We start from the raw sequence: 144,179 nt of genomic DNA, 5'->3' as shown, positions 1-144,179 counted from the left end.
TCCCTGAATATGGGTAGATTCTTGGAGGAAAAAAGATCATCTCAAGCTTAGCCTTGCAAAGCTGAGGCAAGCATGCAGCCATAATTGAATAGGACATTATGCAGAATTCATAAAGGCTTGTGCCTGACAGAGAATCATTAAGATAAATCAACTGGAAAAGAACAAGGATCCGGTACCTTGGCATGGATCCATAAAAAAATGTTGTTTTTCATTATAAGATTCCCTTTGTTCCTTGTGGAAAATTCTGAATCTACACGGATGTATATGTCTACATGGGAGAGCCTCAGAGAGAGAATAGACAGTTTAGGCACGTAAAGGAGTTATGCAAATATGCACACAGGGGTATGTCTTCAGAAAGAGGATACGTAAGATGTCATCTTTTTAAATGCCTTTGGGGCCACTGGATGTTATTTTAGGTAAAGATCAAGTTACACAATTTCAAAAGTGATGACTTTCTAACAACATTTAAGATAAGAATAAAGTTTAAATCAAGTATAAGGTGAAGATTCAAGACACATGAGAATGTAGATTTCAGGGTATTTCATTTTCTCTTGTGTGGACCCAAAAGGAATTCCTACCTGTGCTCCCCTTCATTTTTTTTTTCCTCAAGAATGCTGTTAATCTTCATATACCAATAAGCCTCAACCACCAAAGACCTCTGTGAGGGTCACATACTTATTTTTGGATGAGGGCGGAGGGTGAACTTATAGCTACATTTAAATAATGTCTGTAGAACATTTCCAAGTTTGGCAATGCAACTATCAGAACTGAAACCAAACAGATATCTTTTTCACTATAAACACCTTAAAAGGCTATAATCCTTCATAGTTTCTCATGAGAAATCATTTTCAATTTCCTAAATAACATATTTGTTACATGGAACAGAGGGAAAAGACACAACAGAGGCCTGAATTCCCATCCCAAGGGCCTCAGAAGCAAACAATTGTATTCCCTGATGATTCAGCAGGGAAAGTATCCACCTGCAAGGCAGGAGACAATTGTTTGATCCCTGGGTCAGGAAGATCCCCTGGAGGAGGAAATGGCAATCCATTCCCAGTATTCTTGTCTGGATAATCCCATGGACAGAGGAGCCTGGCAGGCTATGTAGTCCATGAGGCCGCAAAGAATCAGAAATGACTAAGTGTGCATGCATCAGTGATAATGCATCATGATTATCAGCTAAACTTACATATTTAAATGCCAAGGCAATCAAATCTCTAAGAATCTTTTTAGCCACTGTTACCATGTGGAAGAAAGTCCTGCAGTGACAAAGGCATGCCAGATATCAGCGAATCCCCTCCAATTTTTTTAAGAAATGAGCTGAGTGAAATGATCTTAGGTCTAGGCTATAAAGGCCTTTTTATGGTTCTAGCTGAACATATAAATGCCATACCCATAACACTCAGATCTTTCCTTTTTGCTTTTTTTTTTCTTGCCTACATTGAAATTAGAAGAGGTATATATGATAGCCAAAGGAATCACTCTGCAACTTAAAAAAAAATTTTTTTTAAATAGCTTTGAGCTTAAACCAGGCATGGAAAATTTCAACCCAAAAGATTAAATTTGGAGAAAGTTACTAGCAGATGAGGACTAAAGTTATAATGGAAACCACATTGCAACTGCAGACACTATTACATGAGTCATTATAAAAATGCTGCTTTATACATATAGTAAGCTACGTATAGATATATACAGTATGCTACAAATTTATTGAGATCAGATTTAAGCATTATCTTGAAAATGTCCACTAACATTTGCAAAGCATTTTAACCTCCCTAAAAGAAAGATACAAAAGAAAGGTCCTAAAAAAAAAAAAAAAAAAAGAAAGGTCCTTTCCTGCAGAGGGCATTCAATGCAAATTTGTGGCATTGAATTAAATTGGACTTCATTATTTTAGATTTTGTGATAACCTCAGCAGTGCTAGAATTAAGGTTAACTTTTCTAACTACAATACAAAGAAAAGATCTGATTTCCTTAAGTAATTCCAGCAAGATGACAGAGATGAAAGTGAGCACATTTAATTTGAAACCAATTTTACAAACTGAATAATTTGTTTGTGTACAAATACATGTTGCTGATAACAAATAACTCTAAATTACCAAAACAGACTAACATTCAGAGAATTAGCCCGCAATTGTGTGTGCTTTGAAACTTAAATCTTCCTCCCGCATCTTAAATAAGGGGGTAGGGCACAGAAGGGAGGGAGAACGGGTTAGACAGAAGTTAAGACTGGTCATCAAAAGGTTTCTCATCTAGTTGGTGTAACCTACCCTAAATAAGAAAAAGCCATTTACATCTAATATAGACACTCTGTTAAAATATATAAGTGACATGAGCACAGGGATTTTTATCCATTTATTCACTGCTATGTCCTCAGTAATTATAGTTTCTAGCACATAACTGGTGTTTAGTAAATATTCAATGAGTACTAAATTCTTCCAAGGATAATTAAATAACACCAGTTTTATCATTTCACAAGGGATAGGGTTGAAATTACTCTGAGGAATTTCCTTTCCAATGCTGTGTGTGGAGGGGTTAGTCATGGTCTTAGAGATATGTTTGGCCCTTGGTAACTAGTGAGGGAGCAGCAACAACTCCAGTTGCTGGGGAAGCTGTACTGGAATCAGAACCCACATTCGAGGTAGGACCTTCCTTAATATTTGTAGGACCTAGAATGACAGTGCTCCTTGGAAGAAAAGCTATGACAAGCCTAGAAAGCATACTAAAAAGCAGAGACATTACTTTGCTGACAAAGGTCCGTCTAGTCAAAGCTATGGTTTTTCCATTAGTTATGTATGGATGTGATAGTTTGGTCATAAAAAATGGCTGAGCACTGAATAATTGATGCTTTCGAACAGCGATACTGGAGAAGACTCTTGAGAGTCCCTTGGACTGCAAGGAGATCAAACCAGTCAACCCTAAAGGAAATCAACCTTGAATATTCATTGGAAGGACGGATGCTGAAGCTGAAGCTCCAATACTTTGGCCACCTGATGCAAAGAGCCAACTCATTGAAAAAGACCTTGATGCTGGGAAAGATTGAGATCAGGAGGAGAAGGGGGAGGCAGAGGATGAAATGGTTGGATAGCATCATTAACTCAATGGACATGAGTTTGAGAAACTCAGAGATGGTGAAGGACAGGGAAGCCTGGCAAGCTGCAGTCCATGGGTTGCAAAGAGTAGGACACGACTTAGCAACAGAATAACCAGAAAAACAGTACCGGCAAAGCCCTCCAATCAAAGACCATCAAGAAGGCCTCTATAGTGTGTTGGGATTATTGATTATAACATTCATTATAGGAAATACGGGCTTTCTTATTAAGAAGGTATGAGAAGGGACTTACAGTATTTGGGCTGGTTAAGTAATTTTGAGTACTGTTTAGAGAAGTAGGATATTGCCTAGGATTGGGTGCTGTCAGGAAACAGATGTAATTTTGTATTTGGGGATTTTAGTAATTCTTATCTGGAAAATAAGAAGAGAGTTAAAATTAAGTTGTATCCATACATAAAGAAGTAGTAGTCTCTCATAAAAACTAGGAGAGAGGGAGGCTTGGAAATGTTTTGGTTTGGAAATGCTCTTGTACTCAGAACATGATTCTCAAGTGGTCCTCTTTTCATCTTGCTCCATCATGATCACAGACTGACCTTGTCTGATGATGGTGTTCTGTGAAATCGCCCATATATTACATCTAGCCTTACATACATAAAATGTGATTGATAGCGATTACACTGTTGAAAAGTTATCTTAAGCAACCATGTGCAAACTGTTGGAAATATCCTGCTAATTTATAAGCATCTCTAGATCCACAAACTGAAGCATAAGGAGGGAAAATAGATTCTCAGCACTGTTGGGAAACCCACACTTCATCATGCAAGGAGTTTTGCATTTATGCTGTCTGAATGGCTAATTTTGAGGAGGAAGAGTTTGATGAGTTTATTACTCTTTTCTTTTACCTAAATGTTTTGTCCATTCAAATCCTTCCTGCAAGCTAAAGTACTTTGTATCTCTGAACATGATAGTAGCACCACCCACGTAGCATGTAATCCTATCTCTCTTGTTCAGAGGACAGAGAGCAAGAGATGCAGAGAAGCTTTTCACTGGCCCTAGGTCATGCTGTAATTATAGTGAGCTCCAAATTTAAGGGACAGAGATGCATTCGTTCTTTAATAATCTACTTTGTGTGTGTGTCTATATTTGCAATAAACAGAGTCTTTCAAAGCAGGGGGCTTAGTCCAGGGCCCCCTTTACTCGTGTCTCCTGGTTCTTCCTCTTCTCTTTCAAATCGGCCAATGTGAACCAAAGGAAAGTATCCGTGAGCGCCTACCCAAAACCAAAGACACAGGAGTTTGCAAAACCTTGTGAAGACTGGAAGAAGTTTCCCAGAGGAAAGAAAATGTATCAGATGTGAGGGCTGAAGCTACATGTGATTTCAGGAGGCTCAAGGGTGGCTGCGGCCTGTGGTGGCTTGAAGCAGAATCTCAGGGATTGATCCTAGACCGTGGTGATGAGAATCCTAGCCATTAGACCGCTAAGGCCACTGCCAACTGACAAGGCCCTGGCTCATCTGCTTCGGAGAAAGGAATTTCAGCAGAGATGGAAAGAAGTGAAACAAGTGAAGTGTGTGTTAGAAGGAAAGGAGTATGGGCAGATAGACACACAGGTGAGCCCAGAGAAAGAGTTGTACCCCTTCCGAGTAGTTTAAATCACCTATACTGGGGGCAGTTCTTCCATGTTTCCTCTGACCAATCAACTTGCTTTGCCTTGCTCTGAATAGATATTTGTTCTGACTCAAGGTCCTCCTCCAATACTTTATCCACCTGACACAAACAGCCGACTCATTGGGAAAGACCCCAATGCTGGGAAAGACTGAAGGCAGAAGGACGAGATGGTTAGATAGCTTCACCGATTCAATAGACATGAACTTGGGTGAACTCTGGGTGATGGTGAGGGACAGGGAGACCTGGTGTGCTGCAGTCCATGGGGTCACAAAGAGTCAGACACTGAAAAACCACAACAAAACAAGGGCCCTCCTCTGGGTGGCTCATACATCTTTTAGCCAAGAAGGACTGCAGGGCACATGTCTCTGGCGAGTTGACAGAACATATTATGGTCTGGTGCCCCTCCCTTCTTTGATCCCCGAGGAAATTTCTGCTCACGTGTAGTTTGGGAGGTTCCCTTGACCTCAAGAATAAAGAAATATGTGGTCTCTGTATCTTTTATCTGAGCTTGACTCAGCTTCTCCTTACTCCTGCCATTATCTTTATTTTGGAGTATCTGGCCACAAGGAGAAGGTTCCAGCCCAGGGCTCATCTATCTCCTGCCTCACAAGTTTGTAGAAAGAGGAACAGGAATGAGAAAGTGAGAGAGCAAGAGAGAGAGAGAAGGAGAGAAAGAAAGAGGTCACAAAGTCAGTCTTCTTTTGAATGCCTAAATCTATACAGCCTTGTGTAGCACAGGGGCCGTCAATAAGGTACAGGCTTAGTTCTCTCTTCACTGAACTTCTATTTTTGAGGTACAGCTGATCCCTTAGTAAAAAAAAAATAATTTCTTAGTATCTTCCTTATTGCCCATAGGATGTTTGATATGGGGAAAACTAGCAAGTCAGAAGGTACAGGGGGAGAAAAGGTTAATGGCCCCATTCAAGGGAGGCTCTGATGAGGATTAAGGACCACTGTTGTAGATGAAGGGGCATTGCTCCTCCACTGTGTACAACCAGGCAGAGTGTTTACTAGTCTAGCAGCAGCAAAGGGACCACAGACACAGACTCAATTTCCTGAGTTCCGTTCCCATCACCATCTACTGGGAGGGAGCTTCATATGTGACAGAAACAAGAGCTAGGAATTCTTCCTAACTAATCTTGAAGGTGGGCTTCCCTTGTGGCTCAGCTGGTGAAGAATCTGCCTGCAACTCGGGAGACCTGGATTTGATCCCTGGGTTGGGGAGATCCCCTGAAGAAGGGAAAAGCTACCCACTCCAGTATTCTGGCCTAGAGAATTCCATGGACTGTATAGTCCATGGGGTTGCAAAGAGTTCGACACAGCTGAGCGATTTTCACTTTCACTTTCAATCTTGAAGGCAAAAAAAATCATGTCTTGTATAATTCTATAATGCCAACTTTTCATAATTCAGAACTCCCCCACCATTCCACTCTTTGCAAATACACATTTTACTATAGCAGTCCCATTCCTGGGGAACATAATTTTGACTCGAAGAGCCAGGCTTTCACTTGGTAGGCAGCTACATCTACTGCAGATAAAATGAGATTCAAGGTCTATCATACATCATTGGTCTCCACTCCCCCTGTGTGTGTTAGTCGCTCAGTTGTGTCTGACTCTCTGCAACCCATGGACTATAGCCTGCCAGGTTCCTCTGTCCATGAAATTCTCCAGGCAAGAATACTGGAATGCATTGCCATTTCCTTCTCTAGGGGATCTTCCCGACCCAGGCATCGGACCCGGGTCTCCTGAATTGCAGGCAGATGCTTTATCATCTGAGCTACTAGGGAAGCCCTCCACTAGATCTTCTAGATCCCCTAGATCTTCTTTTATTAATTTTTGAAAAATATAGGAGATGGAATCTATGCAATAGGCCTTGTCATCAGCTGCTGAAGTTACAAAGATACTATGACACTCTTCAGCCCCAGTGAGTTCAGCAGAGTTTATAAAGAAATGTGAATTTCTTCTGTTTTAAAAGTATCCATTCTTAAAAACTACAGAGTCGTTCAGATCTCTGACCTTATGGAAAATATTATTGTCTGCTGTAATCTGAAGAAAAATTTTCCTTAAGTGGAAGGAGATCTATTGTAACTCATCTTAGTGTTAATTTAATGGTTTATGAACTTGTGGAATTTATTCTTGCTTAATGTTATTTTGTACTCAAACTGATGAGTATTTGTTGATATTAGCTGGCAGATTTATGTCACAGACATGTAGATGCTAACCTCAAATAACTCCCATATTTGAGCCCTTAGTTTTGTATGGGTCTATGTATTAGTCGAGGAAGGCATGGCAACCCACTCCAGTGTTCTTGCCTAGAGAATCCAATGGACCGAGGAGCCTGGTGGGCTACAGCCCTTGGGGGTCACAAAGAGTCAGACACAACTGACATGACTTAACACACACACACGTATTAGTTAGAAAAACAGAACCAATAGGTTGTATATATAAAGAGATTTATTGTAAGTAATTGGCTCATGCAACTATGGAAACTGACAAGTTTAAATCTGTAGTGTGGGCTGGCAAGCTAGAGACCTACTAGAGCCAATGATGCAGGTAAGGTCCAAAGGCAGTCTATGGAGAATTCGCTCTTGCTTGGGGAGACTTGTCTCTTTGTTCTATTCAGGGCTTTGACTGATTGAATGAGGCCCATCTACATTATGGAGGACAATCTGCTTACTCCAAATTCACTGATTTCAGTGCTGATCTCATCAAAAGCACAGTCCAAGTTGACACACAGAATGAATTATCACAGTCCATTATGGGATAAGTTTTATAGATTTTAAAATTTTTACTGTGTCCAATATCCCAAAGCATAAGAAATAAAAGCAAAAATAAACAAATGGGGCCTAATCAAACTTATAAGTTTTTGCATAGCAAAGGAAATCATCAGCAAAACAAAGAGACAGCCTATGGACTGGGAGAAAATATTTGCAAATGAAGTGACTGATAAGGGCTTAATTTCCAAATTATACAAACAGCTCATACAGCTCAACAACAAAAAAATAAACAACTCATTAAAAAATGGGCAGAACACCTAAATAGACATTTTTCCAAAGAAGACATACTGATGGCCAACAGTCAAGTGAAAACACACTCAGCATCACTCATTATTAGAGAATGTAAATCAAAACTACAATAAGATATCACCTCACTCTGATCAGAATAGCCATCATCAAACTGTCTACAAATAATAATTACTGGAACGGGTGTGGCAAGAAAAGAACTCTCTTACACTGCTTGTGGGAATGTCAATTGGTGCAGCCACTATGAAAAACAGTCTGGATATTCCTTGTACCATGTTGCACTTAGCTTCTCTGTTGTGTCCGACTCTTTGTGATCCCATGGACTGTAGCCCACCAGGCCCCTCTGTCCATTAGGACTCTCCAGGCAAGAATACTGGAGTGAGTTGCCATGCCCTCTTCCAGGGGATCCTCCCAACCCAGGGATCACATCCAGGTCTCCCGCACTGCAGGTGGATTCTTTACCAGCTGAGCTACCAGAGAAATCCAGAGATTCCCTAAGAAACTAAAAATAGAGTTACCATATGATCCATCATATATCCAGAACAGATGAAAACTCTAATTCAAAAAGATACATGCACCCTGATATTGATAACAGCACTATTTACAATAGCCAAGACATGGATACAACCTGAAGGTCCATCAACAGATGAATGTATAAAAATGATGTGAGACAGATATAGATGTGTACAGTGTAGTGAAATATTACTCAGCCATAAAAAAGAATGAAATAATGCCATTTGCAGCAACATGGACCTAGAGATTACCATAGTAACTAAGTCAGACAGAAAAAGACAAATATATGCTATCACTTATATGTAGAATCTTAAAAAGTACAAAAATAATGCAAATCATCTTTTACAAAGCATAAACAGACTCAAAGACATAGAAAACAAACTATGCCTACCAAAGGGGAAGGGGTAGGGAGAATAATAAATTAGAACTATGGGATTAACAATATACACTACTATAAATAAAATAAACAACAAGGATTTACTATATAACACTGGGAACTATATTCAATATCTTATAATAATCTAATGGAATTCTTCTAAAAAATAAATGTGTGTATATATATATATGAATTACTTTGTAAATCAACTATACTTTAATAAAAAAACTATAAAATGTCACTATGTCATTTAATCCTTATCACAACCCTCTAAAGTAAGCATACGAACCATTTAATAGATGAAGAAAATGAATCTTAAAGGTTTAGTGACTTGCTGAAGTTCACACAGGTAAGTGGAGGAAACTGGGATTTGAAACCAGATCTGTTTGGCTTCAAAAACCATGTTTTTCTAATCTGCCCACATTGGGAAATGTTGATGTTTACTCCACTAGCATCAGTTGAATAGAGGCTTGCTCCTAAAAACTTGTGAGAAATGTCAGTGGCAGTAACTGGTCCCATCCTTCCTCCTTATAATTATGTGCTCAACTTTTCCCACATACCCACATTTCTAAAAGTAGCAAAATCTCAAGATGCACTATTTCTATCCTGTGGATAGGATAGAGGACTCAGGAGATTAGGGAGAAGAGAAATAGAAAATAAACTAACTCTTATTACAAAACTCAACCTGTTTGTCAGCCATAGAAAATGGCTGTCCCTAGAGAATACTCAACGATTGTAAACATTTGGATATCAGAACCGCATCCATTAATGACTGTGCAATTAAAATAGCCTTGTACAGTCACACCCCAAAGAACATCTCCCTGGCTAATGTTTTATGGCAGAACATCTTATGATTTTCAATACCCAGCCTTTATGGAACATATCTATCTTTCAGCACAACAACTATTTTGGCTGAAGTTTACATAGAAAGGATCTATATTTATATTCTGAAAACTTGTTGTATTAATAGGATTCTCCCAAGAAGCAGAATTAATAGGAAACGTACAGGGAAGAGCAAATCTGACTCCATGTTGGATCTGTTTCTTTTACTTTAAACTTTGTGCTCAGTTGCCTATTCTCTGCACCTTTTGTAAAAGAATGTTGCCTATAGCCTGAAATACACAGGATAGCCCATTCTCAAGGCTCTGAACTTTAAAGGTATAACACTCTTCCATTCAGATAGGATAAATTTTTTAAAAGTTGAAGAACAGAGAACATTTGTTACAGGAAAATCATGACCTAACCTGCTCAAGAACAAAGGATTCTGACACCAAGAAGTTTGCAACAAGCAACCACACACCACCACCCCCACCCCCCCACTTTAATTGTAAAACATATCCCCAGGTGGCTCAGTGGTAAAGAATCTGACTGCAATGCAGGAGACACAGGCTAGATCCCTGGGTCAGGAAGATCCCCTGGAGGAGGAAACGGCAACCTACTCCAGTATTGCCTGGAAAATCCCATGGACAGAGGAGCCTGGCAGGCTACCATCCATGGGACCACAAAGAGTCAAACACAGCTAAGCACCCGAGCACACACATAGTCTAAATTCTAACTGGGGTAGGATCATTCTGTAAGACACTAGTCTGCCATCTTCTCGGTTGGCTGACTTTCCTTACCCCAATAACTCATCTCCCAACTTACTGGCCTGCTGTGTGGCAAGCTGATCAAGCCTGGACTCAGTAGCAGATATATACAGATATATATAAGAGGAGATTTATTAGCAGAATTAGCTCACGTGATTATGAAAACCAGGAAGTCCCATGATCTGCTGTCTGCAAACTGGAGACCCAGAAAGTCTGGTGGTACTCAGTCTGAGTATGAAGGTCTGATAACCAGGCAAGACAGTGGTATAAGTCTAAAGACTTGAGAATCAGGGAACTGATGGTATAAACCCTAGTTCAAGTCCAAAGTCCAGAGTATTCTTGCCTGGGAAATCCCATGAACAGATGCACCTGGCGGGCTACAGTCCATGGGGTCTCATGTTGCTCAGAAATGACTGAGCAACAAACAACAGCCTCAGGTCCAAAGACCAGAGAATCAGCAATGCTGATGGCAGAGGGCAGGAGAGGATGAATGTTTCAGCTCAAACGGAGCAAATTCACCTTTCCTCTGCCTTTCTGTTCAGCTGAGGTTGTCAGATTAGATGATGCCTACTTGCATTGGTGCAGTGATCATCTTTATTCAGTCTGCCAATTCAAATGTTAATCTCTTCCAGAAACACATTCACAGACACGCCCAGAAATCGTGTTTAGTCCAGTGAAGCTGACAGATAAAATTAACCATCATACTCATTACAACATATTAAACAAAATGGCATGACGTATAGGAAAATTCTACAATTTCAAATGCAGTTGCTAAAATGTCACTCTATGCAGACTTTTTTAAAAGCTGAGGAGTGCTAACAGAGAGGAAATGCAATGTGTTACAGCATGCAAAACACTATTTATAGCCATTATTTTTACTATGTGGGGATCAGGAAGCAATATTGTAAGCATTTTATAATTATTACTAATGTATTTCAGTTACATGCATAATAACTGTTTTGGTTGTATGTAAGGAAATTGGTGGTGAGGGAGTTGGTGTATCATACTTATATTTAAAGTAATGGAGAATGAGCTGAAAGCCAGCATTTGTTGCACGGAACGTCTGAGTTTCAGAAGTGAATTTCTGATATTAAGAAGGCCATGTATGGGGACTTCCCTGGTGGCCCAATGGCTAAGACTCCATACTCCCATTGCAGGGGGCCTGGGTTCGATCCCCCATCAGGAAACTAGATCCCACTTGCCTCAACTAAGAGTTCACAGGCCGCAGCTAAAGATTCCACATTTTGCAACTAAAGATTCCCACATGCCATACCAAAGATTGCAGATTCTGAGTGCTGCGACTAAGGCCTGGCACAGCCAAATATAATAAATAAATATTTAAAAAAAAAAAGAATGTTACGTGTAATTTTATTTCAGTAACTTAGGTGGCAGTAAGGCACTGATCATTCTATCTTAAAAGAAAAAGTATCCATCTCATTTCTTACACCCTGGACATCAGGAAGCTTTCATTGCTCCCCCATCTTGGGACTTAATTCCACTGAAATCATGAGCATCCATGGAGTAACAAAGTAAGAAAATTGCTCAGTTCCCCCTCCAGGTCAGCAATCACTGCAGTGGCAAGAAAGCCTTTTGGTGGCAGGAAGGTCTTTGTGATGTTGCCAAACTTCTGGCGAAGTTTGTGGAGGCTGTAACAAATACTGTTTGTACAGATACCAGCTGCTGGGATTCAGTAGCCTAGAACAACTTCCACATGTTACTGAGTGATCACTCTGTACTAGGATTGTGCGGATTGTTTAAATACAGGTAATAAGCAGAAAGCCCTGACTCGTCTTCCCGTGGAGTCAGATCTGGATCCACGAACTAGGACATTCATTAAGGCAACTTTACAGAAGTGGGTGAAGTGCCCAATGCAGAGTCCAGGAGACCTTTGTATATTCCCCTCTGTGAATAAAGAAGTTCACTTCTGTGAACTCTGAGCATGGAAAAGTACTCAAAGTTGCTGGGACTTTGTTTAAGGACACTCCTAATTTAGACCTCGATGCTATCAAAGGTTCAAAAAAATCCTTTCTCATAGATAAAAGAGAATGATGGGGAAAGTGCTGCAATTTCCTAAAATCCATCACATCTCTATTTGCAAGCATTTGAGCTAAAGATAGTGTCTATTTTTAAATGGATCAGTACATAAAGATGAATCTATTTAAGACTTGCAGAGGATAAAGAAGGCTTCTGCTTCAAAATCTCTGCACTTTATAAAAGTGAAAGTTTTGTGTTTCTTTTTAAATCAAGTATATACAATTTAGTGGATTTTATTAAAAATCCTATCTTCTATTATCTCTGTTTTTGGAGAGGAAAGATTACAGCTATTAGTCAAAGTTTGTAGCAATGCAAAGTAAGCCTCTACTTGTTCTATCAACATTGTTATCTAGATATAGAAGCATTCACCGCACTTTAAAAGGAGGCTGACAATTGGAACATATACATTACCATATATAAAATATATAGCCAGAGAGAGTTTGCTGTATGATGCAGGGAACCCAAAGCCAGTGTTCTGTGACAACCTAGAGGCGTGGAATGGAGAGGAAGGTGGGAAGAAGGTTCAAGAGGGAGGGGACACATGTATATACCTACGGCCAATTCATGTTGCTATATGGTAGAAACCACATAGTAAATACACAGTATTGTAATTATCCTCTAATTAAAAATAAAAATATATATTTAAATTTTTTTAAGAGAAAAGAGGGGAGCTGACAATCTATTCTCTGAAGAAATTTTTTTTTTTCTGTCCATGGGAACAAAGGAGTTTTCATATGTAAGCAAACACGCATACACACCTGTATGACTTGCATTTTCAAGCTAAGGAGCAATGATTTAGAACACAAATTATCTTCCATATGTTATATATTAGTTATTTCTCTTATTGAACATTCCACATATAAATACTGAAACACACACAAACATGTTTGCTTTCTTCTTCCAAAAATATTCAGATTTGCGATGTCTAAACTAAGGTAGATGTTCCAATGCTTGTTTCTTTCCTTTCTGTATAAAGAAATATAAGAATATAAAATCCTTTCAGATGCTGTAATGTGATGAGGGCAGATCACAGCTCATAATTATTACCTAGATTGGGAGACTTTATGGCAGAGAAAATGAACAATTTATCAGTTGTATATAACAATAAGACTGACTCTCACAAACATTAAACTCCAGACAAAGAATGCAAACTGCATGACAGCATATATATCAAGTTTTAAAAGCAGGCAAAACCAAGCTTTGATATTTAGAGATGTATGCTTCAATGATAAAACTATAAATAAAAGCAAAGAAACAACTTCCCCAAAAGACTGTGTTTTCCTTGGTGGAGAAAGTAAGAAATAATGACTGAGAAGGGTGTGAAGGGTATTTCTGGACAATATAAGTAAACCAGTATTTGCTTTGCAATAAATAGATGAGAAATAGACTGTTTATGGAAATATGCACTTTTCCATACATTTTATTGCATAACATAAAGTTAGAAAAATATGTAATTTGTGAGTCAATTATATTTCAAGAGCCTTTTAAGACAAGACAAGTACTTTCTGGCTCTCGAATTCCACCTTTGGAAATCTACTTTATAGACCTAATCTCTTTAAAATGTCTTTTTCATGATATTCACTGAAAAAATTATTACTATTTTGGAAAGTAATATAACTTAAAATCCAACAAAAAAGAAAATGGCTTAAATTGTGTTTATAAATGATCTGATCTAATTATAAATGTAGTATACTATATTTAAAAAAAAATTCTATCCACGGAAATAAGACTTGAAAGACATGGTAAAATGATAAAAGCAAGTTCGGATAGTAGGTTATAGCTGATTTCTTCTTTGTGTTTGGAGAGACCTTTTACACAACAGTAACTTAATAAGACATATTCATATTTAACTATACAACATTTTGGAGGTTCAAATGTCATACTTCTTCAAAGCCTCTTAGGAATCTTATAAAGAAGGACTAGCATTCCTTGGTCAGCTAAAGAAATACACACACAGAGCTTAAGTAACTTGGCCTAAGTCACACAATCAGGAAGCAGGAGTGCCAGAATTTGAACCCATTCTTCTTAATTCAAAATTCTGAAATTAAATTATACTATACATATATGTAGGGTTACACAAACATGATTAGTTACAAATAAGAATAACAGCAACTTCTTCTCTTAAAAAATACTTCTCTAAATCTTCTGTAAAAATACAGCAGCAATATCCAATAGTGAGATACAGATTTACCAGGCAGATATGTTAACCAGTGATTCTCACCATTTTGGGGGAAGATGTTGATGCCTTTGAGAATCTGCTGAAAGCCAGAAAAAAGCATATACACACATATGTGCAGGGGTTTTTTTTCTATTTATTTAATAAAATTCATGAAGTCTATCCATATACCCCTGGTTTTGTATTGCCTACATGAACAGGAACTCTAGACAGCAGCAGGCTAGTATTATAAAGTATCTAAACAGCTGGAAAAGGGACATTCCTGGAAGCCCAGTGTCTAAGACTCCATGCTCCCAATGCAGGTTCAATCCCTGGGAACTAGATCCCACGTGCCACAACTAAGACCCAGTGCATCGAAATAAATACATTTTGAAAAATAAAATAGTATTAATTTTTCAGCAAATGTTATTTGTAAAAATAAATATATTTTTAAAAATAAATAAAATTTTTAAAATTTATTTAAAAAAATAAATAAACAGCGTAACTATGCAGAAAGAAGTGTTTAGGACAAACATTTTTCTTCCTCAAGCGTCACCAAAATCCCACAGCAACGGACAACGACAGTAGAACCAACACCACTGCTTGTTCACTGTGAAGTTTTCAAAACAGATGTTATCCTTCCCTTCCCACACCCAGAAAGGTGAAATGATTGGCCAGTGACAAATCCCTACTGCCCCTGTATACTGAATACAAGAGAAACTGAAGATTTTCTTTGCAGTTACTTCTTCCCAGTACCTAGTCCTGGACGCAGATGGATGAAAATGGAAATAGAGTAATACAGAGCTGATAAGACAGCTCCAGGCATGAGACCAACCTCTCTTGCTCAGATCTTCCCTGGCAAGTGGATCTGAGATACTTAGAGAACAGAAGAGACCCTCAGGGCCCTGACATGCTTCATGCCGCGCTTGCCAGGAAGCTCCCAGCACATCACACTGGGCCAGGTCATCATTCATTCAAACGTATTTGGCCATATTCTCTCATCCTACTTCCATATCGCCAGACATACTCACTGGATTATGACTATAAGTCTATTTATGTTGCCCGTCATCCCATCATTCTTTCCTCTTTCAACTCCACAAGACTAAAAAACTGAATTCAAACTTGGTTATAAATCTCACACGTTACAGAACAAGCTGATTACCATCTGCTATAGCACAGAGTCAGAGGGCCAGGTTGTAGTACTTAACCTGATGTTTGTTCCCTCTGCACCATGGTCTATGTCCTTCTCGCCTGCTCAAGTGCCACATCAGATGGAGATGCAGCTCTGACTAAAAAATACAGGACAATGACAATAAAATTCAGTATGAAATTTATGAAACCCTTACTATGTGCCAGGAAATTTGAGTTAGCTGCTTTCAAGCATTTTAACCTTACCAAACCCCAAATCTCTGTGAGATCTTTGTTTTATAGGCAAGAAAACGCTGAGAGGGTCAGAGACATAAAATAACTTTCCCCGTATCATACTTGCCCTTGACCCTTATCAGAGAAATAGAGCATTTGGCTCAGTGTGTGTTAGTCTCTCAGTCGTGTCAGACTCTTTGTGACCCCATGGACTGTAGCCTGCCAGGCTCCTCTGTCCTTGGAATTTTCCAGGCAAGAATACTGCCATTGGTTGCTATATCCTCCTCCAGGGGATCTTCCCAACCCAGGGATTGAATGCAAGTCTCTTGCCTTACACGCAGATTCTTCACTATCTGAGCCACCCCGGAAGCCATATCTCTCACAGAGTCATATTGAAATAGGGCTTCCCAGGTGGCGCTAGTGGTAAACAACCTGCCTGCCAATTCAGGAGACATAAGAGAGGCAAGTTCGATTCCTGGGTTGGGAAGATCCCCTGGAGAAGGGCATAGCAACCCACTCCAGTATTCTTGCCTAGAGAATCCACAGACAGAGGAGCCTGGCAGGCTACAGTCCGTGGGGTCAAAAAGAGTCGGTCGTGACTGAAGCGACTTAGCATACACACACACACACACACACAGGTGGCTCGGTGGTGGCAAATCTGCCTGCCAAGCAGGAGAGGCAGGTTTGATCCCCGCATCAGAAGATCACCTGGACAAGGAAATGGAAACCTACTCCAGTACGCTTGCCTGGAAAATCCCATGGACAGAGGAGCCTGGCAGGCCACAGTCCATGAGGTCACAAAAGAGTTGGACACGACTTAGCAACTAGACAACAACTCCATATTGAAATAAGCTTTCTAACCATGACCAAGCATGACACACAGTCAAGGACATCGTTCATGAGCTCAAATTCAGGATCCATGAACACAGCTTTGCTAAGGGAGCCCTCCCAGACCCATTCTCCATCTGCCTTGGGAATGTAAGCATTATGACAATTGCTCACATGACAATCTTAGCTAAGTTTTCTATGCTTCTGTTTTTTATAGAGTGGGGAAGGTGATATCAGACTGTTTCGTACTTCTTATGCTTACATCAAGAGCAAAAATAAGTCATGTGGATGAGGCTAATTAAACAAATAATTTCCATTTGGATGTCTTGCTTGACTCAGGCACAGCCGAAATTGTTTTGGTGTATGAATTCTGAGCTGTCACAATGAGGAAAGGAATAGCAATCATGGTTGCATGATATGTAAGGAAACGGTTTCAAGCTCATAAAACAAACGCTTAGTACAAAATATCTCACTTTCATTTTCTAATTGTCCTCATTCAAGTGTTACGTTATCATGTTTTCTCATCTGAATCTTCATAGTATAGCTTAAATCTTTTGGGGAAAAAAAATCAAGAAAAAAGTTTAATTGTGACAGAGACTAGCTAAATGCTCAATAATTCCTTTAATGCTTCCTGAGAATTCAAGAAGATTACATTTCTCAGAGTTCCACAAAGTTGGCTTGCAGTCCCGTGGCCAATCCTGATCAATGGAATGAAGAGAGCAGGAGATAAAGGCCACTTTCAAGGCCTGGTCCTGAAGCCCTTGCAGGATTGTATCTGTTCACTGTTCTTCCACGGTGATCAAGGAAGCCATAGATTGAAAGTAACCATGTCAGAAAATGGAATCATCTACATCTACCTAACGACTGTGATAGGCACGAGAAAAAAACTGTATTTGTATTAAGCCATTGAGATCTAGACATTACTTTTATAGCAGTTAGCATTGTTTATCCTGATTATATAGTAAGAAAATTTATATTATTCTATCTTTTAAGATTGGGAAACAAAAGTAGAAAAAAAAAGTTTTGAAATCCTAGCAAATTATACAAATTTGTAAGTCATTAAGCCCAAGGGTATGTTTCCCTTTCTGGGCAGAATTCCCAACACTGGTGCCCAAATATCTGAGCCTCTATTTTTAATTCTTTTGGGTGTATAACTAAAAGCTGAGTGCTGGATCTTATGGCAGTATACGTTTTAACTTTTTTGAGAAACCACCATACTATTTTCCATAGCTGTTGCACCACTTTGCACTCCAAAAAGCAGTGCACTAAGCTTGTGATTTTTCTGCATCCTCACCAACACTTACTGTTTTTTATTTTTATAATAATAGCCAACTTAATGTATGTGATTTTATTTTTGCACGTGTCCACTGTAATTAGCCCTAGTTATGAAAGATAAAAACAGAAAATTAAAATTGAAAAAGATAATATAGTCTATATTTTAAAATAAATATAAATTTTTATTAATGGTCCTCAGAACATTGTTTTATATGAAAAATTTAACAACTTTAATGATTTTTATGAGCAGAAAGCGATTAAATTCACCTGTCACAGGCAGAGCCCATTAACAACTCCCAGGAGGAAAAAAAAAATCTGGATAATAAAATAAAGTCTAAACCTTTTTTTCCTCTGGCTTGGTCTAGTTTCACTTGCTCTTGGGGTGCTGCTCACCGGGAACTCCAGACCAGAGACCCTCCGATAACAGGGGAGCCCCACTCTTCAGCTCTGTGGTGGTCCTGCAGAAATGCCATGAACCCCACTGACTTTAGATGGAGGCCCCAGGCGTGGGCAGAGCTGCTGCAGCCGGTAGTCAGGAGCCTGAGCACAGGCTGGTAAGCATGCGGCAGACCTGAATCCGCCAGAACTCGGCCCCTGCCCCTTGCCGAGATGCCTGTGAGGCAGCCTCTTCCATGGCCCGTAGAGTCGTGAAGATTAGAGGAGTTCATGTATGTCAAACCCTTCACCCAATGCCTAGTACGTTGGAACGCACAGTAAATCTTACCTATTAGCATTATTTCCTCAGGACTCTTTCTCCTACATCCTGAAATTCTGATTAGGAAAAGACATCTGCAGTTTTCCAAGAAACAATCTAGAAATTCAATGGTGAATTGGTAGCTTCACAGGTGTTCTTAATATACAGAGGGCGTGTCCTGTAACGGGAAGGTCCTGCTGGAGCCGTTAGGGAGAGGCCACCAGAAGAGGGAGAAGAAAGACCCCCAGAGGCTTTCCTGAGACACAGACCCTAAAAGCAGACACATCTGGTATGTGGAGCGGTCACAACAGAAATAAATTTGAGCTCCTATTGTCAGAAGCTCACCCACTAGTGAACCAAAGACATTAAAGCCTATGTGGTCACCAGAGACCAGGTCAGAGTTCTGAGCGCCAGGATCTATTTGGGAAGATGGCAAAGGTGCCCTCCCTTCCCTGTCGCTTCTCTTAACACCTACGGTGGGCCCCTCCTCACCATCCCTCTGAAAAAAATATGACCTCTTTCAGTGAATCCTCTGCAGTTCTCCTCTCCGCTCAGCACACCATGGCCAATTATTTACCTGAAACCCTGCTTGCTTCAAGTCACACTCCTGGCTGATCCTGTTGGGGCCAATGTAAATGCTTCCTTCTTACTGCAGTCAACTTCACCCTTCCTCACGTGTGAACTTCTGCTCATTAATAACATCAGCGGGCTTCCCTGGTGGTTCAGTGGCTAAAAAAAAAATCTGCCTGCCAATGCAGGAGACACAGGTTCCATCCCCGCTCCCGGAGGATCCCGCATACTGCGCCTGTGGGCCATAACACCTGAGCCTCTTCTCGAGAGCCCAGGAGCCGCAACTACTGAAGCTCATGCCTTCGAGCCCAAGCTCCACAAAAAGAGAAGCCACTGCAATGAGCAGCCCACTCATGCAGCTGGATGGCAGCCCCCACTTTCCGCAGCTAGAGAAAAGCCCAGGCAGCAACGAAGACCCAGCACAGACAAAATTAAATAAACAAAAGGACATCAGTAATCCTCCAAGTGCTGGAGGTAGGGCAGAACAATGCTCTCCTGAACACTCAAGGGCCCAGTTACAGGTCTTGGAGGCATCAAAACTCCCCCAGGCTCTCACACCTCACAACTCATTTCAGTGCATCCTAGTCAGAATAAAACAAGACATTTTAATTTGCATTAACAAGAAATCTAATAATGGGGATGAAATGTACAGTGTGGGAATATAGTCAGTAATTATATAATATCTTTGTATGGTAGCAGATGGAAACTAGACTTATGTTGATCATCTTGAAATGTATAGAAATTTCAAATCAGTATGTTGTGTAACAGAAACTAATACAGTGTTGTAGGGCATTTACACTTAAAAAAAAATTCATAGAAAAAGAGATCAGACCTGTGGTTACCAGAGGCAGGGATTAGGGAAGAGTGGGAATGGATGAACGTGGTCAAAAAGTGCAAACTTCCAGTTATAAAATAAGTACTAAGGATATCATATACAACCTGATAAAGATAATTAACACCACTGTAAGTTATAGATGAAAGCTGTTAAGAGTAAATTCTGAGTTCTCAGCACAAGAAAAAAAACATCTTTTTCTACTTCTTTTATATCTATATGAGATGATGCTGTTCACTAAACATACTATGGGAATCATTTCATGATGAAAGTCAAATTATTATGCTGTATACCTTAAATTTATACAGTTCTGATTGTCAATTATATCTCAATAAAACTCCAAAGAAAAAAATTGTAAAGAAAAAGAAAACACTAAAACCTTTAGGAAGCAATTTTAAAAAATCTAGTGTAGCTGGAAATTTTCCCATTTTTGTAGTTTTCCACTGGTTATATTTTATTCCTGTTTTTTTGTGAAGAAGATTTTCTCTAACACTTTTTTCAATTGATTTCATTTTTAAGTAAGTTCCAGGAACTGGTAGCCCTGGTTATCATAAAAAGTCACTTGCTTGAACAGAGTCTGAGACTCTCCTATAATTGCGTCCCATAATCAAGTCCTTTCATAACCCTGTCCTGTGGTGACTTCAGGACTGGAGGAGGGTGGGAACCTTTCACAAGGGGTTGCTGGCCGCCAAAGCAGCAGTGAGATGTCTCTCAAGGGAAGGGGATGCTCAGACCGTAGGAGGTGTGGGAGAACTGCCTTGTGTTCCTCAGAGCATTAAGAAAACTTAAAAAACAAATAAACAAACAAACAAAAAACCCAAAACTGTAAATGTTGAAGAGCTTGACTAGAGGACTTTGATGCTAAGCATCTTTCTGAGACTGAAGTGTTCTTTTTCCTCATATTAAAAAACCTCTCTAGTGTAGCAGGATTGCCATGAAGAAAGACAGGTGGAAATAGAATGTGAGGACAGCTTGACTCTAAAGAGAAAAATGTCTGTATTGAGTTTCCAGAAGTGTTAGTCGTTCAGTCATGTCTGACTCTTTGTGACTCCATGGACTGTAGCTCACTAGGCTTCTCTGTCTGTGGAATTTTCCAGGCAAGAATACTGGAGTGGGCTGCCTTTCTCTTCTCCAGGGGATCTTTCTGACCCAGGGATCGAACCCAGGTCTCCAGCATCGCAGGCACATTCTTTACCGTCTGAGACACCAGGGAAGTCCCAAGTTCCTGAAACCTCAGCTGAAAGGACAACAGGAAGCTTTACACCTCGTAGGTTACATCAGCTTATTTCCCTAGTTTGGAGGGTCTTCTAAGGCAGGGCTGACTTTGGAGAAATCTAGAGATGTCGAGAGGTACTTCACATTCCTGTTAACTTTTCCTTCTGAAAAGTTAAAACCCCATTGAATTGATGATGAGGCTTTCAAGGAGCCTGGGCTATCTAGAGGGTGTTCATCATTTGCTGGATGCAGTCTTGAACCAAGCAAACTGCAAAAGGTAATCTAGGATCAAAAAAAAAAAAAAAAACCCACATTAAAAAATGTCCTGTTGTTAGTTGTAGTCTTGCTCTATTCCTTAAAAAGATTACATGGGCTGTTAGTGTTTCAGGAATCCTTGAGAATTATTTATGGGAGAGCAGATAAGTTTCAACCTTTTAGCAAAGGAGGAAGAACTTACCAAAGCCCAAGTTCAGGTGAGGACCATCCTTGATCCACCTCTGTCTCTAGCTGCAAATTCTCAGCATATTTCCCAAAATGTTCAAGGGATCAGGGCTTTCCTAAGTGGTTCTTGACAATAACTTCTCCATAAACCTCACTTTCCAGAGCTGATAATCAAGTCCAAAGCTTATCAAAGTCTTTAATTGGAATGCAGATACAAATCAAAACATAACTTTTAAACAAACATACAAACTTTGTTCAAATACAACAGAAATTGCTAAATACCATGTACCATATCTCATTACAGAGCTTGCCGAGGAAGCATTCTGAGGTCTGCCTACCAGACAGAAAAAAAAAGAAATATCATGTGTCACCTCTTTTCTAAGAAAAGCAAAAGAAAGTGAAAGTCACTCAGTCATATCTGACTCTTTGTGACCCCCATGGACTCTACAGTCCATGGAATTCTCCAGGCCAGAATACTGGAGTGGGTAGCCTTTCCCTTCTCCAGGGGATCTTCCCAACCCAGGGATCAACCTGAACAAAATCCCTCTTATGTCTCCTTGGCCCAAATTGGTCCCATGGCCAATGATAGCTACAAGAGAGTACGGGAAACACACAGTGTCTCCCTCGAAAGGGGAGGAAGCAAACATATGTTGAATACCTACTATATGGAAAGATCTGGAAAAGTACTTTCATATTTTTAAAAATCTCACTTACTATAATACCCCAAAGTCCCTTGCTTTTACCCTATCACCTGTGCTCTCTTTCAGCGTTTATCACGGTGGACGATGTCATCACCCCAGTTCCTTTTTTAAAAAGATGGCCTTTTAAATTCATATATTTTAATCACTTAAAACTGAGTTTCCAAGTTTGTCTCTAAGCTGTATTACATTTTCTTTTCTTGATTTGAGGTCCTTTATTCGCTTTCATTTATTTCTGGCAGTAAAAGAAAAGCTTTTATGCAAATTTTGAGCACAATACTTTTAATCCATTAGAGATATGAATAAAAGGAACCCTATACCTTCCCTATGTTCCAAAGATTTAAAAATATAAGAAACTCAAGTCCCTCAAAGCATCTATTATGTGGTATACGGTGACTGTCCTTAGGGATTGGGATATTAAATTTTTTCTTTTGTTCTCATTTTTTAAAAGGAAGCTAAGTGCAAAGAAAAATGTTAACACAATGCACAGGATACAAGTTTAAACATGGAAGTCAGGAAATGCAAAGGTGAACATTCTCAGAGGAATCTTAGCTTATATGCCCTGAACACATACATGATGATCTGTCAGCATTACGTATTTGGTGTTCCTGCTGATAAACCTAATGTTCTGTCACCAGTCATCTTGAATCTGTAATTGCTTAGACAATCACTGAATGCATAAAAGTGAAAGAACTACTATTGAAACCACTGCTTAATAAAATTTGTATTTGTTTTTATTTTTTTGCCTTGTATCTACTTTTAAAACATAGTTATTTGGATTCATACATTATTTTTGGCTTTTTTATTTAGTGTTGATTTTTTTAAAAAACTTTTTTATGTGCCAATGGTAAAGAGCCCTCCTGTCAAAAATGCAGGAGACATAAGAGATGCGGGTTTGATCCCCAGGTCTGGAAGATTCCCTGGAGGAGGGTATGGCAACCCACTTCAGTCTTCTTGCCTAAAGAATCCCCATGGACAGAGGAGCCTGGCGGGCTACAGTCCATAGGGTTGCAAAGAGTCAGACATGACAAGCTAATTAGCATGCATATAGCCAATTAAAAATGTGACAGTTTCAAGTGGATAGCAAATGGACTCAGCCATACATACACATGTATCCATCCTCCCCCAAACTCCCCTCCCACCTAGACTGCCAGATAACATTGAGCAGAGTTCCCTGTGCTATAGAATAGGACCCTGTTGGTTAAGGACTCACACATTGTATGTGAAATGCTGCTGCATCAACATAATGCTGAAAACTGTCCTATTCAGTAAACAATTCAATTGATATAGCTCCAAATCGAGTCAGACAGCATGCCTGACAATCAAATTATTTGGACATGTTACTGTCATTAAGCTTTCAATCTCACTTCCACGATAGGAGGCAGCTGAGCATGTACCACTCTGACTTCACAAGGTTACATCTGCTGAGGATCTGAGTCTCTCCCCTGTTGCCATCTCATTCCCATCCAACGTGAAGAAGAGAATAGAAGGGTGAGATATACAGACTAAATATCGAGTATATTTCTCCCTTCCCTGAGTCTGTCCTCTCCTGTTAGTAGGAGCTCTGCCATGGGAATGCCATGCTATAGGAGTAATTATCAGCCTGGAGCAGGGGTCGGCAATTTCTTCCTGTAAAGGGCCAGATGATAAGCATTTTCAGCTTTTCAGGCAATGGGGTCTCTGTCCCAACTACTCAGCTCTGTTGCTGCTGCTAAGTCGCTTCAGTTGTGTCCGACTCTGTGCGACCCCATAGCCGGCAGCCCACCAGAGCCCCGTCCCTGGGATTCTCCAGGCAAGAACACTGGAGTGGGTTGCCATTTCCTTCTCCGATGCGTGAAAGTGAAGTCCCTCAGTCGTGTCTGATTCTTAGCGACCCCATGCACCGCAGCCCACCAGGCTCCTCCATCTATGGGATTTGCCAGGCAAGAGTACTGGAGTGGGGTGCCATTGCCTTCTCTGTCGGCTCTGCTACTAGGGCACAAGAGCAATCACAGAGAATACTTAAATGTGTGTAGCTATGCTCCAATATAACTTTGTTTACAAAAAAGGCAGCAAGCCAGATCATAGTTTGCCAACTCCTGTGCTTATCTATTTATTTTATCAAGGATATATTCTGTTTTTTAGCTCTGTAACTGAACAGTCTTTTACATATATATATATGTACACATTGTTGTCTAGTTCTGTTTTCTATCTTGCTACTATTTTAATTGATTCTATCATTTATTCTTCTAATCATAAAGCTTCTAGGTCCTACTCCAGTTTGCTTTTTTTTTTTTACCTTTACCATAACTCAAATTTCCCCAGCCCTCTCCTCAGGTGAGTACAACAGTTAGGATACATGAGCTGTAAGGCCTGTCTTAATCAGTTATTGCTGTATAACAAAGCACCCCAAAACTCAGCAGCTTAAAGCAACTCCCCACACTTTTCCTGAGTCTTTGAGTCAGTAGGTAAGTTGTCTCCTCTCACCTCTTACAATTATCTTGCCTTTTTGGTATTTGTTATTCCTAATGAACTGATAAAATTTTATCTAATTCCTCTCCCTAAAAAATTCATTGAGGTTTTAATTGCCTTCAAATCATAAATTCTGGAAGACTGACATTGTTACATTTTTTCACCTAGGACCATGGTAAACTGTTCCACTTTTTTAGATCTTGCTTTTATGACTTTTCATAAAATTACAGTTTTACTCAAGTAGTCCCTGTTTCTTTTCTTCTTAATTTTGTTCCTAAGTATTTTACAGGTTGTTTGACTGTCATTATTGGGACATCGTAGGTTCACAAACTCAGGAATTTCCCAGGTGAAATGTGAAAACAGCTCCTGAACATAGCGGGTGGGGAAAGAGGAATGAGGCAGCCGCTCTCGATTACTAGGCCCAGTCCTACTAAGCAACAGGACTTAACTTGGGAGGCTTGTCCCCACAGGCTGTGCAATGAGCACAGCTCCACAGCCTCCCATTAGAATCCTGTCAGCATCCTTGACAGGGTACTGATAAGTACTGTCAAGATGGTCTCAACAGCACGTTCCCTCTCAAGGCTGCATCCTTGAAATGGCTCTGGCTGCGGGAATGGTAAGGAGAACGTACATTCCAAGGATGAATAGAGACGAGGCATCTCTGATTTTCCGCATCCAGCTCGCAGGTCGCCTGGCAGTCATGTCCTCTTGATGACCTCTCCATCAGACATTTTCATTTGTAGTCAATTATTGTTAATACAGAGATTTTTATTTTTTCACATTTATGTGGTTTTGGTTTTTGCACATTTATCTTATACTCGACCTCTTTATCAAAGTTAACTTTCAATGTCAATTTCTCTAACAAAACTTTACTATACTGTTAATTTTTAATTCTTTGAAAAATTTTTCTTCTCCTTTCTTAACATGTAAAGGACTTAGCACAGTGACTGGCAAATAAGAGCAAGCACTCAGCAAATGTTAGCTACTATTATGATTTTTATTGCTTACTCAGGATATACTTAAATTATTTATTCATTATCCTCTCTTAGCTATGAGATCTTTTGACTATACAAATAGGAAAAAAAATTTCTGGGAATTTATCTGGGAAATGGTATACAATCTTGTACTTCATATTACCTTTATTCCTGTTATATCTACAGAAGATGTAAAAAATTGTCTAGTACATGAAACACCACTTATAGTTCAATTCTAAAAGTTAAATATATTTAAGATTTTATGCTTTATCAGACATATCAATAAACTGAACTTTTAAATGAAAATGTTAACACTTGTAAAATGCAGCTTTAATGTTAAGTAATGACCAAGTTAATTAAAGCAGATCTTCTATGTTGAGAATAAACTGACCTTTATTAATTAATTAACTGACCTTTCTAATCTTGACCTTTCTCTGGATGATGCTTTCCCAATGTACTATCAGTTTTTCATAGGATTGGTCTATGCTTACTTTAAGCAAATGTATTTTTCTGATTTTTCTCTGTACTTGTTTTCTTAATCTAGGAAACACAGGAGAAGCTGAACACAGGGGAAAAGTGAGGGGAAAGTGTGGCTAAAACAGGGATACTGTGTTTTGACTGCCTTTAGATTTGTATCTAACATAGTATATTTAGTCACTTTGCTCAGTGGTCTAGAGAATGGTATTACAAAGCAAAGATTACAAGGTCTAGTCTCATAAATATTGGTATCACTGTGTTACTTGGCCAACAAACACGATTAAATAATAACAAAGAGCAGGGCTTGTACAGTCTTTTTTAAAATTTCCTTCCCATCAAGGTCGCCACCAAGCACCCGGTCGAGTTCCCTGCGTTGGGCAGCAGGTTCTCACTTGTTATCCATTTTATACACAGTAGTGTGTATATGTCAGCACAGGTCTCCTAATTCACCCCACCCTCCTCTGCCCTCCTTGGCAACTCTAAGTTTGTTCTGTACATCTGTGACTGCGTTTCTGCTTTGAAAATAAGTTCACCTCTACCGTCTTTCTAGATTTCACATATAAGCAGTATTACATGATATTTTTCTCTGACTTACTTCACTCTGACATTCTCTATCCATCCATATCTCTGCATATGGCACTACTTCACTCCTTATGGCTGAATAATATTCCGTTTTATATGTGTATCACATCTTCTTTATCCATTCCTCTATCAGTGGACATTTAGGTTGCTTCCATATCCTGGCTATTGTAAATAGTGCTGCAGTGGACATCAGGGTGCATGCCTTTTGAATTATGGTTTTCTTCAGATAAATGCCCAGCAGTGGGATTGCTGGGTCATACGTCCTGTGTGCTTAGTCACTCAGTCGTGTCCGACTCTTTGTGACCCCAAGGACTGTAGCCCACCAGGCTCCTCTGTCCATGGGATTCTCCAGGTAAGAATACTGGAGTGGGTTGTCACGCCCTCCTCCAGGGGATCTTCCCAACCCAGGGATCAAACCCAGGTCTTTCACATTGCAGGTGGATTCTTTACCATCTGAGCCATCAGGGAAGCCCGCTGGTAGCTCTATTTTTTTTAGCTTTTCAAGGAACTTCCCCACTGTTCTCCATAGAGCTTGAATTCTTAACCACAAAACTATAGTTCCTTTTAAACTTGTGTCTCTGCTTAAGTCTGCACATCTCCTAAAAACTTTAAACTTGCCTTTCACTCAAAACTCTCTTAATGGCTGCATAGCCCAAGTATGTCGCCCACTGGAATTGCCCGCAACTTATCAAAAGTCAAATTTGCTACAACTGCAAACCTAAATAGAATATACAGATGTGCCTCTACATCACACAAAATAGCACTAGCCACATACTGAGGTTCAAAGTCATTCGGGGCAGACTCTGGGCAGTCAAGGGGTGAACCAGTCACAGGTCAGACAGAACTCTCTCTCCTTCATTAGGCTTTTTCCTTGAGGATCCAACTGTGAAGCAAGGCTCCAGGTTAATTTTTTTTTTTTCAGGTTAATTTTTAACAGATACTTTCCCTTGGGCAATAGAGGTGGTTATACACTCAGAAAGAAAACTTAAAGAGGACAAGTTAGGGCTGTTGGAAACAAAGCAGAGAGCAAGTCGGTGTTCAGTTCATTTCAGGGGACACGTTTTCTTTTATAAATGGACGCATAGTAGATTTACAATATTTCAGTTCAGTTCAGTTGCTCCGTCTTGTCCAACTCTTTGCGACCCCATGGGCGGCAGCACGCCAGGCCTCCCTGTCCATCGCCAACTCCCGGAGTTTACTCAAACTCATGCCCATCGAGTCGGTGATGCCATCCATCTCATCCTCTGTCATCCTCTTCTCCTCCTGCCCTCAATCCCTCCCAGCATCAGGGTCTTTTCCAATGAGTCAGTTCTGTGCATCAGGTGGCCAAAGTAGGAGTTTCAACTTCAACATCAGTCCTTCCAATGAACACCCAGGACTGATCTCCTTTAGGATGGACTGGTTGGATCTCCTTGCAGTCCAAGGGACTCTCAAGAGTCTTCTCCAACACCACAGTTCAAAAGCATCAGTTCTTTGGCGCTCAGCTTTCTTTATAGTCCAACTCTCACAGTGATTCAGGTGTAGAGCAAACTGATTTATACACATGTATATGTCTATATGGGTTTTTCCCAGATTCTTTTCTGTCATAGGTTATAAGACATTGAATACAGTTCCCTATAGTAATGTGTATCTGTTAATCCCTGATCCCCAATTTATTCCCTCCCCGGCCCCACCTTCCCTTTTCAGGTAGCCATGATTTTTTAACAAAGGCAGGTCATTACAGATGTTCAGTGCTGGTGCAGGTCTGGGAGATAAAGGTCCATGATGAGATTTTCCCTGTTTCCAATTTCAGCTCCTTGAATCCAGGCCTTAAACTCTGGTGCCATTTTCCTAAGAATCTGGTAAAATGGAAAATTAGGAAAAAAATTTTCCAATCTCAACACACCCCTACTCAATTATAGTCCTCAAGTACTTACCTTTAGGAAGCCCAGTTTTTACCTCAGACCAGAAAGACTGACTGAGTTAGGTGGGCAGAATGTGTTTGGCACAACTTACATATAGTTATATCCAGGACAAGACTGTGTGGAGGAGAAAATGGAATCCACAGAAATACAAAGAAGCTTACAGACCCTCTAAGTAATATAGCCCACACATAAAAGAAGCCCAGTGGGCACATACTTCCTTACTTCATGAGCCAACTCAGCCCTGGATACATATGTGCTAATAAAAATATACCATATGTGGAAAGCATGACTTCTGAATTTTTCCTGATAAAGCATTCAAATGCTAACTTCCAAGAGATGCACATAATTGTTTTCCTCTTGGATGGAAATGAAATGCAAATCCATGGTCTTGATTATCAGAGTGGAATAGAGAATTGACAGATTTAAAACATTATACTTCTGCCAAGATGACTGCACTTTCTTTTACTTCCTTCAAAGAAAAAAAATTATTATTTTTCCATTCACTTTTCCAGCTGATGGATAGATAAAAATGGCATTGAGATTTCCAAGACCACTTGGCAGGAGAGGCTTGGTGTAAGGGCTGAAGCTTTTAAAGACTGGTTTGGGCTCATTTTTATGAACTGGAAAGGAAAAAATAAAATTTCTACATATATCATAACTGTAGATTAAAGACACACATACCGACCTGTGGACTTGTAGAAATCACTGGGTACTTTTATTTTCTTCTCCATCTTTCCAGAACACACAGGTGCCTGGCCAATTCCAAGAACACTGGGTCCTAGAATCACGTTTTCATCATGTGCCTCTCTGGGGGGGTGACGGCAAATTCCACAATGGGACGAACTCAGGAACGACAATTATATGATAGAACACAACTAACTCGGGAACAACAGAACACAAAGCTGCTTTTTCAACCACATTTTACCTTAATGCCATTGGTTTCTGTTCTTCATGTTCTCATCTGGACTTTACAAGTATACTTTTGTAATTTTAAAAGGGTAAGTGTTCTGAGTGCCAAGAACTAAAATTCCTTCCTCTGTATTTACACTTTTAAAATATGTTAACAGTAGGGTTTCCCTGGCAGTCCAGTGGTGAGGTATCCTCCTGCCAATGCCCGGGACATGGGTTTGATCCCACATGCTGCAGAGAAACGAAGCCCGAGTGCCTAGAGAACCTCAAGCCTCAACCACTGAGCCCGCACGCCGTAACTACTGAAGCTCATACATTCTAGAGCCTGTGCTCCACAAGAGAGGCCACCACAATGAGAAACCTGAGCACTGCAACTCCAAGGAGCCCCCGCTCACTGCAACTAGAGAAGGCCCATGCACAGCAATGAAGACCCAGCACAGTCAGAAATAAAATAAAGCAATAAACCTTAAAAAAAAAATGTTAACAGCAAAAATCAGCTTCAATTTAGCACTATCAAGATTTTAATGTGAAAGACACATTTTTTTTTTCCACTTGCCACCTGTTATGACCAGGGCTCTTGGTAAACAGAAACTGCAGATAATTTAAGCACCAAAGGAATATGTAGGAAAACTGCTGGGTATCTTACAGAACTGATGGAAAAGGCAAGAGAATAAGGCTTAGAAAATGATCAGAAATGAGAAGTTAGAGGCAGAGGACTCAGCCAAGGTCATTCCACTGGAATATTTGAGATAGGATAATACTGCCCAGGAGATCCCGATACCATGGGTGCCATCACCACTGCATACTCACTGCCCCCAGAATCTTGACTCCATCACTGCCACCATGAAACCACGACTCGAGTATTTGGGATATTCTACAAAAGCAAACTTGATATGTTGTCCCCCACTCCAGATAAACTGACGGGCAAACCCTAACATCCCTCCATCATGGTCTACTACTAGTACCACCATCTGAGGTATTTAAGAATATTAGAGAGATATTTGGGAAAAGAGGCTGAGGTTTTGGATGGATTGAGAATGCATCATTATTTTCCCACTTAAAAACTCACTATGAAACAGTACTTGGAACTGATTATTCGATTCTACTAATTATTAGATTCCTTTCTCCACCAGAAACTTTCTCACACGAAGGGTAAGTATGTGTAAACATAACAATATTTTTTAAAAATCACATAAATAAGAAGCCAAAAAGTTTAATTTTATTGAATCAAGAAAGTTCATTCAGAGTTTACATAGACATTAATATACCTTAGATTATAAGAGTTAAGAGATCAATAGCTGAGGGGAAAGAAGAAAGCAGTTTATATTTTCACTGTCAGAAAAAAAAAAAAAAATCTAATTTCTACAGATGTCTTGTAAAATTCCCAAAACAAGACCTAGCCAAGTTTATTGTTTAGTGGATCTTTTTTTCTTTTTTCAAGACATGAAAAGTGAGATTCAATGTGTATACTATTGGTTACAACTGATATACGAGCTTGAAAAAATGATAAGACAGAAGCATAAATATAATACAAAAAGACAAGGTTTTAAAACTGGACTGTAGGAATATAACTACAATAAGTTGGAAAAGATACACTAAAACCAGGAGTGTGTTACACTAGTTCAAAACAGAACTCATAAGGCAGACCAAACGATGCTGTTAATACTTAAGGAAAGGGGTCTGTTTGGGGGATGCATGTCTGGACAGATACCACCACAAAAAAATGCCAACAGTAACTACGTGGTCCCCTCTTGTTATTCGGTGTGGTGTCAAAGGTGAACTGGCTGGGTGAACAGCTTAAGCCTTCTCCAAAGATTTGTAGTACTCCACCAGCACATCCCAGGCCTTGGGAGCCATGAAACCTTCAGGAGGTTTCTGGCCTTCTCGGGCAAGTTTGCGCATTCGTGTTCCTGAAATAAATTCAAAGTCTTCATGGCTGAAAGGGAGAGAAAAAAGAAAATTATTTCACATTTTAAAAAACTTTGTAAATAGTGAAATTTTAAAAAAAGTTTGTTTCTTCTGTTCATGGTAGAGAAGCTTAATGAAAAAGATCTAGATGAAATGTAATACTTATACATATCAACCTGATTTCAGGTTTGTCACAGACCAAGAAACATCAGAGTATCAAAAATCACAAAATAAAATGATGGTTGCTTGGATTGCCCCTTTATTGTTGGTTTAGTCGCTAAGTCACGTCCGACGCTTGTGACCCCACGGACTGTACTCTGCCAGGCTCCACTGTTCTTGGGATTTCCCAGGCAAGAATACTGGAGTGGGCTGCCATTTCCTTCTCCAGGGGATCTTCCCAACCCAGGGATCGAACCTGGTCTCCTGCATTGCAGGCAGATTCTTTACCGACTGAGCTATGAGGGAAGCCCTTTTATAACCATACACATTTCCTTCCCTCCTCCCCAATTCTTGGCAACTAAAAATTTAGAAATAGGAATTTTTTTTTTTTTTTTGGAAAAACATCTAATTTAACTAGCACCTGTTGAAAAATTTTTAGACAGTCTGAATCGGAAAGGCTAAATGCATTTTGGAACAGCAAGAGAAAAATTGGAACTTGAAAAATAATAAACAAGTAAGTAGCAATGATTAATACTATTCCATTGATAAGGTATTACACAAAGGCAGTGTTAGTTCTTTTCAGCTTCATACCTTCAAAACACACAAAAACCCTTAGACTATTAAGTATAGAGCACCTATGGCTAAGACACACAATGTCTACTGGTAATTTCAACCTTTTCCCTCAAACAAGGGGACTGACTAGGCAGCAGATAAGAACCCAGAGAGAGTTCTAGGTCATTCAACTCACTAGATCACAAGCCCTCCTTGTGATCCTCATCAGTGGCTGTACGTTTGTTCCTTCCCCACTTTGCTATCTGTGGAGTTAACTTGGAAATCAAGTGAAATCATAAACTGCCAGTGGTCCTTGCTTCTACAGATATGCCAGGTATGTTTTAACTAATAATTAGATTTCTAGGGATCAATCCGAAAAATTGATGCTTTTGAACTGTGGTGTTGGAGAAGACTCTTGAGAGTCCCTTGGACTGCAAGGAGATCCAACCAGTCCATCCTAAAGGAGATTAGTCCCAGGTGTTCATTGGAAGGACTGATGCTGAAACTCCAGCACTTTGGCCACCTGATGCGAAGAGTTGACTCATTGGAAAAGACCCTGATGCTGGGAGGGACTGGGGGCAGCAGGAGGAGAAGGGGATGACAGAAGATGAGATGGCTGGATGGCATCACCGACTCGATGGGCATGAGTTTGAGTAAACTCTGGAGTTTGTGATGGACAGGGAGGCCTGGCGTGCTGCGATTCATGGGGTCGCAAAAACCCCGCAAAGAGTCTGACACAACTGAGTGACTGAACTGAACTGAACTGATGTAAAGGAAATAATTGGAGAGGCCTGCAAACATTATGCATAAAGATAGTTATTTAAAGTTGTTTTATGTAAAAACGTTGTAAATGATGACAGTTGAAGGTTTAAGTAAACTACGTACATCCCTGAATACAGTTACACAGTCATTAGAGTATACTGAAGAACAGTAAAAAATGTAAGTGATGATTCATGAAAAAAGTAAAATTTCTGTCAAGGCCACAGAGGGGCTAAGGAAGATGACCATGACAGAGGAAAATCCATTGGATAAATGAATCAAAATTTAAATTCTCTTTAATCAGCAGTTTCAGTGGCATCACTGACTCAATGGACATGAGTTTGAGCAAACTCCAGAAGATAGTGAAGGACAGGGAAGCCTGGTGTGCTGCAACCCATGGGGTAGCAAAGATTCGGACACAACTGAGCAACTGAACAACCAAGCGGATGATGAAGGAAAGAGATCAAGTGGTAAAGCAGCAGAGATACAGAGTGGAGAAAAGATTTTTTTTAAAGGAAAGGAGAGGTCTTACCACGTATGTAGGCAGAAGAAAATAAGTGGCAAGAATGAGAAAAGGGAGGAGAATGAAAGCCAGGAGAGAGAAACAGCTAAGAAATGAAAGCTGGAGAAGATAAAGTCTGGGATGAACAAAGAGAAAGAAGTTCTGAGAGTGAAGAATGAAGAAAAGAAATAAGTGATGATCTATAGTTAGCAAGAGATGAGGTGGTTAATGCAAGATGGTCTCAACCTTCTCAATAAAGATGTAAGATCATCTCCTGAGAGGAACCCAGAACCTGTATGGTAGGAACTGATCATAAGATCCATCAATGCAGTTAAGTGACTTTATCTCCAAGCCAGAGAGGTTATCCCTCCAGGCAGAACGTAGCAAAGCAGCACCTGGAAAGGAAGTCAAGGGCCTGCAGGGGTCCAGATCTCTCCAACTGTGTCGAAAAACACTCATTCCAACCCAATGTACAACTGACTAGTTTGGCTAACAATCATTTGACAAAAGTTGCTTGAACGTTTCTGTTCCTCAGGAGGTTCACTTAACAATTCCTTCCATAAGCCTCATTAAGGAAAATTATGACCCTAGATCTTTCTGGCCATGTCAATTTAAACTTTTGATTTCAAAAAAGGAAACCCCCTGTCTGTGTAGAAAGTGCCTGTTCCTGATGGGCAATGAGAAAGAAAATGAGGGAGCAGCTTGCAGAATGACTCTGTCCTGACTTTGTGATTAAAGGAAAAAAGCCAGACCAATTAAAGTCCTTTCTTTCCTCAGAATGCCAAAGAGTCTGAAATCCAGAAGTCAGCGTGCATTCCTTCTGAAATTGCACTTTAAAACCACAGTCCCTGGGTACCTCTTTTCCTGACCCTATTTCACACTCCATCTGTCCCGCATGCCACAAGCATTTCTTCATCACATGAAATGGGAGTTTCTGCTTCCACAAACTGGTGTTTCCACTCCACCCTGGCTCCGGAAAACACATTTATTTCCCTCTGCCTCATACTTGTACTTCTATCCATCACATGAGGATTGTATTTTTTTTTTTTATCAGAAGTCAGATGCAAGGACTTGACACAAGAGTCACTATCTGTAATCTAATCACAGTTTTCACAATCACAGCTTTGAATGGATAGCTTTCCACAGGAAAAAATAAACCAAGTAAAAACTGAGCTCTTCTGGGAATGACCTAAAAACTAGCTATGAACCCTACCTGTGAGTAATCGGGAATCTGCCAGAAGCAGGTCAGGCTACTAAACAAAGGACCTAAGGCTTTCACTGGGCTTCCCTCATAGCTCAGCTGGTAAAGAATCTGCCCGCAATGCAGGAGACCTGGGTTCGATCCCTGGGTTGGGAAGAGCCCCTGGAGGAGGGCGAGGCAATCCACTCCAGTATTCCTCTCTGGAGAATCCCCTATGGACAGAGGAGCCTGGCGGGCTGCAGTCCCTGGGGTCACAAAGAGTCAGACACGACGGAGCAAGTCAGTACAGCACAGGCTTTCACTGCAAAGCAATTCCAGTTAGCCCGTCTGACTGCACTCGGTAACCGACATCCATAGCACCTGAAAAAAGAAACGCAGGTCTGGTTTTTTTCCCTTTTCAAAACCACTTGGTCACAGATTCTTACAATCCACAGCTGAAAGAACGCCTTCTCTAAAACACACACACACACACACACACACAAACACACACACTCTCTCTCTCTCTCCAAAAAACAATAAAACACACAACCTAAAAAACAACCGAAGGGGAAGAGGTGTTAGGACTCAGGGCTGGAAAAGGCACAGCAGCCATCAGACTGGGGGAGCCTGGGGCGCAGCATCTTGTCCCATGTACGACCACTCACTACATGTGGCCAGCATCTTGACCGACTCCGAAGCACAGCAACTCGTGGCCATGTGCTCAAGATTTTAAATCTTTACAACCATCTGCTGTCTCTCACATATGCGACCAACAGAGCCACCAGCTCAAGTTGTTCAGATAGACAAGAGGCTGGGGTCAGAGGGGGGCCCTTCGCATTTATCTTTCAAAAGTTCATATTCAATTCAACTGGCTTTTTTAAAAAAATGCTAATTAGATGATAAGCAATCAGAGACACAAAGAGAAATTTCTCTGACAGAATTGAAGATGAGGGTAGTAACTTATAAGTGAATCGAATTAACTCTTTGGGAGCTAATTAACTTTGATCTAACCCGAAAGAAACTCATACATAATACAGTGTACCTCAAAACACTAAGAATTCTCTTCAAATACAAATAATTTATTCAAAATCAGATAATTAGCTGTTTATGGCTTTCTTTCCAGGAACCAAAAAGCATTGGTTGGCATCATATGTGACAAATTTAATAATTTTTTATTTCCAAACCAAAGACCAATCAAAACACATGAAAAATTTAATTATCTCAAACTAATTTACCAAAATCTTAATTCATCATGTTTTCCTCCCCTCAAAACTCTTTAAATAAAAGCTAGAGCACAGCTCCTCTCAGATATTCAGTCAAATAAGAAGTTTCCAGGGAATGCCTACTTGTCTTTCTTCCAGTCTCCACGTTGCAAGCTGCCCAAACCATCACCTCATTAACTGTTGCCTGCACCATAGCACACCTCCACACTGACCTCCCTCCCACCGTTCTCTCTTCTATACTGCTAGGTCATGTCTGTACTTTTAAGGGCCAAGTAGTAGTCCCAAACGTGTCTGTGTTTAATAAACACTGCAAGTATAGTTACTCTGTAATTCACGTCTGATAATTCTGATATGTGAAGTCTTTGCAAACCTGCTTGTGCTGAAGGCAGTTTCCTTTTTTTTTTTTTTTCTTTTGTTGGTGCTGTTTCCTTGTATGTTTTATCATTTTTGACTTAAACTGTCTATTAAGCCTGTATAATTATTTGTGGGACTAAGCTGAGGTTGAAGACAAGGAAGTAACAATCCAGTGAGAGTATACATTCACTTCTGCTGAATATTTAAGAGGCATGCCCAGTTAAGAACCACCAAAAACTGATTTCACGGCTTGAGAGTTTTTGGGTTGCTGATTTTTTTTAACATAATCCAGGCAATATGAGGGCTTCCCTGGTGGTTCAGTGGTAAAGAACCCACCTGCCAATGGAGGAGACAGGGCTTTGATACCCGACCCCCTGGAGGAGGAAATGGCAACCCACTCCAGTATTCTTGCCTGGGAAATCCCAGGGAGAGAGGAACCTGGGGGACCACAGTCCATGTTACAAAACAGTCAGACAAGACTAAGTGCCTAAACAGCAGCAACAAGAAGGTAATCTGAGTTTGGCCCATCTGAGCAGGTCTGAGCTTCTGAGCCTAAAGCTCAGGGCTCCGCTCAGACTCTCAGGGAAGAGGAATGAGTGGGGTTCACTTCCGGTTCTCTCTAAACACCTAAGGTGGGAGGGAGCACCAGCTTCACGGGAGTGTCTCCTGTTTGACTCCCCACCCTGGTCAGGACTATGGAAATCAACACTCAAGTCAGCTAGGTTCATCAGGGCAAAAGCAACTTCAACAATTAAGTTAACAGAAGTTCTAACTTTCACTTAACAGTTTACCCTGACAGTTCTTATCATCTTATCAGTGCCATAATGCTTTTCTGAAAACATTTTTCTTTATCCAGAATTTTTAGTTAATTTCTTAGGAGAAATCAGTCAGTATAATCCAATTTACCTAATTACCAAAAACTTGACCTTCCCAGTATCTAATGTACACTGTAACAACACTATCTTTTAAAAATCTATTCCAATTATGAGACCAATTATGAGTTTAGCTTCACAAGTAAGTCTATTGTATTATAGTTATCTGTCTAACTAGAAGCAATTGTACTCCTATTATCTACCGCTAACCTCCAAACTGCTAAACTCTGTGCAAGTAGTCATTTTTCTGCTATAAATACTCATCTGGGTAAAAATGTCTGTGATAATAAAAAATTCCATCTTTAAAAAAAAAAAAAAAAATCTATTCCAGTTTGTACCTTTCAAAAAACTGCTTTATCTAGTCCCCATCTCATCCTGCTCCTTTCACTCCCTTTTCCTATCCACCCTGCCCTTCTTCCCAAGCCCTCTGGGTCTTATCACCTCAGCACCTTTGCAAGTGCTTATCTCTTTGTCCAGAATGCTATTCAGTTTCGTTCAGTTTAGTCTCTCAGTCGTGTCCGACTCTTTGCCACCCCATGGACTGCAGCACGCCAGGCCTCCCTGTCCATCAACAACTCCCGGAGTCTGCCCAAACTCATGTCCATTGAGTCGGTGATGCCATCCAACCATCTCATCTTCTGTTGTCCCCTTCTCCTCCTGCCCCCAATCCCTCCCAGCATCAGGGTCTTTTCCAATGAGTCAGCTCTTTGCATCAGGAGGCCAAAGTATTGGAGTTTCAGCTTCAGCATCAGTCCTTCCAATGAACACCTAGGACTGATCTCCTTTAGGATGGACTGGTTGGATCTCCTTGCAGTCCAAGGGACTCTCAAGAGTCTTCTCCAACACCACAGTTCAAAAGCATCAATTCTTCAGCGCTCAGCTTTCTTTATGGTCCAACTCTCACATCCATACTGACCACTGGAAAAACCATAGCCTTGACTAGGCGGACCTTTGTTGGCAAAGTAATGTCTCTGCTTTTTAATATGCTGTCTAGATTGGTCATAACTTTCCTTCCAAGGAGTGTCTTTTAATTTCATGGCTGCAGTCACTATCTGCAGTGATTTTGGAGCCCAAAAAAATAAAGTCAGCCACTGTTTCCCCATCTATTTGCCATGAAGTGATGGGACTGGATGCCATGATCTTAGTTTTCTGAATGTTGAGCTTTAAGCCAACTTTTTCACTCTGTTGTTTCACTTTCATCAAGAGGCTCTTTAGTTTTTCTTCACTTTCTGCCATAAGGGTGGTGTCATCTGCATATCTGAGGTTATTGATATTTCTCCCTGCAATCTTTATTCCAGCTTGTGCTTCCTCCAGCCCAGCGTTTCTCATGATGTACTCTGCATATAAGTTAAATAAGCAGGGTGACAATATACAGCCTTGACGTACTCCTTTTCCTATTTGGAACCAGTCTGTTGTTCCATGTCCAGTTCTAGCTGTTGCTTCCTGACCTGCATACAGGTTTTTCAAGAGGCGGGTCAGGTGGTCTGGTATTCCCATCTCTTGAAGAATTTTCCATAGTTTATTGTGATCCACATAGTCAAAGGCTTTGGCATAGTCTATTACCTCCATCTTTATCAAGGGTATGAATGCCTATTCATCTTTTGGAACTCAGCCTAAATGTCACCTACTCCAGCAACCCATCCCTGATAACCTAGACTTGGTCAGATAAGTGTCAGCTGAGCTTGCCACAAGTCTTCTGCAAAGCACATGCGACCCTTAGTTAACTGTGTCATTAATGGTTTATTGTCTGTCTTCTCCAGAATGTAAGTTCTATATCTATTAAGGCAACAAATCAAGCTTGTTTCCAACCACAGTGCCCACACTTAGCAAGGGTATATGTAGTAAAGATCAATATGTAGTTAATAAATAAAAGAATAGCAAATTTGGAAAGTTTATCCTAATTTCAATGTAAATGTTGACTTTAAAACAAAATACAGCATATATAAAATATATAATTTGACTTTCAAAAATATATATAGTACTGTCATTAATTATGATTCAAAGATTTTAAATGAGACCTTATCTGTTAATGATTATGCAATAACCCCCATGCAATAAATATAATATTTACTATTATTATCTAATAATTATTATCTATGCAATAAAAAAATAAAACTTTTGCCATAAAGTATGTGAAAAATCTGCAAGCACAGGACAAGACTCATTGGCAAATTCATGCAATTACTGTCAGACTTCCACAAGTTTTCACAAGAAACATCAAAATCAATAAAAACATTTTATGAATTAACGGCAGACAGTTCCCCAGTACTTTAAGAGAAATCTTTATGTGTGGCAAAGACTATACAGCAAGAAAGAAAACAGAATTCACACAAGAAATATTTCAGGGGTCAAGATGACAAGACTTGGGTGTAAAGAGTAAGGTGAAAGAATAAAGGACTTCAAGATTCTACATAATGAGAAGAACAAGTAACTAAGGAATTTAGGATTTGGAGATATATGAAGGGAAAGGTAAAGCTGCTTCTGAACATTTTAAATAACATCATGAAATCTAAGCAGAAACGCCCATTAGTGTGTAGAGAGGATTCTAAGATGGCCTTCATGACCTTTACCCCATGAAGGTGTCACTACCATGATATGTCCTTATATGGCAAAAGGAATTTTGCAGAAGCAATTGAAGTTACTAATCAATTGACCTAAAACAGTGAAACTATGTGAGTGGGCCTAACTAATTAATTAGACGCCTAATCACTCAAGCCCTCTAAAAGCAAAGACTGTTCTCAGATGACACAGCACTCACAGATTTGAGCCTCAGGGATTTGATGTGAGGGAGGGTCTAACACTGAGATCAAGAGGCCCACGAGGAAAAACCCCAATATGGCTCTGAGCTGCAGAGAACGATCCCCCTATTAACCAGTAAGAAGACAGGGACCCTCAGTCCTGTAACCGTAAGGAACTGAATTTTTCCAACAAGGGCATCTCGGAAGTTGATTCTTTCCAGAGCCTTCAGATAAGAGCCTAGCGGGCCAGAGAGTCTGGCTTAGCCATTCCAGGCTTCTGACCTAAGGAACTGTGAGGTTATAAATGGGTAATGTTTTAAGCCACTAAATTTGTGTTAATTTGTTACAGGGCAATAGAAAGTTAACATAATTAGCAACTTGGAAACACTGAGGAATAGCTTTGAGTGTCACCACACAGAAACCACTAGAGCAGGTGAGCTCTCCTGTGAAAAGTATATAAAAGAGTGAAGAATACATGAGAAAAACCTTGAAGGATGTCTATAAGTGCAGTGCTTTAAAAAAAAAAAAACAAAACAGTAAGTAGTAGTAGTACATGATTTAAGGTATACTTCAAAATTAAAATCCTTGGAGAAGGAAATAGCAATCCACTCCAGTACTCTTGCCTGGAAGATCCCATGGACGGAGAAACCTGGTAGGCTACAGTCCATGGGGTCGCAAAGAGTCGGACATGACTGAGCAACTTCACTTTATTCAGAATTAAAAATATGAAAGAAATACTCTACTGATAACATGGAAATAACCAAAAGCAAACATTTATGTCTACCTGTTCCCTCATTGACCCATTTCCACCAGGCACTCTGACTCACGTGCACTCTCTTTTTGGTGAGCTGCTATTTCAAAAATATGAACCAAAAATTTGCATTAACCTATCCAAATACAAAGAAGAATTATTGCTAAAGGGGAAAAAAATTGCAAATAGCTGAATTATCTCTACAAGTTTGTAATAGCTGAAAGAATGGGCTTTAATCTTAAACTAAATTTCCTTGAGTCATTATTACAGCTAATATGAACCTACTTAACTTCCTAAGTATAAACAGATGATTTTTATCATAATTCTTATCAATAATATCTCGCCTGTAATCTTCATGGTTTTTTAATCCCTAAGCCTTGTCTTACACTGGTATTTAGTCAAATCAAAGAGATAAAATCATTAATTACATAAAAGCTGGCATTGAGTAATATCCATTAATCAAACATAAGACAACCTCATATGTGCATAATTAATAACTGTGTTTTCTCACTACATCAAAGACTATCGCCTTTCCACAAAATTTTAATCACTTTCCAACATATTCCCATCAACTTAATTACACTTGAACAGGAATATAAAAAATTAGAAAACTAAGGCAGTTTTAAAGCTTCCCAAGTTACCATTTATTAAGATTTAGTAACTCAAAAAAAATTCGAAGAAAGTGAGCCAGTCATGCAACTAATATAGAATTCATCACTGGAAAATCTTATGAGAACTGATGTAATTATTTAGCTTTTGAATGATTAAAAGAGAGACTTAAAGCAGTATTACACAGACTTAACAAAACATGAAAGTTATCAAGGGCTTCCCAGCACATCATTCAACTACATACAGATGGACTCTATGGTCCTGTGTGTGATTAAATCAACTGATCATGCAAGGAAACCACAGTAACAAAACACATCCGCACAAGAAGTGTAAAAGCTCAACTCTAGTTTTGCTTCCTTAACTCATCAAAATGCAAACTCATCTAAGTTTTAAGTAGTTGGCCACGTGCAGAACAATTCTACTTCTCACCTCTAACTCTCTAAGTGACTAACTGTTACTTTCAGAAAGAGGTTTCACTCATAACATTTGTACATAAACCACACAAATAAACTGCGTGCTGGGTGAGAAGTGAAGGGTTGCCCTGCCCAGCATTCCACCCCAGCACTATACATTCTATCGATTTGTAGGAAACCAAGCCTACCCTCAGTGGGGGTTCTCAATGTCAGGAGGAGCTTTCAAAAGAATTGCCAATAGGTAATCCTCTCCACATTAAGAAAATTAAAATCTCTGATGGTGACCCTACATGTTTTGAACCACAAAAAGACATACTTGAAGCTTTTTTTGTTTTCCTTAATATTTAATTTATATTTTTCACTTCAATCACCTATATACTAACATAGTTCAAAGTTTACTCTAATTGCTTTTTCTTTAAAAAAATTTTCTTTAACCTTCTAAGGCATCTCTTTGGTACAAAAAGACCCTTTAAAACTCATCACGTTGCTTTTATAGCTGCACTTTTTTTCAGACAATGAAATTGTAGTATGTGTGTATGCATGTATACAAATATATATACATATGCATACATATACATATATAAATACACACAGAGACACATACATCTATTTTTAAGCCAAAACAAAACACGCCATGATTTAGAACAATTTCCAGTTATTGGCAAACCCTAATTTTGTACAAGGGTAAAAATGGTACATTTCTGGTTTATTGCAAATTCTTCTCATGGTGAGGTTCGGCAGTATACTATAACCTGGGCCACAACTCAGATCTTCAGAAAATAATGGTCTAGCAGGGCACCCAAAGCCCATGCTCTGGAACAACCCAGAGGGCTAGGGTGGGGAAGGGTGTGGGAGGGGAGGTTAAGGATGAGGGAGACACATGTATACCTGTGGCTGATTCATGTTGATATATGGCAAAAAAATATATCAACATATTGTAATTTTCCTCCAATTAAAATACATAAATAAGTTGTTTAAAAAAAGAAAATAAAAAAAAAGAAAAAAGAAAATAATGGTCTAGAGTGGGTCTTGCCTTGAATCCCACACCAAGGCCGTTGAGCACAGTCACAAATGCTTTCACATTTCCCCAAATCAGTTACACAATAAGCCTTTTCTGTTCATTGACTTGGGGGGTTTTCCTGTGATTTTCTAGAGTCCATTACTCAGAAAAGTCGGCTATCATCTAAGATTGTGCATTTTCTCCAGAATTATTTGTCATTAAATGAGAAGCCAACAAATCCCTCAAGTCCCACTTGTTATCAATAGTATTTATTTTTGCAGGTAACTTATTTTATTAAATGACATCAGAATTTATGTCCCTTTCAGAAACAAAAGAATTTTTTTTAAATTTCTTTTTCCTTCTTGTCTGAACCATTACAAAACAGGCCACATTAAATGAGGGCACGCGGTTAGGATCAGCATTATTCCTGAACACAGAGTGAACTGTACAGTATCATGGACAAAAGGATGAGTTCTTTCAGATGAGAAGTTATAAGACTTAAGTTTCAGTCAGCACCCATTAGCAGAGATGAACTGAGAAAACAAAAATTAAAAAATAGAGCTGGCCCTCCATATCCTTGGTTTCTACATCCAAGGATTCAAACAACCTCTGACTGAAAACATTCAGGGGGTGAGAAGAGAATTCCAAAAAGTCCCCAAAATGTAACTTGTAAAACCAAGAGTGGGTTTTCTGAAAGGGTAAACAAAATCAATAAACCTCTGGCCAAGCTCATCAAAAGCAAAGGAGAAAGGATCCAAATAAACAAAATACAAAATGAAAGAAGATAGATAACAAATAACTGACACTGCAAAAACAAAAATTTATCATGAGCAGGCAACAATATATGTAATTTACGTAGCATTTGTATCATATTTACATAGCATTTATATTGTATTAGGTATTAAAAAATAATCTAGAGGTAATTTAAAGTACATAGGAGGATGTGTGTAAGCCATATACAAATACTACATCATTTTATATAAGAGACTTGAGTATCTGAAGACTTTGGTATCTGTGCAGGGGTCCTGGAACCAATCCTCACAGAAACTAAGAGGCAACCACTTGCTCAACCTGAAGTGTAATTTATACTAAAAAAGCAAGAGGACTAAATAAGCAGGTACAATATGCATGAAGTAAGTATTAATCAACAAAACATGAAGCTCCTACTAACGGAAAATAGCTAGGAGCTACAGATTCTGGAAAGAACTACAGATTTTGAGCTAGAAGGAAATCAGTTCATTCACTGCCACCATTCTGGAGATAAAGAAACAAGGCCAGAGATGACACAGGAATCTCAAGTCACTCAAGCATGGGGCTAGCACTCCTAACTTCTGCTCCTAGAGCCTCACACGGCCACTCTAAACTTACAGGGTGTACTGCCTACAGGCTTCCCTCATTTACTGCACTTCAGTTTACCGTATCCTTCACAAGTTGAAGGTGTGTGGTAACCATGCCTTGAGAAAGTCTATTGGCACCATTTTTCCAACAGTGCTTGCTCATTTTGTGTCTGTGTGTCACATTTTGATAATTCTCACAATTGTTCATACTTTTTCATTATATATACATTACATATATGATAACAATATACACATTTCTAGTACTTACTAGGTTCCAGGTAACATTGCTTGCAAATGACATATATGAACTGATTTGGTCCTCAACCACTCTATGAAGATACATACATACAGCACGATCACTATTCCCCATTCTGAAGCTGAGGAAAGTAGGGCAGAAAGAGGAAAGTGATTTACCTGAGGTCACACAGCTACAGGGGTGGTGGGGCAAGAATGTGATTCCATTCCCTTGGGCTTCAAGGTCTGTGCTCTTTTGCTATTCTGACTCTAGCATAACAAAATAGAGACATTTCTAGGAGAAACTGTTCTAGATCCAATTCTGAACAGAAAGAAACTGATCAGTAAAGGGAAAGTATCAAAAATCTTGGAAGAAAAAAAACATCATTTTGGCAGAATGAAGAGAGGGAGGACAGAAAAGAGACTTGAATTTGCGTGTGTAGGATCAACACTAGTAACAGAATTAAAATCAAGGAAAAGAGATTATAAGAGACTAATCCCTAGACACATTCAATAGTTTTGTTTCCTGAGCTTAAAGAATCCAATCCTACAATAATAATTAAAAAAATATTTAATCTGTCACTGTTATGACTCCCCCCAAATCACAGACTCAACCTAGCAAACTAAATCATCTTTGTAGACATGATAAAAATGGGAGCTGGAAACTAATATAATTTTGAGGATTTGTATTTAATTGAATAATACTATGTTTAACAGAAGCTGAATTGTACATCATAAGGTTACTAGTGAGTTCTGTCCTCTATGAAGCCTAGTTTAATAATTCTATTATAAAGACTTGAATAATAACCTTGAAGGTCATGTTATCTAAAAATTTAATTAGCATATAGCAAGTATGACAGAATCAGCAATTCAAAGACCTGAAAAGTCTTTAGATCAAATTAAACAAGATGTTAAAATAAAAATAAACTTAGAATTTTCTAATTGGGATCTAAATAAATAATAAGAAAAATAGAGGGCTAGAGAAACGGTGTTTAATTGAGAAGAAGACTTTATTAATGCAATCTTTGCTGAATTTATTCAGTTTCTCTATTGATAAAACTAATGGCTTGTCTAAAGGATATCTAAGGTCTACTCCATCTCAAAGTACTATGAAATATTTAATGTTTATTATTTTTCTTAAAGTCCTGTATTTTGCAATTGGTTCTACCTTTTTGGATTACTTATTTCTTAAAATCGGAGAAGGAAATGGCAACCCGCTCCAGTATTCTTGCCTGGAGAATCCCATGGACAGAGGAGCCTGGGGGGCTACAGTCCATGGGGTTGCCAAGAGTCAGACACGGCTAAGCGACTCACACACACACACATTTTCATTATTATTATATTTGGTGATCTGTGATTTTGGAGGTTACTACTGTAATTGTTTTAGAGCCCCAGAACCATGCCCATATAATGATGGTGAACTTAATAAATGTATGTTCTCACTGCTCCACTAACTAGCCGTTCCCCCATCTCTCTTCCCCTTCGCAGGCCTCCCTATTCCCTGAGACACAACAATATTGAAACCAGGTCAATTAATAACCTACAATGCCTCTAAGTTTTCAAGTCAAAAGTGCACATGTCTCTCACTTTAAATCAAAAGCTAGAAATGATTACGCTTTATTAGCAAGGAAGGCATGTTGAAAACTGAGATGGACTAGGCCTCTTGTGCCAGGCAGCCAAGCTGTAAATGCAAAGAAAAAGTTATTGAAGTAAATTAAAAGTGTTAGTCCATCAAACACATGAATGACAAGCAAGCCAAACAAGCGTTATTGCTCACATGGAGAAAGTATTAGTGGTCTGGATAGATGATCAAACCAGCTACAATAATCCTTTCAGCCAAAGCCTAATTCGGAGTAAGGCCCCAACTCTCTTCAATTCTGTGAAGACTAAGAGAGGTGAGGAAGTTTAAAAAGAAAAGTCTGAAGCATGCAGAGGTTGGTTCATAAGGTTTAAGGAAAGAAGTCATCTCCATAACATAAAAGTACAAGGTGAAGCAGCAAGTGTTGATATAGAAGCTGCGGCAAGTTATCCAGAAGATCTAGCTAAGATCATTAATGAAGGTGGCTACACTAAACAATGGGCTTCCCTGGTGGCTTAGACGGCAAAGAATCTGTCTGCAATGCAGGAGACCTGGGTTCAATCCCTGGAGAGCCCCTGAAGAAGGGAATGGCAAACACACTCCAGTATTCTTGCCTGTAGAATTCCATGGACAGAGGAGCCTGGTGTGCTACAGTCCACAGAGTCACAAAGAGTCAGACGCAACTGAGCAACTAACACTTTCACACTAAACAACAGATTTTCCATGGAGATGAAACAGCCTTCTCTTGGAAGATGATGCCATTCATAGCTAGAGAGGAGAAGTCAATGCCTAGCTTCAAAGGACAGGCTGACTCTTGTTAGAGGTTACTGCAGCTGATGACTTTAAATTGAAGTCAATGTTCATTGACCATTCCAAAAATCCTAGTGTCTTTAAGGATGATGCTAAATCTACTCTGCCTGTGCTGTATAAATGGAACAACAAAGTCTGAATGACAGCACATCTGTTTACAACATGGTTTTATAGAGTATCTTAAGCCTATTGTTAAGAACTTCTGCTCAAGAAGAAAAGATTCTTTACAGAATATTGGCATTGCTCATTGACAATGCACTTGGTCACCCAAGAGCTCTGATGGAGGTGTGCAATGAATTTAATGTTATTTTCATGCCTGCTAATGTTGTGGATAAAGGACTAATTTCCACTTTCAAGTCTTCTTATTTAAGAAATATATTTTATAAAGCTATAGTTGCCACAGATAGCAATTCCTCTGATGAATCTGGGCAAAGTTAATTGAAAACCTTCTAAAAAAGATTCACTATTCTATATGCCATTAAGAATATCTGTGATTCCTGGGGAGAGGTCAAAATACCAGCATTCACAGGAAGCTAATTCCAAACACAGAAGAACTAGACAAAAAAGATCTTCATGACCCAGATAATCACAATGGTGTGATCATTCACCTAGAGCCGGACATCCTGGAAGGTGAAGCCAAGTGGGTCTTAGGAAGCATCACTACGAACAAAGCTGGTGGAGGTGATGGAATTCCAGTTGAGCTATTTCAAATCCTGAAAGATGATGCTGTGAAAGTGCTGCACTCAACATGCCAGCAAATTTGGAAAACTCAGCAGGGGCCACAGGACTGGAAAAGTCAGTTTTCATTCCAATCCCAAAGAAAGGCAATGCCAAAGAATGCTCAAACGACTGCACAATTGCACTCATCTCACACGCTAGTAAAGTAATGCTTAAAATTCTCCAAGCCAGGCTTCAGCAATATGTGAACCGTGAACTTCCATATGTTCAAGTTGGTTTTAGAAAAGGCAGAGGAACCAGAGATCAAATTGCCAACATCAGCTGGATCATCGAAAAGGCAAGAGAGTTCCAGAAAAACATCTATTTCTGCTTTATTGACCATGCCAAAGCCTTTGACTATGTGGATCACAATAAACTCTGGAAAATTCTGAAAGAGATGGGAATACCAGACCACCTGACCCGCCTCTTGAAAAACTGTATGCAGGTCAGGAAGCAACAGCTAGAACTGGACATGGAACAACAGACTGGTTCCAAATAGAAAAAGGAGTACCTCAAGGCTGTATATTGTCACCCTGCTTATTTAACTTATATGCAGAGTACATCATGAGAAACGCTGGGCTGGAGGAAGCACAAGCTGGAATAAAGATTGCAGGGAGAAATATCAATAACCTCAGATATGCAGATGACACCACCCTTATGGCAGAAAGTGAAGAACTAAAGAGCCTCTTGATGAAAGTGAAAGAGGAGAGTGGAAAAGTTGGCTTAAAGCTCAACATTCAGAAAACAAAGATCATGGCATCTGGTCCAATCACTTCGTGGCAATTAGATGCAGAAACAGTGGAAACAGTGACTGACTTTATTTTTTGGGCTCCAAAATCACTGCAGATGGTGATTGCAGCCATGAAATTAAAAGATGCTTACTCCTTGGAAGGAAAGTTATGACCAATCTAGACAGCATATTAAAAAGCAGAGACATTACTTTGCCAACAAAGGTCCGCCTAGTCAAGGCTATGGTTTTTCCAGTAGTCATGTACAGATGTGAGAGTTGGACTATAAAGAAAGCTGAGTGCCGAAGAAATGATGCTTTTGAACTGTGGTGTTGGAGAAGACTCTTGAGAGTCCCTTGGACTGCAAGAAGATCCAACCAGTCCATCCTAAAGGAGATCAGTCCTGGGTGTTCATTGGAAGGACTGATGCTGAAGCTGAAACTCCAATACTTTGGCCACCTGATGCGAAGAGCTGACTCATTGGAAAAGACCCTGATGCTGGGGAAAATTGGGGGCAGGAGGAGAAGGGGACAACAGAGAATGAGATGGTTGGATGGCATCACCAATTCGATGGACATGGGTTTGGGTGGACTCCGGGAGTTGGTGATGGACAGGGAGGCCTGGCATGCTGCACTTCATGGGGTGGCAAAGAGTCGGATACGACTGAGCAACTGAACTGAACTGAATTCCAAACCTCATGGGTGACCTGAGGGGTTCGAGGCTTCAGTGGAGGAAAGAACTGCAGATGTGGTAGAAATAGCAAGAGAACTAGAATTAGAAGTGGAGTGTGAAGATTTGACTGAATTGCTTGAATGTCACAATAAAACTTAAATGGCTAAAGACTTGCTTCTAATAAGCAAAGAAAGTGGTTACTTGAGATGGAATCTATTCCTGGTAAGATGCTGTACAGAGTTTTAAATGACAACAAAGAATTTAGAATATTACATAAACTTTAGCTGATACAACAGCAGCAGGGTTTGCAAGGACTGAGTCCAATTTTGAAAGAAGCTCTATTAAACAGCATAGTGTAATTACAGAGAGCTCATTAGTGAAAGAGTTAATGGATGTGGCAAACTTCACTGTTGTCTTGTTTTAAGATCCTACCACAGCCCAACCTTCAGCAACCACCACCCTAATCAGTCAGCAGCCATCAACATCCAGGCAAGACCCTCCACCAGCAAAAACATCACAACTCACTGAAGGCTCAGAGAATGGTTAACATTTTTATCAATAAAGTTTTTTAAATTAAGGTGTGTAAATTGCTTTTTAGAAATACTGTTACTGTATGCTTAACATACTATAGTATATATAAACATAACTTTTATCTGTACTAGGAAACAAAAAAATTTCATGTGACTTGCTTTATTGGGATTATTCACTTTAATTTCAGTGGTTTGGAACTGAACCCACACTATCTTGAGGTATGTCTGTATGGATATTATCTATACATAGCAACTAATAAAATTTTGCCAGTCAAAAGAAGATAGATACATGTTCAATATTATCAGTAATTTGCACAAAAAAGTTGTTCATTTTTGCTCCTTCTAAGATCTTTGAAGAATGAAGTTGCACTCTTAGTGGTCAGCATACCCAGTGAGCTGCCAATTCACTGTATCTGTGACATTACAAGAATATTTGAACTTTGTATGCCTCATCTTACTGCTATTCTACAAGATGGGGATAACTGCACCTACTTCACAGGATTAGTGTAGGGCATTAATTACAAGTATTAACTTAATACCTACACTGCAATGAGGACAGTGCCTGTCACACAATGACTACACAAATATTAGTCAAACTCTCTTATTACATAGGTCCCTTGCGCTTACTAGCAAAATCATCACTGAGTCCTTGGACTACTTGTGTAAGGCAGACAGAAATGTCATCACTGCCTTAAACACTTCCCAACAAAATTCCTAAGATCATGACCCATGAAACCAGATTCAATTTTTATTTCTACTTCTAAAGTATTGAGAAATTAGTTTCTTTGGTTTGCCGGTCTCTAAAATTGGTACAACAAAGCCTGTCATTGGTAAGCTGTTGTAAAGATGAGGCAATACATTAAAACCCTAGGAGCAGCTCAGAACACACGGTGTTTCACAGATTTATGCACAGAATGTAAAGCTTACTGCTCAGAGTCATAGTAGTCCATCCGCTTCTTTTTCTTGTTGTAAGCGGCAACTCGAAAGGGAACGATCTCCAAGGTGATCAGGCCCGGGGCCATGGTCAGCACTTTGGCGCCATGAGTCGGCTCATAAAGATCCTTCCCTGTTTCTGGATGGGGCATGCCAGCAGGGTCTCGTCCAACAATGTAGAAGTTGGCTCCGGCAACCATCCGTGCTCTGCAATGCCATTGGACCTAGAATAGAAATGGTCACATTAGATAACCGTGATTTCATGACCAGTGCTTAGAAGTAGGAAGTGGATAATAAATGCATACACTTCTTATATAATCAATATCTATCAGTAGGAAATCTCAACAAATTAAAATCATCATCTTGGGAAGCCAGGGGGGGAAAAAAAAAAAAAAACCCTTCCAAAAAACTCTACAAGTATATATGTATATGGAGCTGGGAAGCATAAAACAAGCTGTTGGCTGTGACTTAACAGCCAGCTACTTTCAAAGGTAGCTCTGTAGCCTATACCATCACACTGACTTACTGTTTAAAAACAAAAATTACTTGGTCTAACACCTAGAACTACAGCAATCTAGAAGTTAGAGTAACTGGAAGAGAGCATCATTCTCATTAAAACAAGAAGGAAGCGAATCCTCAAAGGTTAAGTGACTCAGCCAACAGACTGTAGGACAAACCCAGGTCCACACATTTGGTCTTAGTTCCCTCGCAGTGTATGGCTCCATTATTTAGTAATTTACAAAACCATCTCAGTTCTATATGAATAGCTGTATAAATGATGACCACTTCATATCATTTCATCTCTCTTGATAGCATCTCTTCTAACAAGTACTTTATATCAACATAGTTCATAAAGTGCAAGAATATGAAGGCAAGCCCAAACCCTGTATTTGAACAGGTTACCCTGAAGATTTTCAACTTTTCTAGTTGTTTCTGCTGATATTGACATCTATATTTCAAACAGTATGTGCATACAGTTGTAACTTGACTGTTAATTTTAGATATTATATACTGTCATCCCTCAGTATGTGTGGATGCACAAGTCCCAGAGTCAGCCCACTGTATTCAAGATTCTGCATCCATGGAATCAATCAAGCACAAATCATGTAGTACTGTACATACTTACTGGATAAAAACCTGCATATAAGTGGACCTGCACAGTTCAAATTTGTCATGTTCAAAATTATAACAGAGGCATTATTTCCACATTATTATTTCCTACTATAAAAGAAGATATTTGGCTCTTACTCCACTATCTTCATTCCCTATCCCATTTATTCAATAAACACTGTGGTATCAATACTTTGGTGAAATAACCACTTATCCGTAAAATGGGGATTACAATCTTATTTACTGGATAGAATTTTTAATAAAATTAACATGTAAAAAAACTGAGGACTTAGAATAGTACCTGGCACAGAGTAAGTACACAATAAATGTTGGCTGTTATCATCTTTATTTTACTCCTCTCCTTGTACAACTATTTTTCCTATAGTTAATAATTGCCTTAATTTGTTTTCTGCTTGCTTAGGTTTCCATATATTTGTGTTTCTAGATACCTTGTACTATCTTTCTTCCTAAACACACAGTTTAATACAATTCTCAGTCTCCCTACAACTGAGTTCTGATCAAAGAAATGAAAGCCAAAGTGATGTGTGCCACTTCCAGACATGGGTCATTAAAAAGCCTCCTGAGCACTAGCCTAGTTTGCTTTCCTCATGAGCCAGCTAAAGAGAAAGGACCCCCAAGGCCCTATAACTTCCTCTTTTTCCACTACAGTGTTACTTCTGCTTGCAGTGAGCTGCAGTAGTTCTGTTTGCACCAGATGGCAAAACAAGAAGCTAGAAGACCTTTGTTCTCCACATACACCACCTCTTCCTCCATCTACCCTAGATTCAGCTCTTCATGAAATATCTGCTCATCTCCCTCTGCCCCTCCACAGCAGACACACAGAAGAATTCCACTTGTTCAGACTCAATTTGTATCAAGGGGTCAGTCAGAATCAAATCATCAATTAAGTACTCTGCAACTCCACTTAAATGTAAAATCTTTTCTGGCTCATGAAAAATAGCTACTGCTTACGGAGTTAAATCAAAAGGGCAATCTAAGTTTTCTGAACTTAGGTGAACTTACTTTGCTCATTATATATTTATGTCTGGATGCTTAAATCATTCAAGTGCCAACTGGTCAATAAACCAGGAATATATTTCAAAAGCATGATGGTGACATGGACCAGTTTTAACTCTGCCTTGTAAAACTGTCAGAAAATTTAATTGCTTCTCTGACTTCTTTAGAAGTTATATGAGTAAATTAAACATAAACACAACAAACATGGAGTCAGCTTTCTCCTGCAGGTGACCTAAAAGGTTTCAATGTATATTTTAATGAATGGTTCCCTTATGAGAAAACTTTATGATTTTTAACAGCCATGAGTAAGCAAATCAAATGTCATTCTTCCAAGAAAGCCTAGTGTGAGTCAACTTATAACCTACTGAACAGGTAATATGTTTTAACGAAGAGAATGCAAGTCAGCCATGGCTACTGGTATCTGGTTAAGAACACAGGCTTTCAAATCAGGCTATCCTAGATATGAATCCTAGCTTTGCCCCTCACTGACGGAAGAAGCGATTTCCTTATACAAGCCTCAGTTTCCTAATTTATAAAAATGAGAATGATAACACTTAATGCATAAGATTGTTGGAAGTTTTGAAAGTACTCAGGATACTACCTGGCCTTCAATAAAGAAAAGTTGTTATTACTGCCACTATTACTATTACTCTGTTGGCGGGGTCCAGCCTCGGCAGGATCCAGGGGTACCCTCAGGATGAACGGCGTTGGCGAGAGAAAGAGAGAGATAGACAGAGAGAGAGAGAGAGAGAGAGAGAGAGAGTGACCAGACTGGGGGTGCAGCAGAGTCTGGCAAATCTTTATTTTTTACCGTAGCTTTTATATTCTAAGTTAGGACATTTCTAAGGATAAGATAGTTTAATATTACATCAGCTTATCCTTCACTAAACGAGGGTGTTTTCTGCATACTTCTTTGTGAGAGTCTTGTACATTATCTTCTGGCCATGGGGCCTATTGACATTTTATGACCTAGGTGAATGCAAAGCTGTTTTCCGTAATCTATTCTTTAATGAACACAAAGGTCAGTCCTTTTGCAGAAATTATCAGTTAAATTTATCTAAAAGGTTTACCACACAAAGACTCTGCAGCTCCGGTGAGGCAGCCCCTGTTTAGCATTCCTGGTTAAAATGAACAATTCTGAACTCTTATTTTTCTAAATCTTTAACCACTTTTAGAATAATATTTCTGTGTTCTCTAATAGGGCTTCCTCACCCCCGAAGGGCTCTGTGCCTATTAGGGCCTTCTGTGTGATCAGCTTCTTTATTCTGTTTATGATTAAGGTGTTGTGAGCAGTCATGTGCATTAGTATGCATTTGCCAAGCAGGCTAGAATGCCAGCAAAGGGGTCTAAATTGAAACACTCCTTTCATCCTGGATAATCTTATAGGATCCCACCGTCTGGAGGACATATTGATCAAAGTTCTAAGTTGATTCTGTTTGGAGAGAGATCGGGGAAGGCCTTCTACCTGTGTCACAGAAATTAGGGAGTAGTCTAATATAGCAAGCATCAGAAAGACAGAGATCATCTTTAAGGTGAGCGCCGGGGCAGCTTTTCGAAATCCCTGAAGTCCTGATCTGCCTTGCTTGTCAGGTCTTCTCCTCATGACCTTGTCACCAGTGGGATCTAGTGTGCCGGCTCCCAGCACTCTGTGAAGTATTTCCTGACAATCACAGCTGAATTAATTGCTTCCTGACCAGAATTCCTAAAGAAAATCCCTTTCCTCTCTGAAGAAAATGACATGCTGCCCAGAAAATGGTTGTTAAAACCCAGAAAGAGCTGTCTGTCTATCTGGCAGACTGAGGTCAAGATGCATTCCTTACCTTTTTATGCCACTGGCTAGCATGATTACCAGGAAACTGCATACTGAAGAAGGACTACAATATATGCCTGAAAGTTTACTATGAACCCCTATAAGAATCTGTAAATGGCCAACTTAACAACAAATGAATTATTTTCTGCTTTACTTTCATCTGTGTAGCAAAGACCAAATAGCTTTGTCATTTTTTTCTGATTATAAGAGTAATTTAATTCACATGTGGCAGACACTGCTCATTGCCTCCACAACAACTGATTTCTCTTTGTCCTGATCTCCCTATTCCTTGATGACAGAAACCTCCCCGTAAAGGACGAAAAGGCTACGTCCTTGCTTTCCGAGCAATGCAGCATGGGCACCTGAGCAAATAACAATCTCTTGGGAAGTTGTCTAGAGGATTCCTGAAAAACTTTTCTTCCTCATTAATAAAACTTTCAACTGCCACTTACCTGAAATGTCTTCACTTCATCTTTAAATTTGCTTGACTATAGAATTCTAGATTAATAGACATGTTTCTACTTTTTTTTCTCTCTTAAAAATGCTACTCCATTGCTTCTAGCTCATAACGCTCTTGAGAAGCCAGCCATCACTCTCTGCTTTTAAGGTTCCTCTCTATCATAAATTTTCAGCAGGTTGGCTACTCTGTGCCTAATTGTGGTTTTCTTTGGATTTATCCTTTCTTATATTTATTGGGCTGCTTGAATTTGTAGGCTGATGTTTCCCACCAATGGCAGAAAACTTTCAACCCTTTTTTTGCCAAAACTTTTTGTGCCACATTCTCTCTCTCTTCTTTCAGAACTTCACTTATACACATGTTAGATGGCTTGAGGTTGTCCACAAGCTACTGAGGCTTTGCTTCTTTTCTCCCATTTATTTTCCTTTTTCAAAGAATTCCTACTGACTTTTTAAACTCACTGACCTTTCTCTTCTGCCAACTCCAGTCAGCTTTTAAGTTTATCCAATAAATGTTTCTGTTTCAGATACTACACTTTTTTAGCTCTTGGTTTTCCACTTGATTTTTTTCAGCTTCCACTTTTCTGAGAGTCCTCACCCATAAGACAATATTTTTGTTTAAGAAGCTTCAATGTTCTTATTGGCTAATTCCAACATCAGTATCATCTAAAGGCACGCTTCTAGTGAAAGTTTTTATTCTGGATTATAAATCAGTTCCTTGCTTATTTCCAATAATTTGTTGCTGTATGCTGGACTTGTGAATGAATGGTTTTAAGGAGCCTGAATAATGCTGTTTTCCTTTAGAATGTTGAGAGCCTGATTGCAGCAGGCAGGTAATTTACTGGCACCTCTTCTTATCTTTTTGAGGCTCAATTTTAAGCTCTACTGGGCAGGTTCAGTCCAGTTTTTTGGGCCAATTACCAACCTACTGCCTTTCAACTCCAAATTCACCCTTAGTATTTGCTGAGAAAATGGATTGAAAGCTAAGCATTTCTCCTTCACAGCGAGCACAATGTTAAATCAGCAGAGGGCATTAGAGGGACACTGGAGAAGGAAGGATGTGTAGTGGTACCTGAATATGGGGCTATTTGGTGGCACAGGGGTCCAGCAGCAAACCCAAAGTGCACACTTCTTCAACAACCTCAAAGCCCTAGCCTGAGTCCAGTGATCACCTCGCTACAGTCCTCCTAATGCAAACTCCAGTGCACTCCAAGCCTCCCACCAGCAGCTCCCTGACTTCTGCTTACTCATGTATCCCGCTGTGCTCAACTGGGCCTCAGAGGGTTGCTTCCTGCATTAATTGCAACATGGGTATCCCATACTGTGCACCAATCTGGCAGCAAGCCAGCTCCCAATGAATGTCCTGACCCCTACTGAGCTTACCAGTCTTTAGCCTCAGCTAGCCTGTGAACCAGAGAGAGGGTAGTTTCCTGTTATCTGGCATCTGTGAACCAGTGTGGTCCAGAGAGTCCACTCAACTTCACCATCCAGTGGGATGAAACCATACCTTTTCCAATGAGATCTGAAGCCCAGTCTTGGGGAGAGGATCCCTTTTCCAAATCTACCCTTCCTTTGGTAATCTCCCTCAGCCCTAGGGTACCCTTTAGAGTTCACTCTGCATTTTTTTAGTTACTTCTCTACTAAAGTTTAATAATTCTTTAAACTTCCCCTGTCCAATTCTGTGTGATTTCCCACTTCCTGGCTGTAAACAAATTGATATCACGCTTTCTGTACAGTGTGGCCTATTTTCCAAAAGCATGTGTTTCTGGTGTCTCAGTTGCATACCTAAGATGTTAACAAGATTTCTCTACTTTAGCTACACTGGAACGTCATCTTTCAACAGTGAATAACCTCTAGTACCTTCAATCCACTCTCAAACTTACTGTAGCCACTCTATACCAGGCCTCAGAGTCTTGCCCTGCACAAATGCAGTCCAAGAAACTCTGGGGAACACCCTCACATCTTCTGTTGCCCTGAAAGTGAAAGCGTTAGTCACTCAGTTGTGTCCGACCCTTTGTGACCCCATGGACTGTAGCCCACCAGGCTCCTCTGTCCACGGAATTCTCCAGGCAAAAATACTGGAGTGGGTTGCCATTTCCTTCTCCAGGGGATCTTCCTGACCCAGGGACTGAAAGCAGGTCTCCCGCACTGCAGGCAGATTCTTTACTAACTGAGCCCCAGGGAAGCCCTGCCTTAGTTCTGTCCTGCAAGTCTTGTTGCTTCAGCAGCGCCGAAACCCAATCTCTGCCTTCTTAGCTCAACAGGTGTATTTATGCAATGGAATACTACTCAGCCACAAGAAAGAATGAAATCCTGACATTTACAACATCAATGTATCCAGAGATTATCATACTACCTGAAGTAAATCAGAGAAAGACATTTATAAGATATCACCCATATGTGGAATCTTAAAATACTGGTACAAATGAACTTACTTAGAAAACAGAAAGAGACTCACAGACATAGAAAACAAAGTTATGGTTACCAGAGGGGAAGGGAAGAGGGGAATAAACTAGGACTATGGGATCAACAGATACACATGGCTGTACATAAAATAAACAAGGATTTACTGTAGAGCAGTACAGCATATTCTGTATTGTTACTATATTCATTATTTGGTAATAACCTATAACGGAAGAGAATCTGAAGCTGGACACCTGAAACTAACACAATATTGTAAATCAAATCAAATATAAAGGATGGGAGAACAACAACAACTCACCATCAGCAATTGTCATTGAAAAAAATCAGCATTTGTTTCAGAATTTCCTCCCCAAGTACATTTTTGCAGCTAATGTTTTTTGGCTCTACATAACTTACTTCCACAATGTAAGCAATACAAGTAAGAATTAAGTTTTGCTACCCAATAGTGCTAAAAGGGGAGTATTCACAATTCAAATTATAATCAGTTCTCAAATAAGACTGATCTATGCAAATCCTGTAATGGTTCTCCCTGCCATCCATCACAGATTAAGATGTTGTGCAACTAACAAACCAAAAATCAGTGACATAGGAATCTAAATTACTTATCTCCATACACAGAATAGTTACAATGTAAACACTTTAGAATTAGAATAGTTCTTGAATCATCACAATATGATGTTTAATCCATTACCCCTTTTTATAAACATAAAAGTCTCATTTGCTCCCTGACTCCATTAGAAAATAGTTATCTATCATCTACCAAAATCAGATTGATTATATTCTTTGCAGCCAAATTTGGGGAAGCTCTATAGAGTCAGCAAAAACAAGACCGGGAGCTGACTGTGGCTCAGATCATGAACTCTTTATTGCCAAATACAGACTTAAATTGAAGAAAGTAGGGAAAACCACTCAACCAAGCAGGTATGACCTAAATCAAATCCTTTATGACTATACAGTGGAAGAGAGAAATAGATTTAAGGGACAAGATCTGATAGGCAGAGTGCCTGATGAACTATGGAGGGAGGTTCGTGACATTGTACATGAGACAGGGATCCCCAAGAAAAAGAAATGCAAAAAAGCAAAATGGCTGTCTAAGGAGGCCTTACAAATAGCTGTGAAAAGAAGAGAAGTGAAAAACAAAGGAGAAAAGGAAAGATATACTCATTTGAATGCAGAGTTCCAAAGAATAACAAGGAGAGATAAGAAAGCCTTCATCAGTGATCAGTGCAAAGAAATAGAGGAAAACACCAGCAGACGAATGGATAAGGAAGCTGTGGTACATATACACCATGGAATATTACTCAGCCGTTAAAAAGAACTCATTTGAACCAGTTCTAATGAGATGGATGAAACTGGAGCCCATTATACAGAGTGAAGTAAGCCAGAAAGATAAAGAACATTACAGCATACTAACACACATATATGGAATTTAGAAAGATGGTAATGATAACCCTATATGCAAAACAGAAAAAGAGACACAGAAGTACAGAACAGACTTTTGAACTCTGTGGGAGAAGGCGAGGGTGGGATGTTTCAAAAGAACAGCATGTATACTATCTATGGTGAAACAGATCACCAGCCCAGGTGGGATGCATGAGACAAGTGCTCGGGCCTGGTGCACTGGGAAGACCCAGAGGAATCGGGTGGAGAGGGAGGTGGGAGGGGGGATCGGGATGGGGAATGTGTGTAACCCCATGGCTGATTCATGTCAATGTATGACAAAACTCACTGAAATGTTGTGAAGTAATTAGCCTCCAACAAAAAAAAAAAAAAAAAAAAGAAATAGAGGAAAACAATAGAATGGGAAAGACTAGAGATCTCTTCAAGAAAATCAGATACCAAGGGAATATTTCACACAAAGATGGGCAAAATAAAGGACAGAAATGGTATGGACCTAACAGAAGCAGAAGATATTAAGAAGAGGTGTAGGAATACACAGAAGAACCAGACAAAAAAGATCTTCATGACCCAGATAATCACAATGGTGTGATTCCTTACCTAAAGCCAGACATCCTGGAATGTGAAGTCAAGTGATCCTGAGGAAGCCTCACTATGAACAAAGCTAGTGGAAGTGATGGAATTCCAGTTGAGCTATTTCAAATCCTGAAAGATGATGCTGTGAACGTGCTGCACTCAATATGCCAGTAAATTTGGAAAACTCAGCAGTGGCCACAGAACTGGAAAAGTCAGTTTTCATTCCAATCCCAAAGAAAGGCAATCCCAAAGAATGCTCAAACTACTGCACAATTACACTCATCTCACATGCTAGAAAAGTGATGCTCAAAATTCTCCAAGCCAGGCTTCAACAATACGTGAACCATGGACTTGCAGATGTTCAAGCTGGTTTTAGAAAAGCCAGAGGAACCAGAGATCAAATTGCCAACATCCTCTGGTTCCCTGAGAAAGCAAGAGAGTTCCAGCAAAACATCTGCTTCTGCTTTATTGACTATGCCAAAGCCTTTGACTGTGTGGATCACAATAAACTGTGGAAAATTCTGAAAGAGATGGGAATACCAGACCACCTGACCTGCCTCTTGAGAAATCTGTACGCAGGTCAGGAAGCAACAGTTAGAACTAGACATGGAACAACAGACTGGTTCCAAATAGGGAAAGGAGTATATCAAGGCTGTAAATTGTCATCCTGCTTATTGAACTTATATGCAGAGTACATCATGAGAAACACTGGGCTGGATGAAGCACAAGCCAGATCAAGAGTGCTGGGAGACATATCAATAACCTCAGATATGCAGATGACACCACCCTTATGGCAGAAAGTGAAGAACTAAAGAACCTCTTGATGAAAGTAAAAGAGGAGAGTGAAAAAGTTGGCTTAAAGCTCAACATTCAGAAAACTAAGATCCCATCACTTCATGGCAATTAGATGAAGTGGTCCCATCACTTCATGGCAATTAGATGCAGAAACAGTGGAAACAGTTACAGACTTTATTTTGGGGGGCTCCAAAATCACTGCAGATGGTGATTGCAGCCATGAAATTAAAAGACGCTTACTCCTTGGAAGGAAAGTTATGACCAACCTAGAATACATATTAAAAAGCAGAGACATTACTTTGCCAACAAAGGTCTGCCTAGTCAAGGCTATGGTTTTTCCAGTAGTCACGTATGGATGTGAGAGTTGGACCATAAAGAAAGCTGAGCACAGAAGAATTGATGCTTTTGAACTGTGGTGTTGGAGAAGACTCTTGAGAGTCCCTTGGACTGCAAGAAGATCCAACCAGTCCATCCTAAAGGAGATCAGTCCTGGGTGTTCATTGGAGGGACTGATGATGAAGCTGAAACACTAATACTTTGGCCACCTGATGCGAAGATCTGACTCATTTGAAAAGACCCTGATGCTGGGAAAGATTGAGGGCAGGAGGAGAAGAGGATGACAGAGGATGAGATGGTTGGATGGCTACACCAACTCAATGAACGAGTTTGAGTAAACTCCAGGAGTTGGTGATGGACAGGGAGGCCTGGTGTGCTGTGGTCCATAGGGTCGCAAAGAGTTGGACACGACTGAGCGACTGAACTGTACTATACTGTATCTACCTCTCTTAAACCTACCAAAAATTTTGGTAAACTTAATATTCAGTGGCTTCTGGGAGAAAAACAACTTATTTTTCAAATTTAAAATTATATCATAAAACTACAAAACTGGACTATACCACATGACATATAACACCACTAGTACTATATCATCTTCTTCCTACCCCACAGTGGAGTAATTCCACTGTCCTAGAAATCTGGCAGATTAAGCATATGATATTTTCAATTTTGTTTAATTAAAAATACTGAAGATAACAAACAGATCAGTTATTTAAGTCCCTACTTAAATCACCTATTTCTTCATACATTTCACATCAAAATTTTCTTTAACTGTAATGAAGTCTCTTAAAGTAACCACATCAAAAAGCCAAATTCATATATTCAACTGATTTGTGAAAGAACTTCAGACACAGAAGCTGGTTTTGTAATGCAAATTTTCTTTTTCCAAATTGTCTAAAATGTACTTGCTGCAAAAATTCTTTAAAGTCAAACCAACTAACTATTTTTGTCAGGTAAAAACATCCGTATTTTCATTCATCTCTTGAATGTCATGTTAAAATACCTCCACATCTTGGTTATACATTATCACAACACTTTAGTATTAACCTATTTTCTTGAAATTCCCAGATCTTAATGGTCTGCCTCTTGATTTCTCAATGGCAAGAACCATTTTAAACTCTTCACGTTGACTGGGAAAACCTAGAGAGGCAAATGAAAGACAAGGTTTATCCTTCCCATCATGTAGATCCTGGGTACTTATCATTTCCAGTCTCTGCACAACTACACATTCTAAGCACTTCTACCAATTCTCATAGTTCTGCACAGACATGGAACAATATTCAGTCATCGTGAGAGTCATATTTCTGATTTGCAATGTGAAAATTATGAGATCTACTTACACATTCCATTCTCCAACTTGTAGAAGAGAATTAGACACACCTTATAATTACTCCTATCACACAATTTTAAGAGTTGAAAAGGAATGTTTAGATTGTGGAATCCAAACCCTTCATTCTGAACATCAAGAATTGAGGCCTGATACACAAAATACAGACTTGCCCAAAGATTTCCTTTATCTTCAAGGATAAACCTCAGTTCTCTCAGGGTTCAAAATAACATAACTCAAATGTAAGAGAAGGATTTGTTCAGAACCATCAGCAACCAAACTGTTTTATTTTTGTAAATTACTTTGCCCTGGTTGAGCCCAGGCCACTGGCAGGTGTGAAGAGGGTCATGGGAGAGAGAGCAAATCAACAGTCCTCCTCCCCCTTCGGCCTCCCAAGCCCAGGGACCCCAAAATTTGTTTTTGGTAAACGCCAAAAGTCTTTGACTCTTTTCTGTCTCTCCACCCCCTTACTGATTATTATTTTAAGGAACCACAGGAAGGCAACATGATGGTATGTCATTGGAAAACATTTCATGAGTTCCTTCACAGGGGAGAGGGAAGAAAATAACAGGCACTAGTTATTAAGTTCTTCCTAATATGAAAACAAAGTGTTTTATGAATATTTCATTTAATGTTTAGAGTAAATCAATCAGATAGTCAATGTTTCTGTTTTACAAATAAGAAAACTTTCAATAACACATTCAAAGTTGCAAAATGAACAACTATGAGAAGGAGTATTTGAAATCGGGTCTCTCCAATGCCAAAGTCCATGCATACCTATTCACATGCAGCTACTTAAACTGTGTCATGCCCTCCAAGATAGGACTCAGAGCAGGAGAGAAAATACAAGCTAGTACTACATTTAGGGAAGAAACAGCATAGATTACAACTGCAGGAAAAAGTGAAAGGCCAAACTAAAAGACAATATTTGATCTTGATGTTGCCAGAGTAAGAAACAGACAAAAACAGATTCTGAGCTGAAAGTCCAAGGAAAAGTCAGGAGGAAAACAGGGTATATTCCTCCTTCCCTGTGAAAAGCATCTAACACACCTATAAAATCTAACGTCTCCGAATTAAATTAGCGATTTCACTTTTCAAGATACATACAAGCTAAAAGCATATAAAACAGACGCTGCTGCTCAGTCGGTCAGTCGTGCCTGCCTCAGCGATCTCATGGACTGTAGCCCGCCAGGCTCCCCTGTCCATGGGATTTTCCAGGCAAGAATACTGGAGTGGGTTGCCATTTCCTTCTCCAGGGATGGAACCCATGACTCCTGCATTGGCAGGTGGATTCCTTACCACTGTGCCACCAGGGAAGCCCAAAATTATTTTTAAAATAAATCAACAGACTCTAAATGTTTTTGTGATAAAGATCCACAAATGCCTACCCAAAAATCTGAAGTTCATTTTTTTCCAGCTTTAACAAGATGTAATTGACATACAACATCATGTAAGTTTAAAGTATTCAACACGTACATACTACCAAATGGATGTATTAAGTAATCTTATGGTAACCATCTGAAATCCAAAAACCATTTTTTTAAACTAACATTAGCAAAACCTGATCAAAACTGACAAAGTTTATCTGTAGCCTTTGCTGATCCCAATTAATGTGAAAAAAACATTCACTTTGTTAAGAAATACTAATGTGTTTTATGCCCCAGGCCCATAAGCAGGATTAAGTAATACATGACCCCAAGTACTTCAGATAAGAGATTGTGAATTTGTGTTGCACTGTTCCAGAAACATTAATAAAATAAATGACCAGAAGACAAAATGATCAAAGAGCTCAAAGAGAGTAAAAGGTTATAAATAAAACTTGGGGGTTTATGGCTCCTATAATTAGGCTCAGATCCTAAGAGCTGTCCCTTTAGTTGTTAAAGGCTTGGAAGTGTTTATGGGGAGGAATAGGGTTTAAACCCTAATAGACATCCTATTTACTGCTCCAGATATCGGTGTAAAGCATGGACTAATTAAACAAACATACTGCATCATGTGGCAGTATGTTCCTACTGTCCCTGATTAACAGCATTTGCTCAATTAAATACAATCAGTTGCTACTAAGGAGTCATTTACTAACTGCACTGATAACTTTAATGGCAGCTTATAATGACAAATTTTCTCCAGAATTCAACCGCTAATTTTCATTCAAATGCCTTAAAGACCAGGAGAAAACTTACAACACATATCTACATTTCATGATATATCTTACTTTCAGCACGTTCATGTAACACATCTTAAAAAGCATTATTTGTCCTTTATATAAATGGATTACAGCATTTAGTGAGATGGGACAACTTTTTAACATTGGAGAAGTAGCTCTCCCACCACATGCTGTCCTGCCCCCACCTACCCAACTCCTAAAATGGAATTTAGGAATCAAGCCATCAACTCTTTTACAGACTGGAAAATCAGGGACATCCTGTTGATAACCAAATAGGCTAACAGCTGCTCATCATTCTGAGAAGCATTTGTGCTGGAGAAACAAATCTGGTACCAATGCCTTCTAAATGACCTACAGAAAATGATTAAAGGAAGAGTCATTGTTTTTATTTTATTATTATTAGTTGGCAAATGAGCATTACTGGCAGACTTTGTCCTGATGTCACTGGGAAAGCTACAAAAAGGAGTGTTGTGTGTTTTTTTTTTTAACTATAAAAAAATTCTTCATTTGAGGCTGTGAATAAGCCAAATAAGTCAAGCACACAAGTGAGGCACTTGAGAAAAAGAAATGGATAGTTTTCAAAAGCCACTCAATAAAAAAAAAAAAAGCCACTCAATATAACGGTTTAAATCCTGCCAGGTCATAAACATTAAAATATTTAATAGTTTAAAATATGGAGGTGTTTATCAGAATTTCTGAAGTTTGTTCTATAAAAGTTCAGAAGTTAAAAATTGCCTTTGCTTGGGTACCAGATGAGGGGCTCTCTGACAAGAGCTACAGCTCTTAGCATGTAACTGACACTCCAGAGATTTACAGGCAGAAATTGCTCTAATATACCTTTGTTCCCTTCTAGGAAACCTGGGAGCTCTGTGTATGCACAGGGCATCTTTAACCTCTTTGCCCTCCTACCGACTGCTACGGCCCCTCACAGGGTTCCAGGCAGCAAGGAGCCTGATGAAAAGAAGACACAGTCTTTGGAGCCAGAAAAGCTCAAGTTTCAGGTCCAGTTGCGCGTCTTACTGGTTTTAAGATATGACCAAGATTCCCTCCTTGACCTAACTTTCATCAGGTTCCTCCAAGTTCTCTATGCCCCGACCTTCAGAATCCATCTTGTAGGGCTTGTACTACCAATTGTGGCAAAAGTCTTGCTAAGTCACTCTGCAGCCCCTCCATCCTGCATACATGATCCAATTCTTCATCCCTACCACCTCCATATGATATGTAAACAGGCTGTCCTGCCTTTAGCAAGGATCCCGCTAGGTCAATTTAACCAGAACCATCCCACGCCTGTTGTTTCTGATGTTTCCTCCTAGTAATTTTCCAGCCACTGACCACCACTCTGCTCCTTGGCTATAAACCCCCACTTGACCATGATGTATTCAACTGAGCCCATTAGGTCTCTTTTCCCCATGTTGTAACAGTTCCTGAGTAAAAATCTGTTTTTACTGCTTTAATTACCGTCCAGCTTCAGTTTTCTTGTACAGAACACAGTTACATTACTCGGTCTCTCTGAGCTTCAGTAACCTCAGCTGTAAAATGGAAGTAACAGCTATCTCCCTGAGCTGTTGTGGGGATGAGGTTATACAACATGCACAAAGAATCTGTTTATATGATAGGCACATATATAGACATTCAAGAAATGGTTATTTTCATTTGCCTTCATATTCTTTATTTGAGCTTTATATTATACTATCAAACAGCAAACGATATTCCGAATCAGAGGATCTGTGCTCTGACGTGGAGTCTGCTAGGTAAGTTGGTCATCCCAGGCTCTCTGCCATAATCAAAACTCTACAACTTGACACAGATGGATGAGCAGCCTTGAGATGTATGCAGCTCCCCTGATGCCGGGACAGAATCCCAGGGATGTTAAGAACTTGCAGCAACAGTTTGTTACTGTTTTTCAAGGCAGTTGATATTAATTACCATGTATTGCCACAAGCTAGGCAATGTGTTACTGATTTATATTTATTCTATTTACTTCTCACAACAACAGTTAAAAAAAAATAGGCAGATGTGACTACGACCCCAAGGCAGGGCGAGACGGCTGGATGGCACCACCGACCCGACGGACACGAGTCTGATCAAACTCCAGGTGACAGTGAGGGACAGGGAAGCCTGGAGGGCTGCAGCGCATGGAACTGCGGGGAGTCTGACACAACTCAGAGACTGAACAACAATGAGGCAGGTATCAGAAGAATACAGAGTAAGGGAATTTCCTGGCGGCCCAGTGGTTGGGTCTCCACACTTCCAATCCAAGGGGCACAGGTTTGATCACTGGTTGGGAACTAAGATCCAGCATGTTACGCGATGTGTCCAAAAAAAAAAAAAAAAAAAGAGTTAAGAACACAGATTAAACAAGGGCTTCGCAAGTAGCGCTAGTGGTAAAGAACCCGCCTGTCAATGCAGGAGACAAAAGAGAGGTGGGTTTGCGCCCTGAGTCAGGAAGATCCCCTGGAGGGGGGCATGGCAACCCACTCCAGTGTTCTTGCCTGGAGAATCCCACGGACAGAGGAGCCTGGACAGCTCCAGTCCTGGGTCAAAGAGTCGGACACAACTGAAGCGATTGAGCACGCACGCACAGATTAAACAAAGATGATCACAACACACAACTCTGGTTTGTGACAAATGAAAAATAAGTTTGAAAGGCTCTGTACTAAAGATTCTACCTCTAATAAATGTCAGCCAAGGCCATCCTAATTCACTGTTTTGGAACTCCTACAAGATATTTTAAGAATTTATTTCCAGTCTATTTTCTAAAAATCTGTGGCCACATATTTTAATTTTACCTGATAAGATAAAAGAAAAACATTCTGTGGCATGTAGAGCCCATGGCTCTGGAATGATCTGGAATAAGCATGTTAACCCCTCCACCTCAGTTTCCTCATCTCTGAACTGAGAAGAAGAATAATCTACCTGCTCTTAGTGTCGTTCTAAGGATGAAGTTAGCAGATACATATAAAGCACTTGGAACATTTGCCTGCCGGAAGAGCTCAATAAAAATAGGCTATTCTTATATTCTCAATCATGGTATATACATACAATTCATTTACTTCTCCATTTCCTCTTCAGTGAAACTGGTTCAATGAAAACATTTTAGAGGTTGGTTAAGAAATAATAAAAGTATATACAGGACACTTGGTTACATAAAGCCAGAGGACCAAAAGGGCTCAAATGAAAAAAGTAACCCAGTTTAGCTGAAGAAATACTGTGGATGAGAATGTATCAATAAAATGGTACAACCACATTAGAAATTGGTTGGCAACATCTACTAAAGCTGAACAAAGGCTCACCCCTAGAATATCTAGAATTCTAGGTATTCAACCAACAGAAATGCCCATGAAAAGTCATGCACTAAAATCTTCACGCCAGTGCTATTCTTCATAGCAAACAACTAGAAACTGGGACGCCCATCAACAGTACTGGGTGCAGTCACAGGACAGGATACTCCACGGTACAGAGAGTGACCAAGTACAACTAACTACACACCACAGCAAGGCGAGTCTCACCAACGTACGCAAAGGGAAAAGAGGCCAAATGCCAGAGTGTGCACGGTATGATCTCAGCTATAAAAGCACGAGGAAAGGCTGGACTCGGTGCCGAGATGCAATGCCCAGGTCCCCCAGGGGAAGCAGGGCTGCCGCCCCACTTTGAGGAGGGCTGCCAGCACACAGCCCGCAGGCCGTCAGCCCTCTTTAGAAACTGCCCCCGCGGAAAGCAGCGGCAGCGGTCAGAGGCAGGCCCCCTCCCTGGGCAGCCAAGCGCTGGTCAACACAGAGGTTTAAGTGACTCTTTTTTGTGCAGCTGAAAGCATCTTTGAAGGGCCTTTCCAGAAGCCCACACAGGATCAGCTCAGGCTTCCACTAAGACCGAACTGCAGCTCAGCTTCTCCCCCAGCCCAACTCTGCTCGCTGCCTTTCTCCTTCTTCCACAAGTGCTGCTTCCAAGAGCTCTCCCTCACACACCTCCTGAATGCTCATCTCAGAGTTCCCAACCAGCTCATCGCATCTACGCTGTGAGAAGTGAGGACGGTGATGACTACTGTGGGGAGGACGGGGTGGATAGGAGAGGGCAGGATGCAGATCAGCAAGGGTGCTGGTAACAGTCTCTTCACCTGTCTGGGTGCTGGTCACACGACTGTTCGAGTGGGAAAATTTCATTTAATTGTATACCTGGGAAATGTGCACTTTCTCCAATGTATATTATAGTTCAATATGAAGTTAAAAGCAAATAAGACAAGTAAGAAACTAAGGAGAATGAGACAGAACCTTAAAGAATATTTAGTCCTACCTCCCCGTGCATGCCTTAAATGACCCTTTTCTATGCACTTAAAACATAGCTCAGAGAAGTCGAACCTAAGATTAGGCGGCAAACCAGGCCAAGAATAGTCCAAGAGCCTACATTGTTTTAACCAGACCATGCTCTTGGGTGTAGCAACAGGAGTCAAATCTGAGGCTGGGGGAGGGCTTGCTGCAGCCAGCTCACCTCGTCAGCTTTGCCTTGGAAGAAGGAAGACTCTGAGGAAAGCCAAAATGCAGGCACCCAAGGGCACCTTTAGGCACCTTGATCTCTGAATTTTCCTCAAGAGACACACCCGGCTCTGAAATGACAGGCCTTAAAAACCCTTTGAATGCAGACACGACTGCATGTTTGACCTCGTGTGGTGTTCGCTCTTCTGTTTTTGTTATTTGTCTATCCCCTCGCTGCCTTCTCAAAAGCACTTTTTAGTTTATTTAGATAATAAAATGTCATACCTTCCCTTTTAGACAGGAATCAGAGACACAAATGGGACAAAATATGTCCTCAATAGGCCAAGATAAATTCTTTCATTTTCCTCACTGGCTCTTGAATGAAGTTACTGATAAACTCAGCTCTGACCCCTAAATTCATCTGCATCATTCCCACACTGAAAGCTGCTCACCTGGTTAATTCTGGAAAACTTCATTCCAAATGATTCCCTTAAAATGATGGTGATGAAGACAGCACCAAAAAAGAAGTTGAGAAACTACTGGGACAAAACTGTGACTTTATTTCCAAAATAACTCAGGAGGGAGGGGAGGTGCATGTACCTGTGACTGATACGTATTGATGTATGGCAGAAATCAACACAGTATTGTAAGGCAATTATCCTCTAGTTGAAAATAAACTCTAAAAATAAATAATATCTTAAAAAAATGGATGCAAAAAACATAAATAAAATATTAACAAATAGAGAAAAAAAGATGTAAGAACTTAAGACACGGTGGTCTCTGGGAAAATAAAATGGCTTTCAGCACCCAATTCTTATGAATATTTCATACCAACAAAGAGAGAAGATTATGAGGAATTCTACCTCATGTCTTCTAATATGTTATTCAGGCTGATCCAAGAGAAGAATCAAATACCCTGTAAACTTTTAGCCTGCTGTTACTGTAATTTTCTGTCAGTATTTCTTAGATAAAGAGTATACAACCCCACAACTAAGCTCCAATAAAAATTTTTTAGGCTTGATCCCAAGGAACAGCCAAACATCTTTTACTTCCTTTAAAAAACATTTTTTTAAGGAAACTATCACAGAGTATCTACAACTAAATTGTTCTTTTCCTTCTAAAAGGGTTTGCCTCCCAAATATATCTAGTAAGTAAATTCATCCCCCTTCAAGGTGGGAGCAAAAAAGAGTGCAATAATAATGTGCATTCCATTCTTTATCTTAAACTCTCAACAAGAAGCTGGCTAGGAATTTTTCACACACTCTTTTTCAGGACATTCACTGATTTATCTATTTATTCAAATATTTTTTTTGAAAGCCATCTCTACCTTGAAGCAAAAACCTAAGTCTTCTCCCTTATATATGGTTATAAAAAGATCTCAAAACTTTCCTTTTGACTGCTAAGTAGAACTCTAGAACTCTACTCCACCCAAAATCAAGCAGCAATTTTATTTCCTGACTCTATTAGTCCTTCAATAGAGAACAGATGAAGAATGTTTTCTTTAAAGATACCATCTTTTTCTTCCCACTCAAATACCAGAAGCAAAAATCAGACCGATTCTGTCCCCTGGGAAGAGTGACTTAGAACTTTGTCAAAGGAATAAGATGCACGCTGTCAGACCTGTGTAACGAGGGCCAGACAAGAGCCTGTTTCACACAGGCTCAAGGCTACCCAAGCCCTTTGTCTGCAAGAAACTTTCCCTCCTTCACAACTGGGATCACAAACCACAACAGAGCAAGAGAACCCCTCCCTGCCTTCCCAGTCCTAACAAGACTGCCTCCTGCGGGCCACCTCTAGAGCGCATCCCCAACAGAGCAGGTGAGTACTCCAGCCTCATGCTCAGAACAGATCTGTGATCAGGGGAAACATCCTAAGATAAGTCTGCTGTGGCTACCTGCTGCATTAGTAAGAGTGGTTTCAACACTGCTGCAGAGCAAATCTTAAAAGCTATCTACCTCAGTTGGTCCAGCATACATCATGGGAGACGGGAAGATGGCCACCACCGTGGTCTCAGGATTCAGGACTCCTTCCTCCAGCACTGCAGCGTGCTGCTTCATCCGCCACATCAGAGGGACATCGTCATCCTTTGTCCAGCCACCAAGGGGGTGAAGGAGCAGGACGGGGCGCCGGTAGCCCCTCTCCAGAAGCTGCCTGTGGGTGTCCTGCATTAATAGAGCGTGGCCATTGTGCACTGGGTTGCGTAGTTGAAAGGCAAAGACAGCATCTGAAAGAGAATTTCAGCGTTAAGAACAGCACATTTCTAATGCTGCCTCCCAAAAGATAAGCAATTCTTCTTGAAGCCTGATGCTCAGGATTAAGCAAACCTGCATGCGCAGAATCAGAAACTGGGGGAAAAGCATGTACTGCTCTGACCACTTACTTCAAGGCAAACTGATACAGTAATTATTACTTTACAAATCTTACAAGCCGGAGGCTGTGTCACATAATAGTAATTGACTTATAACAATTACTTCCTGCATTCACGGGCAATCTGAGGATGAAAATCAAGACTGTCTGGCTCGAACCCATCTCAATTCAACAGGCTGCAATGCATATAAATTCTCGGCCTATGCCTTAATAACCCATCAGGTCAATCCCGTCATCAGATCTAAGATAGTCCTTTATTAAAGAAAGACAGAGAAATGTAGGGGTTAGAAAATTTACTTACAATCTAAATAAGCTCTTTATACTGATTACTCTAACTGACTGGAATGCTATCCAGTTGTTTTGTGATGCCAGGTCTAGATTTTGGATTATAGTTTGTGTGCTAAGTCACTCAGTCATGTCTGACTCTTTGTGACCCCGTGAACTATAGCCCGCCAGGCTCCTCTGTCCATGGGATTCTTCACTCCCAGGAGTGGGTTGCTATGCCCTCCTCCAGGGGGTCTTCCCAACCCAGGGACCGAACCCAGGTCTTCCGCAATGCAGGTGGATTCTTTATCATCTGAGCCATGCAACAACAATATCCCTTACAAGGACCATTGCTATTACTCAAATGTTGAAAAGTGCTGAATAAATTAAAGCGGTTAACTACGTATCTTCTGCTTACAACCCTGGCTTCACTCCTACATGGGGCTCTTGCTATCAGGAGACCTTTCTCAGAAGGCATGGCTCCTTGGGGTCACAGAATAATTTTACAGAACAGAGTAACAACCGAGTAAGAGGAGCTCTGTGTTTGCTGCCCTCATAATATCTGATAAATCATCATGCAATGTCAACCTAATCTAGACTCAGAGAAGAACATCTTCCCCTTCCCTAACAATTTTAAGCTGAATTGTATAATATCCCCAGACTATTCTCAATTCTAACCCTCTCCTATCACAGCAACAAAAGGCACAGAAAGAAAACGATGGCACCTACTTGACCAGGAGATTTTTGGGGACATATACTGTGACATTCGAAGATTGAGAGCATCATCACTATGCTATGAAGTTTTCAAGTTACCTTTTATAAATGAACAAGGTGGGTTTACACCAAAGAAATAGCAGGACATAAGGTACAAAAAGAAGTCTTGATACAAGTATGTGAGTATCTAAAATTAATGGGCTTCCCTTGTGGCTCAGATGGTAAAGCATCTGCCTGCAATGCTGGAGACCTGGGTTTGATCCCTGAGTTGGGAAGATCCCCTGGAGAAGGAAATGGCAACCCACTCCAGTACTCTTGCCTGGAGAATCCCATGGACAGAGGGGCATGGTAGGCTACTGTCCATGGGATCACAAAGAGTCGGACATGACTGAACGACTTTACTTACCTACTTATCTAAAATTACCCTGCTTTAAGGAAACAGGAGGAGAGGTGATATCACAGCTTTTCTGTCCTTCTGAAAACACTCCAAAGTATAGATATCAAAAGATTTCAAAACATCCCTTTTAGCCATTATATCGAACTCCCCTTGCCCAAGACCAAGAATGAATCTTACTTCCTAATTATCATACTCCAGTCTTTCCAAAAAACAACAAAGAATGTCTCCTGAACGCACGCACTACCACTGTTCCATTTAACCTGCATTGTGATTCTGGCCTCAATCTCATCAGTAAGTTTAGTTCTCTCCCCACTCTCCCCTTCCCTTTACCCATTCTTTGTAAACAGCCTTGAAGAACAACAGAGACAGTTACTAAGCACTCAGGAATCCTTCTCCTGGGCTGATGTGTTACTGCACTGATGGGGAGGCTGGGGGCAAGTAGCTGAGGCTTGGACCACGGGGAGGAAAGAGATGAAGAGCAGTCTGGGCCAGCACAAGCCTGCAGCACCCGGGCCAAGGAGATGCCTGCCTGAGTGGGGTCGGGGAGCCAGGGCTGAGGAGCCGGCTCGTCTGACCGGGAGACTGCATACACACATGGAAGGACAGCAAGTAAGTAAATTCATTGACGATATGGGCGCCAGAACTCTGACTGCAGGAGCGGAAAGGCCAAAATACCCAAAAGAAGAAAGGCTAGGAAAGACCACATGGTATTGGATTAGGGTTGAAAATATCAGGATGACCTGCCTCACGGTTTTCAGCTGTCTGGATAGATGTATTCAGGGATAGATATGAATTTGTGTGAGTATACATGCTTACCTTCTGGTTCTGACCACTGAAAGGTCCTACAAGCAGTGACCACCCAGTGGCAAAGAGCAAAACTAAAGCCCAAATTTTGCAACCTAAATACTACCCCCTATTTAAATAAACCAGGGTTCCTTGGCAGAAACGGCCAATTCTGGGGCAGGCATGGAAAGTATAACATGAGACGGATCGTCTTTTGTACCATAAAGAAGGAAGTGCTCAGAGAAGGATGAGGACACGTCAAAGGATACAGCAATCAGGACGTGTCAAGGGACATAGCCCCAGAAGCCAACGAAGGACATGCTAAACAGCAAAGTAAATCATAACTAATGGTTTGAAAACCACGGAGTAAAAGAGAAGCCTATGAATCCAGACAGAATAAAATAAATGAAAAAACCAGTGAAGAAGTGGAAACTCTAACTCACAGTATAGAAAGTCAACTAATAAAAGTAACCAGAATGACAGAATCACCGTATTTGCGGCGTGCTAAAGCTAACAGATAAAAATTTGATAACAACTGGATATTCACTGAGTCTCAAAATCTCTCCCCCAAAATACTTGTTAGTATGTACAAAATAACTTGTTAACTTTACAGTAGGAAAAACCTGGTAAAGATGACCTTTAATGCAAAAAGTTAACTTTTAAAAAAGTTGAACTCATCTATAAGAGGACAAATCAAAATTGTGAGCCACAAAATATGATGTGCCAATGATTCAGCCTTGCTTCCCATGGGATTCCTGAGAAAAGGTGTAACCAGAACCTAATCATGAGGAAACAGCAGACAAACCAAACAGAGACAGTCGAGAAAGTAAAGAGTAGGTACTCTTCAGAGATGCCGAGTCTGTGAAAGACACGACAGAGAGTAAGTGACTGCTCTGAATGAGGCAGACTAAAGACACGACTGGCATCCTGAAGTGGGAATGAAAGGTGGCAAAGAGAAGATTTCCGCTGTCATCGTTGGTTCTGTAAAAGAAACAACCGGAACGATGGCGTGATGTGAGGGCAGGACACAGATTAGACTGTCTCATATCAGTGTATTTTTCTGTGTCTGATGAGCACAGAGGATAGGCAGGAGACTGTCCTTACTTTCAGCAAATACACGTGGAAATAACTAAGGAGTAATGGGGCATTGTGTCTGCAACTTTCAAAGAAACTGAGAATGAAAAGGCAAATAAACATAATGTCAATTATAGGATCTGGGTACAATATATAGGAGCTCTTGGTACTATCATAATTTTTCTGTAGATTTTAAAAATTATTTCAAAACAAAAGGTTAAAAAAACCAGGTAAAAAATTATGATGGGAAACATATGAACTGACTACAACATGTGAATTTTACTTACATCCTAATTCAAACTATAAAAACAAGAAACGTGACTACTATGAAATTATCAGAAATATGATCACTGACTAGATATTTGATAGTAGTGTGTGTGTGCTCAGTCACCCAGTCGTGTCTGACTCTGTCCCACAGGCTTTAGCCCACCAGGCTCCTCTGTCCATGGGATTTTCCATGGAGTGGGTTGCCATGCCCTCCTCCAGGAGATCTAACCGACCCAGGGATCAAACCTGAGTCTCCTGCACCTCCTGCATTGCAGGCAGATTCTTTACTGCTGAGCCATTGGGGAAGCCTATTTGATAGTATTAATAAACTATTATTATTTAGGTGCAATAGTGATATCACGGCTCTATTTTTAAAGTCCTAACTCTTAAATACTTTCTGAAATATTTAGATGGAAATGACATAAGGTCCGAGATGTGCTTCAGAATAACATGCAGGAATGCAGTGGGGTAGGCAGCAGCACAAGGGAAACAAGATTAGTCAAGAGTTGGTACAACTGAATTTGGCCTGGAGGTAAATGGGGACTCATTCATACTGTTACAAAAGTAAAGCAAAGTGTTACTTTAAAGTGTTAAAATATTTTTTTTTTCAGTTTTTTCCTTCTTTATTATTTTTTTTTCATTTATTTTTATTAGTTGAAGGCTAATTACTTTACAATATTGTAGTGGTTTTTGCCATACATTGACATGAATCAGCCATGGATTTACATGTGTTCCCCATCCTGATCCCCCCTCCCACCTCCCTCCCCATCCCATCCCTCTGGGTCTTCCCAGTGCACCAGCCCTGAACATTTGTCTCATGCAAGTGTTAAAAAAAAAAGTGTTTACTTTAAAGTAAAGTGTTACTTTAAAGTGTTACTTCAGATTCTTACCATCTGAGCCACCAAGGAAGCCTAATGCATCTACTTAACAAATATAAGTAGCATATATTTGAAATTTTCTCTAAAAATTTTTAAGAGTAAAAATACACATGGAAGAAGCATTGTTTTGGAACAGGATATTTAGTTTCAAATCACAAGTCTACTAGTTTTTAACCATGGACTGTCTTTAAGGTCTTAATTTCACTTCTGACATCTTCCTAGTGGGGTGATACTAAACTTACTGTTATGAAGATAATATACAGTACCCAGCACGGTGAGTGCATGCACACTGCAGTCACTTAATAAATCTAAGTTCCTTAAGACAATTCATTCTTTAACAAGCAAACAGAAAAGCACCACATCTAAAAGTTCCTGGCAGGAAAACTGAACCCACTGTTCTACTGGTGGCTCCAGGTCTACTCCAGGACGAACACTCCAGTGAGTGTTAAAGACGAGGGTGCATTAGCTCTGCGCTGGGACACGTAGCCTTCGATGTTCTTAATGAGGAACAGGTGCCTAACCGTGAACAGAACCCCTGGGTAATACATCTCAGGTGTGTGATGACCACATTCCTAGACTTCAGGCAGGGCAAATCTCATTCTGTAAGAGCGCCATTTAGCAAGATTATTTATATGACAGGATGCGCAAAAGGAAACATAAAAAATAAATTCTGTCTCAAATACACATATTTCACAGGTTCTAATAATTCACCTACCTAGGCTTCCTTTCCAAAAAGAATTAATCTAGCTCCACATGGACATTTAACAGATAAAGTTAAGATGAATGACTTCTTAAAAGTTTACATTAGCAGCATATAAAGGATTTTACTGCCAAAATTTCTTCCAGGTAGAATTATTTCCTTATTATCAGGTCCATTCAGAAATGCAGTGATCATTTGGTCTGCCCATTTTTTCCTTCCCAGTATTACCAGGCTTTTCCTAAACTTCCAGTCTTTTCAATCCCTTATAACTATTTATCAATGAATTACCCAAATGGCTTTAACTGTCTGTAGCTGCAGACTGCATTTTCATCCCTACCATCTGGTTTCTCCACTAGAGAACTTACATGGATCAACAATGTAACAGGAGTAACTGATCCATTGGAAGCTTACACTCCCAAGGTATTGTCCCAACAAACATAACCCAACATGCATCACTATTAAATTTTCCTCCATCAATTTTCCATCAAGGATGGAAAAAGAATAATGGGCTACTATGGACCTCAGCCCACTGATACTTATAGCAACTTTCAATAATTTTTCACATTCTCATCCCCATTTCCTAAAGGACAATGCATTCCCTATTGTCACACCTTAACTGGTATAAAATATTTACCTTTCCACTTATAACTTCTTATGGCTTAGTTTAAGACTGAATGCTTTACCAAAGATCAGAGTTTCAACTGTGTTTGAAAATGGGACATTACCTACAAAATGACTGAAACTTACTATTAACACTTATGATTTCCATTTCTTTCTAGCCTCATTCCTGGGATGCCTGTGCGTGCATGTGTTAGTTGCTGAGTCACGTCCAACTCTCTGTGACCCCATGGACTGTGGCCTGCCAGGCTCCTCTGTTCATGGTATTCTCCAGGCAAGAATACTATGATTTCCATCTCTTTCTAGTCCTCTGCCTTCATTTCTGGGAAAGGACCAGGAATTCTATTATTTTGACTTATAGAAAATACACTGTGAAGCTGCCGAGGAAAAGCAAACTTTCTCCTTCAAGAGCTAGAGTGAATATTTTACCCTTTTCAGGCTATAGGGTTTCTGCTGCAACTACTCACCCCTGCACAAATAGTGCAGAAACAGTCACAGACGATGCATAAACGAGTGAGTGTGGATATTTCCCAATAAAACTTTATTTACAAGAATCAGCAGTAGGCCAGATCTGGCCTGCAGGCTGTAATTTACTGACCTCTCAAAGACAAATGAAATTTGGGTGATAGAAATAAAAGCACTGTAGCCAAGCCACCTGGTGAGATCAAAAGTGTGGAAGCAGGAAGGCAGATGTGTCCGAGGACATGAATCCAAACAGAGGTTGTGCATTTATCAGCCATATTTCACAGAGAACTGGCCTAGTAGACTGTGCAGGGCTGATGTGGTAAGAGTCAGGGGGTGGAGTGGGAGACAGCAAAACCAGAAGGCTGCTGCAGAGAAACATGTGCCCCACATTTTCCATATAAAACAAACCATCCTCCAGCCTTCCATTGTCTCTGCTCACTCAATCTATTCCTCCCCCAGCATACAGTCAGGCTCCTGTGACTGATCACAGCCTACACACTGTGAGTGGGGGTCACATACCCTAACAACGTGGCAACAGTGAAGACAGGTGCTACCCTCGCAACATGGGAGACGTGGGTTCAATCCCTGGGCCAGAAAGATTCCCTAGAAGAGGGAATGGTTACCCACTCCAGTATTCTTGCCTGGAGAATTTCATGAACAGAGGAGCCTGGCAGGCTACAGTCCATGAGGTCACAAAGAGTCAGACACAAATGACTAACACATACATACAAATGAAATACTGAAGAAAATTTGGAGAGAAAAAAACCAACCGAAACGCATGATCTTAATATAATTGGTTTTGGTTTTTTGCAGTCTCCTAGTTTTTCTCCTTAAGCATACATTTTTACACAGATGTGATCAAATGCATATGACATTTTATACTCTGCTTGGCCCATTTTAGTCTAATCACCTGTTTCTGACATCTTGTAGTCCTCTCAGAACCATAAGGTTCACTGCTGGGTCCTATGACATTCTTTCTTTACAGGCTCATTGAGGAAACTTACCCCTCTGCCTGGATTCAATTACCATGTGCATACAGATGGCTTCTGTTAGCTGCATCTCTAAGTCCTGACCTTCCAACTCATCAGTTACAGAGACTTATTACTCAAAACATTTCAATAGATATTGCTCATTACTGCTCCCACCCCCTCAGTTCCTCCACCTTCACTATAACCCGCATATTTCAAACCAAAAGCGGGCCCAGCTCCCCAGGCTTCTATATTTCATGCCTAAGTAAGGAAGAATCCCACAGTACAGCTTCTCTCCCTCTCCTCTGCATTCGATACCATCCAGGAGCCAACACCTCATGTTAAGTATAGTCTGATCCCTTCCCTGCAGCAGGTGGAAGGGGAAGAAGACAGTGGGGAAGGTTCTTCTGAGGATGCACGGACATGTGATGGGGAAGGATGGCACCAGGAGTGCTTTCTGGTGGTGTAAGGAGGGCAGACCCCGACCCCCTGGATACAGGCAGGACACAGGCTGCCTGACCGAGCATCACGGCCCTGGAACACAACGCGGCATGCTGAAAACACCTGGGCTGGGCCCCTGCGCTGCAGTTGCTCAGCAAAGGGCCCAGGGATGGCAGCAGGTTCCCAGCAGAGCTGCTGTGAGCAACAAATGGACTGGTCAGCAGGGGAATGCTCCAAACTCTTTCCCCCAGATTTCTCAGAACTGCGCTTCGCTGCCCAGCCCACAGGCAGAGTCCTGGACTGTATCCCAACCACTAAACCCTGAATTACAACATCTTCCTGCTTCCTTCCTTTCAACTTCTCTGAAAACTGTCCTACATACAGCACTAATTAGTCAGTCTTCTCTCCAGTCCTAGGCAAGCTCTATTATCTGCCATTTTACCCCAAAACTATAAGTACAGGCATTTCTGAGTTTCTTCAAATTAATGTAGCAGCTGAACAAGAGAGTCCTGACAATAGTGCCACAGCTGGAGGGGGAGGGCGTAAGGTGAGGGTACGCTATGTTTATTTTTGTGGGAGATTTTTTAAGAGAGTTGGAAACAACAACAAAAAAAACGAGTTTGATCCCCCTCCTCCCTCAGGCCAGTCATAAATCACCAGCTTTTCTTTTACTTAAACTGCTCATGAGGGAATTAAAAAAAAATCCACAAGACAAAGATAGGCCACTTGAGTAAATATGAATAGACTAGAATTTTTCACAAACAGGGACTCTCATACCCGAAACATGTCCACAAGTTGTTTTCTCTCTTAAGACTAAAAGTGCTTTCAAATTAACGTGAAAAGTAACGTTGAATATAAAGCTTTTTGCCAAACAGACTCTGCACTGTCTGCTCTGCGTTCACCTTCCCCTCTAGTCCATGTCTCTGGTGTGTGTGCGTGTGTGCATGTGTGTGTGCGTGTGCACATGTGTGTCCAGGGGCAGGGGGAGGGCTGTACTCCTACCTCCCCAAGGCAGACACCAACAGGCAAGCAGAGGACAGAGGAGAAAACATGTGCCCAGTAGCATCCTGCCCCAGCATGGTGACCACAGCCGTGCCCACACCCCCGACAACCATCTCCTGCCCGCTGCCCCTCCCCGCAGCGCCAGCCTTCACCTACCCCACTTAAGAAACAATGTCAGGAATGGTACTACTACCCCACATTGCTAGTCCCCAGATGCCTCGTCATTCCCTGGCAGCTCCCTTAACCTTGACCACCCATCTTTAAATACTCACTTTGTCAGACAACGCTCACAGCCTCATCTGAGTGTCTCCTGACCCAGGTGACAGAGGCTCCACCACCCAACCTCAGATCGTAGCATCTCCTGCTCCTTGCCTGTGGCAGCTCCTTCAGAGGCAGACGATCTGCCTCCGCCTCAGCTTCCTCATGTATCTATCATTCCCAACTTCGCCTAAGATATATTTCTGCTGTTTCTATCAATTCATTTAAAATATAGTCTGGTTCAACAAGCTCTATAAAGCTTTTTCAGACTTATTCAGCACTGTGCTAGCACACACTAGCTTGAAAGAAATCATGTCAATGTTTCCCTTTGTAACCCAGCAGGACTCCACTGTGTATAATAAACACTAACTTGGCTCTTCATTGGTTTACGTGAAATTCATTCTTCCCAGGATACTGGTCAATCATCAATGGTTCAAAGAACCTGCCACCTGGAACCATGACACCCTGCAGTCACTGATGTGGGTGTCAGTGATTTCCCAATCCTTCCAGCTATAGAATGGTTTAGAAACACCAAAACTGACCATATCAATGTGCACAGGACAATAGCCCACACAGGGTAATCAGAGTTCTTCTACTATATGAGGGGAGGAGGAGGAGGAGGTTAAAAAGGAATCCTAAGTAAAAGAAAAAAAAGAATTTCCTCTTTTCTCTCCCTTGATTTATGATTTGTACACACAAGTAGATGACTTGTTACTGGCTTCCGGAAAGAGTGAATAAGAACTATAAAGGAAGATACTCAATCTGTTGTTTATTTGCTTTAGTCTAAAATGGAAAAGTAAACAAAATAACACCCCACCATCCTTTTTGCTTGATTTAAGGCTAATAACTGGCTCCCAGCTACTTTAAACAAAAGTTGCAATCTCTCACTATGCAACAAATTATCTAAATGATTTAAAATGTTTGGCCCCACAAGGAAGAATGCAAAACAGATGTAACGTAAAGTCTCTGATTATGAATGATAATTTCATGATAAGACCCTTCAACAGTGCCAAAAAATTATTTATTAACATGAGCTCTTGATATAAATTATTTTGGAAAAAAAATTAACGAGCAGGTCTCAGCAAGTCCTCAGTTAAACATGTTCCTATTTATCAGAAAAAAAGAGGTCTATACATGTTAAATTATCAGATGCTTCTGGTCGCAAACAAGATAAGACTCAACTAGAAGTGTCTTCTATAACTCAAACATGCATTAGGTCTTTGAGTAAGAAATGTGGAGAGAGAGGACTCGAGGGTTGATCAGAAACTCAAACAGTATACGATTCTCATGGATTCTCACAGTTACAAAATGGCTGCCAGAGCTCCAAACACTGAACCCTTACATGACCACATCCGAAGCAAGAGGAGAAGGAAGGATGGAAAAAGGTAACTTTCTGTCCTAAGCCTGATTCTCTTTAGAAAGGAAAACCTTTCCCAGAAGCCCCTCTTCCTTACACTTCAAAGGCCAAAACAGACTTACCATGGACCTTTAAGTCACAGGCTGACAAAAGGGAATGAGGCAGCATCACTGACTTTGAGCAGTCATGATGCAGTCCCTACGACTGTGCCCAAAACATGTCAGCAAACAAGAAGAAAACAAGCTGCTATACAAGCAAGCAGCGAGTGTCAGAGAAATCCCTGCACAAGAGGCTTAGGCCAAACCTGCGCTTCAAATTCAGAGGTGAGGAGTAAAATTCAGAAGCAGACATGTGGTCCTACACTACCAAATACCCTGAGGTGTCTAAGCAGGAAATGTGAATGAATGAGGCAGGCTGCTGAGGCCCGTGGAGATCTGAAGGGGTGTGCCCAGGTCACATCTCTAGTTCCTGATCCATTTCACATCATATCAAATATCAGCAAACTAAAATAGAGCTATCTCCTCAATTTCTACACAGAAGTTATTTGAAAAAGCAGCACCCATGCTTAGGGTTTAACCATTTCTGGAGTGAGAATTCATAAGTAGTATGATTTTAAGAGGCTCCAAATTCTTCAGACCTTAAAAAAGCCTCCCAAAATCTACAGCAAATGCTGTGGCACCTGTGGGTGTACCAGTATAAACACATTATTTACCTACCTTTGTGTAAAAGACCTGCTAATCACAGATGTCTAATATAAAAATCCCTGTCCTGGGATACTTTCTAAAAAAAAAAAAAAAAATCCCTGTCCTGGGATACTTTCTAAGGCAGCATTATAAAGAAGAGTTCCTACAGACTCTCTACTTCCACAGCTCCACTTCATCCTAATTCAGAAAGCTGAAATCACTGTTAACCTACTCGTCAATAACCTTTTCTGTTGTTTTGTGACTGTCTCTCTCTAATACACCATAAACTCCTGTTGACTTATGAATACTCAGCACTCGGCACTCCGGCACATGCAACATGTGAGCAACGAACACTTGGTGAATGAACAGTGAATGTGTTATTGCTGTTCTATTGTTATCTGCAGAAAGGGAGTGAACTACACAGGTGGATTCAGACTGATTATAATAGCTTTCCTTACATATTCCATTGCTAACTACCCTTATCTTTACTCCTCAATCTGTCTTACATTTTAGTAAGTATTAGAAAAAATCCTTATGAACTTCCCCACCAAGCAGAGACTCCAAGTAGTCCCATGTGAGATAATCAGATCCATGTCTTACCTGCATTCATATCTTTAAACTTCTGCTTTAGCTCAGTAGGAGTAAAACGATACTGATCAAGACCATCATTCCAATAAATTCGGTCCAAGACCTGAAGATCTCCTCCAATCAGCCAATCTCCTTGTTCCATAACCATCTAATGGCAAGAGAAAGAAAATAACTTTTTAAACAGGAATCAAGATCGAAACAAGTAAGAACATTTCTCTCACATGAGTTATGTATACCTATAAATTATGCTCATCTTAAGGTTAATGGTTGGATAAGGAAATGGCAACCTACTCCAGTATTCTTGCCTGGAAAATCCCATGGATGGAGGAACCTGGTAGGCTACAGTCCATGGGGTCACAAAGAGTCGGACACGACTGAGCGACATCACTTGCTTTAAGGTTAATAGTAAATCAACTGAACTGGGAATGAGAGATGCTGTAGAATTAGAATACATTTTATAATTCACAAAGGATTTGTGATACAGCTATCATATTTGCATATGAAATGCAGACAAACTCGATATGAATAACTGTAACTTTTTAAATAACAAAAACATTCTTTTAATTGTTGCTGCATGTTGATTAACAGAAAAATGGGTCACTCTGCCCTCTTGGTGTTTTCCAATCCTAAACTTCTGAGCAATTAAAGTAATGATGATGAGAAAAGACAGGAGAAACCAGAGGAATACCAGCCAGTGATAAATGTTACAGAGAAAACAAACAGGGCACTGGAACACAGTGTCCAGGGAATAGAGCGAATGGCATTTAAGGACAAAGGACTCAGTACACCTCAGGTCCCCGACCAACGACTTAGCTCCCCTACCAATGATCAGACCGAACCTGCGCCCCCTGGAGTGGAAGTGTGGCACCGTAAACACTGGACTGCCAGCAAAGTCCCACATCTGCCCATTTTTAACATTTAATTGCTCTTTTTTGTCCTACAGAAGATAATGAAATAAAATTGAGCACACTCCCATGATTTAAACAGACACTATATAAATTTTCTAGATATACAGAGCTACTAAAATTTCACTTAGGCTTTTTTTTTTTTGGCTGCACCATAAAGCTTGTAGGATCTTTGTTCCCTGATCAGGGATGGAACCCAGGCCCAGCAGTGAAAGCGCCGAGTCCAAACCTCGGGACTGCCGGGGAACTCCCTCACTTAGCTCCTTACAGTTCAAAGTCTACTTTAAAACAAAGGGCAGAAATGTGACTTCAGTGATAATATTTCACTTACAATACATGAAATAACATGAGGCCCTTTGAGGAGACTAAAATTTCACTGTTTGCATACCAGGAACACAATGTTCAGTTAAAAGTCCAGCTTAGATAAAATCGCCCTCTGTGAGCTCCCATAGCATCCTGCCCTCACATCCGACCTGTAAATACAAGATCAGGATCTGTTCCACCACCAGAGAGCACATACCAAGCACAAAAGGACTGTGCCTGCCATGCACCTCAGCCCTATGTTCCCAGCTCTGGCACCTAGCTCAGGGCCGGTGTACAGGAGGTGTTTAAACAATATTTGCTGGAATTTGTCTGCACCAAAATGACAAGCCCGCATGCTCATCACACGAATATAAGTTCCAGCCTTGATTCTGCAAAATATTAACGGTTCCTATGGCACAGTTGATATCCAAGTAACGCCTCACATTTCAGCACAAGCATTATTGGTAAATCAAGACATAAACATGGCAAGGTTTACTCAGGACCTTGATATAGGGGTGGTTCTTGCATGTTGTTCCCCACTGCCGGGCACAGCGCTCCTCCTTCCTGTGCTCAAAAAACTCTGGATTGCGAAGAATGGCCACCCGGCGGCCCTCATACATCAGAGCAAATGCCGTGCAGCCGTCCAGCCTGTCCTTGTCTTCCTGAGTAGCCGTCAGGACTATAGGTACTGACAGGTTAATGACACCCCCTGCAGGGCACAAGAGAAGATAAAGCACACAGCTTATGTTACTCAACAGGTCTCGTATCTACCTTTCACACTTCAGCAGACACTCTTCAAACAATAAAAGGTTTACTACTCCAGTGATATGTTCTATTGGCACCTGGCACAGAAAATGAGAGAGAACAAGCAACAAATCCAGAGTTTAAAAAAAAAAAACAGCAAAAATTAAGAACATCAATTGTTTGTAGCAATACTCTTCACAACCACTCATGAAACTGTCTTTAGGGGGAAGAATCACAGATGTAACAAGGAAGAGCAGCTGGCTAAACCTAAATCACCAAAAATGTACGAGTAAGATTAGGAATTGTGATTCAGGGCCCTTTCAGGACAAATACCAACCCTTGCTGATAACTACATTTTGAGTGGCAAGTTACTTGAAGACACTTGCTAGACCTCGGTCTCGATTCTTGAGAAAGGAAGACAAAAGCACTCAAAATGTTTTTTTAGTTTTTGATCAGAATGGAACTCCTGTCATCTGTCGCTGGTGAAAAAACAAAGGTAGTATGTAATCAGTGTCTCCATTTACACCATAATATGCTGCTGGTGAGACTGAAGGCCATTCTCGGTTCCCAGGTTCCCAACCGTTCAAGCACTAAAAGTGTTTTCTTCTTTTCCCACTGATCATGTACAGGTTAGGAAAATAAAATGCATTCTCAAATTCATATGTGGATATTATTTACATATCAAAGAGAAACCTTTTTTTTAAAAAAATCATGGCATGCCTTCTTGGGGCAAAAGATGTTAACAAAATCCGTGATAACTGCCTAACTATTTTAAAATTACCACCACAAGGTAGAGTTCAAAATGGAAAATTAATAGATTTGTACCACATCCAAGACTGAATCATTACTAAGGGGGCAGTCCACAGTAACTTTTACCATTATTTCCAAAGAAGAAAATCAAAAAGTAAAATTCAATCCTCATGTTCTTGTGATAAAGTTTCTTGAGAACAAGGATTAGGAATTACATTTTCCGGTATCTACTTTACTTCCTCAGTCAAAAGAAGTCATAACACAGAAGAACATGGTTGCAATTTTGTAGGGTTCTATGACTTGTTTTTAAATGGAAGTATTGTAGCTGACATACAATATTATGTTGGCTTCAGATGTACAACACTGTGATCCAACATTTAAATACAACATTTAAATATTTAAATTCAATATTTAAATCATCATGAAATGATCACCATAAGTCTAGTAATCATTTGTCACCATATAAAGTTATTACAGTATTATATTTATGCTAATTAATATATGCCTGTGACTTATTTATTTTATAGCTGGAAGTTAACAACTCTTAATCCCCTTCACCTTAGCCTACTCCCACCCCCTTCCCTTCTAGCAACCATGAGTTTCTTTGTATCTATGAGTCTATTTCTGTTTTGTTTGTTCTTTTTTGGAAATTTGTCTTTCTCAGTTCAACTTATTTCACTTCAACATAATAACCTCCAGGTCGCAACAAATGGCAAAGTTCCTTCTTTCTTTACAGCTGAGTAATATTCGTGTGTGTGTGTGTGTGTGTGTGTGTGTGTGTATCTTCTTTATCCATTCACCAACTGATGGTACTTGGGTTGATTCCATGTCTCAGTGATCATCAATAACGCTGCAGTGAACATATGGGTGCATATATCTTTGGTAGTTAGTGTTTTTGTTTTCTTCAGATAAATACCCAGAAGTGGAATTGCCAGATCATATGGCACTAGAGTTCTTTACAATTTAGTAATATCTCCTTTACTGTAGTAAATTAATACTACCAACAGTATACAAAGTTTAAGGTAGCTAGAATGTAATGACAATATCCTAAATATAGATTTCTTCGGCAATTGCTTCAGTGTTTTAAAATAAGAAGAACCATCCTTTCAACCACCTATTTCAGGATTTCTAAACATGGACACCCTGATGCCTTGTTAGAACACCTGGCTTAATAAGCAAGCATGGGCTTCAGTACAGCACAATTTAGTGACTATATACACATTTCAAATCTTGAAAGATGATGCTGTGAATATCATGCACTCAATATGCCAGCAAATTTGGAAAACTCAGCAGGGGCCACAGGACTGGAAAAGTCAGTTTTCATTTCCAATCCCTAAGAAAGGCAATCCCAAAGAATGCTCAAACTACCGCACAATTGCACTCATCTCACATGCTAGAAAAATAATGCTCAAAATTCTCCAAGCCAGGCTTCAGCAATACGTGAACCGTGAACTTCCAGATGTTCAAGCTGGTTTTAGAAAAGGCAGAGGAACCAGAGATCAAAGAGTTCCAGAAAAACATCTATTTCTGTTTTATTGACTATGCCAAAGCCTTTGACTGTGTGAATCATAATAAACTGTGGAAAATTCTGAAAGAGATGGGAATATCAGACCACCTGACCTGCCTCTTGAGAAATCTATATGCAGGTCAGGAAGCAACAGTTAGAACTGGACATGGAACAACAGACTGGTTCCAAATAGGGAAAGGAGTACATCAAGGCTGTATATTGTCACCTTGCTTATTTAACTTATATGCAGAGTACATCATGAGAAACGCTGGGCTGGAAGAAGCACAAGCTGGAATCAAGATTGCCAGGAGAAATATCAATAACCTCAGATATGCAGATGACACCACCCTCATGGCAGAAAGTGAAGAAGAACTAAAAAGCATCTTGATGAAAGTGAAAGAGGAGAGTGAAAAAGTTGGCTTAAAGCTTAACATTAAGAAAACTAAGATCATGGCATCTGGTCCCATCACTTCATGGCAAATAGATGGGGAAACAGTGGAAACAGTGGCTAACTTTATTTTTTTGGGCTCCAAAATCACTGCAGATGGTGATTACAGCCATGAAATTAAAAGACGCTTACTCCTTGGAAGGAAAGTTATGACCAACCTAGATAGCATATTAAAAAGCAGAGACATTATTTTGCCAACACAGATCCGTCTAGTTAAGGCTATGGTTTTTCCAGTAGTCATGTATGGATGTGAGAGTTGGACTATAAAGAAAGCTGAGCACTGAAGAATTGATGCTTTTGAACTGTGGTGTTGGAGAAGACTCTTGAGAGTCCCTTGGACTGCAAGGAGATCCAACTGGTCTATCCTAAAGGAGATCAGTCCTGGGTGTTCATTGGAAGGACTGATGCTAAAGCTGAAACTCCAATACTTTGGCCACCTCATGCAAAGAGTTGACTCATTGGAAAAGACCCTGATGCTGGGAGGGATTGGGGGCAGGAGAAGGAGACAACAGAGGATGAGATGGCTGGATGGCATCACCGACTCGATGGACATGAGTTTGCATAAACTCCAGGAGTTGGTGATGGACAGGGAGGCCTGGCGTGCTGCGATTCATGGGGTCACAAAAAGTCGGACAAGACTGAGCGACTGAACTGAACTGAACTGAACACTTTCGGAAGAGGCTTTCTACCGTGACCAGGTAGATACAGAATAGGGAAAACTGCATTCGTTTTTTAAATCCATTTTCAGCCCTAACCCCCAGGTTGTCCTCCCCCCACAATAAATCACAATCAGGAAACCTAAAACTAGAAAGACGATTTCAGAATATACTTAAAATATTCAGTACTGATATAATTTAGTCTTAAAGTGCTATCTCCAATTAAGACGTTACCAGTACTTTCTCTAAACAGTGACCAATCCCTGCAAGTATGTGCCTTCTTTTCCACCTGACCAAGAGGTGTGTAGTAAGATGTGGCTTACCATGTATTCCCAATGCACCTAAATGTCCAAGTCTTACCATCCAGAAGACAATCGAAGTGAAGACACTGCAAGTACTCCCTCTCTCTCATAAAGCCATTCAGCGGGGTTGCCCAGCCTTCTGCCAAAACCTGCACCCACTGCATATCCACCTGTGAAGGAGACAGTAAAGAACAATGCTCTGTCTCATGTACTCATGAACAAAAGCAGTAATGGTTTTCTGCAGTTTCGTTTTGAAAGTAACGGTAACAAACTTGTCAAGAATGAATAAGGTTATACAAATCTAATAAACAACAAGGGCACTAAGAAAATACACGTTTTCCTTAATAAATTTAAATAACATTTCTAATAAGAATAGCATCCCCTAAACCAGCATTCCTCAAACTTTAATACATGTAAGAAACCTCTAGAAGACTTGTTAAGTGAAGATGGCTCCACACCAGTTTCTGAGTTAGCTGGTTTGTTATGGGGGACAAAGATTTGTATTTTTAACAGGTACCCAGAAAATGTTAACAATAATGTTCTAGCAACTACACTCTGACAACCACTGTTCTAAGCTAAAATAAACTTTAGATAAAAAATACTTACCAAAAAAAAAAAAAAAAAATACTTACCAAAAGTGTCCCTCACCAATGACATTCATTTTACAAACACTGTATTATTTCTTAAACTTTAAGATTTCTAGTGTATCCAATCAGAATATTAAAGAATTGATAAATTAATGATGAATTAATGTAAGCTGTGGGGGGGGGCTTCCCCAGTGGCTCAGCGGTAAAGAATCCACCTGCATTTCAGGAGATGCGAGTTCAATCCTTGGCTTAGGAAGATCCCCTGGAGAAGAAAACGGCAACCCACTCCAGTATTCTTGCCTGGGAAATCTCATGGACAGAGGAGCTTGGAGGGCTACAGTCCATGGGGTCGCAAAACAATCAGACATGACTTAGCAACAAAACAACAACAATGTAAGCTGGATGTGCTCAATTTTAACTTGGTATATATATGTATATATATAGCCATGATTCTCAAAAGAGAAAAGATAAAGCACCTGACCAAGAGGTGTGTAGTAAGATGTGGCTTACCATGTATTCTCAAAGTATGCTGGCCAGCATGTTTCATTGAAAAATCAAATATGGGCAAAGTATACCCCTCCTTCAATTCACAGGAAAAAATGAGATTCATGCACCAAACTGTTTCATTTTCAAGTTCTCCTCTTATTCATTTTTCCTAAACCTCTGACATGACCCCTATTTGTCTCTACTGGAATCTAATTCTAGATGGTATCTACTATAAACTGAATGTTTATATCTCCCCCCCCAAATATGCTGAAGCCCCCAATGTGAATTGGAGATAGGGCCCTAAGGAGGTGATAAAGCTTAAATGAGGTCATAAGGCTGGGTCCTAATCTAGTAGTCTGGTGCCCTCATAAGAGAAGGAAGACACACCAGAGCTCGACTCTCACCCTGAGCACACGGTGAGAAGGTGTCTGACGGCAGGTCAGGAAGGGGGCCTTGTCAGGGACCAAGTCAGCCAGCACCAAGGTCTTGGCCTTTCTTTCTTACAAAACCGTGAGAAAAGAAATGTCTATTGTTTATGCCATCCAGGCTACGGTTTCTGTTGTGGCAGCCTGAGCTAAAACATTACATGATGTAGCCTACATTTTTTTACTTAATTATTTTTCATACTGCTATGCAAAGAACAAACCACTGTATTGAAAAAGAGGCTCACATTTGAAAAAGCTACCATCTTTTTTGGGTTACAGAGTCTGACTGACCTGGATTCAGATTCATTCATTCTCAGTTTCTTTCTTCTCTCTCTCTCCCTACCCCAGTGTGTGTGTGTGTGTGTGTGTGTGTGTGTGTGTGTGTGTGTATTCACTTGACACAAAGTCTGTTAGGACAAAATCTGTGGTTCCTCAGTGTGTGTGTGTGTGTGTGTTTATTCAATTGACACAAAGTCTGTTAGGACAAAATCTGTGGTTCCTCAGTGTGTGTGTGTGTGTGTGTGTGTGTATTCAATTGACACAAAGTCTGTTAGGACAAAATCTGTGGTTCCTCAGTGTGTGTGTGTGTGTGTGTGTGTGTGTTTATTCAATTGACACAAAGTCTGTTAGGACAAAATCTGTGGTTCCTCAGTGTGTGTGTGTGTGTGTGTGTGTGTTTATTCAATTGACACAAAGTCTGTTAGGACAAAATCTGTGGTTCCTCAGTAAAGTCAGCTTTGAGGGACAAAATCTGTGGTTCCTCAGTGTGTGTGTGTGTCTGTGTGTGTGTGTGTTTATTCAATTGACACAAAGTCTGTTAGGACAAAATCTGTGGTTCCTCAGTAAAGTCAGCTTTGAGTGACTCTGCTCCCCAGCTCATCCTTCTCCTTGCTCCCTGCAACATGTCTTAGCTTCTGGTTAGAAACCCAATCAAACAAACCACCCGGACAATGTACTCCTATCAGGAATCTGAGTAAGTCTTTGCAGAGTCTTTCTCCAGCCTCAGCCTCCTTTTCTCTTTCTCCTTACTTTCAGATGTGGCACCTCCCTGGGTGTCTGGGATTTTTACTACACTAGAAGAAAGGCTGGGAAATTCTATTCCTAGTTTAAGTTCTTATTTCTAACCTATTTTTAAAGCATATCTGAATGATACAATTTAAAATTCTCTAAGATTTGAAAGTGATAAATTACAGTCTCCACTGTCATCATATCTAGTTTAAGCAGTTTCTTATTGGGAAAAACACTTAATGATATTATTAGAGCTACAATACACAACAGAATTATTCCTCACAATAGAAGAAAGAGAAAATCAGGGTATTGGCAAGGGATTAGGAAACATGTTTAAGGAAAAAAAGTTCATTTTAATTATTAAATTATTAAAGGTTTTTTACTTTTTAGAATCCATTCCTTCTGATAAACCTAAAATCCTATATAACCTCTATTCTTTGGTATTTCAAAATAAATATTATGAGTGAAATAAAATCAAAAGCCATGGTAATTTGGGAATATGGTTTTATATGTTAAACATATTTCCCATCCCTGGAAATGGTGATATATACAATGATGACCACCACCAGCAGCACCACTCATGCCCTCAAACACATCAATAAAATCACAAATCCTACAGACCAACAACTATCTATAGGATTAAAGAACTTGATATGAGAAAAGGACGAAGCACTTACTTTATTAATTTTCAAGGCTGGTAGCGTTTCTGCATCTGTTTTTGCCAAATGAAGTTTATTTTCTGGCACATATAGCTCTTTCACTTCGTAAGAGGCATCCACAGGTACAATATCCTACACATTAACAAAAGCAAAATTAAATGTCTGATCCAACAATTTAGAGTTCGCCAAACGGTACGTTAATGAAGGAAATTAATGTTTCAAAAAGAGACTCTAAAAAAACATATGAGAGGGATTTAATCAATTTTCCTAACGACGGTTGGTCTACTCCCAAGCAAATAACATCCCACATGCAAGAAATCATTACACATAATTTCCCACTACTGAGTGTGAAAGAAATTCCCACAGCGTACCATGTATGTCAAAATCAGGCAACTGCAAAGAGGTGACCTCAAGTAAGGAATGATGACTAAAAGGATTTAGAAACAAACAAACAAAAGCAGCACTCTAAACATAATCACCATTACCTGTAACATATTATGAAACCATTTTATTCCAGCTTCCGTACAGATCTTTATCACCAGTGTGACTAACACCACCTTATTAGTCATTTAATACAGTACTCCAGAGCACATCAGCTCTATTCCCACCACTGCGGTTTGAAAAAGAGCACTCTCTGACCTCTTATGCAGTGCATTCTGGAAATTTTATCCAAACTCCAAGCACTCATTTATATCATACTGGGACAAAGCTCTTCCTCATTTATCCCACAAGTATCTTTTGTGATGATCACAAACTTACACACTGCTCTCAGAAACTGCTCATCAAGTGACCTTCACGAGGCCTGTTCACACCTGCCACACTCCTAGGAATAATTATCAAATGTGCTTAATTACTCTAAATTTTTAAAGTCAAATTGATCAAGTGATCTCCATAAGCATATAAAACTGGCACTGATAAGTTTTTCATATATGTCTAAGCAATGTCTCATTTAAAATACATTAATTCTCAAGAGAATGGTAAGACAAGCCATAGACTGAGAAAAAATATCTGCAAAAGGCGTATCTGAAAAGGGACTGTTATCCAAAACATAGAGAGAACTCTAACAACTCAACAGTAAGAAAAGAATCCTATTAGAAAATGGGTCAGAGGCCTGAACAGACACCTCACCAAAGAAGTTATACAGATGACAAATAAGTGTATGAAACAATACTCTACATGATATATCATCAGAAAAATGCAATTCAAAACCACAGTGAGATAAACCTGTTAGAATATACTTATCAGAATGGTCGAAATCCAAAACACGGAGCACATGCTGACAAGGAGGCAGAGCAACAGGAACTCTCACTCACTGCTGGTGGGAATGCAAAATGGCATAGCTGCTTTAGAAGACAATCTGTTTCGAGCAAGCTCTGAGAGTTGGTGATGGACAAGGAAGCCTGGCATGCTGCAGTCCACGGGGTCACAGAGTCAGGCACGACTGAACAAGTGAACTGAACTGAACTGAAACATACTCTCGCCATGCAACCGGGTCGTCGTGCTCCTTGGTATTTACCCAGATGAGCTGAAAACTTCTGTCCACACAAACACCTGCACACAGATGTTCACAACAGCCTTGCTCAAGACTGCCCATGAAAACAACCAAGAAGTCCTTCAATAGATGAACGAATAAATGGCAGTACATCCAGACGATGGAATATTAGTTATTCAGCCCTAAGAAGAAATGACCTATCAAACCATGAAAAGACATGAGGGAAACTTAAAGACCGGTTATTAAATCAAAGAAACCCATTGGAAAAGGTTACATACTGTATGGCTCCAACTATAGGACATTCTGAAAAGGCAAAACTATGGACACAGTAAAAACATCAGTGGCTGCCCAGGGTTAGAGCGGAGGGGAGAAGGGATGAATAGGAAGAACACAGGGGACTTTCTAGGACAGTAAAGCTATTCTGTATACTACTACAATGGTGTGTAAATGTCATTACACAGTGGTTATAACCCACAGAATGTTCAGCCCTAAGGTAAACAATGAACTATGGATGATAACAATGCATCAACATTGTTGTTTAGTCACTCAGTTGTTTCCAACTCTGTGACCCCATGGACTGCAGCACAGCAGGCTTCCCTGTCCTTCACCATCTCCCAGAGCTTGCTTGAACTCATGCCCACTGAGTCAGTGAGCCCATCCAACCACTTCTCATCCCCTGTCATCCCCTTCTCCTCCTGCCTTCAATCTTTCCCAGCATCGGGATCTTCTCTAATGAGTCTAATGAACCTACATATCAATGTAGGTTCACCAATTATAACAAAGCTACCACTCTGGTGAGGGATGCGGACAGCCGGATAACCCACGTGTGGCAGGGAGGGGAGTCCTAGGAGTTCACTCTCTATAATTCCCACTCAAGTTTTGCTGTGAACCTGAAACTTCTCTAAAAAATAAAGTCTATTTTCTAAAATGTATAACAACAAAAAAAGGTAATTCGAAATAAATATTAATGGAAAAACCAAGTGTTTAAAGACACTACCTACTACTTTTCCTGAGGAAAAATTTTGGGAAGAAACTTCAACTTATATTTGGACTTATATTAATATCTTCAGCAGAGGGAAAAAGCAGAGTCAGACATGTGTCTCAAAGCTGGATGACCTCATGAAAGCCTGAATGCTACCATTCAAGCAGCCCTTATGGGTCCTGTGAATCTAGAAAGTTATTCTCCTCCATTTCTCTGATATTCTGTTCCTTCAAAGATGGAACACGTGTGCTAAGTCACTTCAGTTGTATCCAACTCTTTGTGACTCCATGGACTGCAGCCCACCAGGCTCCTCTGTCCACGCGATTCTCTGGACAAGAATACTGGAGTGGGTTGCCATGTCCTCCTCCAGGGGATCTTCCCGACCCAGGGGTCATATCTGCATCTCCTGCACTGGCAGGCGGATTCCTTACCACTAGCGCCACCTTGGAAGCCCATAAAGATGGAATAGCACTGGCCAAGTCATGTACCAAAACCAAGTTCCTCCTACCAGTAAATTCAAGGCCTCTGATCTTTCTCAGGAGAAACTCAAGAATGAATGAGAAGAGTAAATTTGAAGAAAGAAAAAAAAGAAATAATAAAATTAAAAGACATAAATAAAGGAGCACTGCTTGCTACCACAGCATGTTCAGCCAGCTCTCTGGGGGCCCTTTGTCCCTCGAGCATCCCGCTGCTCAGGGGAAAGCAGAAAGTGTGTGTTAAATACAAACTTTGCACAGCAGAGAGAGCTTCCTAAACCTTCCACACCTCCTTCTGCAATTAAGCCTGCAGCAGGTACCCACAGCAGAAGACTACTTACTGTGTTTACTAACAGTAAACACTACATGAGGGCCTCAAAGAATAATGGTGAAGGAAGAGAGACAGCTTCCACCAGCTGCTTCCATTTTCTCTTTATAGATATTAGTACAGTACAAAGTAACATCTCTTTTTAAAATCTAGCAAGAGAAACAGCTTAAGGTAGTCCATTCTGTACTTCTAACTCCAGGAGTTATTTTTAACACAATTGTTTGAAATAATAAATTAATTATTTAATTATTTTTATAAAGAACTTATAGTAATTTTATAAATAATTAAATTAAATAAATAGTAGTAAAGAAAATGTGGAAATGAGAAAAACCCATCACCCTTATATATGATTATCAACATCATTTTTGTATATTTCCCTCCAAGTGTTCTTCACCCATAAGTGTATTGTAGAACAACTGGTATTTTGAGCAGTTTGCACAAAGTCAATTACTCCATCAACCAGAAAATAAAAATTCAGAATCGATGTTTCCCAGAACAATATAACATGCATTAAGGGAACTGCACATGCACCCTATATGTTCAATTAACTTCTTGAGTATCTGTAAAGCTCGAAAAGGTGCCTTGAGAAACACACATTTTTGCACAATAAAGAATTCAAGTCTTCCATAACAAATCCTAAAATCAAAAGTTACACAGTCAGACATTCACCAAGGCTTTTGAGAGAAAGAATATGATAAAATTTCACAAAGCACACTTGAAATTAAATATTTATATGAATCGCAGAACCATCAGAGGAACATCATCTTCAAAACCATTAAGATCCAATAAAGCAACAGAGGTCTATAGGTCACTTATTTATGATTTGGCTACTTAAGGCCTGAGATCAAATTCTAACTGTGCAATCTTGAACAGGTTATCTACATTTCTCAACTTGTTTCTTTCTCAACTGTTTAACAACAACAAGGGTATGAGTGTGTGTGTATATAATATATGTATGTGTGAGTATATGTATATACATATATAGTTACATGGCTGTGTGAAAAATGACTTAAAGTATGTAATCTGTGGGGGCTCACATTTACTGGATGCTAACAACAAAAACAGCAATGCCTTAAGGGCGTCACATGCATTAATTCATTTAATTTTCATGCAATCCTACCTATGAAAGTAAAAGAAACTGTTGCTATCCTTCTTTTACAGATGAGGAAATTGAGGCTCAGAAGAGGTTAATAACTTACCCCAAATCCCTGCTACACTGTCTTCCAGTGTGCTTAACACATGATAAATACTCAATAAACAATAATTACAGTGTGCTTGCTACATGCCAGGAACTGTTCTAAGCACTCTACATTTATTAATAGAATTCTCAGAACAATTCTGAGACAGGTACTATTTTTATTTCCCATTTCACAGATGAGAGGATCGAAGCCAAAGAAATTAGGTTATTTTTTCCAAGGTCATATAGTTAATTGATAAGTGTTGGAACTGGGATTCCAACTCAGGTCCCAACACTGTTCTCTTCCAAATAAAAAAATAAACTTAAAAAAATTTTTTAATAAAAATAAAACCTTAACTGTTTTTCCCATAAAACTAAGTTATGAAACATGTTGTCACACAAAGTGTTCTGAGTTTATTTTCATGATTTTATTAAACATTTACAATTCCCAGGGTTTCAGCATGTGATCTTTCTGTGTTAATAAAGATCTAGACAAAAAGTATTCAACATTTCAGTTACACCTAAACATTTCTACTAAAAACAAGTGAATGATTTTCAACAAACTTTCTCGAGCCCCATCACTGTAAATAAATCGAACACCTCCATTCTCACCACTCTGGATCCCTTAAAACTTTAAAAAACAGAATCCACAGTCTGGAAACAAATGACACAGCAACTCCAGGGAAGAGAAGGGTTTCACTGATACAAACAAACCTACATAAAGCTTTCTTTGGCATCTCTGAAGCCTATACTACTTTGCAAGGATGGGATGCCTCTTTCATGATGGGTATTGATGACTCTCCTCCACCCTCACCCCTGCTTTACCACTAACGGTTGTCAACAGTCCTGGAGGGTCAGAGGAGTGCATGCAACAGACTAAATCTTTTGATTTCTGTTGGATACCACAGGGCATTTTGATGCTTCCTCAGCCAGCATCACTAGCGTCAGCCCACACACAGTAGTGAGGAGCAGCAGTGCCCACTGCCCACTGTGATGCCCCCAGCACAGGGTCTGTCTGTGCCTCGCCTCGGACCTGGAACCCCCTTCTGCATCACATACCACACTGGACTATCCAGTCCAGTATGTGAATCTGCCTCCTCCAAGGACAGTTTGTTCACAGTAAGAGCTGAGAAGCAACACATGTTTCTATACATCATGTCCATTTCCTGCCAACCACATCCTAAGTGAAAAACCAAAAGGTACAGAGATGGTGAGCAAATACAAGAGAACTTGTTTGAATGTGAAAAAGGAGTATCTATATTATAAGCCTGGCCAAATTATTTTTTTAGTGTTTCGTATACTAATAATGCCATAGCTTTAGGATGATTGCATTTTTAGTAACAAGCCATTTTATCTGTATGAACATAGAGGCTATGATCATTTTTTTTTTTTAATTTTTATCAGCCACGTCACATGGCTTACAGGATCTTAGCTCCCCAACCAGGGATGGAACCTGGGACCCCTGCAGTGGAAGCTCTGAGTCCTAACCACTGGATGGCCAGGGAATTCCCCTATAATCACTTTCTTTTCAAGAGGGAATTTAGAACTTCTCTGGTGGTCCAGTGGTTAAGACTCCAAGAGAGGAGGCATTTTTTTTTCCTTTTATCAAGAAAATAATTTTAAATTATATAAAATTTTAATGTTTATCATTAAAACTTTATTAAAATTTAAGTATTAATTTTTTCATTACAAGCATGTCACAAATTCTTTTTCAAAATTCACACTCAGCAATTATTTTAACATGAATTTTAGCCTCATAACTTAAATATAAAATTCTTCTGATGACTAACCAATGGCAAAATAAAGGTTTGAGAAGTTGCCACTGTTTTTCTCTTCAAAAAGGTACATAAAGAAAGTATTTTTGGAATTAACACAAATACAGCAGGGATCAACAGGAACATGGAACACATGTTTGGAGGAAGCAAGTTCTGTAGACTGAACATGTAGAGAGAAGAGAACCATCAGGAAGACAAACTGTTTTTAAAATGTGGACACGGCCAGTTTCTATCACATTCTACCGAAATGTTTTTAGTTTCCAAAACCACGATTAAACATCAAAAAAGATCAAAACCACCTCAAAGTGAGACAAGATATCTGGATAACAGAACATGAAGTCTCTGCCACATGAGTTAGTCATTTTATTTGGGATTCATTAGGATTCCCAGAGATACAGCTATCAGAAAATAATGTGTTCTTCTGCAACCTGTACATATAAAACCCTTTACATCAGGAAGCGTCCATTAAAACAAAAATAGATCACAAGCCAGGTCAGGAACAGATGTCTATGCACCTAAACCCTTACAACTGATCTTAACAGCTCCACAGTCACCATTTAAGGGTAAAGAGGAAACAGGGGTGCTCCTAGGAGGTCTCATGAATAGGAGGTTAGTTAACAACTTGCTAGGGGCCTCCCTAGTGGCTCAGATGGTAAAGAATCTGCCTGCAACACAGGAGACCTGGGTTCGATCCCTGGGTTGGGAAGATCCCCTGGAGAAGCAAATGGCAACCCACTCCAGTATTCTTGCCTGGAAAATTCCACGGGCAGAGGAACCTGGCAGGTTACAGTCCATGGGGTTGCAAAGAGTCAGACACCACTGAGAGACTAGTTGGCTGACTAACGATTTACATGCTACCATTAGTGAGGTAGGTCTAGAAATATTCAAATATTAATTTAAATTTAATATGTAACATAGATACACAAAACTTTTTTATTTGACTGACTAAATACAGTCTAAGACCTAATGTGTTGTATTCACATCTTTGTTCAGAGACAATTGCTCGTTTTTTTCCTGGAAACTGGCTGGTAGAACATTCACTACCTGGAAATAGTAGTCTTTCTTTTTAGTAGTCCTCTCTTTTTAATCTTCCTAACTGTGAACAAGTTAATAAACAGAGTGACTTCACATTTAAAATTTTTCCTTTAAGAATATTCTGAACTTTTTCTTAAGCCAAGTCTGCTCAACAGATTTGAACACTAGAGCTCAATCATTTTTTTATGCAACTATTAAATTTCTATTATCTAAACTACATGCATCCCAAGCATGAACACCAAATGACATTCTGGCATCACTTGAAAACGGAGCTGCAAAGTCTGGTTTTATGTACAGTATAAAATCCATTTAGAGCACTAAACCACCATTTCATAAAAAGACAAACCTTTAAATAATTTATAGCACTACTAAATCTAGAGTTCCTAGTAGATTTAAAAACAGTATTTAAAATATCACATTAGATTAAAACCATCAGCAAGAAGCCTACTTCCTTATGTCATAACCCGTCAAGTGAAAATGCAATACCAGCAGGCCATCTAGTGACCATTCAAGGGTTAGGAAAAAACTTCAATGAATTTAAAAAGCTTCAATATTTTCCAGTGTCTTCTATCTTCTTAAATAAAAATGTGTGCACCAAAGCACATTGCGAAAATAAAGATGCTCTGACAAAATACTGAAAAATTAAATATATAAATGACTACACTGTGTATTCCAATTTTACTACATAAGCCAGATCAAAAGAGAAATAAGACAATCCAGAGATGCCAGAACCAAAATACTCTTCATCCTAAAATACCCACTGTAGAGCACCCTAAAAATATTTTTTTTCTCAGTGAAAATCAATTCCATATATTAGCAATGATAAAAATCTGTATTATAAAGCATCCACCTGCAACACAGGAGACCTGGGTTTGATCCCTGGGTTGGGAAGATCCTCTGGAGAACAGCATGGCAACTTACTCCAGTATTCCTGCCTGGAAAATCCCATGGACAGAAAAGCCTGGCAGGCTACGGTCCATCAGGTCACAAAGAGTCAACACAACTGAAATGACTTCACACATTTGACTCCAATAAAAATTTCCCATTTCTTTCTTGGATGGACTGATTAATTTTTTGTTGGTAGTAAGAGAATGCTAAAGAAACAATACCTAGTAGAATTCATTTTGTTAAGTCTCTCCAATACCAAGCAGCAGATAGAAAAAAATTCCACCCATCACCAGGGGAGGCAGCACTTCTCAATCTTGGGACAAATAACTTCACCTTCCTGAATTTGTTTTCTCATCAGTAAAATGAGGAAAATTACAACTACTTCTCAGAGTCTTACAAATTCAATGCAATAATGCTACTGAAGTGACTACCAAAGGCTTCTGCACAGGGTAAGAGTCCAGCTCACAGGAGTTCTTGCTGCAGGTTTCCACCTCTGCCCATCATCCCCTTCCACTCACAATTACATTCTTACACATAATGCTGGTCAACACAGACCCACTAATAAATCTTCACATCCCCACTCACACACACTATAAACCTATGAAGATTTGGTTACTATTCTCTGCTTTAAAATACCACTGTATTCAACATATTCATGTTTTCCACTCCCAATCTATATTTGTGACATTTGGCCACCTGATGCAAAGAGTCAGCTCACTGGAAAAGGTCCTGATGCTGAGAAAGACTGAGGGCAGGAAGAGAAGGGGATGACAGAGGATGAGATGGTTGGATTGCATCACAGACTCAGTGAACATGAGTTTGAGCAAGCTCCAGGAGATGGTGAAGGGACAGGGAAGCCTGGAGTGCTACAGTCCATGGGGTCACAAAGAGTCAAACACAACTGAGCGACTGAGCAACAACCCACCTTTGGAAACCCTAACAAATGTCTTTGTGATGACAATGAAGTTCAACTGCATTGGCTACTCCTGGATCACCATGTAGAAAGTTTGTTAGAAAGACTGCACATTATAGTAAGTCACCTCATGATCAGGGTGCTATAGGCAAGCAAACTCCTTGTATCACCATAAACTTTGAGCTGAATGTCAGGTATTCACAAGGGGGTGAATACCCCCATGTGCCCTAATGCTCATTTGAGATTCAACGTTGTGAGAAAGTCAATCAAAAGAGAATAAACATCAGAATAGAAGTAGTTATGTCTATGTGTGAATTTCTTTCTTGAATTTTTAAAAAAATTCTATCTCATCTTATAAAAGAAAAGAATTTATACAGTCATTCTAGCTTATAATTATAAATAACGGCTGTAAGAACCAAATATCCAAAAGTAAAGGTTGTAAGGAACAAAGCTAGTGGGGGTGATGGAATTCTAGCTGAGCTATTTCAAATCCTAAAAGATGATGCTGTTAAAGTGCTATAGTCTATATGCCGGCAAATATGGAAAACTTGGCAGTGGCCACAAGACTGGAAAAGGTCCGTTTTCATTCCAATCCCAAAGAAAGGCAATGCCAAAGAATGTTCAAACTACCACACAATTGTACTCATTTCACATACTAGCAAGGTAACGCTCAAAATTCTCCAAGTTAGGCTTCAACAGTACCTAAACCAAGAACTTCTAGATGTTCAAGCTGGATTTAGAAAACCCAGAGGAACCAGAGAGCAAATCGCCAACATCCCTTGGGTCACAGATAAAGCTAAAGAATTCCAGAAAAACATCTACTTCTGCTTCATTGCCTATGCTAAAGCCTTTGACTGTGTGGTGGTGGTTTACAAGCTAAGTCGTGTCCAACTCTTGAGACCCCATAGACCGTAGCCTGACAGGCTCCTCTGTCCATGGGATTCTCCAGGCAAGAATATTGGAGTGGGTTGCCATTTCCTTGGACTGTGTGAATCACAACAAACTGTAGAAAATTCTTCAAGAGATGGGAATACCGGACCATCTTACCTGTCTCCTGAGAAACCTGTATGCAGTCCAAGAAGCAACAGGTAGAACTAGACATGAAACAACGGACTGGTTCCAAATTGGGAGAGGAGTATGTCAAGGCTGTGTATTGTCACCCTGCTTATTTAACTTATATGCAGAGTACATCATGTGAAATGCCAGGCTGGATGAAGCACAAGCTGGAATCAAGACTGCAAGGAGAAATATCAATAACTTCAGATATGCAGATGACACCACATTTATGGCAGAAAGTGGAGAGGAATTAAAGAGCCTGTAGATGAAGGTGAAAGAGAAGAGTGAAAAAGCTGGCTTATAACTCAACATTCAGAAAATGAAGATCATGGCATCCTGTCCCACCACTTCATGGCAAATAGATGGGGAAAAAAATGGAAACAGTGACAGATTTTATTTTCTTGGGCTCCAAAATCACTGTGGACAGTGATTGCAGCCATGAAATTAAAAGACGCTTGCTCCCTGGAAGAAGGACAAACCTAGACAGTGTATTAAAAACCAGAGACATTACTTTGCCAACAACAGTCAAAGCTATGGTTTTTCCAGCAGCTGAATGTGAGAGGTGGACCATAAAAAAGGCTGAACATCGAAGAATTGGTGCTTTTGAACTATGGTGTTGGAGAAGACTCTTGAGAATCCCTTGGACTGCAAGGAGATCAAACCTAAAGGAAATCAATCCTGAATATTCACTGGAAGAATTTATGCTGAAGCTGATACGACAATAGTTTGGCCACCTGATGTGAAGAGCCAACTAACTAGAAATGACCCTGATGATGGGAAAGATTGAAGGCAGAAGGAGAAGGGGACGACAGAGAAAGAGATCGCTAAGTGGCATCACCGACTAATGGACATGAGTTTGAGGAGCTCTGGGAGATGGTGAAGGACAGGGGAGCCTGGCGTGCTGCAGTCCACAGGGGTCTCAAAGAATAGGACACAACTGAGCAACTGAACAACAAACGACCAAAAATTAAGGTTCATGAGGCAGGAATCTGTACTGCTTAATTCACTGCCACATCCACAGTGGTTTGCAACAGTGCCTAGTATGTACAGCACCAAGTATTTGCTAAATTAATTTACAGGATCAATCAGTATAAGCAGAAATACATACTTTCAATGTGAAGTGAAATAATTTCCTGAGGAAAGCACATAATTGAAATCTTTCCCCAAAAGAGGGTGGTACCTGAAAAAGCAACTGCATTAAGGAAGCATTTACATTTCTTTTGTCAACACCCAAATGAGTAATTTTTCAAAAGAAAATTTCTGTCTTAAACTAGAATATTGTCAGAATATCCTTCTGCTGTAAAATTATTTATATTGTACTTGAGGTGTAATGAGGACACTTGAAAGTAAAAGCCAGAGGCATGTGGAAATGAGTTCTAGGAATTCATGTACCTGGAGTCTTAGATACAGAATTCAATATATTCATGAGCAAGTTAGCGCAGATCTCTGAAATACTCATAGGTTAACTGTGTGAACACAATTAGACAACATATACACTCAGTGCAAAGACCAAGTGGGAAACCACTATAGTAATTCAAGGTAGAACTGGTTAGAAGCTAAAGCAGAAGAAAGACCACTTTCCCCCAGTTCTAACCACCAAAGCAAATATTTTAAAAAACAAAGCCCCACATACATGTCCCTTACAACATGCATTTACTAGACATTAGTTCCTTATCTATTCCTTTTTTCAAAACCTTAAATGAAACTGTCCAATTATGAGACTGTCTAGCAAGCATAATATAGACTAATAAAAGGAAGAATAGACCATAACATAGACCATATAAAAGGAAGAATAGGTACAATCATTAATTAGGAACAAACAAATTAGGAGCAAGGCAATAATTACGGCCACAGAGACTAAGGCAAGTAACAGCAGCAATAAAAGGGGGGAAAAATAGGTAAACACTGTAGTGAAAGACATAAGAAAAAATGCAGCTTCAAACCAAACTATGGAGAACCTTGAACACAAATCACCTTAATCCTATAAACACTGGGAAAAATCAATACACATTGTAGAGTAAATGACAGAAAGGATTAGACTACATTTTAGAAAGATGATTCTGCCAACAACATTAAATGGAATAAAAGGCATATAGAACTGGAGGTGCAGTGACCACTTGAGGGAATATTGAGTAGAGTGAGGCTAAAATTATAGTGACAGTCAGTCCTGTATTTTTTACCACTGGGTTGCAGGGGAAGCAAAATCCTGGGTGTAACAGATATCATGTGAGCCTGTAGTTTCACTTTACAGAATCATGGTTAAAAATAAGTCAATACAGTGAAGAATCTTGGATTGAATCAGAGAACAGGAAAGGACATTAGTAGAAAAACTGGTGAAATCCAAATAAGCTTGTGCTTTAGTACCAAGGTTAATTATTCAGTTCTGAGAAACGATCTATGATTATGCAAGTTATTAACCTAAGAGGAAGCTAATGAAGGATATATGAGAAATCTGTCCTACTTTTAGACTCACAGAAGAGTCACGAAATTTTATCAAGATAAATTTTAAAAAAAATCATCTGACCACTACTACCAAAAAAAATAGCCTCTATGTACTAAAGGGTCAAATTCAAATGATGCTATTCTGAGCAGGGCCTCCAAGAAGAGTTTAGGAATTGAAGGAAAGAAAGAAAGGAAGGAGAATAGCCATCACATATTAAGTAACTAATCCCTTTTAAGTGTCTGAACTATCTGGAATTATCTAAAGCCCATAAAATGGTCTCAGAAAGTCATGAACCAAAATTTTACAACAGTATCTATGTGTATTTTTCTGAAGTTTCATAAAACACATAAGAATCACTAATGAGATGTAAAAAACAGATAATTCAAACTAATAGAAAATAGAACCATGTATAACTTTCTAACATTGATATGACAAGTCTTAAGTTAAAAAAGAAAATACAGGTTCAATACACAAAACATACAAACAAAATTATATCAAAATACAAAGAAAGGAACTTCCCTGGTGGTCCAGTGGTTAAGAGTCCACCTGTCAATGCAGGAGACATGGATTCGATCCCTGGTTCGGGAAGATCCCACATGCCACAGAGCAACTAAGGCCCTGTGTCACAACTACACAGCCCACACACCTTGCCTACTGAGCTCATGACCCCAGCTACTGAAGCCTGCACACTGCCCCAAGAGAAGTCAAGGCAATGAGAAGATCGTGCACTGCGATGAGGACTAGCCCCAGCTTGCTGCAACTAGAGAAGGCCTGCATACAGCAATAAAGACACAGCACAGCCAAAAATAAATTTAAAAAGAAAGAAAAAATATTGAAAACACAGCTCAACGAAAATGACATAGAATACTTACTGTGCATGCGTGCTACGTTGCTTCAGTTGTGTCTGACTCTTAGCAACCCCACGGTCTGTAGCCCTCTTGGTTCCTCTTGTCCATGGGATTCTCCAGACAAGGATATTGGAGTGGGTTGCCATTTCCATCTCCAGAGGATCTTCCCAACCCAGGGACTGAACTTGCATCTCTTAATTGGCAGGCAAGTTTTTTACCACTAGTTCCACCTTACTAATGTCATACAAATTTATAAGGAAACTATAAACAACCCCATAAAGTAGAGTAAGGATAGACAGTACACTGAAAATGGAACAGATTTCACAACTGACCACCATCTAACAAGGAGAAAGACCAGCTAATCTATAAAATCAAACCTTCCCGAGTCCATCACAAAGCTGAGGTCCTAACGCAATAACATGAACTGCTTCCGAACCCACCAAAAAGAGTCAAGACGCATGATTTATCTCCCTATAGTAGAGGCTGGGAAGAAGCGATGGCTGTAGTAAAGACAGAAAGAAGAAAACAGCTTTAAAGATTTTAAAACTCTAATGGCTGAGTGTGGACTTGTGTGGCAGGTTGTTATCACTGGGAACCCAGACACTAAGAGTTCTGCACTCACCTTAAGCGAACCTCTAACAGGTTTGCAGAAGGAAGATGAGGAGTAGGTCTGGGGACCAGTGAGTGAGCCCTCTCAGTGGTGCAGGCACAAGGCTCTGCCTGCCCCCCGCAACACTGTCTCATCCAACACAAAAGCCTTAAGCTGATGGCGGATGGCAAGGACCCCTCACTCCACCCAGGGTCCACTATTTTGGGGGAGGTCTGTAGAAGCAAGTAGTCATGTACAGACATGAGAGTTGGATCATAAAGAAAGCTGAGCACTGAAGAATTGATGCTTTTGAATTGTGGTGCTGGAGAAGACTCTTGAGAGTCCCTTCGACTGCAGGGAGATCAAACCAGTCAATCCCAAAGGAAATCAACCCTGAGTATTCACTGGAAGGACTAAAGTTGAATGAAGCTGAAGCTCCAATACTTTGGTCAGCTGATGCCGAGAGTCAACTCACTTGAAAAGACCCTTATGCTGGGAAAAATTAAAGGCAAAAGGAGAAGGGGCCAGCAGAGGATAAGATGGTTAGATAGCATCACTGATTCAATGGACATGAATTTGAGCAGACTTTGCGGAGGACAGAGGAGCCTGGCATGCTTTAGTCCATGGGGTTACAAAGATTGGAACACAACCTCACGACTGAACAACAGCAACAACAGAACCACGTATGGTCCACCGAAAGGAGGCAGAAGAAATTGTCTTGGCCCAAGACCCTGAACCAATACAAACCAGGGATCTACACGTGAGGAGCACAAGACTCATCCTCCAAGACCTCCTGGGTTCAAAGAGAGGCTAGCTACCATGCAGGGAGGGGGAGAGACATTGAGAAAGAACCCCCTCAGGCCCTAGGGACGTAGGTCCTGCTTAAGACTGAAGCTGGGACTCCCCTGGTGGGAGAGTGGATAAGAACCTGCCTGCCAAGGAAGCGGATACATGTTTCATCCCTGCTCTAGGAAGATTCCACATGCCACAGAGCAGCTAAGCCTGTGCGCCACAGCTACTGAGCCTGTATGCCGAGAGCCTGCGCTCCGCAGCAGCAGAAGCAACCGCAGTGAGAAGCCCGTGCACCACAATGAAGAGCAGCCCCTGCTCGCCACAACTAGAGAAAGCCCATGCAAAGCAATGAAGACCCAGCATAGTCAAAAAAATAAAAAGAAAGAAGTTAATTAATTTAAAAAATATTGCCCCTCCTTTATTAAAAAAGAAAAAAGACTGAAGCTGGAACTTCAGTAGAACTGGGAACCATCACCACTTCCCCATCATGAGCCCAGCTGCTGCTGCTGCTGCTAAGTCGCTTCAGTCATGTCCAACTCTGTGCAACCCCATAGACGGAAGCCCACCAGGCTCCCCCATCCCTGGGATTCTCCAGGCAGGAATACTGGAGTGGGTTGCCATTTCATCCTCCAATGCATGAAAGTGAAAAGTGAAAGTGAAGTCGCTCAGTCGTGTCCGACTCGTAGCGACCCCATGGACTGCAGTCTACCAGGCTCCTCTGTCCATGGGATTTTCCAGGCAAGAGTACTGGAGTGGGGTGCCACTGCCTTCTCCGATGAGCCCAGCTAGCACTAGGTAATGAATGGTAACAAGTGTGGTAATAAGCCACAGTAGTTTACTGCTGAGAGAGGAGCAAGAAGACTAGTACAGGCTAGTTAAATGTTAAAAGCTGCAGGTAAAGTACAAACACCAGGGAAAGCTCTCTGCAGGCTGGATCCCACACTAAGGACGAGGTGGAATAGCTCACCACTGGAGAAACCTGTTAGTACATTAAAAGTAACCATAGAATACGGAAACTCAACACATAAAATCATAGAGAATCTGCAAGAGACTACCCAAAACTACTAAAGTTAATCAACGAATTCGGTAAAGTTGCAGGTTACAAAATTAATACACAGAAATCTGTTGCATTTCTATACACTAACAATGAGCTATCAGAAAGAGCTCTTAAGAAGACAATTCCATTTACAATCACATCAAAAAGAATAAGATAGGAATACATCTAGCTAAGCACGTAAAAGACTTGTTATCAGAAAACTAAAAGACACTAATGAAAGAAAATGAAGATGACACATGGAAAGATATACCTTGGCCATGGACTGGAAGAATTAATACAGTTAAAATGAGCACACTACTCAAGGCAATCTACAACTTCAATACAATCCCTAACAAATTACTAATGGCATTTTTTACAGTAGTGGAACAAATAATCTTAAATTTTGTATGGAAACACATGACTCCAAACAGCCAAAATAATCTTGAGAAAGAAGAACAAAGCTGAAGGTATCATGCTCCCTAAAAATTTCAAACTACACTATAAAGCTATAGTCATAAAAAAAATTAAGGTACAAAAACAGACACATAGATCAAACAAACAGAATAAAGAGCCCAGAAACGAACCCACACTTATATGGGCAATTAATCTACAACAAGGGGGCCAAGAATACACAATAGGAAAAAGACAGCCTCTTCAATAAGCAATTTTAGGAAAACTGGATGGCTACATGCAAAAGAATCAAACTGGCCCACTTTCTCATACCATATAAAAAAATAAATTCAAAATGGATTAAAGTCTTAAATATAAGACCTGAAACCATAAAACTTCTACAAGAAAACACACACCGTATGCTCTCTGGCCTTAATAACATTTTTTTTTTTGGCTATGTCTCCTCAGCAATGGAAACATGATCAAAAATAAACATATGGGACTACAACTAAAAGCATTTGCACAGCAAAGGAAATTAACAACAAAACAAAAAGGTCACCTACTGAATGAGAGACGATATTTTTCAAATGATACATCTGATAAGGTTAATATCCAAAATATACAAAGAACTCATACAACTAACATTAAAAAAAAAAAAAAAGATTAAAAAATGGGCAGAGGCTCTGAGAAGCTGAACAGACATTTTCACAAAGAAGACAGGCAACTGATAAGCAGGTACATGAAAAAATGCTCAACATCACTGACCATCAGGGAAATACAAATCAAAACCCTAATGAGATATCACCTCACACCTGTCAGAATGGCTATTATCAAAAACACAACAAGTTATAACAAGTATTGTCAAGAATGTGTAGAAAAGGGAACCCTCATACTCTATTGGTGGAATATGTATTAGTGTAGCCACTATGGAAAACAGTATGGACAGTCCTCAGAAAGTTAAAAATAGGACTATTGTATGATCCAGCATTAACTCTTCTAGGTATTTGTCCAAAGAAAATAAAAACACTAATTAGAAAAATTATACACACCCCTATGTAACATTATTTACACATTCAAGATATGGATGCACCCCAAGTACCCATCAATAGATGAATGGATAAAGTTGTGGTATATGTATACAGTGAAATATGAGCCATAAAAGAGAATGGAATCTTGCCACTTATGACAATATGGATGACCCAGAGGATATGATTAAATCAGACAGAGAAAAATAAATGATTTTTTTTTTAACTTTATGATTTCACTTATATGTGGAATATAAAAAAACAAATGAACAAGCTTAACAAAACAGAGACAGAGTTATTGACACAGAGAACAAAAAGGTGTTTACCAGAAGAGAGAGAAGTGGGGAGAAGGAAAGAAATAGGTGAGGTTGATTCAGAGGGACAAACTTACAGCTCCAAGAGAAACATACAATGTGGTGAATATAGCTAATAACGAAGTAATATTTTTGTGGTGACATGTAATAACTAGGTTTACTGGGGTGATCATTTTGAAATGTATAAAAACACCATTCTCTTATGTGACAGAAACCAACCCAGGGTTCTAGGTCAATTATGCTTTAAAAACACACAAACATACAAACAAACTCACAAAAAAAGAGATCAGACTTGCAGTTACCAGAGGAAGGGGTGGGGAGGAGAGGGACCTGGAGGAAAGCAGGCAAGAGGCACAGTCTCCAGTGATGGGTGAGTGAGTCCTGGGGATGTCATGTCCAACATTACAAGTGCCATTAGCACCGCTGTATGCCATATACTAAAGCTCCTAAGAGAGCAAATCCTAAGTCATTAGCCCTGATGTCTGTTATATACTAAAGTTCCTAAGAGAGTAAATCCTAAGAGTTATCACACACACACACACAAATATTTATAATTCTTTAATTTTGGGTCTATATGAGATGATGGATGTTCACTAAACTTACTGTGACAGTCACTTCATGATGTAAGTCAAATCATTATGCTATACACTATAAACATATAATGCTGTATGTCAATTATGTCTCAATAAAATTGGAAGGAAAAAAGACTTAAAATATACATGTTACTCCATATTACCACCACCCTTTATTTGGAGAGGGAATGTTATAAAACGGACATAGTCATTCTCTGGGAATTCGCTCTTTGACATTCTCTTACCCGTTCCTGTAGAAGCTCCACCACCTGCTGGACACAATCATTTACATCACAGGAGTCTGTTTTCAGCACTAATTCAGGGGCCTCTGGTTTTTCATATTCAGAATCAATCCCAGTGAAACCTATAAAAGGTAACAGATGATAGACAGGGTGGAAATTAAAATAGGTTTCTTCCTTCAGTGCAAGTCTCTGCTATGCTGAAGTTCATTTTTACACTCTCCCTTTTAGGTTACAGGGTTATATTACTGAAACTTCTTTCTGGGGAGAAGATTTCTAATTAAACTTTTGTTCCTTCTCTGAACATAAACAGTCGTTCCTCCTTATTCGCAGCGATCATGTTCAATGAAGTCGCCACAAATATGGAAGTAGTGAATACTAAACCACGCCTCCACGAAGAAACACGGAAGTACTGAATACTACACCACGCCTCCAAGGAGAAACACGGAAGTAGTGAATACTAAACCACGCCTCCAAGGAGAAACACGGAAATAGTGAATACTAAACCACGCCTCCAAGGAGAAACACGGAAGTAGTGAATACTAAACCACGCCTCCAAGGAGAAACATGCAGGTGGGCTCCTGTGAGCCTCTTGTCACCAAATTTTTATCAACCAATCAATATATAACTTTTTATGAGTATTTCTTTATATGTATATATAGTTGATTCATTAGCACCAAAATAATAGCTAGGAGCACTAGAATTCACGTCTGAACAAATCTTATCTAACACGTGTTATCTCCACAAGGCAGGTCAGTCTTCCTGCAGTTCAAACTACTAGATAACACTTCAGCACTATGCCAGGGAAGAGGAGTGCATTTTAAAAAGCAAACAACAAAAATTAAAAGCTAACAAACAAAAAGCTAAAAAACAAAAGACACGGTGCTAAATAGGCCACGTAAAGGACGCCCCTTCACAGCATGAGAGCTGACACACAAAGGCGCTGTTCAAACTTGAGCTGGGAGTGTGCACTCTGGGTGACTGAAGTGTTGCTGCTCTGTATGTGTTTATAAGCCAAAGCACTGTGGGTACACTGATGTGGGGGTTACAAATAAACATGAGTGAGTAGGCACATGTGCAGATCTGGAATCTTCAGATAATGAGGACAGACAATACTTCTATCACCTTTCCTTTTCTCTGTTAAGTAAGCGCCTTGTATGAAAAAACAGGTATGCATACCAAGTGATTCAGAGCATCCAATTTCTCCACAGGGACACAGGAGATAGCGCCTAAGCCCTGGGCATAAAACCAACCTCATCTAGGTTTTCTTTCCTCTCAGTGCAAAAACTGATGCCAAGTCAATCTGTCCATTATATTCACCAGGATTATCTGCAGCCAAATTATAGCTCTGCAGGCTTCTTCTGCCATCACATTAACTGTTCAAGATCATATTAGGTTAATCAAGATCGATTAACTACTATTAGCTCAAGCAAAACGTAGGTGAGGAATCCTGTTATATCATCAAATACGTTCCACAATCAAATGCAGTCAATTTAGGTATTAACCACTATTTAGATTTTCCCTATCATATATGCACTACTGTGTAACTGCTAGAAGAGAAAGAATACATGTTGCTACCACAGAATGGGCTGGCTGAGTTAAAGTACGCTATTCCTGTCTTTCACATTACTCCATACCTAAGTCATTCAGGGCCTGTTTGCCCTGAAACATCAATTCCTTGGTTAGAATGGTAAATATGAAATTAAAATCACTACTATTAAGAGGCATAGGCATCGAATGAACCGACTTACAAAACAGAGACTCACAGAATTAGAGAATGAACTTAATGATTGCAGGAGAAGGATAAGAGGAAGGGACAATTAGGGAGTTTGGGATGGACATGTACACTCTGCTATATTTAAAATGGATAACCAAAAGGACCTACTGTATGGCACAGGGAACTCTGCTCAAAGTTATGTGGCAGTCTCAATGGGAGGGGAGTTTGGGGAAGAATGGATACATGTATTATGTATGGCTGAGTCCCTTTGCTATTCACCTGAAACTATCACAACATTGTTCACTGACTATATTCCAATATAAAATTCAAAGTTTTTTTTCTTAAAAAGAGGCATAGGTATCAAAGGAGCCTTAAGATGAGCACTACAAGTCTATAACCCACCTATTTCATTCTTTTTCTATCTCATATTCCTAAATATCACATTAAGTCCCAAGCCTAAGAAGAAATTTTTGCATTACTGATACTTCCAACAGTATTACTGGTGAGTCATAGTAACATAGGTAGGGAACAAACAAATCTGGTTATTTAAAACTCTAGTTCATAAGTTCTAAATTCTCAAATGTAGCTACAACTTGGAATCACCAGGTCCTAACCTCAGGAGATTCTAATTTCATTGGTCTGCGGTTCAGCCTTGGCACTAGATTTTTTAGGTTCTCCTAGGTGATCCTTGTGTGCAGCAAAGCTTGAAGATCACTGTGTTAGGAGGTTTGGTTTAACATTTTAAAAGTCCAGGAAGTTTCTTCCTAATTAATTTATCCCATCAGTGATTATAATAAATGTATATTGTGAGGAAAACATTTATATAAGTAGGTTATAACTACTGAAGCATTAATCATGAAAATAATCTAGGTATTAAAGTATCTGACATAGGCATACACTTACAGTTTAGTAGTGCCATATAAAAGCCTGAGGTCCACTGAATGGATGTAATACCACCTGTTCTTGAATGTTTACCATCAAGGCTCATTGCTAGGAAACTCTCTAAGCACCACTCTAACAATGAATAAATGATTTCTAAAAACTACCCAGTCAGGAACTCTAGTATCATGGCTAACCTAAAATAAATAAATGTGGGTACATTTATGCACACAGGTATACATTAATCTAAGGAACGTTTTATCAATGCCTAATCAGAGGAACTAAGAAATACTTGGCAAACAAGCAACACATAGAAAACTGAACACAAACATACTCCCAGATACAGAATGCAAACTGCAAGTGACTTAAGGTATTTTGGCTTTGGTCTTATTATTCAACTTTACATCCCTAGCACCAAATACAAACTTTGCAAATAGACAGTGGAGACCAATGTGCTGAACACATGATTTTTACTCCACCTTCCATACCATCCAACAAGCATTTACTGTGTATGTACTAAGTATTATGCTTTGGGCCATTTGTTGTTGTTCAGTCGCTCAGTTGTGTCCAACTTTTTGTGACCCCATGGACTACAGCACACCAGGCTTCCCTGTCATTCACCATCTCCCAGTGTTTGCCCAAACTCATGTCCATTAAGTTGGTGATGCCATCAAACCATCTCATCTTCTGTTGTCCCCTTCTCCTGCCTTCAATCTTTCCCAGTAGCAGGACCTTTTCCAATCAGTAGGCACATTAGGCAGCCAAAGGACTGGAGGAGCTTCAGCTTCAGCATCAGCTCTTCCAATGTACATTCAGGGTTGATTTCCTTTAGTTTATGACTGGTTTGACCTCCTTGCTGTCCAAGAGACTCTCAAGAATGTTCACCAGCCCATTGTTCAAACGAATCCATTCTTTGGCACTCAGCCTTTTTTACTGTCCAGCTCTCACGTCCATACACGACTAGTAGAAAAACCAGAGCTTTGACTATACAGACTTTTGTTGGCAAAGTAACATCTCTGCTTTTTACTATGCTGTCTAGGTTTGTCATTGCTTTTCTTCCAAGGAGCAAGTGTCTTTCAATTTCATGGCTGCAGTCACTGTCTGCAGTGATTCTGGAGCCCAAGAAACCTAAGTCTGTCACTGTTTCCATTGTTTCCCCATCTATTTGCCATGAGGTAATGGGACCGGATGCTACGATCTGTTTTCTGAATGTTGAGTTTTAAGCCAGCTTTTTCACTCTCCTCTTTCATGTTCATCAAGAGGCTCTTTAATTCCTCTTTGCCTTCTTCCATAAGAATAGTGTCATCTGCATATCTGAGGTTATTGATATTTCTCCCTGCAATCTTAATTCCAGCTTGTGTTTCATCCAGCCCGGAATTTTGCATGATGCACTCTGTATATAAGTTAAATAAGCAGGGTGACAATATACCGTTCAATGTACTCCTTTCCCAATCTGGAACCAGACCAACAGTCCAGTTCTACCTGTTGCTTCTTGACCTGCATACAGATTTCTCAGGAGGCAGGTAAGGTGGTCTGGTATTACCATCTCTTGAAGAATTTTCCACAGGTTGCTGTGATCCACACAGTCAAAGGCTTTAGCATAGTCAATGAAGCAGATGTTTTTTTCTGGGATTCTCTAGCTTTTTCTATGATCCAACAGATGCTGGCAATTTGATCTCTGGTTCCTCTGCCTTTTCTAAATCCAGCTTGTACATCTGGAAGTTCCTGGTTGACATAGTATTGAAGCCTCACTTGGAGGATTTTTTTAAATTAATTAATTTATTTTAATTGGAGACTAATTACTTTACTATATTACAGTGGTTTCTGCCATACACTGATATGAATCAGCCGTGGGTATATATGTGTTCCCCATCTTGAACCCCTCTCCCACCTTCGCTTGGAGAATTTTGAGCATTACTTTGCCAGCCCGTGAAATGAGGACAATTGTGCAGTAGTTTGAACATTCTTTGGCATCGTCCTTCTTTGGGATAGGAATGAAAACTGACCTTTTCCAGTCTTGTGGTCGCTGCTCAGTTTTCCATATTTGCTGGCATATTGAGTGTAGCACTTTCACAGCATCATCTTTTAGGATCGGAAATAGCTTAGCTGGAATTCCATCACTTCCACTAGCTTTGTTCATAGTGATGTTTCCTAAGGCCCACTTGACTACACACAACAGGATGTCTGGCTCTAGGTGAGTGATCACACCATCGTGATTATCCAGGTCATTATGATCTTTTTTGTACAGTTCTTCTGTGTATTCTTGCCACCTCTTCTTAATATCTTCTGCTTCAATTAGGTCCATACCATTTCTGTCCTTTATTGTGCCCATCTCTGCATGAAATGTTCCCTTGGTATCTCTAATTTTCTTGAAGAGATCTCTAGTCTTTCCCATTCTATTGCTTTCCTCTATTTCTTTGCACTGATCACTTATAAAGGCTTTCTTATCTCTCCTTGCTGTTCTCTGGAACTTTACATTCAGATGGGTATATCTTTCCTTTCCTCCTCTGCCTTTCGTTTCTCTTCTTTTCTCAGCTATTTGTAAGGCCTCCTCAGACAACCATTCTGCCTTTCTGCATTTCTTTTTCTTTAGGATAGTTTTGATCACCGCTTCCTGTATAATGTCATGAACCTCCGTCCATAGTTCTTCAGGAACTCTATCGGATCTAATCCCTTGAATCTATTTGTCACTTCCACTGAATGGTCCAGTGGTTTTCCCTACTTTCTTCAATTTAAGTCTGAATTTTGCAATAAGGAGTTCATGATCTGAGTCACAGTCAGCTCCCTGTCTTGTTTTTACTGTCTGTATAGATCTTTTCCATCTTCAGCTACAAAGGATATAATCAATATAATCAATCTGATTTTCATATTGACCATGTGGTGGTATTAATGTGTACAGTCATCTCGTGTTGCTGGAAGAAGGTGTTTGCTATGACTATTGTGTTCTCTTAGCAAAATTCTGTGAGACTTTGCCCTGCTTCATTTTGTACTCCAAGGCCAAGCCTGCTGTTACTCCAGGTATCTCTTGACTTCCTACTTCTGGGTCATGCTTTGTGCTAAATTCTTACAACACAAAAAATGGTAAAGAGGGTGCTTATTCCAGGTGGGCAGACAAATCCCTCACCAATCCATCCTTGAAAAAACAACAAAACCAACTATAGTTAAAATAAGTAAAAGATTCAAACATTGGGATCCTGGACACATCCTTCAGCTTCTCTTTGCAAATCTCTACGACGAACAAACAGAAGTGAACACTGATCGTCAACAGAGAGAGCTGTGTGCTATTCACTCAGTCATGTCTGACTCTTTGCAACCCCATGGGCTGTAGCCCGCCAGGCTCCTCTGCCAATGGAATTTTCCAGGCAAAAATACTGGAGTGGGTTGCCATGCCCTCCTCCAGGGATCTTCCCAACCCAGGGATCGAACCCAGGTCTCCTTCATTGCAGGCAGATTCTTTACTGTCTGAGCCACCAGGGAAGTCCATGAATACTGGAGTGGGTAGCCTATCCCTTCTCCAAGGGATCTTCCCGACCCAGGAATTGAATCGGGGTCTCCTGCACTGTAGATGGATTCTTTACCAGCTGAGCTACCAGGTAAGCCAGAGAGTGACCAAGAAATTAAATGGATAAACTGGTTCCCTTCCTGTTGTCATCATAATCAGGACTGTTCTTCCTGAGTCAAGAAAGTACAGGCTTAATGGGTGAAACTGAGCTTCCAAGGTGGCAAGACTAGACACGAGCCTGCCCAAGGAACCAAATTCACCACCAGATTCAGTGGAACTCGCCCCAACTGCTCATGCGTTCCCAGGTCCAGACAAAAGAGCCCAGCATAACAAGCATTTTCCTTCCTCTTCCACCCTTTCCTTTTCAGGGTCAGAAGCTGGTGCCAAAATCTATACTTCATAGAGCTCCTGGGAGCTTCTGATAGCCCCAGTTTATCACATTCCCTGCTGGGAAGGCAAATAAAAGTTACCAGCATGAATTGATTCCAAACAATGTAAACTAAATATCTATATTTGATGCTTTTTTCATGTTGGCATGCTCTCTCTTACTGTTAATAATAATAACAAACCAGGACTAATGTCAAAGGATGTCTAAAAGATAAATTGAATGACTGGTATCAAAGGCCACAGAGGAACAAGTTCTAAATGTCTCTACGCCAAATTTTCATCAGAGTTGAAACTCCGGGAGCAGACTATAAAACTGAAAATACAAGCTGCGTGTACTTTGATATGTTAATTCAATCTAATGCAACAATCATACACAGAATGAATTCCAGATCACTCCAAGCAACATGATATACATAAGAATGAGACATTTTCCTTGCTCTCAAGATGCTTATGATTTAGGCATTTTCCCCACTCACTATGGGATTTCTTACATTTTCACTAGAACAAAGACCACAGAAGTGCTAGGCACCAAATTACACCAAATAGGTTTCCACCAGCCCCCAAAGTCCAAGTCCTCTAAAACGTGTCTTGTGGGTAGGATTTCAAGCTGATGGGTGATACTGAGTGTAAACAGTACTACTACCAACAGGTACTACTGGTTAAGCCTGAGAGATACAACTGTGTAGTAAGACCCACTGACTCTTCTCAAGGAGCTTCAGGTTGTTTGAATACTTTCATCTCTTAGAAAAGATTATCAGTCTCAGATACGGTTAAGATGAAATATTGAAGGAAAGACAAACTGGGAAAAAAGCATATTACTTACCTTTAATTTCTCCAGCCCGGGCTTTTTTGTAGAGTCCTTTGACATCCCTCTGCTCACAAACATGCAGGGGAGCATCAACAAATACTTCGAAGAAAGGTAAACTTGCACCCTCGTGAATCTGCCTTGCATTGTTGCGATCCTTAGAAAAAAGACACAGGCAGAAACTTAACAAAAAATGCTCATAGGAACCAAGGGTACTGTATTAATAACAAGAACAAGTAAAAGAGCTTTTTGGTTGAGTTAGAGCAAAATGTATTCGTCAAAGTTTAATTTGTATTTTAAAAATATAAACTGAAAATAAAAACCCAAGAAATTAGGTTAACAAGCCCATAAAAGGGTTGCTATTCTGAAAATCGGATATACTGGGAAGTTCCAGGAGGGAGAACAATAAATGCCCCGCGAATGCTTTCACCTAAACTTTATGAGGAATTTGAGCCAAAGCTCAGCTCGAATGCAAATGCCATCAGGCCTCTCTCAACAACTCCCTCAACCTGAGCCTGTGTTGGCCTGAAAGTAACTTCACCAGAAATCCATTCAGAACCAAGGCTAGTTTATTCTCTTGCCACATACAAACCCCTGCAGCCACTGCACATGTCTAACATGCCCCAAAGTTCATTTTTCTGCATGGCTCCTAACCCCCAACTCTGATAATCACTTCAGCACCCAGCCTAAAATCTCTCCACGCTGTCTTCCGGAATACTCCGCCCTTTTAAGGGATCTACTTCTTCTTTCTGATCTTAACTAAAACCAAGTCCTCCCTGACGGCTTCACTGCCCTGCGTGTTCTCAAAGTCAGGCTCCACATTCACTCTCTATATTCAAGGCGGTGCCACCATTTTTGTTGTCATTTACCATCATTCTCACGGTCCCTCCACTCAAGCCTACTTCCACTCTTACCAATGGCCACACCTCTAACTTTAAAAAGAAAATCCCCAGACATGAATGTTCTCCATCTCCCCTCTGCCATATAAATATGCCTACATCCCCCACCTTGACCTCATTCCCTCCCGCCACTCCTGCTTTCACAGATTCAAAATGCCCTACCCTACAATGGAATACTACTCAGCCATATAAAAGAATGAGGTTTTGCCATCTGTCGCAACACGGATGGGCCTGGAGGGCATTATGCTGATGAAACAAGTTTGACAGAGAAAGGCTAATATAGTATGGTATCACTTACACGTGGAATCTTAAAAAATACAACAAACTAGTGAATATGACAAAAAAGAAGCAAACTCACAGAGAGAAAAAAATCAGTGATTCCCAATGGGGAGAGGAGGGAAGGGGCAATACAGGGGTGGGGGAGAGAGAGATACAAACTATTGGGTACAAGATAGGCTGGAGGATGTATTGCACGACACAGGGAATGGAGCCAATATTTTGTAATAACTGTAAATGGAAAGTAACCTTTAAAGTTACACGTTTAAAAAAATCTCCTTCTGGATAGTCGGGGGATTTGGGATGAACATGGACACACTGCTATGATTAAAACGGATAGCAGACAAGGATCCACTGTATAGCACATAGAATTCTGCTCAATGTTGTGTGGTGGCCTGGATGGGAGGGGAGTTGGGGGGAGAATGGATACATGTCTATGTATGGCTGAGTCCCTCTGCTGTTTGCCTGAAACTGTCACAACATTGTTAACTGGCTATATCCCAATACAAAATAAAAAGTTCAAAAAAAAAAAAAAAATCCCTTCCTTCTAATGAAACTTGCTGAGTCCACGAGTCCTGCTTCATCCGGAATCTTCAACCTTCTCTTTCTTCACTGGCAACAAGTAAAAGTCACTACTTTCTATTAAAAACCGGTGAACAAACAAATGATACAAAAATCCCCATCATCGTGGGCACTTGCCAGGCCATTCTGACCACATTTCACACTACTGAGCGTACATATCCCAATAATGCTACTCCCTGGGGGATCCCACGCAGGCTGCCCAGGGCTCCTTTGACTTCACCCCTCACTGCAGCACTGGTGTTGCCCACGCCTGACCAGGAGCCCACTGCTCACCCCACACAGTCCCAGAGCACTCTTCTCAACTGCTTTCACAGTGGAAACTACAACATACACACCAACTCTCCAGCATGAACTCTGTCCGTTTCTGAAATTAAACACTCTTTTCTAACTTCCTCCTAAATACACCCTCCTGGACATCCCCCATGTACCTTGAACATGTCCAAAAACCGAACGCCTTCTCTTTTCTCCCAGGCTGTCCTTCCCACCCATACTGCCCAAATCAAGGAATATTAACACTATTCACCTGGAATCCCCAGAGTTTTCCTGGTTCCTATGCCGTCCCATCTTGTGCATTTTGTCACAAAGTCCTTCAGATTTTACCTCCAGACATTATACTAACCCACTTCTTGCCTAACTCCTGGTTCCACCTTATTTCTCTTGCTGACAAGTGAGTCACCCTTTTAATCAGCCTACTGGCTTCTAGCTTTGATCTTCTCAAGGGCACACTCTACACTGTACCCAGGATGATAAGATGATGCAAATAAGATGATGCAAATTCAACCACGTCACTAAACTCTTCAGAGACCACCCCCATCGCCATCAGGGTAAAACCGAAGCATCTCAGAGTGACATGACAGGTCTTCACCTGGGCCAACATCCTCAAGTCTTGCATCTGATTAATTATTAATCAATAATTAATACCAATCTTTCTACCAGGTTGCTTGGATCTTATGCCTTTGGCATACCCCCTGCAAACACACTCACCCCTCTCCTGCGGCTACAGCAGTGTGCTCCCTCAGAGTAAGCTCTGTGCTCAGTCCTCAGGAACCCTGCCCCACATGTCCAGGCTGGCTGAGGGCCTCACCTCCTCTGAGTTCTCAGCGCTCGGTCACTCAGTCGTGTCTGACTCTTTGTGACTCCATGGACTGCAGCCCACCAGGCTCCTCTGTCCATGGGATCTTCCAGGCAAGAAAACTGGAGTGGGTTGCCATTTCCAACTCCAGGGGATCTTCCGGACCCAGGGATCAAACCCGCGTCTCTTGCGTCTCCTGTACTGGCAGGTCGATTCTTTACCACTGTGCCATCTGGGAAAGTACCCACCATGTACCTCTATCACAGATCCTAATGTACTGAAATAATTTCACTAGCTTTATAACCTTAGTTTCTGGCATAGCAGTTCAGTGGTGATCCTACTATTACAACTGTCCTTTCAAATGAAGGTGTTCCCAAGTTTCCACCTGTCACTCTCTTCTCATTCTTTATACTCTTTTGATTTCTCAGCTTCATCAAGGTTTCAACTAATTGAGTTAACGACCTCCAAAACTATATCTCAATTCTATACAACATTCCTGAGCTCCAGAACACATTTCCAAATAACCCAGAGGTCATCTTCACCTAGATACACCACCGACACTTCAAATCTAACCCATCTAAAATGACACAGTCTTCTCTTCCCTTCCTACTCTACATCTTCTAACTCAATCAGACCATCTTCTCCTCAGAAAGCACCCTCCTTCATGTTCACCCCAAATTCAGCAATCAATCCAGGCACGACATCCCACTGATGCTACATACATGCTCAAGAGCTCTCATATATGCCCCATCTTTTCTATTCCCACGGCCGGTGCCTGAATTCACCCCCAAAAGCCTCCTAACTAGTCTCCTACCTCTAGACCATTCTCATTCCAGGCTTTACGGTGACCTCACTAAAATACACACCCAGAGACACCATTCCCCAGCACAACCTCAGCTCTCCACCATCCCTGGGGCAAAGTTTTCAGCAGTCTGGAGTTTGCCGTGAGACTGGTGCAAATGGCTCGAGCTTCATCTTTCCTCATGTTTATCCTGCAGAGCAGCCAAAACAAACTACCTGCAGTCCCCCAGGTGCAATTCCCTCACATTTCCATGCTGTTGTAACTACTGCAGTATCTCTGCTGTCTGAAATAGCTTCCTCCCTCCGGTCTAACTGGTACACTGAGTCACCCCTCATGACTCATCTCAAGCAGCACCACCTCTTTAGATCTTCCACAGCAGTTTTCATACACGTACCCAATCGCTTGCCTTAAGATCACATCTCTATGCTCCCATCAGATCACCTACCAACTCCTTAAGGATAAGAATTATCAGGCTTATTTTTACAACCAAGATGCCCAAGTTCAGGGGTGACAGAAGAATACACATATCCTATATGACTTGGTACAAATATTCTTGTGGATTTTGACATGCTCTAAGCATAATCTAAACCTCATTTCCATTCTCAGTGCTTTTAGGCATGAGATCAACAAAAGTTTTGTTCCATGCTATGGAAACAACAGGGCCAAAAAAAGCATATTAGCATATACTTTTGGATACCCAGGTCTCAGTTGCTAGCTCTCCAAAGGTATCACTGACTTTTTCTTTTTCTAAGAACTGCAAAGATTCCCAGAAGGTGCAAGAATATCACCATTATTATATCACTCTGAAAACTGTTTCTGTCCAAGAATTGAGGAACTCTAACAACTCTCATTCTCTTACACATTTCATTATCTAGGATACTTTAAGCTGATATATTGACACTGATCCCAATGCTTCAGGAAAATGAAAAGTAGCTAGTCCTCAAAGAACCTTTTACGACTCCTGCCACAGTTCAAGTGAATCTCTGTGATTAACACTCAATCTCACACTTAATCTATAATCTTTACAGCTCAAGTTTTTTTAAAAGTCTAAGTAACCCGTCCAGATTTATGTTACAATAATAGAATTGTGCTATTACTTATTACACCTACTGAATACTTACTACACATCAGGCATTGTGCTAAGAGCAGTCAATGCATGATTTACCTAATCCTCAGAGCAACTCTAGCCTGGAAAATTCCATGGGCAGAGGAGCCTGGTGGGGCCACAAAGAGACACAGCTGATTGACTGAGCACATGCATGCACACACATGTGCGCACACACACACACGCACGCGCACACGCGCATACACACACATGTGCATGCATACAAACACATGTGCACACGTACACACACCTGCACACGCATAGACACACACACAAAGCAACCCTACAAGGTAGGCATTACCTGAGCTTCGAAGGTTAAGTAAATTGGCCAAGGTCCTAACAGTAACTGGGAGAGCCGAGATTTCAGTCTCTTATTTCTGGCTTCAAAGCTGCTATCTTTAACCACTAAAATATCTCGCCTGTTTTTACATATCTGGGCTCCCTAAGAGGCTATGCTATCATTTAACAAATATCTACTGTGTTCTAAATATCTACTGTGTTCCCAGATCTGGGCTTAGCGTCAAGATTAGAAAGACAAATCAGACGGAACCCCAGCCTCAAGGAGCCAGTGGGGTTTAGAGGCAGCAAAGCACAGTGGGCAAGAGCATGGATCCCAGTGGCACGGTCTGGGAGCAAACCCTTGCTCCTCCATGCAGTGTGTGAGCCTGGATGATTTACATCTCTGTTTCCTCACCTCCACCCTCCTTACTGAGTGATGAGAGCCAAGGGAGCTAGTTCATATGACAGCACTTTAAAACTGTTATCAGTACATAGTAAGTGTTCAGTAAGTGCTAGCTGCTATTATTACCATTATCACTGTTATTATTACTGCTGCTGCTGCTGCTAGCATCATCAACCAAAAAACTGGTATTTATAATAAAACAATGCGACCTCCCTGGTGGTACCGTGGATAAGAATCCATCCGCCAATGTAGGGGACACAGGTTTGATCCCTGGTCCGGAAAGAATCCACGTGGCAAGAAGCAACTAAGCCTGTATGCCAAAACTACTAAGACCACACTCTAGGGCCCACAAGCCACACCTAGTGAAACCCACGCACCCCAAAATCCATACACCACTACTACTGAGCCCACGTGCTGAACTGCTGAAGCCCATCATCCACCTAGAGCCTGAGCTCCACGACTACAGAAGCCACCACAAGAGAAACCTGCTTCCCACAATGAAGAGGAGTCCCCGCTCACCGCAACCAGAGAAAGCCTGCACAAAGCAACGAAGAGCCAGCACAGCCAAAAATTAATTAATTTTCTTTTAAATGTGTCATGGTACACTACCAAGGGCAACCAAGACAGATACCCAGCAAAGTCTGAGAGGAGGAGATACCCAACCTGAGACTCAGAGCATGAACAGGGGTCAACTGATGCTGAGGTGAGGCTAGGAGGAAGGAGATGAACGCCTTCTAGGCAGAGGGAAACGGAATTCTCATGAGGAAAAGCAACATGACTTTTCTCAAAGCAATACAAAAAAGTGAATCAGTGCTGCTATGGTCTCCATGAAAAAATGTGATGAAAGATGAGCCTCAGGAATTGTGAGCAAAAGAATCCCAATAGGACACATGTTAAGAAATCTAACATTTTCCCTGGTGTTTAATGCATGTTGAGTCTTTATTGTAGGTTTTGTGAACTGAAAAGTCAAACTTGAAATAATTTGGCCATTGACTTGGTCAACAACTTTGGTTATACTTGGTAGGGGCCAGGGGATGAGTGGGTCACAGCAATGCTTTTCAAAAATGAATTTACTTAGAAAGTTGCAGCACAGAAATGCTGTAGGTTAACTGTTTTAATTTGGATTTAGCCTCAAAGTATGTCAACGTTTAGATTATTTGCTTTCTCTGACACCATGTTCTCAATATACGTAATCAGAACCACAATGGTGCAAAAGCCACATACCTGAGTATAAGGTGATATAAAACTTGTGATGCATACTAAGCCAGCATCTGCAAACAGCTTAGCTACTTCCGCAATGCGTCGAACGTTCTCTTCCCTGTCTTCAGGGCTAAAGCCAAGATTTTTATTGAGACCTTGACGAATGTTGTCACCATCCAAAGTGTAGCAAGGAATACCATGGCAAACCAGGTATTCCTCCAAAGCCATGCTTACTGTGGTCTTTCCTGCTCCAGATAAGCCTAAAAGTGAACAGTCCACAGATTTCAGATAGAAAATTGAGAGGATAATTACTTAGTAATAAAGAATTTTAATCACAGGCTTAATTATATTCATTATGCAAAGCAATCTCTTAGTAACATTCTTATCCAATATTTCTCTGTAAGATATTACTATGTCTTAGCTAGAAAAACATCTATAATTTAAATATAATAAGCATTTATGTTTTAGTAATTCCTGTCTAAATCCAAAGGTATCCCAGAAATCACTGAGCTACAAAGGCTTAACCATTTTGAGCATTATATTTGGTTGAGTACAGATATTCACCATGTCCTCTTGTTACCACTATTCTAAAACTGCATGCCAATTCTAAAACAAAGTTATATACCCAAATTACTTCTGGTGAGGGGAGAAAAAGAAAAGACAAAAGTCAGTGAAATAAATATTAGAAAGTTACCTCTAGATCCCAGGATCAACACTTCCCAAAGGCTCTCATGATAAAAGTAACTGAGAATCTAATTTGTAACATAATTAATCTAGAAAGAAAAGAATATCCTCATTTCACCTTCCTCTAATAGTGATGTTTAGTCACTAAATGATGAGAAGTGAAGGAAAAGAAAAAAGTATATTTATGCACTAACATGTGCTATCTTAAGGAGTATGTTATTACAGAATTCACAACTAAGACAATTATGAGAGACAAGATAAAACACGGAAACCTCATGTACTGAAACTCTCGACGGGTCAGGATAGAAGGCAAACTGAAAAATAAATTTTAAAAAGGATGATATGTTAAAAGGATCAATATAGCATTAGATGCTTTCTACATTAAAAACGTATATTAACAAGCACAGCAGGTAGTATATTTTCCAACAATGGCCTAAAAGCTTTTTTACAACAGGACATTGCCACTGTCCCATTCACAGGCAGAGTCTATTATAGTTCCCAGCCCTTGAATCTGGGCTGGACTTAAGACTCACCTATAACCAAAAGAATACAGTGAAAATGATGATGCATGACTTCCAAGACCAGGTCTGAAAAAGCCGTTCAGCTTCTCTTTGGATATTTAATTTGAGAGAAGCCAGCTGTTACACAGGGCTTCCCTGGTGGCTCAGCTATAAAGAATCCACCTGCCAATGCAGAAGGCTCCAGTTCGATCCCTCAGTCAAGAAGCTCCCCTGGAGAAAGAAATGGCCACCCACTCCAGTATTCTTGTCTGGAGAATCCCCTGGAGAGAGGAGCCTGCCAGGCTATAGTCCACAGGGTCGGAAAGAGTCAGACTCGACTTAGCAACTACGCATCAGCTGTTAAATACTCTGAGACCACATCCTGGAGAAATGAGAAGTAGGTGTTGTAGTTGATAACCCTAGCCAGCTAAGATCCGGGCTGACACGCAGCACTTACTGTGGGGCTCCTGCGGACACATGACCAGCTGTGGCTTTACGTGACTGGAGCCCAAGCCAGCAAGACTGCAACCAAGCAAGATCCAGAGGCAAACTGCCCAGCAGAGCCCTCCTGACCCCCTTACCCCCACAATGGTGAGCGAATTAAAACGGCTGTTCCACACCACTAGGTTTTGGGTAACTTGTTACGTATCAACAATGAGTGAACACAGGCTGGGGAGACTGGGTTTTTCTGTCCTTTGCTTATTGTTTTAAACAGGGTCTCTGTGCATGTAATGACTTAAACTAAAATGAGGTCACACAGGACTAGGATGGACACTAAATCCAGGGACTGGTGTTTTTATAACGAGGCCATGTGAAGGCGAAAACAGACACTGGAGTGGTACGCCTACAAGCCAGGGAACGCTGAGGACCGCCAGATGCACCAGACGCCAGGAGAGGGCATGGAATAGACTGTCCCCAGAGCAGACAGAAGGAAGCCACCCTGATTTCAGGCTTCTGGCCGCTTCCTAAAACTGTGAGAGAGTAAACTTTGGTTGTCTGAAGCCACTCAGTTTGCAGCAATTTGTTACAGTGGCCCTGGTAAAATAATATACAAATCAACATAAAGATACAAAGAAAGCTGATCTGAAACACAATCTGAGAAGTGTTTCAAGAAAATGGTGTATAAACCTGGACAGATCTGGTTAAGCCACTGAAAGGAAAGAAAAAGAAAGAAGTCGTGAATTCTGTATCCAACAATATTGTCAAAAAAAAAAAAACCCAAAACACACAATTAACAAGCCTGGTTTGGTGAATGTATATAGAATATTGCCCACATCAGGGGAATACATTTTCTTTTCAAACAGACAATTCTGAAATTGATTACATCCTAGACCTGAATGAAGGTAAGTACCAAAAAAAAAAATCTGATAAACAGAATTTATAAACATCATTAGTGGTAAAATAAAGGGAACATACTAGGTTCAAGAAAAGAAGTATGCAATTTTTTAAAGATCAATCCACCCCAAATTGATCTTTAGATACAATGTAACCCCAAACCAAATCTCAACAAGATTTTGGGGGAATTGGTTAAACAGATTACAAAATTCATACACTACAAAGAGCCAAAAAAAAAAAAAAACTCAAGATATTTCCAATGAAGAAGGTGAGAAGACTTACTCCACTGAATTTCAGGACTTTACAAACACATAGTAATTAAAACAGTGGGGTAATAAGAGAGGAATCAACAAGTGAAGTATACCAGTGGAATCGATGCGAGTTCCCAGAAACCCACACATAAGTGGAAACCTGATCTATGACAGCTGGCCCAGCAGATCAGAGAGAAAAAGGATACCTTCATCAATATATTCTCTTGGGAAAACTGATTATCTACATGGAAAAAAAGAAAATGGATCCATCCCTCACACTACATACAAAAACCAACTGCAGGAAGATAAAGAGCCTAAAAAGGCAGATACAGGACTTTGCTGGCAAAGGTCCTCTAGTCAAGGCTATGGTTTTTCCAGTAGTCATGTCAGATGTGAGAGCTGGACAAAAAAGAAGGCCGAGCCCCTAAGAACTGATGCTTTCGAACTGTGCTGCTGGAGAAGACTCTTAGGGTCCCTTGGATTGCAAGGAGATCAAATCAGTCAATCCTAAAGGAAATCAGTCCTGAATATTCATTGGAAGGCCTGATGCTGAAGCTGAAGCTCCAATACTTCAGCCACCTGATGCAAAGAACTGACTCATTGGAAAAGACCCTGATGCTGGGAAAGATTGAGGGCAGGAGGAGAAGGGGCGACAGAAGATAAGATGGTTGGATGGCATCACCGACTCAATGGACATGAAGTCTGAGCAAACTCCAGGAGATAGTGAAGGACAGGGAGGCCTGTTGTGCTGCAGTTCATGGGGTCGCAGTCAGACATGACTGAACGACTGAACAATAACAAAGAGCCTAAATGAGAAAAGCAAAACTTCTGAAAGAAATTATAGGAAAAGTAATCATTCTTCAAGAATGCAGGTTAAAAAAAAAGCTCATAAGGAGCAGAAAAAAGTCACAACATTTAATAGAAGAAAATGGAATAATGTTTTAAGAATTCTAAGACAAAGAAAGTAGGAACCAAATACATATTTTACCCAACCAAGTTGTCATAAAAGACGGGCAGACATTCTCAAACATAACAACTCAGGGAATTCAGAATCTAACAGAAAACCATCTTATAAAATCCACTTCAAAAATATAGACCATAGAAACGTGACTCAAAGAAAGAGCTCATGAGCAGACATGCTGTAATAAAAGAACTGATGATTAGGTGATAAGGGTAAATCAATTTACTTACAGAACTCAAATACAAAGACCTATGTATATTTAAGATTTGGAACAGAATATGTTACAAGCATGCTCAGTGGAGTCTGACTCTTTGTGACCGCACAGACTGTAGCCCTCCAGGCGCCTCTGTCCATGGGATTCTCCAGATAAGAACACTGGAGTGGGTAGCCATTTCCTTCTCCAGGTGATCTTCCTAACCCAGGGATCAAACCCACATCTCTTGCATCTCCTGCACTGATAGCCAGATTCTTTACCACTGCACCACCTAGAAAGCCCATTACAAGTCTAGACAATGTAAACATAACAATTTAACATCAATCTCAATTTAAGAATGAGGAAATGGGAAGAACACAAAAATGCCACATACAGAAACATATCACCTATCTACAACTGAAACTTTTAATTTACAAAAACAAAAAATGGGAATGCTGCTTTTTGGCAATCAGCAAAAATTTTAAGGATGAGTAATATCCATGTTGACAAGACACTGGAAGATGGACCCTTGTCCACATTAGGAAGATAAACAGGTCCAAATGTTAGCGGGTTGTGTGGCTGTTAGCCTAAGTGATGCCATCTTGGACCAGTACAGTTCCTCCTGTCCTCCCACTGACCCTACCCAGGCCTGTACTTCACTTCTCCGTCATCAAGAATTTGCAGTTAATAGACACTGTTTAAAGATTATTAGGTCCAGGATGCTTCTGTGTTCTGTTAATCCCCAACAATGATGAAGACCTTAGCTAACATACTCCTGGTACCCAGAAGACTAGTTACCCATTCATAAATATTGACTTAAGAATGCACTTCCTATGTCCAAGCACTTACTCCCATGCCCTAGGTTAACTATCAAATTGTCCCAGGGGGCCCTCGGCAGTGCAGAGTGCAGCTGCGAATGCTTCCAGATCACTGCCAGATCCCACCCAGTGAGTAGGTTACCCTATAATAAACTGATCCATTGATTATATGGAACTGCCTGCCTTGTTATTCAGTCTCAAGATACCTTCTCAATTCAGTAAGCACTCTTCATTCCCTCTGTCCTCCAACATGGGTAAACTGGCAAGATGCATCAAAATTTTAAATCAAACTCCTAGAAGTGAAAAGATCCATCATTTTTAAAACTACCTCCAACACCTGGATCAATTTACCCTCTCCAAGACAGACTCTGGAAAAATCAACACAAGAATCAATCAGAGGCCAAAGCAAAAGAAGAGTGATAGAAAATGTGAAATTCTTCACCGCTCATTCTTTCTCCTCATGTGGTCTATATCATTAGCATCTTGAAGGCAGAATCCAGTTCGTATTTGCATGCAGAAGTTAACAGAATGTAAAGTGATTTTAAGATGCATTTTGATTTTTCCCCTTTAACAGCAATTTTATAAAGAATAAGAGGAATTACCAAAAGAAAATATGTTATTACTGAGTAGCTCTAGTATGATGCTCCAGATACAACAGGACTCAAAATTGAAATATGCTTATTCCCAGGTCAAGGCTGTCTATAATAAACACTGCTTTAGAAAAACTGGTTAACTGGACCGTACCTGTCAGCCAAACTGTACAGCCACGAAAGCCGCCTCTGGTCCCCACCACTTGTCCTCTCTTGTTTCTGCTGACATGGTGGGCTTGATAGGTGACATTAGTTGCTCTCTGCATCCCCTGGGAAAAAAGGGGGAAAAAAGAAAGAATTTTGGTCTACCTGAGTCTCTTAAAAGGTAAACATATATTCCTTGCAAACATACAGTAACTGCCCTATGTAACATGACAAAAGCAAGGAAGAAAGATGAATACTAACAGCTTTTCCTTTCTTTAGAGAACCTGGCACAGTGTCCAGTTCTTTACATACACCAAATAATTTAGTCTGCACAGCTCCCCAAAGATGCACAAAGTCCTACTACTATGGTTTTCCAGATTAAGGTGTTAAAACCTGAGAAAAGTTAAACCTGCCCCAGTTCCCATAACTTGTGAATGGTGGACTCCAGAGTCCAGTCTTCTCACTCATTCATTCATTTAATCACTCACTCAGCCAGTGATTCCTGGGGCCATACTTGTAAACCAAGTGAACAAAACAGGTCCCCTACCTCATTGAGCTAACATTCCACTGGGAGACAGACTAATAAAACTTAATTATTAAATCAGAGAGTGACAAGTGCTCTCTGAAAATAAAACAGGGTAAAACTGGAAAGAGAGATAGGGGTGAGTGCCTCTTTAAACAGGATGATCAGGAAAAGCCTCTTGAGTAGGTGGCATCTGAGCAGATTCCTGAAAGAGGTATGGAAGGGATGTCTGCAGGTATCATGAAATGGGTAACGGAAAAAAAAAAAAAAGGAATGCAACTGTTGTTCTCCCAAATTTTTTTCTTCTTAAACAAAAAGGGTATACAATTACATAGGCTTCAAAGGATCTTAATAGACATTTCTCCAAAGAACAAATACAAATGGCAAATAAGCATGTTAAAAGATGCTCGACCACATTAGCCATCCAAGAAATGAAAATCAAAACCACAATGAGATACCACTGCACACCCACCAGGATGGCTATAATCAAAAAGACAGGCAAGGGGGCTTCCCTGGTGGCTCAGTGGTAAAGAATCCACCTGCCAATGCAGGAGTCACATGTTCGATCCCTGGTCCAGGAAGATCCCACATGCTGCAGAGCAACTAAGCCTGCACGCCACAAATACTGCAGCCTGTGTGCCTCACAGCCCGTGCTCGGCAACAAGAGAAGTCACTGCAATGAGAAGCCCACGCCCTGCAGTGAAGAATAGACCCAGTTCGCCACAACTAGAAAAAAGCCCGAACAGCAACAAAGATGCAGCACAGGCAAAAATAACTAAGTAAAATAAAATTATTTTTAAAAAGACAGGCAATAACAAGTGGTAGTGAAGATATGGGCAAACTGAAATCCACATATGTTCACTGATGGAAACGTACAGCCACTTTGGAAAAGAGCAGTTCTACAGAACATTAAATATAATTACCAAGTGATCCCCACTCCTAGATTTACACTCACAAGAAATGAAAACAAGTCCACACGAAACTTGTACACATATGCTCTAACAGTTGATTCACAAAAGCCAATGGGTCAAACAACCCAACTGTGCATCACAATAATTAAACAAAATGCTTTTTTTTTTTAATTGTATGGTATATCCATATGAGGAAATACTATTTGGTAATAAAAAGGAATGAAGTACCAATACATCCTATAATATGGACAAACCTCAAAAGCATTATACTAAGTGAAAGATGCTGGTAACAAAAGCCACATATTGCACAATTCCATTTGTTAATATGTGAACCATCCAGAAAAGGAAAATTTAGAGGGATAGAAAGTAGATCAGTGACTGCCTCAAACTGGATGTTAAGTGCCTTCTAATGGGAACAGGATTCTTTTCTAGGGTGATTAAAATGCTCTAAAATTGACTGCCGGTGGTTGCACAACTCTGTAAATATACTAAACAATGTGTATTTACAAATCATATATTTTAAGTGGGTAAGCTGAATGGTAGGCAAATTTATCTCAATAAAGTTGTTTTCTAAAATTGAAAATATGAATCATGTAGGTTCTATTTTGCCCTCCCATGGAGCAAAAACATAATTATAGGGCCTTTCCAATGAGTTATGCCTTTATAAAATAAGTGTCAGCAGTCTTTTAATTGGGTGTTTGCATCTGATTCTTCGTATAGCTCTTCTTTTTCAACACAATTTTATTCATCATTCATTCAAAGATATTTACTGAATGCACACTACATGCCTGATATTCTTCTAGGTTCTGGAAAATGCCAATAAAATCACTGTCCTCCTGAGGCCTTTCTAATCCTCCCTGCCAAGGCAGGAGTTCTCAAAGCCTGGTCCCTAACCAGCAGCTTTGGCATCTCCTGGGAAATGCTGGTAAAGAATCCACCTGCCAAGGCAGGAGACACAAGTTCAATCCTGAGGTCTGCAATATCCCCTAGAGGAGGAAATGGCAACTCACTCCAGTCTTCTAGCCTGGAAAATTCCATGGACAGTGGAGTCTGACAGGCTACAGTCCATGGGATCACAAAGAGTCGGACCCCACTGAGTGACTGAGCAAGCACGCGTGGGAAATGCCAGAAATGCAAATTATCAGAACCGATCCCAGGCAAACTAAGTCAGAAACTTTGGGATGAAGCCCAACAATCTGCATGTTAAAGCCTCCGAGTGACTCCAATGCCAATTTGAGAACCCACTGGGAAAACAGAGGAAAGAAAATACACCAAGATAAATACTTTGGAAATTATGTAAATTAGAAATAAGCATCAAACAGGAGGGGAATGTGAATAAAGCCAAAAATGAGAAGTATCAGAGGAAGGGTGATGTTTAGACAGGGTGGCCAGGGAAGGCTTCAGCCAGAATAAGGCACTGAAGGTCTCTGAGGACCTCTGAGGGAAGCCCCTTCCAGACCGGGAACAGCAAGTGCAGAGAAGTAACCGGGCAGATCCAGAATGACTGCTGGGCGCCTGGAACAAGGCATCTGAAGGCACCAATCATTCATTTAAAGCCAGAGTGGTGGCCATGACCGTGTGCTTCCACAGCCACATGAGTGGCTCAGGCTGACGCATGAAAGTCAGAGATGGATTCAACCTTGACCCAGAGGCCATCAAGACGGGGAACAAACACCCTCACAGGTATACACACATGGACTTTGAAAAGGGACTATTTTTCCATCGAGATCTTCAACTTCCAGATGTATTCTTATCTCAAACTGGCTAGCCTAAAGAAGTGCCTGAGGTTTAGAATCTTTCCTCATCTCCCTGCACAATCAACGGGGTATGCAGGAGAAAGTATCTCTGTCCATCTGCCTCTTACTGTCTATCGCTTATTGCCTTTGGGAGTTGGGGGGATTCTCAGGAGCCAAAAGGACCTCTCCCCCACTAACCATCTCATTAATGGATGTACTTGCAATAATCACGAAGAATGCTAATAGGGGTCTCCCATTTCATTTCCATTAAACTGATGCAGCAGACATAACTTTCCGGCTCTGCATTTCCAGGATTTTAAACAAAACACGGGGTATCAGACACAGACATCTGCATCTCTTGGCAAGGAATGTCACCTCTTTCCTGAAGTGTCCAGTTTCAGCTCCCAGTCAGGCAGCCTGGGAGGAGACAGAAGCTGAGTCTGCTGAAAGGGGACACGACAGGAATGGGGGGACCAAGAGGGTGCTACACAGGTTAGCTGTCTATACTTGCAAAACCTGTTCCACTTGGTCATTTGGTTTGGGGATGTTTTTCCAAGTTACTTTGCTTTAGGGCAAGAAGAAACATGAATCTAATGAATTTTAATTCATTTTGGCACCATAAAATACCTTCTGCTTTCCTTTTTAAATTGAGTAGAATGTTTAAAAAAAAAAAAAAAACTGAGAAGCTATAAACTGTAGAGGATGTGGTTGACAGAAGATATAGGATAAGACTGTTTTAATCACTAGGAAAGTATGCTCCCTCCAGGCCTCTTTCCGCCTACGTTTAAAAAAATTCTGGCAGCCAAAATGGCAGTCTGGGTACAAGGAGGCTTACTGTTTATGGGTGTTTGATATTTTTCATATTAAAAAACAAACTTTCAAAAAGATTTGCCACAATCTCCTAATCCCCAGTTTTTCAGAATAAACCAAAGAACATTTTTAAAATCTATTACAATTGCAAGATGGTAGGTATATGCCAGAATTACTAAAAATCTAAAGGCCATTTCTGTATGTAATCTAGGGCCTCTTCCCTTCTTTTCCTTTTCCATCCCACTCTAGCCAAATCCTGCCTATAATTCTGCTGGGAAAACTTGACATTAGTGACTAAGGGCCAAGAGTGAGTTATTTCCTTCCGACTCTCCACTCCTGTTCTCAGAGTCTTCAATGGCCTAGTTTCTAGCCACAGAGCAGCAAGGTCAGGCTTATTCTTTCCTAATAGTATGGGTGGTTTGAAGTAATATTTGGCTTGGTGCATGTACAGCCAGGGAGTCACTATAACATTTACTGCCCATAGGATTCATTTGTTGTTTTATACTTTTAGGAGTCTCTTTGTATATAGTTTTTACTTTCTTGGGAGAGTTGGTCAAGCACTATGAGTTAGATTCTTTGTGTTTTTCACAACCTCCAACCTCTTTTCTTGAGCCTAGTCTGCGCTCAGTAGAAGTCAGATATAAGGCATTTAAAGCATGATTTGTGTTCTCTGTATAACTTGCAAATGAACTGACAACTGACACTCACAAATTTTAAGAACAGCAGAACTCGGACAATTCATTTCCAGAGAATTCCTTCTCTTTCTCTGATTGGGACTAAAAGACTCGACTAGAACTAAATGACTACCAGTCCTATTCCCAGGCTAAAGTCAGGTGGCCTCTCGTATTTGCGGCGTACATTTTCTACACCTGCTGCTGCTGTCCTCAACATCCACACAAGTGGCCCTGTGCCCCTTTGTTGACCCTCCTTAATTTGCCATGGACAGAGAGGCCTGGCAGAGCTACAGTCCACGACACAGGAGAAGAATTTTAGCAAGTAAAACAACAACAAAGCAGCAACTTCCACATGGGATGCTTTGTTATTCTATCCACTTCCCGAAGGAACAAGCTAACTTCTCCCATGATGATATTTAGAGAATTTCAAGGTCTGTGAGTTTATTCTGATTTTACAAAGATCTCTGCATTTTTAAGTCGAATTTGCAAAGACACAAAGCATATACCAAATAACAAGAGTAATTCTAGACTTCAACATCCATCACACATCCCACCATCCACCTTAAACTGACTGCCAAACTGTGTATTCCTCAATAGGGAATACCTCAAATGGTCACAAATGGTCACCTCAAATGGTAAAAAAAAATTTGTTTTACATCCAAATTTACAGTGAGTAAACTGGAGAGATGGTAGAGTACCACGTGGGCAAACTGAAGAGTACCATGAGGAAAAAGCTCTAGTTCACAGTTACTGATGACTGAAACTAATCTTTTGAACATTAACAAGCCAAACACAAACAGCAAAAGTGAAGCTCAGACGTTCCTGGAGGTTAAGAAAACAACTTGTAAAGGCTACACTTAAAACCTTGCTGCCTCAAAGCATGGTGCAGAGCAAAACTGGCAGTGAGCTGGCTGCTCCTCAGAAAGTGAATCTCTGGTCATATCCCAGGTCTCCTGAATCAGAGCTAAGAAACTGGCACGCTTATTTGATCACTGATTGTCACGCATGCACTCTGCATGTACATTATGGCTCGCCAACTATTCTGTTTTACAGATTAAAGAACATTTAAAAATTGACTTAACGGATATTTTTTAATGCAATGGCCCTTGCTGCTGCTGCTAAGTCACTTCAGTCGTGTCTGACTCTGTGCGACCCCATAGACCACAGCCCACCAGGCTCCACCGTCCCTGGGATTCTCCAGGCAAGAACACTGGAGTGGGTTGCCATTTCCTTCTCCAATGCATGAGGAAAAGTGAAAGTGAAGTCGCTCAGTCGTGTCCGACTCTTCACGACCCCATGGACTGCAGCCTACGAGGCTCCTCCATCCATGGGATTTTCCAGGCAAGAGTACTGGAATGGGGTGCCATTGCCTTCTCCGGATTTCTATATAGTGTCCGATATTTCCACTACTTTTATCCAGTTAAAAGATACTTTGTTGAGAACTGTGTCCTTGGGAAAGGAAATTTCATAGAAAAACTTACCACTTAGGTGACTGCCAAAAGCAGAAACAAAAACAAAAGATACAGCCTCTTCATGTGAACTAATTACTCAGTAATATGTTTCAAAACAATTCAGTGGTGGATTTTATGGTTTTGCTGTCATTAGGCTACAGGTAATTGACTCATCTCAGAGCAAAAGACAGTAACATTCAGGCAGGTGGATGAAAAAAATGCTGGTATCAACTGGACTTTGTTTTAAATGACTAGTTTTGCATTTCGGAGTTACATAATTTTCTTACTCAAAGCACAGAATAGGGTTTCTCAACTTCAGCATTAACGACTTTTGGACCCCGGCACCAGTGATAATTCTTTGTTGGGGGAGCTATTCTGTGCACTGTAAGATTTTCTTAGCAGCATCTCTGGCCTCTGCCCAACACGTCAGAAGCAACCCTGTCCACACAGACACATAAATGTAACAAAAAATGTCTCCAGATATTACCAAACACCCCCAGGGGGTGGCGAATCTTTACCTGGTTGAGAATCACTGAAGAAGAAAACTACTTCTTAAAGGTCAATATAACAGAGCTAGGCTGGGGAAGCTCATTTCACATTTCAACTTTAGAGAAGTCACTGTGTTAAGGGAAGGCTAACTGACAGCTGGGTACCCTGCTAAGCCAGAAGAGCAGAACTGCCCAAAACCATGATTCCAAAGTTGCCACCATCTCTCAAAATTTCCTTCCCCAAGGAAGAAAGTAAAAACAAATACATAAATACACAAATAAGTAGGAAAAAAATGTCAATAGCCATCCCAGAGTCATTATCTAGACCTGCCCTATCCAACAGAACTTTCTGAGATGATAAAAATGTTCTATACTGCATGGTCCAAAACAGTGGCCATGAGCTTCCTATGGAAATGTAGCACTTGAAACACAGAATTTTTCATTTTAACTAAATTCAAGTTGCCACAGGTGACTAGTGGCTACTGTATTGGACAATGCAGATTTGGTCCTGTCATTCTTCCTGTTCTTGTGGTCAGTCAACAGTGGAGCACACTCGTGGCAGAAGTCCAGCTTGCCTTCTCCTTTAGGCAACTTTTCTAGCAGTGGCTCCCTAACTTCCGGCTCAATACCCGCCCCTGCCCTCAGCCAGGTCCACGCTCTGAAGGAGGAATATATGGTTTTTCAGATGCCATGTTGTTCCACTTCTGCATGCTTGTTTCACTTTTGTATCACCTCAGTCTTCCTTCAAATCCAGAATGAGCTGTTAGCCTCCTATGAAAGGCTGTGAACAGTATGAGGGACATACTGTTCAGAGAAGGAGAACTGATAAAAGGGAAAAGTATCTCATTCATTTATTTGCTTTTTCATTATTAACTCTCTCCCGGGTAGAACGCAATATCCATGAGAGCCAGGCCCTTTCTGTTTTTTTTTTTTTTTTTTTTTTTTTTCGTGTCTGACTCTTAGCGACCCCATAGACCACAGCCTACCAGGCTCCTCCGTCCATGGGATTTTCAAGGCAAGAGTACTGGAGTGGGGTGCCATTGCCTTCTCCCCTTTCTGTCTTTTTATGACTGCATCTCCAGCACTGAGGACAAAGGCACATACAAACCAGGTGTTAAATATTTGATGGCTTAATGAATAAGAATGCCTTAAATTTAACACCTTAAATAAATAAGAATGCCTATTTAAAGCACCAGCTATAGTGCTTTAAATATATTAACTGATTTAAACCTTGCTATGACACTACAAGGTATGTTTTATTATCCACATTGTTACGTTTGAAGACATTGAGACACAGAGGAGTTAGGTAACATGCCCAAGATTACACAGGTAGTAAGTGACAAAACTGTAATTTTAATCCTACCCCATATGGAGCTTACTCTCTTATATAAGCTGTGCTAAATTACTAGTAAATTACCTAAGCCTTTTAATATCAGAAGTACCCTAGCTAACTCTGCACCCTAACCTTTATCCCCATCCTGTTATATCAGCAGAAGCTCAGTGTACACACAAAACCTCTGTAACAAAATATGATTACATGGTAACAGCAGAGTGCAACGTAACACAGAGGTGCAGAAACAATTCATCCTAGAGTGTGTGGACGTAGGAGGGCCACACTGCTGTGGTAAAGGCGTCTGAGGCTCTGAAGATTTCCACAAGTGATAAAGGTCAACAGGCATCAGGGCAGAAGGAAAAGCTTGTGTAAAACCCTGAGAATGTAAGGTATAGAAAGAAAACTGACGCTGGACATATGGAGTTATAGGAATCTGGGGAGTGGAGGAGAAAGGGGACTGGAACGGCAAACCAGAATGAGACTGCATGTGCTTCTGAACAGTGTGTTAGATCTCAGATTAATCTGTGGGTAGCAAGTGTCCAACCCCACCATAAAGCAGGTTCAAACAGGATCTGGGCCAACATGAGTCTACAAAATGGGTGAGTGACACCTGGGTCTGAACCGAGGGCCAACTAACACACACTTTGAAGTGTTTTCCAAAGGCGGCTGAAAACCAGTCCCAACGGAGAAAGGTTCAAACAGATGGAGAATGATATTCATTACATCCGATGTTTTGTCAGACTGAGATAAGAGGAGGCTAACAGGGCCCTCTGCATTCTTGATTTTCTTTACTATTCTTGCAGGTACATGAAAATACTGCAATTCTCTCTAAATTCTCTAACTCAAATTTAACCAGCAAATCTTTATTTCCAACCTTCACCTAACTCTATTCCTATCGGCTATCTACATGTTCCTATGGAGGTTTTAAATTAGCCTCCAACTAATAAAAAAAATAAAAAATAAAAAAATGAAATGTGGTCAGTCTAAACTGAGATGTGTGCTAAGTGTAAAATATACACTTATGCATATTTCTTAATAATTTTATATTGATTATGACAGTACTGAACCCATTTTTATACTGAGATGACAGTACTTTAGCTATAGGCTTCCCTGATGGCTCAGTGGTAAAGAACCTGTCTGCCAATGAAGGAGAAGCATATTCAATCCCTAGGTCAGGAAGATTCCCTGGAGAAAGAAATGTCAACCCACTCCAGTATTCTTGCCAGGAAAATCCCATGGATAGAGGAATCTGGCAGGTTACAGTCCATGTGGCTGCAAAAGAGACAGACATGACTAATAGACTAAACAACAACATTTTAACTATACTGGGTTAAATAAATATTAAAATTTTTTTCAATCTGTTCCTTCTTATTTTTTTTTTAAATTTGACCTCTGGAAAATTTTAAATTATGTTATATGGCTCACATTTTATTTCTATTAGACAGCCTTGTTCTACAGGCTTCTCCAGTGGGTGATTAAGAATTCACATGCAATGCAAGAGACACAGGAGATGCAGGTTTGATCCCTGGGTCAGAAAGACCCCTGGAGAAGGAAATGACAACCTGCTCCAGTATTCTTGCCGGGAAAATCCCATGGACAGAGGGGCTTGGAGGGTCACAGTTCACAGGGTCACAAAGAATTGGACAAGATGGAGCAACTGAGCACACACATAGCTTTGTTCTACAGACTATCTCTACTAAGAATGTCTGTCCCTTAAGCATGTAGCATGCTTTATACTGGGCCCACCTCTTACAACCTCTATGATAGCTCTGTGCCTCAGCTTCTCAATAAAATGGAGACACTAACTGGTATTTTCTTGGGCTCCAAAATCACTGCAGATGGTGACTGCAGCCATGAAATTAAGACATCTGCTTCTTGGAAGAAAAGCTATGACAAAGCTAGATAGCATATTAAAAAGCAGAGACAAGACTTTGCCAACAAAGGTCCATATAGTCAAAGCTATGGTTTTTCTAGGAGTCATGTACAGATGTGAGAGTTGGACCATAAAGAAGGCTGAGCACTGAAAAATTGATGCTTTTGAACTATGGTGTTGGAGAAAACTCTTGAGGGTCCTTTGGACACAGCAAGGAGATCAAACCAGTCAATCCTAAAGGAAATCAACACTGAATATTAATTGGAAGGACCGATGCTGAAGCTCCAATACTTTGGCCACCTGATGAGAAGAGCCTACTCATTGGAAAAGACCCTGATGCTGGGAACAATTGAAGGCAAAAGGAGAAGGTGGCGGCAGAGGATGAGATGGTTGAATGGCATCACTGAGTCAATGGACACCAATGAGTCTGAGCAAACTCCAGGAGATGGTCACGGACAGAGAAGCATGGAGTGCCGCAGTCCACGGGGTAGCAAAGAGTCAGACACAACTGAGTGACTGAACAACAACTGGAGCAAAGAGGATAACTGCAACAATAAGGGTTAACAGACACATAACACTATATGCCAGACACTGTCGTAAGCATTTTTCATACATTAACTCCTTTAATTTTCACAACATCCCTGTGAGACTATCACTCCCACTTTATAGATGAGCAAAGTGGAGGCACAGAAAGTACCTAGCCACAGGTTACACAATGAGTAAACAGTGAAACCCAGGATCAAGTCCAGGCAGTCAGTTCCAGGATCCTTGCTTTAAACCACTGTCTCTCATGATACTCACCTCAAAAATGTTACAAAAAATCAGTAAGTTAATTTACCAAATAATGTCAAACTGTCTCCAGCGAACAGTAAACTTTCGTTAGTGTTTATCATCACCGTCACTCCAACCCTCAATCTATTTTCCAAATTCCCTGCATGCCACAACTACTCTCCCCAACTCCCAGGGCTAAATCATCTTTGAACACCTCTCCCTCTCATTCCCTAACTCTAGTCAGGTCCCTTGTAACTCCTCCTAGAGAGCTGTTAATGCAGCTATTCTGTTTCCCACTACCACGTTAGACCAGTTGCAGTTGCACCCTCACGGCTGGATGACTTAATAGCAATAACAAGAAAAACACCTGAACTGATGCACAGGCATGCTTCAAATCTATTAATTCATTTAAACCTCACTCTAACCCTGTCTGTTCGCCAGGACTTCTACATGTGGGCTCTAAGAGCGTCTACTTTCTTCAGCAGACCAGTCCCTCTGGAATACCAATTTCATCGCATGTTGGGAACTTGAAAGGTGTGTGCATTCTCTACACATGTGGCTATCAGTTGATGTATATGAGAGGCAAAGATGATGGGTGTTCCCTATTGGGGCAAAGAAAGATTTACAAGGCCCTTAAAATTAAAAATTCTAGCTTCATCAAAAATCTCCCACAGGATCTAGTCTCAACTCAGCAGCCAAACATTAACAACTATATACCCTAGCCCCAGACTGCTTATTCAATCTTATCTTCAGTCAACAAAAGCCCTCCAGAACAGATAAACAGGTCTCTTCACTGTTTCTGGAGTAACTAACAATTATTATTATTATTTATAGTAGTTATAATAATATTACAATAAATAATATAAATTATTTTTGTTCCTAGACCTTATTCATACAGCGTCCATCTACCTCAAAACCTAAGCACACTTCTCCACAAAAGTGAAAGTTGCTCAGCCGTGTCCAACTCTTTGCAACCCCATGGACTGTAGTCTGCCAGGCTCCTGTGTCCATGAAATTCTTGAGTCCAGAATACTGGAAAGGGTAGTTGTTCCCTTCTCCAGGGATCTTCCCAACCCAGGTCTCCCTCATTGCAGGCGGATTACCGTCTGAGCCACCAGGGAAGGCCTCTCTTCCATAAATCCTCTCCAAAACATCCAGACTAAACTAATCTCTCCTCTAAATTGTGATAAAATAACTGGGCCTGTAATGATATATTCATCATCCAGCAAATGCCAATTATAATCCCAACCAGGCCATGACCAGCTGGAAGGCAAGCACCAATTCCCTCATTTCTCATCTTCTCTGAGGGCTTCTACAAAGCACACGCACTTTTTGGCAAGTGGAACAGTAAATGAGTTACAGACAGTGTAGCTGAAATGACCTGTAAATACTCTAATTTAACCAACCCTATGTCCCTAACCAGGTAATACCTCAGAGTAACAGGAGCAATATCAACAATTGCATAGCAGTGGTATCACTGACCTTCCAAATCATTACCTTCTTTACTCCTCAAAACTGTCTAGAGAAGTACAGGCTATTATATCTTTAAGTCAGCTGAGGTTTAAAGAAGTCGAGTGTTTTCACTCAGGATCAAACAACTACTAAATGGCAAAGTTGGAACCAGAGACCAGACTGGTAGTCCAGGGCTCCTTCTCAATGTTCTAATTCACCTTTTATCTCCTCTTCCTCCTCATCACCTAAAGGAACAGAGAAGTTAATTAAAAGGAGAAAGGAATTGGGTGAGAATCCTTGGTAACCTCAGAAATGGTAAATTAATGACTTAAAATGAACACTTGTCTGAAATGGTTTTTTTCTTCTTCGATTCACCAAGAGTAATGATGACTTACAAGGCTGCATTTAAACCTCATGATCTTGCTGTACTGTGAAAAAAATTTTCCATCCAGACTTAAAACCAAGGCCTTTCCGGCCTCCAGAGTTGGGCACCACCTCCCCCACCCCACTCCCACCTCACTTACAAAACCTTAGCTTAAGGCAGTTTCTTAGCAAGAATAATTAAGGAAGGAAGCAACCTTCTGAGGACAGAACACTTCACCATCAAAGCCAACTGGCAGTCCTTGCTAAATGTTATAAACCATTAGTTTCCCCCTACATTTTAGTTTCCATGTTATTTGTTAAATAGTCCAATTTAACACCGAGTCACAAAGAACCTCAGTTCAGGGCAGTCTCAACTCATGAATGGCCACATTGTTGGGTACTCTCCCTTCATGTTGTAAGTCAGAAATGGAAAGACATGGACACGGACCCAAACCTGGGCTAACTGCACTGGCAGAGCCAAGAAAAACCAGGAATGCCCCAAAGGCGCCTGCCTCCGCTTCCTCTGCAGACCTTCAGGCCACTGGAAGGGATGCGGGCAGCTTCCCCTCGCGGGAGAAGATTTCAGCAGCCGCCAGCTCACTCCCGAAAGATAGTCCTCGAGGTCTCATCCGAGCCGTGGAGCTGGAGAAGCAGGCGTTCTTCCCACGGACCGTGGATCCGACTGCCTGCAGAGCCCAGTCAGAGACCCCCGCCCCCGCCACGCCACGCCACCCGGCACCACCCTCCGTCCCTGCTGGAAGGCGCCGCGGCCTCGGGTACCATCCCCGATTCTCCAAGCAGGATGCATGCAGAAGGAGCGGGCAGCGGCTCCGAATGGATCTGCAGCCGGAGCCTCTGAGAGCCTCCTCCACACATCTGCTTCGACTCACCCAGTTCTGCGCGTTATTGCTCAGTTTGACTTTCTTGCACAGGCTACCGGGGACCTCCATGGCTTACAGAGCGCGCGCGGGTGCCGGGATTCTCAGCGCCGTGAGCGAAGCCAGAGGACCTGAGGCCGGCGGGGGCGGGGCGGGAAGGCGGGGCCTCCTCGCGACGGGGCTGGCCCGCGCTGTCGTAGGCACGCGCTCGTGCTCGTGGCTCTGACTGCGCGCCGCGTCGGCCGCGCCTCCGAAATGGGTCCGGGGCAGAGGTGTGCGGGGTGGAGCGACCAGAGGCAGGAGTTGGGGGCGGGCTTCAGGGCGCGCACCGACGCGAGCGCGCACGACGCTCCTCCCTCTGATTCTGAGGAAGGGGCGGAGCCTGAGAAGGTAGTCGTGGAACTTCCCCCGTCCCTCTCTGACTCGCTCCTTGAGCTGCGCATGCGTGGAGGCTGGACCCGGGTCCCAAGCCCAGACCTAGAGACAAGGAAGATACCAGGCTCCCAGCTCCGCTGCTGTTTACTAGAAAGAAGACGTGGACGTGGTCTCCCGCCCCTGTCTTTTCCTCCATAAGCCCGGTCACCAGTTTCCTATCTTCCAAATCTGTGCTCATCTCGCCTTGGGCACATATAAAAAGGAATTTTCCAGCATCTCAAAGAGAAGATTTAACAGCTTGTTGTCCACACATTCCCCTTCGTGTTGAAATTCTGCCCAACAATTAAAAAAAAAAAAAAAGTCAATACACCATCGGTAGTTAACATCTCTTCTGGTTTTAGCGGTTATCTGCCAGGTGCCTCCGTCCCCACTAGAAGACATCTCTTGAGGAGATTTCTGTCAGGTACTTCTCACCGGCCAAGTCAAGAAGGGGCATGTATTTTATTAGCTTCTCATGAAATCCTTAGAGGAATGAAATCCAGGCTGAGGGAGAGCCTTTGGTTACCACTGAGTGGAATGCCCATCTGTAGAGGACATGTTCAAACTCACCTGAGAATTCCGTGGCTACTTCACCTGAGGATGGGCTGGGGATGGAGGGAGCTTCCTCTGAGAGTTACCTTCCTTTCCACTTCCGTGGACAGAGGAGCCTGCGGGCTACAGTCCCTGGGGTCGCAAGAGTCAGACTCGACTTAGCGGCTAAACCACCACTCTCAGGGCTTTTCCGTAGCTTGTCCCTAGCACCAAAATAGTTGTTTGCAGCGCTTGCCCATAACCCAGTGCCCTCCCCTACACGCGCACACCACTCACTAAGACCTGACCTTACTTCCTCTTCGTTGGAGGACAAAAGGAAATGAAAAATGCCCACCAAACTGAGAAGATATCTTGCAGCTGAAAAAAATGAGACAGGCAGCTCAATGTAGTCAGTGAAAGTGAAAGTCGCTCAGTAGTGTCAGACTCTTTGCAACCCCATGAACTGTAGCCCACCAGGCTCTTCTGTCCATGGAATTCTCCAGGCAAGAATACTGGAGTGGATTGCCATTCCCTTCTCTAGGGGATCTTCCTGACCCAGGATCGAACCCGGGTCTTCTGCACTGCAGGCTGTCTCTTTATTGGCGAGCCACCAGGGGAGCCACTGGATCCTAATGATTATTAAATAGCATCTAGTAACTACACAGCTCTTGATGACAGTAAAATGATCTACTGCAGTGTACAGTTCTGGGTAGGGTCAGTGGAAGGATAGGAACTTGTACATGCCCAAGTTGGCATCAGTTATGCTGACAGTCATACATTCTTAGTAGTTAGCAAACCAGTCCCCTGTTTATTTACCCTACTGCTGCTGTCTTAGTGTTAGGCCTTCCCCATATCCAGGAAGAATCACAACTAATCTCTCTATAGGCATCTTGTGCTTCTACTGCCCACACACTCCATTCTTGTCATTGCGGTCAGAGTAGTGTCTCTAAAAATTTGATCCTCAAATTGTCAATGGTTCCTTATAGCCTTTTCTTTGGGGATTCTTCATTTACAATCTGTACATAGAACTTAATTTCAGTGAATTTCTGGACTCTGCCAATAACAGACTGAGTTTGGAAGAGGATCCCAAGCTTCAGATGAAAACACAACACCACACCTGGAATCAGCCATTTCTCTAAGGAGACCCAGGATTCCTGGTTTTCAGAAGCAAATGTTTTTTAGGTATCACAATCTAGGCTTCCAGGAGTGTTTAATGCTTCTGAGTTAGTCAATATTTATGGACTTTTTCAGGTAAAATGTATCATAAGTTTACATTGATACTATCAATTCAAATTTATTGTTTCAGACATCATGCAAATGAGCCTGAAACAACTTGTCAAATCCAAAACAAGGAATTGTCAAAAAAAAAATAAAAAAACAGTATGATTATGTAAAAAGGACTCAGAAGCCAAATGGAAGAAGCTTTCCTCTGTCAAAATTACACAATTAGGGACTTCCCTGGTGGTCCAGTGGAGAAGAATCTGCCTCCAGTGCAGGGACACAGGTTCGATCCCTGGTCCAGGAAGATTGCATATGCCTCAGGGCAACTAAGC

General features: G+C 40.5%; 1 protein-coding gene across 1 annotated transcript; it reads right to left on the bottom strand.

The window, feature by feature from the left end:
• Positions 1–30,815: 30,815 nt before the first annotated feature.
• Positions 30,816–141,849, bottom strand: PAPSS1 (3'-phosphoadenosine 5'-phosphosulfate synthase 1). The gene is made up of 12 exons (XM_043870951.1): positions 141,694–141,849; positions 128,429–128,543; positions 122,967–123,202; positions 116,343–116,481; positions 109,041–109,159; positions 90,683–90,796; positions 87,558–87,669; positions 83,596–83,801; positions 81,897–82,032; positions 70,016–70,284; positions 50,173–50,402; positions 30,816–31,554 (listed from the first exon to the last, which is right to left on the bottom strand). Exons 1-12 carry the CDS (start codon positions 141,751–141,753, stop codon positions 31,416–31,418), a joined length of 1,875 nt encoding a protein of 624 aa, XP_043726886.1. The 5' UTR covers positions 141,754–141,849; the 3' UTR covers positions 30,816–31,415.
• Positions 141,850–144,179: the final 2,330 nt, after the last annotated feature.

The sequence above is a fragment of the Cervus elaphus genome, chromosome 17, assembly GCF_910594005.1.
Source record: "Cervus elaphus chromosome 17, mCerEla1.1, whole genome shotgun sequence".
NCBI classification, from domain to species: domain Eukaryota; kingdom Metazoa; phylum Chordata; class Mammalia; order Artiodactyla; family Cervidae; genus Cervus; species Cervus elaphus.
The sequence above is the reverse complement of the archived record's forward strand: the minus strand, read 5'-3'. Positions and strand labels throughout refer to the sequence as shown.

Excerpts from the sequence above, each read along its gene's own strand:
- PAPSS1 (XM_043870951.1), bottom strand. The coding sequence starts at position 141,753 with ATGGAGGTCCCCGGTAGCCTGTGCAAGAAAGTCAAACTGAGCAATAAC. Across the intron at positions 123,203-128,428 it reads CTGTACAGTTTGGCTGACAG|GCTTATCTGGAGCAGGAAAG; the intron begins GTACGGTCCAGT and ends GTTCACTTTTAG. Across the intron at positions 31,555-50,172 it reads GACTACTATGACTCTGAGCA|CCATGAAGACTTTGAATTTA; the intron begins GTAAGCTTTACA and ends TCTCCCTTTCAG.